This window comes from Nothobranchius furzeri, chromosome 15 (genome assembly GCF_043380555.1).
Source record: "Nothobranchius furzeri strain GRZ-AD chromosome 15, NfurGRZ-RIMD1, whole genome shotgun sequence".
NCBI lineage: Eukaryota > Metazoa > Chordata > Actinopteri > Cyprinodontiformes > Nothobranchiidae > Nothobranchius > Nothobranchius furzeri.
The window spans coordinates 59,215,427-59,358,158 of NC_091755.1; the positions used below are offsets into that span (position 1 = coordinate 59,215,427).

The window sequence follows — 142,732 nt, forward strand, 5'->3', positions numbered from 1 at the left end:
AGAGTGCGTTTGGACTGCCAAACATCTCTGAGCGGCGCAGATCTCTCATTTACGTGGCTCTCCCCGAACAGGGGCTTCATCACTCCAAACGGCTTTAATGACTCTCTAATTAGCATGTTTTTTAATGGCACCTTAGAGGTCCACGCAGCCACAGTCAATGACTCAGGTCTGTATCTGTGCACAGCTGTGGACGCTAGGCAGACTCTGAATGCCACTCGGGAGGTGAATGTGACCGTGCTGTCGCCTTTGGCAGAGCCATTCAACACCGGTTACACAACACTGCTAGCCTCCACAGTGACTTTGCTTCTCATCCTTTTGTACCTCCTCCTGACTCCGTGTCATTGCAGATCGTGTAAAAGGCCCACAGCAGCCTACATTCACAGCACCGTGTCATCTGTTTTCCCATCCTCCATAAAGGACCAGCCTAAAATTGAGACTTTAAAGCAGGTAGCATTCATAGAGTCAGTGATAAGCGATGAAAGAACAGGGTGGATGCCTCAAGGTTGATGCTGAGCAAAGTTTTCTTTTCTGTTTGGTTCTTTTTCTTTAAATAGAAAGAAGGCCATTTTGAAACAAACAAAACCTCTTACCAAGAACGGAGCTGTGAGATGTTATCAGGTGGTGATGCTGTAAGGAAGAAACAAAAAGGGGAATCGCATGTTTCTTTCGAAACTGTCTGCTGTGTATCCCGAACAAAAAGAGCAATCTGCTGTACCAATTCTTCTTTTCTGTCTCGCGTCCAGGTAGTCGATATAAAACTTTCACCCCTGGTTTATTATCCCGGCTGTGGAGCTATTATCAGTCCAAGAAATCAGCTAATAACTTCTTTTTTGTACCCTGGCATGACTCTAAGAGGTATATTTCTTTTGGGACTAGAATGAACGTGGTTCACTTTTCACATAAAGAGTTTAGTGTGGATTAAAGCTCCTGAGGTGAGAGCGACTCGTGGACTGCAGAGAGAACAGAGTCAAATTCACAGCTGCTCCAGAAATGATTGGACGGAGATGCACCAGCTGGAGTTTAAACTGATTTATTTGTCATGTTGTAGTTTGTGTAACAGTTATGAATAATTATCTCACCTGCTGTAGATAACCTTCTGAACAGCCTGTGTTTGGAGAAATAATGTTCATGTCCTACTGGACTTAAACAGCTCCTATCTCCTAAACGACATGGCTGTCTGCTACATTATTCTTCAAGCCTTTGCCTTAGTTCAGTTTCACTTTACGTGCTCATTTACAGGCAGCAGCAGTGAAAAATAGAACAGCCAGCTCAGCAGGTGTTTTCTGATTACTCTTCTAAAATAAGAGCGTAATATTAAAACAATGGTGAAGCACAAATGTATACGATCGCATGGCGACTGAATTATTTATTCACTTGCTCACTAATACATTGAAGATGTAATGTTTCAATTAATTATGTCATTGTTTTCTTTATATTAGACATAAAAGGGTCTAGAATGTTTGTCTTAAAGTGACACCGAGCAGTCTCCTGTTCCCCGCCCTACTGGTTGAAAGTGGAATTACAACTGCCGTAAACAACTCTGCTGTAGCTATCGCTAACAACATGCTAACATGAGCCATCTAAAACAGGGCTGCCAACTCTCACGCACTGAGCGTTAGACACACGCATCTGACCCTCGTCGCATGCCTCTCAAGATAAAAATCACGAGGCGCTTCACAAATATATAATTTAATATAATATTACATTTATTTGATATTTGATATTTAATATAATTTAAACATATAGCAAGCATCTGCTGTTGCATGTATGTCTATTTTTATCCTTTAAACTTTCCTCCATTTCTTAATAAAGGATTCTGTTTCAGATTAACACCTTCTTTTGTAGTCTTCTTGGTTCGGGGGTTTATTCTACACAACTTCTTCAAATGATGTCGCGCCGAGGCTGTAGCTTTCAGCGAGCATTAAAACAAAATCTTATCTATTAGAAAACAGCAGTTCCCCCCTCCGGTAATCCATCATACATGTCACATATAAACCTGTTGCAGTAATCTGGTGGAGAAAAACACTAAATCTCTATTTGTATTCTGCTTATTTGGCAAATGGTGAAGCAGAGAAATCAGGAATGTCAACAAACAAAAAAATGCACATACAACAACTGGGCTGCTCTTCAAAGGCAGCATCTCTTTGATGATGCACAGCAGAGCACTTTGAGCACAGAGGAACGAGCACTAAATTTGAACTGAAGTGACAATTTTTTCAAGCAGCTCTGACGCACAGCTACAACGGAGGGAATGGGGGGATGCTTTGTAAAGCTTTTCCCCCTGTTTGTTTCTTTTTCTATAATTCATCTGAACATGCCTGAAATGACAGAATTACACATGGCAACAACAGAGATGAAAGAGGCTGAAGAGGAGCTTGTATGCACTGGAAGGAAGGAGCATGAGTTAGCTGGGAGATGGGAGGAACATGAGGTTTAGTTTTCATAAAACCAAAGGGAGCATGTGGGTTGGAAATGTTCCTGTGGGTCCAGGTAATTAAAATATGTTGGGATTAAACTTTAGCTTGGGTTAAAAAACTGAGTGGGACTAAGGATTAAAGATGTATAAGATGCTCAGTGTAACCCTTCAGCCAACACAGACCTGACTGGTGTTTTAGTTGAATTTCCCTTTACACCCCATTTTAAATCCTATTTTTTAATATGTTTGTAAATTTTTAATCTAAACTGGCACATAAAAATGGTAATCTCATCAAACTGGTAAATTCAAGCAACCTTGTCTCATCACAAGCAAATTGTGATGAGACAGTTACAATCAGAATTGTAAAAGATTACATTTTTATTTTAATCTGTTCTTGTCTGTGCTCAAACTAGCTGTTAGCACATCAGTCTTTATAAGATATAAAAGCTAGTTCTCTGAACAAAGGCCATTCAGGAGGTTATCAATAATAAATGAGATTAACATTTACATAAACACATTTGAAGTTGGCTAAACATCATATTAATAAGACCAGTTTTTAACATTTTTATGTTAAAATATGATGTAACAGTGTTGTTTTCTGAGCCAGCATACTGGAGACATAAACCTGGTGCGATGAGATGGGATTAGGTTTTCGCAGATTACTGTGAGGACAAAAACAGGAGCTCTGTCAATTTCTGTGTTTTAAAATCCCCAGTTGGTGGTGGATTTAATGTTTCTGATGCGATTTATGGAGAGGTCAAACACAGATGACATGATGTGAGCAAAGGGTTTATAGGTGGCCTTGGTTTTGAACCTCAGAGTTGATTCAGGGACAACAACTCAGGCAGCACATTAGAGAGCTCTGGGATTTAGTGGTAAGATTATGATATAACTATAGTTCCTTGTAGAAATAGTAGCTCTTTGAATAACCAGAGATCAGTTGTGACCAGATTGATAAGCTAATGGCTAGGCCAAATGGAGATAGTGCAAAGGGGATTACTGACATTCTAAAACAATCTCAGAAAATGTCAAAACACTAAAAATGAACAGTTTTAAAACAATTACTATTAGTGTTGTGCTATACTGTTGTAAACATAGAAATATAGCAAAAGAATATTTGACGCACTTCCTGTCCAGATTTTTTAAACATTTCTATCAGAATAATTTTGGCAAATGAATTTGTTGACATTTATAAAATATGACATCAGAGCTGTTTCAACATAGCAGAAATCCATTTTACTCTTGGCCATGCACAGACTAACCGTTAGCCTGTCAGTCTGATGAGAACTAAGATTAGGCATGTGGGAAAGAAAGTAGTCCTCATTTTTCATATTCCTAGAAGTGTATGGTTATTGAAATGTATGATTTAATTCATGCAGGTCAGCCAACTTTTGCTAAAAATCAAAATGTGAGATATTGTTTTCTTATTTGGGGTGGTGTGTGTGTGTGTGTGTGTGTGTGTGTGTGTGTGTGTGTGTGTGTGTGTGTGTGTGTGTGTGTGTGTGTGTGTGTGTGTGTGTGTGTGTGTGTGTGTGTGTGTGTGTGTGTGTGTAACCAGGGTGCAGTTTTAGCTTGTGACCACTGGAGGGCCCTGCACTCTGGTTGTTTTAAACCGTGAAAAGTGAAAAGGAGATGTGGCATTGATGCACTCAGTGGCAAACAGCTGGAAGTACACTCTTGTTCTGTTCAATTAATTTGAAAAGAAAGTGAGACTATGATTTTACTCCCTCCAGTGGTGACATTTATGAACTACACTTTGGTTCTGGTAAACTGTTTAGAAGAAAATATTTTAGCCTCCTTATCTTATTTTTGTTTTTTTTTTTGGAGATTATTTATATGCAGGGTGAGAGGTAGAAAGAGAAGAGGGATTTACATTTCCAAACCCACAATAGTTAATTACTAAAAACACTTTTTTGGTGGTTGAAAATAAATCGTAGTGGTGTTTTAGGATTAGCAACAAGGGAACTTGACCTAACAAGAGTTTTCTTTTTTATTTAGCTAAAAACACAATTAAAACTGTATTTATATAACAGTGTTAAACACTAGTGCCGTGGTGCAGTGCCACACCTGAGCCCATGTGGGGGAAACACTGATATACATGCTTATTTGCTAATTTTGGAACAATTTGTTTAAATCCTGTTGTTGTTTTTTATTTAAACTAACAGCAATACATTACAGTGCCCTTAATGATTATGGTTTAACTTCAGATTCCCATTTCTGTTGTACGTGAAGTGGTACATGTCTGCATGTTTCTGCAAATTATACTGAGTAACTCAAACAAATAGCTCGGATGCAAATGAAGAACCCCTTGATGTTTGAGAAGATGCCCTTCTTCCGAGCAAAACACTCCATCAGGCTTCAATTAAGGCTTGCATTTCCCATCCCAGATTAATTGTTTCTTTCCTAGTTCAGCTGAGCTCCCAGGGATTCAAAATCATCTTAGTCAAGAATCTAATTACTGTGAAAGAGGAGTTTTATTCTGAATAGAATTGCTTTCACTTGTGGATGGATGCTTTGACTGTCAGCATTGGGCTATTACTGAGCTGTCAAAATAGTCATCATGCTAGAGTGGAGGCATCCAGCTGTGTCAGATACGCATCTTTCAGGCTAACAGTGACATCCTCATTCACAAGCCCACGGGAGGCCCAGTGACACCAAAAGCCTTATTTCACTCTAACTGGAAACCTACATTAGAACATGAGCTCCAGAAAGGCGCCAGACATTTGTTTCAAAGCGGACTGTAGATCTTTTTTAGGAGCTAGGTCAGTTGTTTCCAAAAAAAGACCAAAACAAATGCAGACTGTTCCAGCAGACAACAGGCTGTTTATCATAGCTCTGAACCACGGGCCACATTTTCAAGACGGCAGCGTAAAGCTGTGAGAAGCCAGACATGTATGACCGAGATCTCCAAGCGCTGCGGGGAACTTAGCGCTTGAGCACAAAAGGGCCAGTAGGTAATTCATATTTTACTGCAAGCAAACAAACGAGCTCATGCGGTGAAAAATCCTGATCTGAGCCCGTCAGCACATTAGGAGCAGCCTCCCAGATCATCCTCTCTGAGGCGCTTCTGTGCTCACAGTGCTGCAGTAAGTGGAATTTAGTTAGGTGTTATGGGATTCGACAAGCACGATGACTTTGAATGTTTTAAGTTTTATTCATCATGACAGCTTTTTCACTGCATTCTTTTATCCTGGTTGCTCTTTTTGATTCTTGTTGAATCTGGATAGGAGTGTTTGAATAACGCCACATGTGGTTAAAATGGCTTTTAGTTTGTCTTTGCTTTCCTTAAATGGACTGCTCACACAGCGTGTGCGAGTGTGTGTGTGTGTGTGTGTGTGTGTGTGTGTGTGTGTGTGTGTGTGTGTGTGTGTGTGTGTGTGTGTGTGTGTGTGTGTGTGTGTGTGTGTGTGTGTGTGTGTGTGTGTGTGTGTGTGTGTGTGTGTGTTTAGTGAAACATCTCAAAAACCAAATTATAAATCTAGTGCAGCTCTCAGAAGCTCATCTTTAGACGTTTAAATACGTTCATCTGAGCAAAACCTCCCCGAACCGTCTACAGGTGGTTCAGAACGCCTGTGCTCAGCGTCTGACCAGGTCTTCCTAAAATCCCACATCACCTCGCTTCTCCAACAGCTTCACTGGCTGCCATTTAACTTCTGGGTTAATTTCAAGAACTTGGTTCTGGTTTTCAGGGCCTTACATGGACAAGCACCATCATATGTTGGTGATCTTGTCAGTCCCTACACCCCCAGCAGGTCCCTGAGGTCCAGTGACTAAAGCGCTCCAGGCTAAAGACCAAAGGTGATCATTGGCTGCTGTGACCCTCCAGATTCTGGACCTCTCTCCCCCAGCATAGCTGCTATTTACCACATGGACAGATTTATAGTGGTTTTCCCCACATTGAATGCTCATTCTGTCTAAGAAGAATTCAAAGCCCACTAAACTAATCTTCTAAGCTTATCGGTGTCTGGTTTGACGTCAGTTTAGTGAGACGAATATTTGTAGTCCTATACGTCTTTTCACACAAAACCTAAAAAATGTTTTGCCATCGTTTGTAAGTAATTCTTGGTATCAAAATATGTCTTTAAATTCATGGACAACATATGTGAAATCCATGGCATCACACACCTGCAAACAGGCAGTTACAGTGAAACACAACGAGCTGAATCCAAGGGTTTAAGTGTGAACCACCGCTTCATTTTGAACAAAATAAACATGCATGAACAACCCAGATTAGAACAAAATAACAAAGAACATGACTACCCACAATGCACCTCGCCCACTGCAGCTCCTGTGCAAATCACATTTAACTTTAATTAAAAATATTATCTGCTGAACATGAACAGAAGTACACGTTTTGAGTGAAATCAAAAACTTTGTGTTGAATGGTTTCAATGGATATTTAGTTCCAAACAAATCAAAAGTGATGATTTAAACTGCAGAAAGAAAGAGTTTCACAATCTAATTAATATGTTTATTCTGTTCTGAATAGAAGTTATCCGACTGAATGAAAATCTGCGTGTTAGACTTTTAGAGTGTAAGACTGCCCTACAACAAGTAAAATATTAGAGCCACATTAGATCTGAACTATCCCTATTGTATGTCTGTTAGCTGCATCTCTCATGAATCATTGAACATGCACCAATGAAGCAAGATCTCCATATGTTTCATATCACACCAAAGTTTACAAGATTCCACCAAAACAACTTTAAAGGTTGACTATGGAACATGAACAATCTGGCGAACTCTGGTGTTGCAACAACAGGACTGATTTTCCAGCCGCTGCGGGATGCTGACACATTCCAGCACCATGTTCAGAGACAAATCATACAGAATAAGGACTAATTTATACTAATAAATTTATTTTGCAACAGTATTTACTGCTAGAAAATCTTCTGGGCTCAGAATCAGCTGCTTGACTTGTCAAGTCTGACATTTTACATTCCCAACCTCGCCTTGCTGAGTGGACTTTTCAGCGGAACGATGCCCTCTAGTGGCTAGTAGATGTAAACATTAACAGTGTCATGCCCGACGGAATAATTTTTTTATTATTTATCTTTTTAAATATAGCTTTAAAAGAAGAATCTGTACATTCCTTCTGCACACCTCTGAACACCCAGTGGAGGTATTGTTTAAAATATAGCTTTTTATTCAAATGTTCTATATTCTAACTTTAACTCCTTCGTTCCCAAACTTAAGATGCAAACGTGACATGAAATATGACGCTTTAATTTAACTTGGTGACAACAATGAGGAAAAAGAGAAAAAAATCTTCACAAGAAACAGACAACACAGCCCTGTCACTGATAATGAATTTAACACGTTTGTGAGATTTGATCTTGTTTAATTCACTGACAAACACTTGAAAGATGCTAAAGGTTCACAGAGGTGTGAGAAAACCAAATTACACCGAAAGGCTTTCTTGTAAAAATGGTGGCATAACACGAGGTAACAAAGACTCGGGGGACTGCTGAAACGCTGAGTTTTGAGCAAGATGAATAATTAGGTCCTTCTAGACACTGAAAATAAAATGTATGCCAGTTTTCCCATGTGTGGAGCTTTCACATCAGCAACTGGAGTGATGACATGTGACAGACCTTTCATCTCTCCTTACAACACGACCACGAGGAAGAACAGCCACTGTCACGAAGAGGCTGGTCAGGGAGCAGAGGTGAGACAGGATGTGAGTGAAGGCTGGTATTTATCCCTCAGGCTGCTGCAGACAGCCTCCTATTTATAATCTGGTGATTTATTATATGTCGGTCTATTCAAACTTTAATATAGCATTAAGGCATTATTAGCCAAATGAAAGCATGAGATGGCCATTTGGTATCAAAACATGCATTTTATATTATTTTTTATAAAAATAAATTTTCACTAAATCTGACTAAAATAAAAATTATCCCATCATTCCTAGAAAAATCTGAGATTTTGGTTTTGCAAATGAATAAATTCCTGATAAGAGAATTTTTTTAATGCAAAGGTGTCGAGGGGAACAGAGTGAAGGCTGTGGTAGAGTAGCTTTTATTTGTAGCTGAAGTAGACAATAGATATGTACTCTAGAGACACTCCAGTACTGCTGTTAATGAAAAACTCCAAAAGAATTATAATGAAGTGTTAGCTCTGCATGGCATGTTAGCATCTTTCAGCAATCGCAGACCTATCCCTTCTCTCTTCTACTTCACTCCCACTGATCCATCAAACAGAAGAGCTTTTTAAAAAGTCAGCCGATGCAGCACCTGATGGAAAGTTGGCCATTCAGTTGCTTAAAAACCACATCGTTTCCCCAGAGGTCAGCTTGGAATGAAGAAAGAGTGTGACTAGAAACCACCACAAACACCAGTACATGTCTGAAGAGAGGAATCTGATAATAATCAAAAGTTTGGGATCACGTCGATTTTTTAAAATTAAGATTTTAATGAAAATTATGAATGTTTTTGTGAGACTTTTGCAGCAGCTTCATACAGTCTGAAGGTCAGTTGTTTAAGATAATCTGATAAGACTTAAAGGTTCCTCTCCACCATACACTCAGCAGGCTGCTCCAGTACAGTCTGCCTGTGTAGTACTTGATATATCTCACACATTTTGGATGATGTAGCTGGGAATTTATGTTCTGTAGTGACCACATGGCATGGCGTTGCAAAAACCTTGTAAAAACCTTCTATTCCTGGAAAGAAGAGTTCCTTCCATGCATTCTCTTATTTTACCTCCAACATGCACTTTCCAGACAACCGCGCTGCTACACAGGTTCAGAAGACTTTTCTGATTATCAATTAGGATTGACTCTGAATGTCAGCTTTACTGGGAGTCTGATGCATAGGAATGACAGTGGCTGATATTAGGCATCCATGAAAAATGTAGATTTTTTTAAATCATCCAATTTCGTGATAGATAATCTGAGTTGGCGAAATGGGTTTCCATAATAAAGCAGCTGCAGACGGTAGGTGTTTTCTACACAGAGGTGAAATGGCGCCCTCTGGTGTTCTTTTAGTAAACTTCACTGTGTTAATATAATTAAACCCCCACAGGAAAGACATCGGCCCCCCAAATGAATCCATCAATGGTGATTCAGGAGCTTTAATCACTCAGCTTGAAGTCTTGAAGCATTCAAGTGCTCGCGTTTCCGCTTAATCCGCACGGCAGGAGGAAATAGATTTAGTGGATTTCTACTGCTGTACCACTGCTTTTGTATTGGATGGTCTCTGCTTACACTAGTGGGTGTCCGTCAATGGGGGGGCGCTAGAGCGCTGCCCCACCATTCTCACAGGAAAATTAGGAGGAAGAACGTGGGAATCACAAAATATTTTTTAAAACATGAATATTAAAACAAACAACATATGGGAGTATAATTATTGCGTATAAACTGCATTTATGTTTAGTTTAAAATTGTCCTCTCACAGTTTTTTTCCAAGTTTTATTTGTTTTTGTCACAAATACATAATCACTCTAACAAACATGCATCAAATATACACATGAACAGACATCAGCTTATTAATTGACAAGAGGCACATAACAGATAAAAATACAACCTTCCAAAAGACACTTTTTTTTGTTACACAGGGTCAATCAGAAATAAACATTGAAGACTCATTAAAGTGAGTTCCGCCTTCTTATTTACAATTAACTTTATGGTGTTAACGTACGAGTGGAAGTCATTTAAGAAAATGCAAAAGTTTGGGAGAGATTTGGAGACCCTCGCTTTATGTGTATGAAATTTCCCTAAAAGAAGCATTAGATCAATTATAAATCTTAACATTTTATCATTACATTCAAACTTGATAATAACATCTGATTTGGATAGTGTGTTTGGATTTAATCTTTAAAAAATTCCATATCTTTCCAAAATCCAGATGAGAGAGGACAATTATAAAATAATTGTATAATAGTCTCTGAATCAGTATGACAAAAGGTACATTTTTCATCCAGATCTTTGAACAATGATACTTTTTTGTTACATGGATAAATATAGGGTAAATTTTTGAAATTAAGTTCCCATATCTTGTTTGAAATACAGTACTGGAAGTGAACCATCCATGCTTTCTTCAAATTTATAACAATCTGTGTGTTCCAGAAAAAACTTTCCTTTGGGTGCCACCGTATTAGAACAACATAAAACCTTCCGTATTGCTGATTTGAACATTTATTGTCTAATAAATCAATACCCCCAACTTTTAGAGAAGTATCTGCAAACTAAATCTCTGATAAACAGAGTTTGCTCTCATTAACTCAACTATGCCTGAAGAAATGGCTCTCATGACCGAGGCAAATTCTCTGTATTTCACTGGAAAATCCTTAGTTTTCAAAAAAATTTCATAGCTATAAAGGCTTCCGTTGCCTTTCTCAACCCAATTAATTTTGTATAAGCTTTTGTTGTTTATAGTAATATTACCATTATTCCATAATATTTCTTTGTGTGGGGAGACATTATGTGTATGGCATAATTTCCACTCAAGTAAAGCCTGCTGGTGAAACATTGAAAGTTTCACTGATAATTTAGAAATAATAAAGTTGCAATGTAACAGAAAATTTAAACCCCCTACCATTTTACATATGTTGTGTGGAATAAAATTCCATAAAGATTCTGGCATTTCTCGACACTTTTTTATCCATTTGACTTTAAAGGTGTTGTTTAAGTGGAAAAAATTTAAGAGTTCTAAGCCCCCCCCCCCCCCCCCCCCTGCTCTTTCCAGATAGAGTATGCTTTTTTTAGATGATGATACCTGTTCTTCCAGACAAAGTTTACAAATGAACTGTTAATTTCTTTACAAGTTGCATCATTAACATGAAGGGAGAGTCTTTGTTCACTTTTATAACATTTAGCTTCAGTCCTGAAGCTTCTGAAAATTCCTGCATTATAAAGCATTTGGTATCTGTGATTTATCTCTAAGAAACAAAACGGTGTCATCTGCCAATTGGGACATCTTAACTTCTTTATTAAAAATTTCTAAACCATGAATATCTGGATTGAAATATTTAAAAACAAAAGTTCAGCGGTGATCAGAAACAAAAAGCAAGAAATTGGGCAGCCCTGTCGTACACCTCTTAATATCGGAAACCTCCCAGACATCTGCGGATATAAGATAATTGAGCTGCTTCTTTATAAAACATTTCAATAACACTAATAAACGACTCTCCGTAACCTAAAATTTGAAGTGCTTGGAAAATGAAGGTGTGTTCAGTCAAATCAAATGCCTTATAAAAGTCAAGGAAAATCATCAAAGCACTGGAGTTTATAAAATTGGAATAATCGATTAGATCCAACACTAGTCTAATATTAGAGCTAATGTGACGTTCGGGAAGAAATTCGTTCTGGTTTTCACTTATTGTCTCACCTAAATCCTTTTTTAGTCTTTTCGCATACACCAAAGATCAAATTTTGGAATCGATATTTAAAAGCGAGATAGGTCTCCAATTTTCTATTTTTAATGGATCTTTGTCTGTCTTAGGGAGCAGAGTTATAAGACCTTGTTTCATGGTTGTTGTCATTTCTTGCCCACTTATACATTCTTTGAACATCAGAAAAAGGTGATTACCAATTCATTCCCAAAAACAAAGATAGAATTCTACTGAAAGCCCATCGCTACCAGGTGACTTTCCTAACTTCATTGAACGCAAAGCATCTGTAATTTCTGGAAAAAAAAGCTCAGCGTCACAAGAGTCTTTAAAGGCCTCGATATCAGAGGTGTAAACATATATGATTTAAGAATCTGTCACAATTGGTCTGATTAAATTTTGTAGAATACAAATCACTGTAAAATGAGGTAGTATAATTGGCGATCATAACAGGGTCTGAGTTTATTATACCATTAATATTAAGAGCCACAATGTTGTTTCTTTTCCTGTTTCTTTTTTCTAGAGCAAAAAAAGTTACTGGAGTTTTTCTCTCCTTTCTCTAACCATTTAGCTCTAGACCTTATGAACGCACCTCTAGCTAAATTGACATACATTTTATCAAGTTCATCTTTTAGATTGGACAGAGTTTTTAATTCACTTTCAGACAAGTCTTGCTTAGATATTAGGAGCTCTAATTTAACAATTAAATTTTGCATTTTATTTGTGTTCTGTTTCTTTATTCCTTTACAACGTTTTATTGCTGTTTCCCGATCCTTATATTTGAAAAACTCCCACTTTTGAATTGGATCCATCTCCCTTTCCTTAAAATTTTTCTCAACCAAAAATGAAACACTTTCCTTAAATTTTCTATCATCCAAAAGGTCATTGTTAAATTTCCAATAGCCTCTAATACTTGGTCTTTAACTCCTTTTAATCTAAGATTTATTAATTTATGATCTGATGGGGCACGAGAGTGAGAAACATCTGTGACATATTGTAATCCATGTGTAGACATTATCATTAACCATAAATCTATTCATGACTGGGAACTCCTGCTAGAATTGGACCATGTATATTGTGTAGCGTCAGGGTTCATATATCTCCACACATCTGTAAGATGGTAATTTGCACTCAAAAATTCAGTAGGTTTCAAACTTATTGATGTAAACCTTGGAGGAAGCCGGTCCACAATATCATCTGAAACATCATTAATGTCACCACCAATAATAAAAATGGGGTTATTGTATTTTGCTTTCAAAAAAATCCAACTTTAAAGAAAATTCCTGAAAAACAATTCTTGCATGAGATGAATTATTTGGGCCATAAACATTTCCAAAAATAAAATGTTGGTTATCCAATTTCACAGCCAACGTAAGCCAGTGACCTTCGTTTGACATTACAGACTGCAGTATGTCACCACAAAATCTATTTAACAGAATTGCCGTGCCAGCAGAGTGATTTGAGCCATGAGAAAAAAAATATGGAATCCCCCATTGTGACTTCCAAAACTTTTCGTCATCCTTGCATGAATGAGTCTCTTTCAGAAAAACGATGTCTGTATTGCAGTTCCTACAAAATATGAAAATTGCCTTTCTTTTTGTGATTTCCCGTAGACCCCTAACATTAAGTGAACAAACATTTAGTGCCTTAAAAACTAAAACTTGTTATATTTGAGCAAATTGCTGATGTCAATAACACTCGCTGAGAAGAAAAAAGATGAAGAAAAAAGAGAAATAATAAAAAATAGTACTTACGAACCTTTAACCTTAACTGCAAGTACCCATTTGCTTTATGCGCATTTTTAAACCTTTTTCCAAGTATTAACTGAAAATAATTTTACCATCATCCATCGTTACACAGCTTTAAATCTACATCGTTACACAGCTTTAAATCTACGTCTAGTGAGTGACTTTTTTTCCCTTCTATGTAAGCATGAGGGCCTCTGAAGCCAGCACGCTTTCTTTGCTTCCTAGCTTCCTCCACTATCGGCCACAACCGATTTCGCTCCATCCGGTCAGCCTGTGTCAGATCTTCCTTCAGGAACAGTTTCTTCTCTTTAAGTGTTTTGTTGTCACGGGATACCTTCCAGATCTTGTTTCTGAAAGCTCGCATAGTGAACTGAATAATGACAGGTCGAGTGGAATTGCCCCGGACTACACCAACCCTGTGCACAGTATCAACAAGGAAATCCAACTTTTCCTTATCTTCTGGTGCAAGCGCAACGAAGAGCTTCATTATCTCCTCTCTGTTTCCCCCCGGTGTTTCTTTCTTGCCATACAGCCGCAGGTTCCAGCGTCTGCTGTATCGTTCGGCATCATCACTTCTTTGCTGCACCTTAACCAACTGCTCCGACACATCTTAAATCATGTTTTCGTTCTTCTGTACATGCATTTCAACTGCTTTTAGCTGATCACAGACATTAGCGATGACTTCTGTGTTTTTAGTTATTTTTTGCTCTAGCGCTGCAAAGCGGCCAGATAGTTCCATTACGGCTTTCAAGATGTCATGGTTAGATGTTCCTTCAGGTGAGATGTTAGCTGATTTTGCTTTTTTTTTTTTTTTGTATCAGGGCTCTTTGTGGGTGTAACAGGTAGTGGAGTGAAAGCAGCATCAAAGTCCTGCATACCTCGTTGCAGTAAAGAGGCTTCCTCTTTGGAATTTTTCGGTCCTCTTTTTGCCATTTCAAAAGTTGAGCTGAGATGACTGTAATGGGCCATTCCCATCTGTACCGGGTCGGCCCGGGCTGGGTAGCGTAGGTTGTTTACATATCTGGGTGGCCTGGTATTTTTTCGGGCCAACCAAGGCTCATTCTCAGCCCTCTTCTCGAGGGGGTCTGCTTCAGGCCGACCAGGGCCAACACACCCACTGCTGACAGCAAATTCACACCTTCCATTAGACTGCAGGGATTCCCAAAGTGTGGTACGCGCACCCCTGGGGGTGCGCGAGCTGCCGCTAGGGGGTGCGCAAGGTGAAAAGTGTAATGGCTGCGGAGCTCAGAGAAGTCTGTCAAAAGTCACCATTAGCATAGCCAGAAACTCATTGGGTGAGCCTAAGAAAATGTAAGTGGGCCCAATAAACGTAATTGAAAACAAGTATACCGTAAACCCTCTAATACAGGCCGGTATTCAATTAAAGGCCGGGTCTCCAATTTTGGCCGGTGTCGGAGTCAGCGGAGGTGAATAATGGCCGGTCTCTTATTGTGGCCGGGTGGAATGTAGTAACAAGCAAATATGAGCGTCTCAGCGGCAGGGTTATAGTCCCCAAATCAACCAGCAGGAGGCAGTAGAGGTTCACACAGACCTTTATTAGGCTTTTTCTTCAACGCTTTGTAACGCTACAGACACCGATCCTCTATCATGCTCCTACCACACAGTGTCACGGTGTCAGTTAACCATGCTAATTCAACCCACTCCACAGAACACACATCACCTTCCCTGTGGCTTACATCACACTCACACAACACGCAAATCAACACATAGGAACTAGCAGAATGATAGGAAACACATACCGTAATTTGCGTGTGTGTGTGTGTGTGTGTGTGTGTGTGTGTGTGTGTGTGTGTGTGTGTGTGTGTGTGTGTCCTCCGCACATGCCCAAGCTCAGGGGTCGGCAATCCGCGGCTCTGGAGCCGCATGTGGCTCTTCCATCCATCTGATGCGGCTCTCTGTGCTTGTAAAATAATGAATGGATATTTAAATAAAATGCTTTATATTTTACTGCATTAATTTTACATCTGTAAGCTAATTCTAAATGTAAAGATTGTCTGCGTAAACCTGAACAGGTCATACCCGGTCTACTGTGTGACCGGGTTGACGCGTCACGCTTGTGCGTAATCATATCGGCGCTTTCTGAGCTGAAGACGATGTGAGATTCTGGGACTCTCCTCAGACGCCACATTGGAAACAGGAACAAGCACATTTCAGCCAAAGTTTCATCATCAGGGAACATTTTCTAAGTGACAAGTCTCTCTGAGAGACCGGGTTTGGAAAACTCTCTCTTCAGTGGAAGGAATCTTCCCGCATGCGCTCTGGTTCTGCGATGCGCTCCAAGCCCCTCTCCACATCTTCAGCTCGCTGTGCACCTTATGTACGCGCTGACAGTGAGCTGTGATGAGCGGTGTCCAGCTCAGATGTTCAGAAGGAAATCTTTTCTTGAGTGATTTAGCTACATCTGCAATTTGCGAAACGAATAAAGTGTCAGTTCGTCTGCATGCGTCGGGGTAATTCTTTCTGCATCAAAATAAACGGCCAAATACGGGAACTATCCGGTCAACACAAGCCCTGCTTTTAACTGTTTTGTTTTTTTTGTGAAAATTGTTACAAATTAAACTTGATTAACACCAGAGCCAGGTGCACTGCGCCATTATCTCCGTCGCTGTAAATGAGGGAAAAACAAAATGATCGTATCCTTTTCTGACCTTCCCCACCTACAAAGTTTAATCATAACAATCAAACGTGACAGAGCCTGGATTTGTATTCTGAACAGTCTAAACATGTTTTAAAAAGAAACGTATGACAAAAGTGGCACCTGCTCAGTAAAACCACCAGCAGGGTGAAAAATATCAAACTATTGTAGGCAGACGGGCTACAACTTCTGGATCCACTTTATATAAATTGTTTTATTGATTATCTTCTTATGAAAGATAGCTTTGACGTACACGAGCGACCGGTACTGGCTGCTGTCACCTGTTGTGAGCAGCGCTCTGCTGTCTGAGGGTAGGCCCCGCCCACAACGCCGCGGCTGCTGCGGTGTTTTCTTTACTGTGGGAAATGGGTAATAATGGCTCTTTGATGGGAACAGGTTGCCGACCCCTGGTTTAGCGTGACGTTTGATATATATATATATATATATATATATATATAGCCATGCCCTGAGCCCTGTGGGGCTGGGGGGTGCGTCAACATGGTCGGGACATAGAAGGGGGTGCGTGGCTAAATAAGTTTGGGAATCACTGCATTAGAGCAAGCCTCTGATCGGTGGGTAGAATCAGCCCACATGGGCTTAATACAAGGATGTGTGGAATCAACCGGGCCAGGCTGGGGCCGACTGGAGCTGTCCGGGCCGACCCGGTACAGATGGGAATGGCCCATTAGCTAGCCAGCTAGAAACAGTCGACGTGGAGGTGAGTATCCTTTCGGTAACAAGTTCTTCTTCCTCTTATCTTATGCATTAACGATTCCTTGAACAACAATGACGGCAGTATATGGTTTATTTGCCTTTGTTAAAGCGGTACAACTCACAGTCACGGAGCTCCTCACAACACCTCTGCACTGGTCGCCATCTTGAACCTAGTCCTTATCCTCTCACTGTTTAACCATGATCGAAAAGTCGTGTGGCGTATTTCCTGTTTCTTTGGGGCACAAAAATCTTTACTAATCAAATCTGACCTACGCCATCACTAGCACATGCGCGCTGAAGTCCCCCTCCCCTCGCCGTCGGGCGCAGAACTATGCAACCTAGGTTCTATTTCGTCTAGTCTTAGTCCTTAAGCTAGCTGCTATTGGAAGGATGATCTCAGCATCAGCCAATCATGAAGAGCTTAAATGTACGCCCACCAATGGTGGGCACCCCTGTGGAGCAACTCTACTGTTCGCCTCCGTTATCTCTTCAAGCCAAGCTTAAGAGCTTCCTTTAAAGAGCAATTATCCAAGAAGCATTCTACTCACCTACCATGTCCAGCGACTCCAGGACCTGCCTGGCCTGCTAGATGGGCTCCATCTCCAGCGGGAACCTACAGGCCAAGTGTGAGGTCTGTCTCGGGGCTCGTCACGCTGGCCTGGCCTTGACCCCCCAGGTCTCGTGCCCATTTTATGCCGCTCTGCCCGTGGCTGAAAAGATCTGCCGGGTCGAGTACTTCAACCCCGCCGCCGACGAGGAATTTCCGGTGGCTGACACGTACTCGCTGGACAAGGCCTTACAGTTCTTCAACGTCGGCCAGGAGCCGGCTGACTTCAACCGACTGGACGATGTCATCAACAGTGAGGAGTATGACGAGGCTGCCATAGCCCTTCTTCCCTCCTGGACAACACGGAGGGCGACGAGTCTCGCTCAGTAGGTCCTTCTGCTCCAGTGACTTCTCGCTCCTCCCTGCCAGCAGTTAGAGCACTGCTCCAGGAGCTGCCTGCCATCATCTCTGCGGCTGCGGTCCGCAAGGGGCTAGCCATGCCAGAACCGGCTCCGCCTGAAGCAGATGATTTGGCGGGAATTTTCGGGGCAACGCAGACGCGCTGTCCAGACCCCATCTGGCCGTGCTTCCCCGCTGCCATGAGCTGCTGGTCCGCCGCCTTCTCTGAACCTGCTAAGCTCAAGGCACCAATTTCCACATATGCACCCATTACCAAGGTCGAGGGCTTCTCCAACCTAGGCTGGCCTTCCGTTCCTCCCCTGGAGCCGGGCTTGGCCTCGCTGTTTGGCGCAAGAACCACCTTGCTGGCCCGCGAGCAGTTCCCGCTTCTAAGCATGACCAGCTGCTGACGCGGCTCACCGATCTCGCACACCAGTGCGCCTTCCAGACTGGCGCTGCAGGAAATAACATCATCCTTCTTGCCTTTGGCGTTTCCAAAATGGTGGAAGAGCTTGACGCTCCTGACGAGTCAAAAACCATCATTACTAAAACTGCTGGTGCCATTCTCAATCTGTGCGCTGCTTTACTCACCGGTTCTGCTCGCATTGCTGCCTGGCAGACCCTTATCCAGCGGGCCTTGTGGCTCAAGGCCCTGCCTTCCATTCCTGAACACCTGCACAGGGAGATGCTGGAAGGCCCCATCACCTCTGACGTTCTGTTTGGTCCCGATCTTAGGAGCGTCATCGAGAGGGCTGAGAAGACAGCTGAACTGTCAGCCACGGTGCAAGACCTGGTCCAACCTCGGTCAGCCTCGCACTCCGGCCGTTCCTCCAGGGGATGGGACAAACGGCGTGGAAACTTCATGCGCGCAGCTGCACCACCCACCCCACGGAGCCGTCCTCCCGCGTCAGCTCCACCTCAGTGGGACCAGAGAGTTGGCGGCCAACGGTTTCGAAAGAGCCAGCAGACACCGTCTTGGCAGTCACAGTCACAGGAACCTCGCCGAAAGCAACCACGAAAATCACTCGTTGGGGGGAACGTGTGTGCTTATGACTGTAATAACTCTGTGAATGATTTTGGTTTTGAAATAAAACCCAAAAAACGTCAGAGAGCACAATCCTACAGTCCTCTGCAGAATCCTCTGCCAAATCCTCACACATATTCCCCACACCAAGCACTGCGAAACATCTGCAAGTTCCCGCAGTCTGTCATATTGCACGGCCAGCTGTACAGGTGCACTCCATTTGCGCACTGGCCCTAGCTTCCAGCCAGGTCCAACACAGTCCGCTTCTCCCACAACGTTGGGTGGGACGTTGATGTCATGTCACGGGATGTCATGGCGCTGTCGCGACCACGCGCGGCAACACAGTGTGCGGCTCCATCCGCTGGCACTTTGTTGTCCCCGTGCATGGGTCCGGCTCCCACTTGTAATTTAACTTTGGACTCCATGTTCCGCGGTGCGGATCAGCCTCTTCCAGCTGTTTCACACTCGCCCTTTCGAGCGCAGCCCTCCATGGGTCGCTCCCAGTTCTCTGGTGCGAGCGACAGTGGTAAGGGTGTGAACCCAGTCCTCAGACGCCGTTCACGTGACCTCGAACACGCATCCGCTGTCGGAACGCGCGCAAGAATGGCGCTGCCTTTGTCTCTTGAGCAAATGGATATCGGAGACCATTCATTGCAGTCACACACTCCATTTTCAGTTCGCTCCTCTGCCCTTCAACGGGATCGTGGAGACGACGTTCACGTCACAGGAACAATCTCAGACCCTGGAGCTGGAGCTGCGGGAACTTCTGTCCAAGGACGCCATTTCCCAAGTCCCTCGCAGACAAGAGCTCTCAGGCTTCTACTCCCGCTACTTCGTAGTACCGAAGAAGTCGGGAGGAATGAGACCAATTCCCAACCTTTCCCTGTTCAACTGCTCCATAGCAGTGATGCATTTCCGCATGTTAACAGTGAGGCAAGTCCTAGACTACGTGTGCTCCGGGGACTGGTTCACGTCAATAGACCTGAAAGACGCATAGTTCCACATCCCAGTAATTCCCAAACACTGGAAGTTCCTGCGCTTTTCATTCAAGGGAGTTCAATACCAGTTCAATCGTCTCCCTTTCGGCTACTCACTAGCCCCGCGCACCTTCTCCAAATGTCTGGAGACGGCCCTGCAGCCATTGCGCATGGCAGGAATGAGGGTTTTATTTTACCTGGATGATCTGCTCCTATGCGCCCGGTCCAAGGACGAGGCGTCAGAGCAAACCAGGAAGTTAATAGAGCATCTGTCAACCCTGGGGTTTTCCATAAACTGGGAAAAGAGCTCCATCCTTCCATCCCAGTCGATTGTGTTACTCGGGGTGGAGCTGAACGCCTCCCTAATGAGAGCATATTTGTCTCCGACGAGAGCGGCAGATTTCACCACGGTGATCTCCCGCGTGCAACCCCACGAGATTGTGAGAGCCCTGTTAGTCATGTAACTTCTGGGCATGATGACTGCAGCCCACACTGTGGTGCTGTTAGGTTTACTGCACACGAGACGCCTACAGCATTGGTTAATCTGCCTCCGGGTACACCCGATACGTCAGAAGAGATGTATGTTGAGGGTTCCCTCTTCAGTGGCGGGTACCTCGCTCACTGGGAGAATCCCTGCATCCTCTCACACGGGGTCCCCATCGGACGTCCTACGTCACACGTATCTGTGTTTACGGATGCACCACTGTTGGGATGTGGGGGCACGTGCTTGTCCCATACGGTGGCAGATCACTGACCCCCCCACACGCACGAGCACATAAATGTGTTGGAGCTTATGACAGTGAGGAATGTGATCAGACACTTCGCTGCCCTTCTCGAGGGCCGTCATGTCGATGTTCACACAGACAACCAGGTGGCGGCAGCCTACATAAATCGCCAAGGGGGAGTTCGATCCCTCCCACCATTGCACAGATTTACTGTGTTGGGCACATGTCTACCTGCTGTCCATCAAAGCCACCTACATTCCGGGGGTCCTGAATGTGGCAGCAGACATCCTGTCGAGAGGGGGACCCTGCGACTCCGACTGGCGTCTGCATCCCGCACTGATATCACAGATATGGATCAAGTTCGGGGAGCCCTCTGTGGATCTGTTTGCGGCTCGCGAAAACGCTCAGTGTCGCCTGTGGTTTTCCCTGAGTCCCCGGGACCACCCCCCACTCGGAGCGGACGCCTTCTCACACCAGCCCTGGCCTCAGACGCTCCTGTATGCCTTTCCGCCAGTCCCACTGATCCCCTGTCTCCTGGACCGAGTTCGGTCGGAACAGCTCTCGGTAATTGGTAGCTCCCAGACACTTGTCCGCGTCATGGTTTCCAGACCTGCAAGCGCTAGTGTCCGGCTCCCTGTGGAGGCTCCCGTGGAGGGCGGACGACCTTCTCCAGGCGGATGGGATAATCAAACATCCTCCAGAAATAGGTCAACGGCTGTGGGTCTGGCCGCTGAGCGGTCACGCTTAGAGGCTTCTGGGCTGCCGCATGATGTGGTTGCCACGATTCAGAGTGCACGGGCGCCTTCTACCATCACATCTCATGCTGCTAAATGGGCAGCTTTCCAGAAATGGTGCACAGAGCGGAATGTTCAAGCACTCTCCTGCCAGCTGGTGGATGTAATATCGTTTCTGCAGATGCTGATGGACAGGGGCCTTGCATTCAGCACTATTAAAACATTTGCTGCAGCTATCTCATCCTGTCACCAGGGTTTTGGAGATAGATCTTTTTTCAATCATCCCCTCACAAAAGGTTTTCTAAAAGGTGTCAGAAGGAACAGACCTGTGTCCCGCCCGCTGTTCCCCCAGTGGGACCTAATGGTGGTTCTGTGCAGCTTATCTGAAGCCCCATTTGAACCCTTGGATCAGGTCTCACTCAAGTTCCTGTCACTCAAAACTACCTTGCTGCTGGCGCTGGCATCAGTCAAGCGAGTGAGCGACCTAACCACCATCTCAGTGGCTCCCGCATGCCCCAGGATCCGGGAAGATGGCGGATCCGCCGTTTTAGGCCCCAACCCAGCCTTTGTGCCCAAAAACATTAATATTTCCTTCAAATCCAGGTCAATTTCATTGGCTGGACTTTTTCCTCCTCCCCTTAATTCTGATGAGGAGGCGGCTTCCCACCTTCTCTGCCCGGTGCGTGCGCTTGCACGATATGTGTCACGCACTTCAGGGATTCGTCGCTCACAAAACCTGTTTGTGCACTACAGGGAGTCTTCCCTTGGTCAGGCGCTGTCGGCCCAGCTTCTTTCACACTGGCTGTGTGACGCCATTTCCCTCGCTTACACATCATCAGGGCGGGATCCTCCTGAGACACTCAGGGCTCACTCAGCCAGAGGTATTTCCACTTCTATGGCGCTCCACAGTGGTGTGTCGATGGAAGACATTTGTCAGGCTGCTTCATGGGCTTCACCCTGTTCCTTTACTCGTTATTATTTACGAGATGTGTCTTCCGGATCCATCACTCGTTCAGTGCTTGGACCTCAGCAGGCTGAGTGAAAGCATTATGGCACCACATCAACCGTACTTGAATGAATTTCATCCTCTTGTGGATGATATTTTTAGTGGGGGCCCCACTCTTATCTCTGGCTGCCTCAGCCTTTTAAGCCCTGGGCTGAGAATGAGCGACCCTCACCAAAAGGAGACATGTTGGGTGTGTCCATTGGTTGAGCTAACCAGTGTGGCGTAAACCCATCCAGCTGCACATTATTCCAATAGCAGCTAGCTTAAGGGCTTAGACTAGATGAAATAGAACGTTGGTTACGTATTGTAACCCCATGCAATGAGTCTAGTCGCAGCCCTTAAGCAAATGGCTCCACTGATTCTGTTAGGACTAAGAGCCATTGGAGGTGAACAGTGGAGTCGCTCCACTTATATACCCACAGGGGTGCCCACCATTGGTGGGCGTACATTTAAGCTCTTCATGATTGGCTGAAGCTGAGATCGTCCTTCCAATAGCAGCTAGCTTAAGGGCTGCGACTAGACTCATAGAATCTGGGGTTACAATACATAACCAACGTTCATACGGCTTGTCTCTACGGTGAGCCAATATTCTCCCAAACTGAATGGGGCAGCATGGAGCTCTACGGCATGCATCCAACACTACACCATAGTAGAAGTAAACATTACTGTTGTTTACAACATGACATTCCAGCATTTTTTAACAGCGTCCTCGTCTTTTCCGACAGTGCAAGCTATTTCTCTCAAATTATTAACAACATGTTGATCACGGTGATCTCTGAGAGCTGAATCATACAAATGTCTGTATTTACGAACCTCTGCCATACTACTTCTTGCCAGTTCGCCATGTTTTTCTGCATCCGACCGTCCGCGTGGTTAGAAAATTTCCTAGGTGCGCGGTGCGGAAATTTTAGGCCATGCGGAGGCGTGGTGGAGGGGCGTGGTTGTTAAAATGACGCAATTTCGCCGCGCGGAGCCGTGCGGACCTCGTGGACGCGTCAAGCATAAACCAAAGCATGCACAGAAGAGTGGAGTCTGATCAGCACGCTCACCCAGAAGCTCTCCACAGTCTTTGTTAGCAGTAGAGCGGCTAAGTAGCTCGTGGAGTTTTATCATGGAGAAAACCAATTTAGTTTCGTCCCTAAAAAGTCAACCATTTCACGGAAGAACACCACAAGAAAAACTTTGTCTTAAGGAGCTTGGACCTGACCAGCCGGACATCACAATAAAGCAACAAAATCTGGACAGAGGGAGAAATTACACACAGTCATTTTCCCGGACGTGGTATGACAAGAAGTCCTGGCTAACTGGCTGTGCTAATGCCAGTGCTTTGTTTTGTTTGCCTTGCCTGCTTTTTCAGCTGCCTGGCACGGATCTAGCCTGGATTCAGACAGGTGTTACTGATGTAAAACATTTCCCAGAAAAGGCAAGAAAGCATGAACTGATAGAAGCCACTTGGAAAATGCAATGCACCTTGCAATGTTTGGCAATGTGACTATTGCCACGCAGCTTAACAAGGACTACAGGATAGGGATGCGGCAACAATGAGGAGGTTGATAGAAACCGACACATTTTGTCAAAGATAATACAGTATTAAGTTCTGTGGTGTATTTGAGCTAGCTTTGCATAGTCAAGTTGAAAGTGATCACTCAGGAAATCCTGGTATTTTCACAGGGCCTGTGGACTTTGTTGGATCGCTGGATGCAGCAGTGCACGAACATCTACAGATTTCTACTTTGCTCAAAGGGACATCTAAATCGGTGCCGAATGAGCTCCTGGACTGCATGTTCTCAGTTGTGAGAGAGCAGATCATTGATGAGATTATGAGTGCTGACTTTGTCTCCATCCAAGCTGATGAAACGATGGACATTTTCTCTCAGGGTCAGCTTGTGATTGTGGTGCGTTACATCGACAAAGCTCACAATGTTCGAGAAAGGTTTTTTGAGTTTCTACCGCTCCAGAATGCAACAACTGATTCTGTCGCCACCACACTCCTGGATAGGCTAAGCACCATTATCCCCGCTGACCACAAGGCCAAGCTAATTTCTCAGTCATATGATAGAGCAAGTGTACTGAGAGGAGCCACCGGTGGTGTGCAGAAAAAGGTGCAAACTGTGTATGACAACGCACATAATGTCCACAGCTATGCTCACCAGCTGAACGTGATCATGCAGCAGACTACATCACACATCACAAAGGTCAGGCAGTGCTTTGATGTAGCTGGATTCTCTGGATTTTTTTCAAGATCTCCCAAGGAGTTTGATTCTGTCACCATAAAATAAGTTGTGTGTGTGTGTGTGGGGGGGGGGGGGGGGGGGGGGGGTGAGGCTACTGGAAGATGAGACATTCATCTTCTTCCTGAAACTGTTCCATCACATGTCTCACGTGGATGTTCTCTACAGCCAGCTCCAGAAGTGCTCGATTGATTTGGTCTTTGCCAGCAGAGTCTTGCAGGAGTTCACGGACAATGTGCAAAAGATCAGGTAAGTGAATGTTTATGCCGTATTGATACTGACATCGGTGTGACATTTCTGATTAGGTTTACTCACTACCAAAGCTTACCTTGGTGGTTTTCAGAAAGTACCCTCCTGGTTTCTATGCACACGACAGCAATCAAGAACAGCAGCAAGCCAAGAAACGCCGCACAACAAGCTCAGATGAACTTCAGAGAGTAGCTAGGTGAGATAGAAGCTCTTAAAGGCAATTCACTGATTATTTTAAAACCACGTGTAATGATGGTAACACAACTAAAGACGTACCTTTTCATGAAAAACATGGAAACTCATATGTTGACTGGTAGTGTATATGTATTTGTTGCAGTGTTTAATGCATGGCAGAAGTTGATCTCTGTATTCAGTTGCTCTTTTTTAGGTTTGTAACACCATCTTGGTCCATGCAAATGAGAGGTTTGCCTTCACCAAGCACCTGATAGGTGCTACGCTGCTGCAGGGACAAATTTGAGGAGCACAGCACGCGGTTCCCCGACACGGCGGTTGACACCACCACTGAAGCGTACCCAGTGCTGAACAAATACAAGCTGAAAAATGAACTGTCAGTCATTTACAACAACGATGAGTTCAGGAACTGCACTGGTGCAGTCGCTCTGTTCCAGCTCTTTGTCCAGAACAACCTCCAAGATGTGTTTTCAGAGACATTAACACTGTTGAAGATCCTGATTACAACTCCAATGACAACCACTGAAGCTGAGAGATGCTTTCCTACCCTGAATAGAATATAAACCTTCCTGAGGAATGCGGTGTCCCAAGATTGAATAAATGCGTTGGCCATGCTCTCTATTGAAAAGACACTTGTTAGGGACACACCTGACTTTAACAAAAGAGTGATTGAAAAATGTGCATGTTTGAAGGAGAGGCAAGCAAAGTTTACATATAAATAATAAAAGACTGAAAACACCTTGTACTTTTTCTTTTAAAGTAGTGTGATGTATGAGTGGCGCTTTGTCCCACCCTAGTGGTGACATGTGGTCTGAGCACATCTGAAAACGGACTTGCAAAAATGCACCCCACTCAAAAAATTTGACCAGCTGCCACTTGCTTACACTGCATTTCTGGTACCATAAAATCCTAATTGAATCTTATTTACATTACATTTATTATATTGTGCACATCATCCTTAGCCTGGCAAGCCAGACTAAATAAATGTATGAAAGAATTTGGTTCACTAGGCTACATCATCCTCCCTCTGGGAATGTTTTTCCCCTTTCAAATGACATGACTCTGTTTTTTTAAATCAGTTTTTAATGGAACGCTTGACACCGTCAAATCCAACACACAAACAGGATTTGAAATGTTTTATTATAATAGAATTTTGGACAACCAAATATGTAAAGTAATAAAAAAAAGAAAACCCAACAGCAAACGTGAGATCTGTTTCACTAAGTTTTTTTTTTCTTTAAAAAAATATCAGCCATTCCCCATGTTCACAAACCGTTCCAAAACTGGAAGAAACAGAAATCACGTTGTCAATTCTGAGAAGCTGGAAGGCCATTACTATTTGTTGGCAAATATAAATATAGTGGTTTGGACAGGGTCTCAAATCGCTCACATGGAAAGAATACAGACCATTTTTTGACAGTAGGACACTCGGCACTGCCTGTATCAATTTTATTAATGTAGAAAACCAGAATCCATATTCACTGATTTTAAATCAACGCATTTATGACAAGGAAATATATACATTCAGCCAGCTCTAAATGTCTCTGGTTTATGGTGTTTGCATCGCCCCGTTCGTCAAGTTGATTGTCTATTCAGGGGCGTAGTTATGAGAATATGTGTAGTCTGTGTAGTAGTTCTGTGTCCCCCCCCTGCCTCCTGGGTAAGCCCAGGAACAGGGTCCCACTCCCGTTCCATTCCCCAGTTCTTGCCTAGGCCGAGGTAACAGTCCTACTGGTGGGACTCCTCTGCCTCTGAAGCCCCCTAAAGAACCAGGAACCATAGCTCCCCGCAAAGACCCGTGGTCCACGTGTGCAGGGAGGCCTCCTACACCATAGCCCACACCAACTACTGGTGGCGGAGGCAGCTTAGGTCTGGGTATACAGCTCCCCCTGGTGGCTACTGGGGGGATACCCACGGATGCGCCAAGGTTTTCAGCACAGTTCACCTGAGTCTTGCCCCCCTGACAACCAGGAGTACTGCCTACAAGGATTTCCCCAGTGGTTGGGAGGCTGCTGGGGTCATGGGGCATAGAGGTGACCACACTCTGGCTGCTAGCAGTCTCACAGGTGGTGGTCTGCGTCGCGTTCCATCCAGCTTCTCCAGGTCTAGTGACTGTCCTGTCCTGCTGTACGGGAGTCCCACCGCCCATGTAGCCCATCTGGGCTGCATCACTAGGGTTTTTATAGGGTAGGGTGGGGTTAAGAGGAGTGGCTCCAGCAGCATCTGACCCATAAGTCCGACCTTGCATCATGAGGTGAGGTGGAGGAGGAGGTTTGACCTCCAAGGGGAGGGAAGCCAGGTTGGCTAAAGGTCCGGCTGTGGCTATAGCAGCTTGAGTTGGGACTGCAGAAGAAGCTGTATTTGGGACACGGTACTCCTGTTCCTGTGTGCTGCTGCAGGGAGAAGCGGGGTAGGCTGGCGATGCCACGTAGCCAGAAGAACCAGTGTAGGAGGACCACGGGGTGGAGGGGCACAGGAAGCTCTGGTGAGTGTTTACAGGGAATCCACCAGGTGACAAGCTGCCGAGATCTGAGGAGGCTAGGCCTATCTGGTTGGTAGCTTTAAACTGAGAGATGGCCGTTTTCAGAGCAGTGCAGTCAGCCAGAGTTGGCGTTTTCTCAGGGGTGGACTGCTGGTCTGGGAGCGGAGGCCGAAACTCCTCCATCTCAGGAGGAGGCGGCAGCACTGACTCCTCCTTCTCGACCTCTGGGACCTGCTCTGAAGGCTCTGAAGTGGTTGCTGGCTCACCATCATCAGAGTCTAACGACATGTCCTCCTCTTCCACACACTCATCATTCACTACTGGGAGACAAGTGGAGAAAGAGAGAGAGAGCAGACAAATCAGAGTGGTTATTAACAATAAATAAATCCAGCAGGTCTGATGTTTTCTGGTGCTTCTCACCAGTAGATGGTGGTGTTGGAAGCTCATTCTGGTTAATGGATCCAATCAGACTGTGGAAACCGCTCATGACATCATCAATGCTCGCTATGACTATTCCGTTTCTGGAATACTGCAGGAACATTTCAAATGGTCTCTCTGTTTTTAAGAAAAGCAGTCACTATCAGTCATCTTTATTATCAGGACAGAGTCTCAAACATAAAACCCACATGATGATTATTGTTGTTGTTGTTGTTGTTGTTGTTACTGATGAGAATAAACTGGAAATACCTGTGAGGAAGATGAGGTGTCGTTGTTGCGTGTTTTGAGCCTGAAGCTTGATCAGGCATTCCAGATCAGGAGCTTGACGTGACGCCGTGTCACACTCATGGTATGGGAGGAACTCCACCAGATGCTTCTTCTGATAGATGGTGAGAAGGTTCAGCAGCCCCATGGCATTAATATTTAACCTTAAAAATAAACAAATGCTTCAGTGTCTCTGTAGTCCTTTATAACAGTCTCTACGCAGCTGAGAAGCTCGACTCAGACACCAACCTGCCCAGCTCTTTTAGCTTCTTCTGGGACTTGCAGTGCACCTTCCACTGCCAGGGGTGTTCAGGAGTGCTTTGTTCCTCCAAGAACTTGAGCAGTCCCTGCAACCGATCTAGAAAAAGCACAAAGCGCACAGAAATGTAAGTAAAGGACCTGAGATCAACTGCTGGAACTCAATTCAAACAAATATTATTTATCCTTTAAAAACTGCAGCTGTATGTTGTTTTCGTCACCAAAGGATCTGAAAGAAAGTCAATAAAAAGGATGTTGGAGGGGTGAACCGCCTCTGGCAGTTTGAGGCTTGAGTGTTCGCATTAAGCTGACTGATGTTGCTAATTGCTGAGAAACAAATGTTGCATTTAACATCTCCTAGTGTTGCAGATGAAATATGTGCAGCTCTTATTTCCTAAACTCCCGCAGGCTCTGCTCGTCTCCCTCGTGCTGCTGCATGTTTCACCTGCAACCCTTCAGACCTCCATAATTCTGCCAATCTGGAACAAAACCAGACTATGGGCATTTCCACGAAAAGTAATAATTAAATAAAGCATCAAACATCACAGCAAATCATGGTTTATGACTGCTGATTTCAGTTGACCTTGTTTATTTTGTCCCACCAGTCAAAATTAACCACTGGGCTCAAGGATTCCTGTGCACTTCCTGAATAAATCCAATTCTTCATGTGGCGATTCTGTTAAAGGAAATCTACAACTAAGCAGGAATTCTGAAGCTACGGTGGTTTTGTAACCATCCATCAAGTTTCGAAGTCTTGCCAGGTTGATCCTTTGAAACCCACCCTGTGTGATGAGATCGGGGTTGAGGACGAACTCGTCAGACACCATGAAGCCTCCCGACACAAACAGCTCATTGTACGTGTGGTTCTTCACGTCGTCCAGAGAGTCGACGCCAGCAAAGCTCACAGAGGGCAGCTTCTTCAGAGACACCAAGGCAGGAATCTGAGCAGGACAAATGAAGCTAATCCAGTCAGCCTTCATGCTTTTGATCACCACCCACAAAACAATGTCACATCATTTAGATTAATGGTCAATAGAATGCTGAGATTTCAGTCTTGGTGGGATTAAGGACTAATCAGATCATCGGGGAATTTTCTAGTGTTTAGTTTTACCAAAGTCAATCGGAAGAACGACAATCATCTAAGAAGTTATGAAGCAACGATTCATCGGACTTCTGCACGACGGCTGTTCAGAACAGACTCCGGTTCTTGTTTCTGTTGACAGAGTGGCAGGAAGCCGCCGTACCTTGTGCACATGTGTGGCGATGTCCTCGTTTCTGATGATTATGAGGAGCTTATCCATACGGCTGCTGTTCTCCAGAAACGTCTGTGGACTGCACTCACTGTTGCCGAGACTTTTCAAGTACTCCTGTGAGAGACAGGAAGTGACACATGAAATTTAATCATGTGTGTGTGTGCGCGTGTTCTACTACTACAGCAGAAACAACACTGGGTCTGTAACCACTGTATTTTTTCACTTGATCACAATAAACATGAATTAAGGCGGCATAATTGACCCGTGACTTGTTTTTTGCCATCCAAACAATTACCTTTAAACCGATTAGCAAACAACCTAAATGATGCAGCTCTGAATATTCAGCAGTTTCAAAAAGCACAACCCTGATTGATTTTTATACACGAAAAACAAAAATAAATAAAATTAATTGGCTAATCTGATGAAAGTGGATCTTTTGACGTTAAAATAATGAATTATACTTCTATGAAACACGGGTAAAAACTACAATCTGATGGAGCCTTGTTTTGTACCTTAATCTGCTGACAGATGCTGCCCTCTTCACCCTCGTCTACTGAGTAGATGTAGAATTTAACCGTATTCTTGGTGACATCCTTAAAGATCTCCACCAAGCTGGTGAAAACTTCAGGTTTCAGCTGGCTGATGAGGCTGCCAGCGAGCAGATTAGAGCCCACTCCAGGAGCAGCGTTAGCGTTTTGGGCGTGGGACTCCGGCGAGTCCGCTGTCACACGAGAGGGAGAATAGACCTCGCCCGTCACCTCTGCTGAGGAAACATCTGCTTTAGCCTTGGTAGACACCGTCTCTTTGTTGATGCCATCAGTTTTGCTGCTTTGAGAGGAGTTGGCGCTCTTTGGCGCTAAGAGCTCTGCTTTAGTTTTGGAGGCCTGAGATGTGGGAGGAGGTGGGGTTGTGAGACTGGATTCTTCCTCTGAGGGAGGTGGAGAGGCATCACCGGAGGGAGCAGGTGGATCTGGAATCAACTTGTTCATCTTTTCACACAGTGCTTGGACGTGCTCGTCGGTAGACACGGGCGTGACGAAGGGGACGACGTAGCTCGAGAAGCAGGTGTTGGGCTGCCAGCAGTGGCGCAGGGGCAATCGCGGGGGCAGCTGTGACGTATACGACATGTGGCGAGTCTGCATGAGATTTTTAATGTTAGACGTGAGGCTGTGTATCTCCTGGTTCACTATGGTGTCCAGGCTGATGGAGGGCCGGAACGAAACCTCCTCTGGAACCGTTAAAGGAGGCACTTCTGCCTTTTGCACTTCCAGAACTGTAGGTGTCTTCTTCGGCTCCGGCTCGCTTTCAGCAGGTGGCACGGCCTCTGGCTCGGGCTTCGGCGTGGCAGAAGGCTGAGCTGTTTCTGGAAGAGGGCAGATATGAAAAAGGTCACAGCCTTGTTAACCATAACTGAAACAGTTCTAAAAGAGAAGAGTTTGTGTTACCTAATAGCGTAGAGGCGCCTTCAGTGGTAGGGATTTCCCGGGCTAAGGCGTCTGAAGCTTGTGCTTGCTGTGGTGGCGAGCCCACGCTGAACGGACTAGCAGGGCTACAGTCCATGTCCTCCTGAAAAGACAAAACAAGACTTTATTTTAGATCTAAAACATTAAAGAAAAACCAAACAGGATCCGACCATTTCCACCTCACCTCAGTGTAGTCTACTTGAGAAGCCGTCTCTCTCGGTTTCTCAAAAGCTAACTCGGGAAGACCCGATACCGAAGCTGTCGAGGATTCACCGTGGTTTTCCTCTGTCGGCATCGAATTCTGCCCCACGGCTTTGTTGAGCGTGGCCAGAAGAATTTTGAGCAGGCGCTGCGTTTCGTTGACCGCCGAGGCGTTAGCATTGCCACGAGCCCTCAGGTCGGTGTCATAGATACCTATGCTTTCCATCACAGCAGTCAGACTGTCGCTCTGTTCAGCCTCGGCTCCGAGCTCGTCTGTCTGGAACGCTAGCATAACACACACACACACACACACACACACATTCATAGCGTGAGCTTTGGCTGATTTATCAGTGTACTTTTGTGGTATCAGCAGCAAACCTTCAGAATCAGCCAGACTGTGAGCTCATTAATAGCTTAATTTATGTTCATGTGTGCTGAGCAGGAAGCGTTCAGCAGGCCGTGACTCAGAACGGTGGTTTAGTAGCTCTGATGTACACAACACTAACATGCACTACACTTAACTGTGATATTAAATCACTGAGAACTAATCAAACGGCTCTAAAATACAAACCAAACTTTCGCTCTTTCAGACATTAAAAGGCAGAGTTAGCAGAAAATTTGAATAACTCCTTTAAACGAATGCAGACGAGTGGTTGCTTCACTTCTCACCTCTGCTGGGCTCCCCGTTGCTTGCATGATCCATGCGTTGATGCTTGTTGCTGCCCACCCTTTCATCTTCTTCAAACTTCCTTTTGAGGCTGTTGGCGTCCCAGGCCCCGTCGTCCCCTCTGTCCTTCACCAGAGTTTTCTTGTGCAGCTGGATCAGCTTGAGCAGCTGCTTCATCTTGTCTTGATCGTACTCGCTCTGGGACAGTTGCACCGTTTCCAGCTGAGGCTGCGGCTCAGCGTGGGGCTTAGGTTGCAGTTGGGCGCCATTTGAATGGGTCAAGCTCGTCCTTTGCTTGCTGCCCTCTGGGGGTGGCTTCTCCTGAGGTGGCCTCTCTAGGGACAGACGTTCTGAAGGCTTGTCTGCTCTGTCCGAGCCGCGGTCTGAGCCACCCCAGTCAGAAACGGGGCTGTATTCAACCGGAGCTAAAACAGGAATCTGCACTGGAGCCGGTGGAGGTACAGGGGCAGGCACGGGGACGGGATTTCTTATTCGCTCCATCAAGTCTTTAGCTTTGTTCAGGGGTAAAACATAGTTAGCAGAGTTGTGGACGTAAGATCGCAGCACAGCTTCCATGTTAAATTTGGACCTGGGCACCAGGAGAGGGCCTGTCCTTTCATCCACGCTAGATTTATAGTCAGGCAGAATGAACGGCCGCACCATTCCTGATTCCATACGGGTAAGGTAGTCCGTCATCTGGCGCTCCACCCCAGAACTCAGGTCCTTGCCCGGGTTGGGACGCAACTTGAAAAATGAGTAATGTAGTGCAGGAATAAAAGGCTTCGTGGAGGCCAGGGCAGCAGGCTGAGGCTCCGCCTTCAGCAGCTCTGGCTCTGACAGTCTCGAAGCTACGGCATAGGATTTGTGCATCTTTAGTGGCAATCAGATCCATAAACAAGCATGACAAAAACAAGAAAAGCTCTAAACTCTGATTTGTAACGAAGAGGGAAGATTACAGACATGAAACAGTTCTCTAATAAAGTGGCTTCATGAATAATGCAGGAGCAGAGACTCCGACTCCATCAGGAGCATGATGGGGAGACGGAGAGCTTTACTTACAATACTTGACAACCGTCCTTGACTCCTGAAAGATGAATAATGCTTGTAGCTTCTTTTCAACCCGCCCCCGCCGCTCTGGAACACAAACAGCAATCTTTTTAAAAGCAAACTCTCAGCAGAGGAAAAGAGTAGGTGGCTCGACTGATGCAAGAGATTTATGAAAGTTTAAAAATAAATAAATAAATAAAACTCGGGGGCACCTTTTGACTCGACCATCTGAGCGGAGGACAACAGAAAGAGAAAGCCGCGGTCATGCAAGGACTTCACCAGCACCTGAGTAGGAGAAGAAACATTGGTGTTCATTTAATTTCACAGAAACAATTCGACTGTTTATCAGTGTACAATTATGGGATGTTCATTGATATTCATTTAAAACCAAGTCTGTTCGGTTAGACTTACCATGCGATCCCTCTCCAGTTTGTGGATCAGCGATGCCAGGCTCCCGCTGGTTGCTTTACCTTTTCCTTCCACTACATCAAACAGGCTGCAGGACATCCCAAACTTCATCACTGCAGACCAAAAAAAAAAAAACAGGTTACGTCTGCATGGTCGGCATGGTAACAGATCCACAGACACGTGGTCCAAACTGACCTTCCCGTGATATGGTGTAGGTGTCCCACGAAAAAAGAAAAGAGGGGAGCTTCCGCTTCACCTGGTCCAGCTGCATGCCCCGATTCATCTCCAACTTCTCAGGTCTGCAGAAGAAAACAGTCAGACAACAATTCACACATGGTGGCTCAGAAAAAGAGCCCCTTTTGACCTCAGAGATTTTTACTCACAGTTTGTGAGGAAGATAGGCGCGCGAGAAGGACCGTAAAGAAACTGGGAACAGCTCCTGGCCCTTGTTCACCAGCGGGCCGCTCCACACGGTGTAGCAGCTCTTCCCTGCAACAGCACATGTCAATAAAACCAACTGACTTCATCTGTAATTAGTCATTAAAAGTCCTTCATTATGCATCGGTTACTGAACCCAGAAATCCAACAGAACACCACTAAACCATCTTTTATAACCAACTCAGGTACTAAAGATTTACAGGTGACTTCGGATGTAAAGACGTGTTTTCCAGTGGAACTTGTTGCATAACTAGCAGGAAATTTTAAATATAAAAGAAGTTTACCTCTACTTCCTTCCATGGAAATGGTGTTAAACCTGTTCAAAACAGAAACGGCACGTTTATGTTAACAGTCAGCATACAAACATCCTAGAACTGCTGGGTGTCACCGTTTCCTGCAGGATAACATACCTGTGTGCAGTCATTGGAGCTGCTGCAGCCTCCTTGCCTTTGTACTGAAAAGAAACTATAGCGTAGGGGCACACGTGCCGGGGGCGTGTCTTGATCTCATCAAACGCAAACTCAAAAAAGTATTGCTGCAGAAGACAAAGATGCATCACAATTCAGCGTACTAGAACATGCATCAGAAAACAAACAACCAGCGCTTACCTGTGTGAGCTCAAACGCTCGATACGACAGCAAAGACGTGACCCTGTTGGCACTTTTGGACAAGTGACAGTCAAACTTGGTTGATGGTTCGATTGCATTCTTGGGCATGTTCTCGTGGATGTGCTTTATTTTACCCTGAAGAGCAGAAAACGCTGTGATTGGCTCAGAGTTTCAGAAAATTCAGAAGAAAGCCACGAGGGAAAAAAGACAAAGCAGGCCTTACCCTCATGACTTTAAAGATGATCATGTCTCCAAATGAGCCTGCCTCGAATGGGTTCATTTGTAATAAATCAGAGTATTTGGAGAGATAAACACCTATGGTGAAAAAAAACAAGTGAGTTATAGAAAGTCCCATTAAAAACTGGCAGCTCAGACAACAGTAACAGATTTTTTATTAGAATATGGTAATAGTTACGATATTCTTTTGGGTTTAGGAAATAAAATCATTTTTTAAAAGATCAGCGCACCCATTGATGGATTTCCAAGTGTCATAATCCTACAGTGGCCGAGGGACAGCCCCTTCTCACAGATCCACTGGAGCTGGACAAAAGGAAAAATGACAAAAATAAATAGAACACAGAAACTCGACTTAGTTGTTAAAACATCTCAACAGTTTCTTCAAAATCCAGCAAACCTTGGATTTGTCTGGGAAAAGGAAGCAGTACGACTCCGCGAGCTCCGGTTCAGTTCGCCCCGCCTGCTTCATTTCTCTCCGCTTCTCGATGAACTGGCACAAAAATAAAGCAGAGTCAAGTTCGTCTGAACTTTAGCAGCTTAAAAAAGTACAGCTCAGAAGAAAATGGCTGTGAGATTTGTTTTGTTATGCATCATTTTAAACCGTTTTAAACCATGGCCCACCTCCTTCTCCAGCAGCTCGTTGTGAATTAGCCGGGCCTTGCAGTAAGAAAAGCTTCCTCGCGATGACGAGTCGAGGTAAAACGAGGAGATGATCTTCACAAGATCCTCAAACTCCCGACTGTCAGGGGCCAAAAACTGGTAGAGCCCTGCAAACATACACGAGTGAAGCGGCGCGTTAGCCGCAGCATCGGCTACACACTGGTCTTTACAAACAAAACAGTAAATCTTCAGATTACATCCAAACAAGTGTCAAATTCATTCCATTAGAAGACAGTCAACTCCCACTTTGTCTCTTAAATACTCAACACGTAAGCCACATCTTATGACCGTGATGTGAGCTGATTGTTTCTTTGTGCATAAGGTGCACGTTTTTAGAGATCATGAGGCAAACCTTCCATAAACAACTGTTACAACTTAGTTGCATCAAAAACCTGTTGCACAGGTGACCAAGCCTCATCTTTGTCTAGATGCATACTTGGTCCAACCAACAGGAAACCATAAAGAAGCTTCACAGCTTCCAGCGGTGGGACATAATGTCTCTGTGTGACAACAGGATGTGGACATGCCATCCGAGCATAATCACAGATTAGCCCGTCTCAAAACTGAGTGATCTCAAATGTTATAAGTTAATATATCATGCGTGTGTGGTGGCATGACAGACATATTAAAACACTGATCAAACATCATCCCATTTGTAAGGATGCTGAATGAAGCCCAAGTGACGGTCCACACTTCAGAAAGATGGGGTCAGTGTTGAAAGTTGCACAGGATTTATTTCTGGGAGGGATGCTGAGGGAGCACGCGGTGGGGGGGGGGGGGGGTGCTCTGTGGTAATACCACTAACATCAACCTGAGGTAAGAGGATGGCTGCGGGACTGAGAACTATTTGGATGGACTGGTGAGGTGAAATAAACCATCGTGCCCTTCACTGAGGTCAGACACCCACATGTTGTCAAAGGGTGGCTACAACACACTCAGAACGTGTGCAGCACCCTTAAATCAGGGTATTACAAAAAGATCCAGAACCTAAACGGGCTTTCTGATGGACGGTTCTTGAAAGTGCTGCTTCCAGGCGCAGGGAGCAACGATGCTAACTTGGTAACCGAAGCCTACGCCACCGAAGCTAGCGCGGTCTACAAGCACCACTACACCAATCAAGGCCATCCGTGTGCTTATAGCATGGCTGTAATTGAGTTTGAACCTGGAATACCACGGGATTTTTCTAAAAGTCAATAAACCTGCAGAACCAAAGAGCCAATTAGCTTGCTAGCAGGCTAACTGCATGCAGCAGCAGAATTATGAAAGCAGTGTTGAAAATAGCAGCGATATGGCACCACCTTTCCGTTCTCTCGTCTTCCTCGGAATCTGGAAATTTCTCCGTGGCAACTCTTCGTTCGATCTCTGGGCTGGCGAAGGATAGCTGCTACTGCTCCGGGCATCCGCCAGCATGCTCCTTCGCCGTTCAAGGGCTTCTTGTTCGGGCATTACACCGTCTCTACATCCAGGCTGATCGCCATTTTGGTTGGCTGTGGCCGATGAATTCTTGTGGGCTTCGCTCCCCTCCGGCGGTGAATCGTTGGTCTCGGTGCTTTCTGAGTCCGTTTTTCCCACCGCGTTGGGGTTTAGGGCCATTTTGGGGTACCGTGCACGTAGTAAGGGCAATGTAGCTCAGCCGATTACGACGCCGCTTAAAACACACACTCTCCTCCTCACCCAGCCTCCGCCATTGTAAAAATGACGTACACGTTCTTGTCCACCACTGCAAAACGTTGCCGTCACTGTTTACATACGAGAAAATCCACACCACCCAGCGGCCCAAGAGGGTACTGCATTAAAGAAAATGAGTCAAGTGTGAAATTGTTCAAAAGTCTAGGTTAAAAAGCTACAAATTTATGTTGATTTAATCGAAAGAATACATTATATCACAGTTTAACGTTTATTATGCAAAGTTGTACTTAGTATTTGTGAATTACTTTGATTAAAAACACATTTGTTTAGGATTTTTTAAATCTTTCTTATTATTATTTTTTTCTTTTTACTTTTTAAAAACTCCTTTATAGCTATTAAATGATAACTTTAGTACATGGTGATGGAGACCACCTTCACTTGTAATTCTTTCTTTGGCTACAAAGTGGGGTCAAAGAGACAAAGTCCCCCCCCCCCCCAAATGACCAAACATTTATATTTGTTGTATCATCTAACCAAAAAAGTCACTGTAAAAGAAGGTCAAACTTTCTATGTATACACTTTATATCTCTTCTAACATGACCCAGTGTTATAATCACAAGAAAATCACATAAAGTGAAAATTTAAAACACAATAACAAAAAAAAATTAGATTTTTACTAAAACTGTAACTTAGTTTTCTTTGATTTTTTTTCATTAGGGGATAACCATGCTCCCTCTGCTGTAAACATCAAACTCCTTAAAGCGTAGGTAGTCTTTCAGCCTGGGTGGAAGTGGAAGGAAGTTGATAAAAACAGGCGCTCTCAAGCGCAAACAATTGAGGTGCTCCCTTATCTGCAACCGACACAGGTGCTTCAGGCTTCGTGCATTTCCTGTCAGTCAAGATATGTCAACAAAAGCAGTGAGTGGACTTAAAGATAAATGTGATCATTCAACCATCACTTATGATGGGTTCCTAAAGTTCTTACTTAGGATGTGACAGATTTCTGGCCACTGCTTTTGCTCCTGCAAGGTCTCCTTTAGTTTGGGGCAGAAGGAGACGTGGTCAGTGTAGTCCAGCATGATGCGCACCACCTGGGCAGACAGGTGCTTTAGCCATGACACTGTTATCACCTCACAGAACTAAGAGAGGACAAAGAAAAGACAGTGGCCGGTCAAAATGAAAAGTTAAGTAAAGCTTTCCTTTTCAAACACCTTCATCTATTTAACTCTCCTCACCACCATGTCTTTGAAGACTGATGTTGTCCAAGGTGCATAACCATGGGAACTCTCTCCAAAAGGACAGTCAAAGCAGCGCTTTACGTCATAACCGTGGTTCAGAATCATTCTCAGCATGACCTCATCGTTCAAGGCGTATTGCAGCGCCGAGGGGAAGTGAGTAGTGTTGACACGTGAGTAGTAGTTGACATTTGCCCCGTATCTCAACAAGATGTTGATGAGTTCGTAGTTTCCCTGTCTGAGAGCCACCTGTAGGCAGCTGATGGGATCTTGGTTGACCATTGCTCCAGACTCTAACAGCAAGTGGGTGCAGTGAAGATCACTATTGGACACAGCAAGAAAGAGGGCAGACCTGTGGTCATCATCGTAGCTGCGACGCACCCTTGGGTGCAGCATGAAGTTTGGGTCATAGCCAGCTTTCAGCAGTATTTCAACACATTGAGTGTGTCCCCCAGCAGCTGCAGAATGAAGAGGACTCATTCCACTTTCTTTGACAGCTTGCATCTTTGTCACTGGGATGAGGACTTCCAATGCTCTGTGACAAAAAACAAAAAATAAACTTATCGGTACGTGTTCGGTTAAGTTTGAACTTCAAACTGAAAAGGTTTGCTATTCCTCACAGTCTGTGTCCGTGATAGGCCGCTCGGTGTATTGGCAGGTGTCCATTGTGAAGCTGGAGGTTGGGATCTGCTCCATGGTCCAGCAGCAAGGTGATAATGTCTGGATGTCCTGATGCTGCTGCATCAAACAAAGTAGTACCTGACTCTGACTCGGATTCAGACCACAAACGGGCTCCTGCAACATATTAAAGCTCTAAAATGAACAGGCAATTTCTCGCATCTATTGCATTTCCTTTGTGTTTCCTCTATCAGAAGATGATTTTCATTTCTAATAAGGTAAAACAAAGTCCTGGAGACAGATGATGCATTTTGTTCCATGAAACTATTTTCCATAAATGATCTAATTTACCTTTTTGCAGTAGAGCCTCCACCACATTCAGGTGTCCATTCTGTGCAGCCAAAGAAAGTGGAGTTTTCTTTTTGATATCGAGAGCATTTGGGTCAGCACCCGACTCCAACAGCAGATGCACAAAGTTGTCCAAGCCTAAAAAGGCAGACTCATGTAGCGCGGTCCTGTTTAGTGGTCCTGTTTGATCCGTTTTGGCGTTGTAACGAAGCAAAAGTGTGGCCAAGTCATACTGATCATTCAGAATGGCTTTGAGACAAAGAGCAAAAGAGAGAATAAAAACAGAAATGAGCACCTAAAAGATAATCTGTTAAAATGTTAGTCAGATTAAGCTTTGAGATTAACATTGTTACCTGCCACCAAGGGAGAATCCTGCTCATCATTCTGCACATCTGGGTCACAACCGTTCTGTAACAGGAACGTGGCGTTCTCACGAATTCCGTGGACCACCGCTAGAAACAAAGGCGTCTCACCCTTCAGAGAACGACACTGAGCTGCTCCTGGTGGTGATGCTGCAAGACAAACACACAAGAGAAAATCTATGCCCTAGTTTAAAAAGCATTCTTTAAAAAAAAAAATCAAACCTTTCCCACCTGAGAAGAGCATCTCTAGTATCCTTCTGTCATCCTTTACTGCGGCCTCGTGCAGAGGGATCCATCCTCGCTCATCGACTCTGGACAGAAGCTCTAGCTGCTCTGTTAGTTTCCTCAGAGCAACTTCATCACCTCAAAGTGACAACAGGACATCACATCAGAAGTTCTATTTCTATGACTAAATGTCTTCAGTAGGGTCTGAAAACAGCAGCTTACCCTCTTTGATGGCTTTGAAAATTTCATCTGGGTCTTTGCTGGGTTTCAGATCACTAGAATTTGTACACACATAATAAATAACATGCAAAATGGTGTTTCTTGTTTGAAACTGGTCAAATTCAAACCTTGGGTTTAATCCTTTAAGCTTTCTGTACTGCATCAGACTTTGTTCAATTACATATTGCGTGGCCTCATCTTCGTCCTCCGATTCATAAAAATCCTCTGTTGTTTCTGTGCTCATCTGTTGGTCCATAAAAGTCAGAGCAGAAAAGGCAGCTATGAGGAGGCACGTTAAAAAAATCTATTTATTTTATTAGGACAAGAGAACCTACACATCACATGGAGCCTTGAAGTAGAGTGCAGAGATGTGATCATAAAGAAAACAGCAATCAAGATTATATATATAAAAAAGCCATAAAACCCTCAGAATATTTACAATAGCAGTAACCAAAGCAGGTGCCATGTAAAGAATTACCAGTATTTCACTTTTATCAAAAGTGTATTTCATGCACGATCTAGAGATGTTGTCACATGTTTTTCTTTATAAAGTCTTAATAAGGTGACAGGAAATATCAGACAGCAATGAGTCCTTTAAAAGTCAAAAATAAAGCAAAATAAATGTTAAAAACTCACTCACAATTACATTTGTAAAGAAGTAAATCAGTGTTTACCTTAAACTGGCTGTGCTCCCTCGTCACACTAGAGTAGCAGTGGGCCTCTCAGGACACACACATGCTCCTGCTATTTATAGTTCCTCAACCATAAATATCAGATCACGGGGTTTTCATGACTAGCACCTAGCTTTGACCTCCTAAACACTGAAACAACTGCTAATAACTCAGGTCTTCTCTGACTGTGTTTGTGACAGAAATGATTGTTTAAATGTTATAGCGGATTTCCTCATTAGTAATACAGAGAATGCCTTTGACCATACAGTAGGTGCAGGAGTTGTTGCAGTTTTAAAATGCTTGTTCAGTTCGTTTATCAGCGTTTGCACTCTTAAAATATTTCTTTAAGTTAAACTTTCCTTTACAACTGTTAGAAAACTGTTTTTACTAGACAAAGAAACTGTACGGGTCTTGTTCACGAGTGAGGGAAAGATGGAGCTTGAGATCGATAGGCGGATTGGTGCTGCGTCTGCAGTGATGCAGCCGTTGTACTGGTCTGTCGTGAAGAAAGCGCTGAGCCAGAAGGCGAAGCTCTCGATTTACTGGTCGATCTAAGTTCCTACCCTCACCTATGGTCACGAGCTTTGGGTAGTGACCGAAAGAATGGCATTGCGGATGCAAGCTGCCAAAATTTGTTTTCTCCGCAGGCTGTCTGGGCTCTACCTTAGAGATAGGGTTAGACGCTTGGTCATTCGTGAGGGGCTCAGCGTAGATCCGCTGCTCCTCCACATCGAGAGGAGTCTGTTGAGGTGTCTCAGGCATTTGATTAGGATGCCTGCTGGACGCCTCCCTGATGAGGGTTTTTGGACACGTCCAACTGGGAGGAGACCTAAAGCAAGATCCAGGACACGCTGAAGAGACTGTTTCTCGGCTGACCAGAGAACGCCTTGGGATTCCCCCAGAGAAGCTGGCCCAAGTGGTTGGAGAGAGGGAAGTTGGGGCCTCTCTGCTTATAGGCTGCTGCCCCTGGAACCCGACTCTGGATAAGTGGACAGAAATGGATGGATGGAGACACAGAAAAAACAATCCTTTGCTCTATTCATAGATATGCTCACACAAATTAGTCAAATGCAAACATTTTATTTATTTGAGATCTCTCAGGATCAAACTGTGAATCCAAATGGCTCAGAATAAAGAGCTTGATTCTTCAACTGTGTTGTCTGATGTCAGTCATCAAGCTGGCAGAGCAACGCCACACCACGCTTAATCCAGTGCTGCGGGCGAAGGCTGGTCGGCAACATCATGGAAATGACAAAATTGGTGGAGTGTCCGGTAGTAGAGAGTGTACCCTTCCTCTCGCTGGTCTTATAGAGCGGGCAAACGTAAAGTGTCTGAGATTCATCAGTGCGTTTCTCTTTGGCTGTTAAAGAGAAAAATCCCAGTGAAGCAAAGTAAAAACAAAGTAGCAGCAAGAAAGAGTCAAAAACGTAAGCTACAAATTACACTAGCCTCAAATGTGTTTTATTTACAGCATTCAGAACAAAGGAGTACTCACTGGGTTTTATCCAAATGATGGGCATAGAATCAAACAGTACTTTGGGGTACTGCTCAGCTAGGACTCCACTGAGGATAAAGAGGCCAGAACAAAAAGGTTTAATAGTTTTCACTGATGGTGACATAAAAAATAAATACATAAATAAACAACATGCATTTACATGTTCTGAGACAATACATTTATAAAAACAATGCAATAAAAAAACAACAAACAAAAAAACATAATTTATTCAATATAGTTTGAATTTAAACCCTTTTGATTTAGTTTTTAAATTTAGCTGGTTTCTCCTTTTAGGATGTAAACTCTAAAGTACAAAGAGTCTTTGCATTTTTGAGATCACACATGGAAATTTTGCAAACAGCTTAGCACATGCACTTTGACCCCCACAGGTGAAAGCTACCAGTAACAAGCTTCAGTTGGCTAAGTGGGCGTGGTCTAAGATGCTACTTTCACTTTGATGAGAGTAGTTGTTCTGTGCTTTCCCATATCGGAAAACTCCACTGCTGTCAGTCCGTGTAACCCGTGATCTCTGGATCAGTGGCTACTTTTGAGATAGGCTCAAGGTTGGGTTATTCACAAGTGTTAAACCGGACTGTTTTGTCTGTTCCTGTCATGCTGTACATTTCTGAAGGGCTTCGATTCATGCCAGATCCAGAGGCTTCCTATGTGTAGTATAATACATATTGAAAATAAAATGCTTTTCAGAGTCTTGACAGGGAGATGAAAGGTGATTTGTTGCAGTTTTACAGGTGGAAAACCAAAATCCTACAAGTTAAAGGAGTGAATTACTCATTTAATCCATACATTTGCAGTGGTCTCTAAGAATGAATGCCTTGGAGGCCGTACTCATGGTACAAAACGCCCACAAACCCCGGGCTCAGGCCAGGTCTGTGGCCCTATCCCAATACTCACACCTCCACCCTAGAGCGATCTTGACCGGGGTGAAAGTGTGTAGGGTGTCCCGTATCTCAAGTCCAGAAGCTGATCACACCCCTTTTGCTCTCTTGATCCAGACCGCATCATTGCAGACTTGGGTGAAGTCTAGTACCCACAAACCATTTCTAAAAATATGTACTTCTAATGAAAGTAGTTCATTTTAGGATGATTAGTTGGTGCTCTGAAACTTTAAGACAAAGCAGCAATTATTAAAAATTAATTTTAAATAATTGTTTGTTTTTTGTTTGAAAGGTGTTAAAATAGGTTTTTAAAAACATTATCACAGCGACCAGCATCCTAGCATGCGTTGCGCTGGATTACGCAATGCTCCCTGTCTCCTTTCGGCAATTATTTCCACACACTTAGCCCACCACACACTTGAAGCCTTAAGTGCACTTTGCTGAAGACCGCAGTGCGAGTATTGGGATCGGGCCCCTGAATGCTAATTCATAGTGTGCCGTAGATCTGTGAGGATTTTCTCATCCTAGAGTTGCACTGTCTATTTCCTATCACAAGCTAATACAGAAGATAGGTGAAGGAAACTATTTTCATCTTCATCCTGCATGAAAAACCCAGAGTGGCCAATTATAATCAGAAATAGTCATTTAACAAATGTTTTGTCTTTCAACCACACCTTTACCAAAACTAATAAGAGAGAGATTGTTGGCTTGAAGATGAAAGACAATAAAATCAAACCATTTAATGAGTGAGGGGTGATGTTTGAGCAGCATTAATAGCACATGTTAGGGTTAGCTTGAGGGGGAAATCTTAGCAGCACCAGTTGTAGACAATGTTTGATTCAGTGATGGCTAGGAGAACACAAAACAAACTGTAAAACCATTATGGACAATCAATCCAAACCTTTACTACAAGGCAGCTGAGCTGATTTCCCATTAAATGGTAAAGGGCCTGTTCTTACATTTTCGAGTCCTAGAACCCCAAGGTGCCCAAGGCGCTATTGTGGAGGTTTAAAATGAATTTTTAGCAACATTTAAATTATGGATTATCATTTAGTTTCCTTGTTGTTATACTTGTCTACCTGTTGCCATTTCACATCTTCATTGTGCTTTATGTCATCTCGTATTCTGCAGATGTGACATTACGCTCCTAATTGTGTTATCGATTTTATTTTACACCGAAAAAGAATATTGCATCTACCTTTCTTTGTCCCATCGAGCCCCATCAAGGAACAACCCAATAACATAAACACCATCATCAGGCTCTGTTTCAGAGGTATCAACTGGAAGGATCTGGAAAACAGTAAGTCAGTACATTTTAAGTGAGGATGAAAAGAGTGCAAAGTTGTGTGTGTGAGTGTGCGCGCGCGTCTGTGTGTGTGTTTTAAAACCTCAAAATCAAAACTTAGAAGATCAATGGGGATATGGCATTTCCTGGCATAGTTCTGCATGGCTCCAGTTAAGAAGGCTTGAGTGAAGAAGAATCCAGACAGCCAGAACACACTGGGCTTTCTGGTTTCATACCAAACCTTCAGGCACACAAAGTGAAAGACAAAACAAAGGAGAAAATAAACCTCAACATGCTTATACTTCCAGTCTAAATAAGACCTGTGACACATTTGTCTTATGGTGCCACAGAATTTTCTCACCTGTAAAAACTTGAGCCTTGAGAGGAAGTCATTTACGTAACTACCCAGAGGCTTGAGGCTTGGGTAAGAGCGCTTGGCCCATTTTTCTGGGACCTTGCCTACCATCAAATTGCCTGCAACTGCCTCCAGCTCTGAATCCATCTCCACCAAGCCCTTAATAGCTTTGAGGAGGTTCTGTAGACTCACACGAATAGTACTGCACAACCTGAGAAACAGAGCCAGTAGTTTAAGTTACTTTGATAAGAACTTAGGGATAAGAATTGATTTGCTTCTTCATACGTGTTGTAGCGCTCCATCTCTTGAACAAGAACCGTGTTCATACTTTCTTCATAGAGCACTGGGAACTTCAAGAGAGCTGCTTCTGTGTCGAAGTTAGATGGAAGCTGGTGGATTAAACAAATATCAAACTTATGATTCGATTCACGATATGATAACAGACCACAATTCAAATTAAAACACAGGTAAGGATGTTAAAAATGACTTTAAATCAGAATGGTCTGAGTTCAAAATGAATCTAAAACATCATTGCACTTAAACCTAAAATAACAATCACTGTGGTACGTATTACATTACTACAGAATGAACGTTTCTCCTTCAGTAAAGATCTTATGAATTATCCTTTGGTTTCAGTATGTTTTTTCCTTTTCCATCTTTTTTTCATGGATTTATGATTTCAGTATAAAAACCAAGTTATATAGCTGTAAGCTAAAACAGAAGGTATATTTATTCTTGACCAGATTACAACACAAACAGGAACCCAACAGCTAAATGAAAGGGGTCTTATTGGTTTCTACCTTGGTAAGGATGTCGTTTGCTATGTCATACAGGGTGTTGTCACTCCCAGAAGTGGCCTCTCCCTTGGCTCCTCCACCGTGGGTCAGTAGCAGCGAGTCAAACAACAGTTTTGTTTCCTGCAAATCTTTAGATGTGTCTGCATTTTCATGCAACCCAAACACCTCAGGATACTGACTTAATGGCAGTTTCTAGGAGAAAAAAAAAGTGTAACTCAGTTGGAAGTAATTATCACAAAAAACAAACTTTGTCCTGTTGAAGTTTTTACCTTAATGAAATACATGTAGTCTTCGTAGCTAGATTTAGGTGGGACAGTGTATCTACCACAAGGTGACAGAGGGTATTTAAACCCCCAAATAACGTTGGTGTTGTAGAAATCGGCCAAGATGGTCACCAGGAGTCGCCTGTCCCAGTCATCTGTCACGCGACCACCGTAGTTACACTCTCCAGTCAGATATGAAATGGCCTCCAGGGGCACATCATCATATTCATTTATAAACAGCTAAAACAAAAAAAGAATCAAATGCACTGTGATGGTAGGAACTCAACATCTGGGACTTTTAAGCAATACCTGAAGCTGTCTGATGCTTATACGGAGGTCAGATTCGTTGAAGCCATAAGGAATATTCCAGCCTAGTGGGCCAAATTTTTTCCTCTCCTGCACAAGAGCGTGGAAGAAGCACAATCCGTACAGAAGCTTTTCCAAAACCTGTGGAAGAAATCCGAGTCAGAGAGAATCCTCGGTGTGTTAGACACTAAATATGAGCTGAACACACATGCTCCTTCTTGGGACAGTTGGTGAAGAAGATTGGGTCTGAAACAGGATCTGATAAGTAAGACTGCAGCAGGTTCAAACGGAGTCCTGTAGGTGGCTCATTGGTAATTTTTACTGCGTTCTGGAGGAGGGTCACTGGAAACTGTAATCAAACATAAGACTTGTTTCTGTGTGTTTTGAATACTTGTGAATATTCAGATCAAAGGCTATATAACTATTTTAGGTTGTTAGCTTGTTATAAAGAGATCTTACCTGGCGTGAAGGGTAACTTGTGAGCCAGAGGCGGAAGTCTGGGTGGCATGTTGCGCGGCTGAAGTCCTCACAGATTTTTTCTAGAGCGGACATCCATGAAATGGCCAAGTGACAGTTCTGCAAACACACCCATGTCCCATCCTTCATAGCTGTGGATATCATTTTAGCTGCGATGGGCCCCTGGCCTTGACCCAGAGAGATAGACTGAAACTTCTCGCTCATATTCATGTCACAGGCAAACTTCAACAAACCTATGGAGGAATAAGATTTTTCAGGAATCTCATAAAAAATACTGTATTTTAAAGCTAGTTTTTAACAAACCAACGTTTGTTATGATGGACTTACTAGCCATGGGATCAGCTCCGGGAGAAAGGATAAACACAAGTGGAATGGTGCAGTTGGAGTCCAGGTAGCTCTTACTCAAGTCGAAGGGAGGAGGCTGGACAAATTTATCCCCCAGATTGTGTATCACAAACTTAGTTATAGCTGGTGGTATCTTATCAGGTCTGAGACAGCGGACAATGATCATCTTCTGCAGGTCGTTGAGGCAGTCACACCACGGTGCAGGCAGATCAACGGTGCATGGCTCTTTGCTGTCATAAATAGGCTTGAAGTCACCAGGACTCTTGATGAAAGCATCTCTGTGAAATAAATAAACAAATCAACTGGTTCAAAAAAGTACATCACATTGGGAAACACCTAACACTTCATAAAAAAGTTATATTTGTGGGGTGATTATTGGTTTTTACTTTATCCCCTTTAACCCAGGCAGATCACTTGCTCTGCAGATTTCGTCCCAGCTCCTGTCCAGTAGCCAGCTGGAATCGGGGTTAGGAACACTGTTCTGCAGGCCTACGCCTCCCGTGAGCAGGAACATGAGGTCTGGGTATTCAATTTCTCCCTTTTCTCTATATGAATAAATTAATGGAAAACAAAACAATCATATTTTTGAAAGGGCAAGTGTGGGGACCCTGAAATAGCGTTTGCTTTTCAGTTAGACTTACAGCAGCAAATTGTAGCAAAGACGGAAGGAGAAGAGAAGTTTGTCCTTCTCAAAGAGAGACCGACAGACATTGCAGTAAAGGTCATAGGTGAAGTAATCGGTTAAATTTTGAAGTCTCGTCGCCAGAATCATGGACATGTTACTAAATAAAATGAGAAACACAAACAATATTACACAATAACTCTTCAATATTTTTATAAAGAATGATCTAATTTTTCTTCAAATAACCTGTAATTCTTTTTTCCCACTTGAAATGTGTTTGTAGTAATGTGAAAAACATATGTCCAAAAGTACTATATTAATGTAAAAAAACAAGACACAAATATATTCTAAATCTTATTGCCAAGAAGCTAATTTTTTAATAATTCTTGTCAAATGCTTCCTTTTTGTTTATTTCATGTACAAACTTTGAAAAACATGTAATAAACTGCTGGTATAATTCAGTCTTGTAGATTTATTGCAGTGCCTTTCAGCTCATACGGGCCATTTTTTAGGGGGAGCAAAACATTTTTCGAGTGCATTACCCACCTCTCTTTTATGGAGTTGATGTAGATGTTAATGAACCAGCTGAGCGAGTACTGGTACATAGGGTCTATGTTGGTCAAATCAGAAATACTGAAGAACAGAACAGAGGAGTGCTTGGCGATAGGTCTGTAACCTTCTCTGCCCTCAGCAATCTTTATCTCTGTCTTCTCCGCAATCTTAAGAAAGTGAACAAAATGTTAGATGATCATTTATCAGACCGATTATTTTCACATTCTTACTGTGATTTTATAAATAAGCACTACCTGCTGTTTTTGGGTAATCTCATTAGACATGACCTTTGCTGAATCTAGTATCTTAATAGCGCTCTCATCCTCCAGAATATTTCCCTCAGAAGAGTGCAGTGTTTCCAAGATGTTGTCTTCAATTTCCTTTAGCTGCCTCTTGTTGTCAGTTGACTGCAGGATTAGTGCATTTCTCTCTTCTTCCAGCTGTGGCCTGAAAAAAAGCAATAATTGGGTGGTGGTGAAGTAAATACACGGCATTTAACATGTTGCATTGGAATTAGAAAAAGACTATGTTGCTACCTTTCTTTTGCAACCACAATCCCCAGCAGCTGGTCCTGCAAACTGTCTGGTGTGATCATAAAATTAAGCAAAGACACCTTGGTGGCCAGTTCTGGTAGGTAGTGTGGGTTCCTCAGCTTTGTGGTGATGTAGAACCGGAACTCAGCGGAGTACTCAATAATACTCTCTCCAAGCCGAATGTATTCAACACCACCTGGGCAAAAACAAAATGTTTACAAATTGAGACACTCCAAAGGCCCATTTGAAGTCACTGTTTGTGGTTTGGTAGCTTCTCCCACAGCACCTTGCTTGAAAGTTTGTCTGAGCAGCAGTGGTTCCAGAGAAGGGTCCAGCTCTTCGCCAACGTTCTCCAGCAGCAAGGGAGTTCCAAACTGAATGCAATTTTCTAAAGTTCTTACAAAGTCCCCGTCTGTTAACTTGATTACGCTCAGGTTCTTCTCCTTCTCTGAATTCTTCACCCACTTGTTGGCTTGACCTTCAGGGTCAATCATCAAAGGCCTATGTGCAGAAGATTTGAAGCAATACATTTTTTTTTCTTTTTTTTGTCAACAAAAGTGATAGATGAATCTTTTTGAATGTTACTTTTACATAAAACTTACCATCTACGGGAATTACTGACGATGACACCATTGTCGATAGAGAAAGAGTCACTGGGAAGGCCTGCAATGTTCCAAGCCCAAATTTGTATGGGATCTCCCAGGGTTTTACTGAGAGAGAAGTCATCTGAGCAAGGAATGTTCTTAGACTATGGACATGTAATTGGGAGAAATTACAGGTAATAAGCAATTATATATCTTTAAGTTACAAAAAGTGGAAATTGAGGAAAGACAAATGTTACTTGGCAAAGACTGGTCCATAACTTAGTGCAGTCATGTCGAAACCCAACAGTAAATGCTCCCAAGTAGGCGATGACGCCAGCAGAGATGAGGACATCTCCAGTCAAATTGTCATAGGTGTTCTGCAGGTCATCTGCTGCTTTTGACCATCTACGTAAAGATGAATCAGTTTAATTCAACAAACTGTCTGCTTTTATTCTTCTATTCACAGAACATGCTGGATTAATCATCATCGTGACCTGGTCTTCTCTCCACCCAGACCACCAATGAGCTTTTCAGCTCTCCCCAGCTTTTTTGCACACAAATTGACTTGTAGCTCCAGCCGGGTCTTCTCCTCTGTTTTCTCCTCAAAACATTTATGCAGCACAACCAAGTGATCCTCGACATCTTTTAACTCAGCTCTTTTCTGATCTAGCAGAGCCATGGTAACAGTTAGGGACTCTTGTGCCTCTGCAAGATTAGCCCTTTTAGGGGCCACAACCTAAAATCAAAAGAGACTTGTTGGAATTCAGATAGAAATGGTAATGCATTTGGAGGAACTTCCATGTGTATTAGCCATTGGAAAAGGTAGACACTGCACCTTTATAACTCTGTCATAAGCCTCAATTGCTTTGATCCACTTGCACAGACCTTCTGCTGCAGAGGAGGCCTTAGACACTTTTCTGGGGTCAAAGTCAGGGTTGGTCATGTACTCAGTACGGATTTTTTGCATGGTATGAACCTGAAAGTCAGAAGTTTCTTAGATTAGCTAAGGATTGAAATGCTTTGTTAATTTTAATTTTTAAAAGATTACTTCTCTTGACTCTCACAGGAATATTGTCCTTGTTGTAGTGCTTAAGATCTCGCAAAAAATTTGTATCACCCAGTAACTTCTTGCTTGGACCCCAGTAATCTAAAATCTATACAACAAAGAAAATAATACTAATATCAGAAGGATGTGTGTTTAAAATGATTGTTGAGATGAGTTTTGATTGTGTTTCAGTTATTAAATCATATAGATTTTTACTCAGTCTAACCTTTTTCCCAGTCCCAGCAGGGTCAGGTATCTTATTCGGTTGTATATCCTTCATCACACATACACCTGCCATCACCAGCTTTACTCCTGCAGGTGGGTTCTTCATTGATTTCACTATAGTGATATCAGTGGGCTAAAATGAAACAGACAGTTTTCCTTATCTGTACATTGAACTGATATGAACATCCAAAAAGAAACATGTTTGAGAATTCTCACTTTTAATGTGTCCAAGGCAGAGACAGAAGCCTCCAGAGCAGGGATGACTTTGGCTAACTCAGTCTCACACTCATTCATCAGAACCCGAGCCTCGCTGGCTTTTATGGTAGCTGCCTCTTCATCAACTCGCACAACTTTACTTTTGGCTTCCACTTGCATGGACTCACTTTCAATAACCTGAGAAAAAAATTCCCATAAAGAAACATTTCTTTACCATTAAGTCAAAACTCACTAAGGTATTGTACATTAATTACAAGTTTGCATTGTTGCATAGTTCACAGAACCCTTGAAAAGGGATTTCTGCTCCTCTGTGCTGCTATCCAAACAGCAATGGTGCCGTTTGCCCACATTTAAATGAGGCCTTTTGCATGCTTGCATTTAATTAAAAAAATACTTGTCCAAGTCCCAGTGGTGGAAAAAAAACTTTCTGAATGTAAAACATGTGCAAAAGAACTGCATTATATGTGACACGGATTTAGTCTAAAACATGTACAGTCTTCTGAGAGGTAGTGGTGTTTGCACCTCAAAAAGAAAAGAAAAAGAAATGAGAAAAATAGGCTTGTGCTTGACTGTTGCCTTCTTAAAATGACAAAGTGTGTTTTCTCTAGCGATAGGGGGCAGTACAGACCTAAACCATTGCCAGAAAGCAGTACTTTTGTGTTCGAGTAACGGATGGCCATTAGGGTCAAAAATCCCTAGGTGTGTAACCTCCAGCAAAATGACAAGCACATCAGACTTCCTTTCATCACTGGCAGCAAGTGGAGGTAAATGTGTAAAACAACTTTTATGAATGGCAAAAGATTTGCAATAGTTTGTTACAAATCAGCATTTTGTCCTCACGGGATCACATTGAAGGAAACATGTCATCTAATATGGCGTCGTCCAGAGACTCGCTCCCTTTTAATTTAGACCCGATTTTTATGGCTATGTTTAGAAGCTGCCAACATTCTTCAACAACTAGGCATCATTTAACTCATTTTCAACTAAATTTTGGAAAGATATTGCCATGAAATTAACAGTAAAAACAACTTATTTTCCACTTTACCTTCTCAGTGGCCTAGTGGTAGAGTGTACGCCTTGGGACTGGGAGATCAGGGTTCAAATCTCAGTTGGGTCATACAAAAGACTTTAAAAATGGGACCCAATGCCTCCCTGCTTGACAGCTTTAAGGGGTTGGATTGGTGGGTTAAACCACCAAATACCTCCCAAGCGCAGTCACAGCTGCAGCTCACTGCTCCCCACGGGGATGGGTCAAATGTGGAGATGATTTTCATCAGTGTGATGATGACTAATGGGACCAGGGGCGTAGCACCAAATTCTGGGCCCTAGGTACAAGTCTTCTAGGTGGGCCCCCATGCTCAATTACTTAATATCTCTCTTACACATTTTTTGTCATGCTATAAGACAAGATAATAAATATGATCTTAGTTTAACCTCTATATTGAGCAAATACAAATGCCAGCATAATAAAAGTGAAATGCCCAGACTTCACATATAATTATTTTTATTTGCCAACAATGTGTTCAAACAAAAATCCTGGAATTTATTTTCCAGTAAATGCCCACTGACGGGTCTTCATGTTAGCAAAATCACTTATGAGATCTTTAAAGTCCAATCCTTTGGCTAATTGGCTTTCAATAGAAAGAAGAGCTAGGCTGTTCAGTCTATCCTGGGACATTGTTGATCTCAAATAATTTTTCACCAGTTTCAGTTTGCTAAAAGCCTGTTCACCCCCCAGCAACAGTCACAGGTAGTGTGCAAAATATCCTCAGTCCAATACAAACTTCTCCAAAAATGCTCTGTAATTGCATCCTAGATGGCATTAAGCAGCTCAAGAGGAGACCGAATGTGTGGAAATGTGGCACCATATATTGTTCTCAGGTGTAGCATCTCATTCTCAAATTCAGCTGTGAGATCCTGGTAATATTTTCTCATCAGTGCCTGGCATGATATCTTCATCTGCTCTGCAATCATGTCTGTCATGGTTCATGATGTTAAGCTTTGCTAATACTGATATATATTGATATATTAAATACATATGACATGAAATAAACCAGGTTCTCTCTGTGAATCAAATGTACTCTAAATATTATAATCCCTGCATTATCAGCCAAATTATAAGATTGTCCGTTTTCAAGATCAAATATAAAGAAATTTAAAATAGGCTTAAAATATCTAACCAAGTCAATAACAATCCTCTAACACCAGTGTCATCATGCTATACGAAAAACAGTGGCAGCTTCACATTCCTGAGATTACCACGAATCCATCGATACCAAGTTTGTCCTGGTCCATGACTGGAGCTGAAATATCCACACAGAGTGAACCTGCACTGTTAATACTGTTTCTTTCAAATTACTCAAAAAAAATAAGGCAACATTTTCCAAACAAATTTTGTAAGTTTGGTCAACTAACCAGCAATATGAGTAGGTACAACTTAATAATTTCACCTTTTTTCTACACTAAAACCTGTGTCTTTCAAATTACTCCAAAAAATTAAGTCAAGATTTTCCAAACAATTTTTTTGAGTTTGGTCAACTAACTATTATTTTAAGTAGGTACAACTTAATAATTTCACGTTTTTTCTACACTAAAACCTGTGAGATTTAAATTATTCAAAAATAATCAAGGCAGCATTTCCCAAACAAATTTTTAAAGTTTGTTAAACTTAGTATTTGGACTATGGAAAAATTAATAATCTTCATTATTTTATATGAACTGAAACCTTTCTTTGATGTTATTCCAAAAAATAAACCAAAAATTGAAATTATTTAGATTTAATTCAACTTTTCAATACTAAAACAGTTTTTAAAATGTAAAAAGTAAATAATGATAAATACTGTGAAGCTGTAAATAGTTCACTTTCAACATTTATTTTTCCAAAATCATTGAAACAGTGGCACTGAAGTAAATACTAACAAGATTTGTAAATTGTAAATCTTACAACTTTTGTAAAGATTTTTACAAGCCATACACATATTACTGTAAAACATTTACATCACAGTAAACACCGGAACGGTGTGAGACCTATGCTCACAAAACTCATACTGTCAATGACAACATGAAGCATTTTCCACCTAAAATCTGGAAGCATTTCAATCGAAAAATACATGAACATATTTGTATGAAGTACAGCTGAACCTCTCAAAATTTGTGGTGTTTTGTTGTTTATATACTTGACATTTCACTTTAAAGAACAAGTCATTTAACAAGTAATTTTCAAGTGTTATCCAAACTACTTTTGAACAGAACCCGTCTCAGCTTAAAAAAACTGTCACATGACAACCCAGAGCAATATCTGGAACAATTGCCTTTTGTCATTGAAAAACACATTTTATTATTGAACGAACACAACAGACCTGCTGTTCAGAAGTGTAGGGGCCACACTCAAGTTGGCTGCCTAGGTAAGAAGTTTGTTTTTCAGAGTCATGTACCTGGAGCTTGGTTTTGGGCGGAGTGTATCAAGACCCACAAAAAGTCTCTGAAAAACTTCAAACGTTTTGACAAGTTTGGTAGGATATTGGAGGTTCAGGGCGTATGTCAGACCGAGAAGCATGCTGCATGCTTTGGCTAGACTGCCAAGATTAGTGAGCACCGGCACTCCCTCGATGATTATTCCTACAGCATCTGGATCATGGCAAATGTAGATCATCATGCTGCGCAGTTTTAGGTCCTCGTGCACGCTGGTCTCTGGGCTTCCCTTAATGACAAACAAAGACAATGGCAAAACATCAATTAAAAAAATTAACACAAATACCAAAATCATCAGTTCCTGACTTTTTAGCCAGATTTATTTGTGTCTCAGTAACATTAATTTCTATGGCATTTTTAATGCAAATGCTGCATGACTTGAAGAGCTAACATTAAATAAATAAAATAAAAAAAAGCTTTAAATTGTATGTGTTCATCTACATCAGCGGTACTCAATAGGCAGCCCACGGGCCACATCTGGCCCGTGAGCCCTTTCTTTTTTGCTCCCGAACCTTTCACACCCAAGAATCCAATCAGTTCTGTTATTTTCCTCATTCGCACTGACTGAGATAACGGCGCAATGTGCGTGGCTCTGGTGTTAATCAGGTTTAATGTTTCTGTTTGCAACCATCTTCACAAGAAGGCAAAATAGTTAAATGACAGGGTTCGCACGGACCGGATATTTCCTGTATTTGAGTGTTTATTTTGACGGAGAAATCTCAAGCCTACAGATGCGCTGACATTTTTATCGTTACACACATCGTGGAGGTAGCTACATCAATCAGGAAAAGATAACCATCAGAACATTTGAGATGGACACTGAGCTCAGCGCAGCTCGCCGTCAGCGCATGCGTATGGTGAACAGCAAGCTGAAGATGTGTAGATCGGGGGCTTGGAACGCATCGCAGAACCAGAACCATGCAGGAAGATTCTGTGTTTTCTAAACCCGGTCTCTCAGAGACTAGTCACTTAGAAAATGTTCCCTGATTATGAATCTTTGGCTTAATAGCGCTTGTTCCTGTCTCCAACACTACGACGCATCCATGAGCCTGTCTGAGGAACGGTCCAGAACCTCACATCCTCTTCAGCTCAGAAAGCGCCTAGAGACATTTGATTACGCACAAGCAGGTGACCTGTTCAGGTTTACATAGACAATCTTTACATTTAGAATTGGCTACAGATAAAAAATGAATGCAGTAAAATAAAATACATTGTAATTAAATATTCATTAATTATTTTACAAGCAGAGAGCCGCATCAGATGGATGAAAGAGACGTATGCGGCTCCAGAGCCGCGAGTTGCCGACCCCTGGCCTAGTAGTAGAGTGTCTGCCCTGGAACTTGGAGATAGAGGTTTGATTCCTGGTCAGGTCATACCAAAGATCTTAAAAATGGTACCCAATGCCTCCCAGCTTGACACTCAGCTTTAATGGGTTGGATTGGGGAGTTAAACTACCAAATAGTTACCGAGCGCAGCCACTGCTGCAGCTCACCACTCCCCTTCATCGGGATGGGTCAAATGCGGAGATAAATTTCATCAGTGTGGGATGATGGCTATGGAATTTGAACTGTAATTCAACATCAACAGTCAGTAATATAGATGAGTTTTTTGGTTAAAATGTTTCTCTAATATGTATTAAATTTATTAGGACTGTAATGTGCTGAGTTCTTCCTTTGTTGCTGGAGTTCCCTGCACACGTTCCGCTGCTGTTTCTCACCAGTATAAGATGATGGAGGGCTCTAGTTTTGTTGTGCCGTTCGTGTCGGGTGGCCAAGCAAAGCCTGGCTTATAAAGCGCTGGGGGAAATCCTGCAAATGTACGACTAACCCCCAAATTCCACTACCTCCGCTCCGGTCCGCCCCCGCCTTCCGCAGCCGCTCGCTTCCGAACTCAATTTTTACTGGTACCCGCTCTACAACGGCTCCGCTCCGGTGCGGAGACCTGAGGTGGGCAAACAAGCATGCGCGGGATTTTCGAGATCTTGCGATACAGTCCGAGCAGTAAACGCGGAAGTTAGATCCAAACACCCATTGTGTGGGAGAAGCATCGGCATGAACTGTTTAATCTGCCCATCATTTGTGTTGAGAGATCAGCAGTGTTTGGATCAACAAAGTGTGACTACTTTGATAGTGGAAACTGTATTTATGGCTTATTTTTGTGCATTTAAACTTCAGCCACCACTGATAGTTGTTAAAAGTTGTTAAATCTGTGCATATGAAACAAAAAACGCCTTTTGTTTATCGATGTATTGTGAAAAACGGAATTTCTGCTTGCTCCTTTTCCTGTTGGGTGTTTGTGATTTCTGTCCATTGACTGCGGAGGTGCTCCGGCGTCCGGTGAAAATAGGATCGATTCTATTTTTGCCGGACGCCGGAACAGAGGGCGGCGCACGGCCGCAGTAGTGGAATTGCTCTGATTGACTAGAACGGGACCGATTTTGCTCCGGCGTTCGTGTCGGAGCGGAGCGCAGCGGAGCGGAGGTAGTGGAATTTGGGGGTGAGAAGGGAAAGGTTAACAAGTACAACATGGCATTGTTGTGCCTAAAGAGTTCACTGAACGATTTGTAAACTTGTTTATTTTGTTGTAAACGTAAACTTAACTTGCTCGTATATTTGACCAATCAACGTTAAAGTGAGCTCGTTAACATGAACAGCGACTCCCCATAACTCACTGGATATTTGTGAAAACAGAGCAGACACACAGATGCATTTGCACACATCAGTGTTTCCCTTACATAGGCTCAGGCGCAACGGCTGAATTTCAGTGCTCAATCATCCTGGAGGTTATACTTTGTGGATGTTTATTAAAACAACTATGCAAAACTAGGGTAGCCTATTTTATTACTTATCAAATCCAGTTTGTGCAACAGATTGATTCAATCTTGGCCCTAATAATTTACTTACATAGTAGTCCGAGATGAGCTCCTGTCCACTCTCTCCCATGTACTCAATGAGGCATCTCAGAGTTACGTCTCTCTTCTGCACAGTGGAGACATTTGTGTCCTAAAGTTAATGAAAAAGTCATTAAATTAATTAAAATTCTGACAACAGAAAAAAAGTCTCTTTTTGACACACTACCCACAATTTTTTGATACATACACATTCAAACAAAACGTGTGTAGTGGTATTTCCCAGTAAAAGGTTGATATCAATAGAAAAGGTCTAATAATTTAGACGTAGCATTATTTTTATTAATTTTTATTTACATCAAATTGCTTTCTTTTGCACCTGCGATCTTTTGAAGTAAGAAAGTAACTTTTGATTTAGCATTAACTAAGCTTCCATACAATAAATCAGTTTAAAAAACAGCATGACAACTTACCAAAGTACTGCACAGAAAGACAAAAAAGCACCATAAACGTAGACGACAAAAAAGATGACAGCGAGAAAAACAAACAAACAAACAAAAAAAGCATCATAATAACCAAATTTCCACAAAAAGAAGCAGAGCATCGAAAAACAGCCACACATAAGCAAAAAGTTATAAGTAGGGATCACTGACCTAAAGCAAAATGGTTGAAATATAACTTCATTATGGATTTAGACCAAGCAAGCAATCAAGCCCACTGCACATATGTGTACATTCCAAAAATTGTGGCTGGCAAACAAGAAAGCCCTTGCCCCACACAATTTAGATCACATCTATTGCTGGCACGATTAGTCGATTCTTCATGATGACATCAACAAAATGAAATTAAACAAAGTAGTCGACTACAAATTTAATAGTCGACGTTTATTCTATGAGCGCTTTTAAAAAAAAATACATTTTATTTTGGTTTTTGGTGCCTATCTCCCTTTACTGTGTAGCATTTGTATTAACAGGTTAGAAAGTTATTTAAAGTTGTTTGATAAGCGATCATCTTGTCTTTATTATTAGATGGCACATAAATGATAACACTTCAATCTAGTAGCTAATGATGGCTATATTAAGCATCTTGTGGAAAAAGCTATACTTTTTTGCATGACGTGATTAGTCGACTAATGGTCAACAAAAGTGGCAATTAGTTGATTATCAAAATAGTTGTTTGTGGCAGCCCTAGTCACATCTTACCCCTTCTTTCCACTGGACTTGAACGCAGCACCTAACAAAATAGCAGTGTTTTACCCATGAGCTCAGTCCAAACCGGGAGTGATTCACACGTGAAACATGAGCAGGAGGCTTGTTTTGTTTTTATAATCGTTCAAAACTCAGATCGTAATCGTGATTAAAATTGTATTAATTGAGCAGCCCTAATGTATGGGGTTAGATGCTCAGACAGGTGGACTGTTCAGGGCTTTGAAACCAAAGTTAAAACTTCAAACTGAAAATGAATACAGATGACTTAATGTAATACCATGATTTTTTAACTCACCTGTATCAGTTCCATCAATAAGTTCTTGATGCGCTGACCAACTGCTCCTCCCTTGGCACTGAACAAATCCAGGAGCTTTGGAGTACATTTATCCAGCTGAGACATGAATGTAGACTGTAGAGGAACAGCAGTGCACCTTTGGAACTCTGCATTTATCTATAAAAATGCAAATGATTATCAGTAAATGCTTTAAACTAAGTAAATAAAGAACAGTAATAAAACATGAATAATAATCATTGACCTGAAATGTATCGAAGAGAGCGGGCCATCTTTCCATAAAGTTTGTCACCCTTGGGGACTGAGAAACCACTTCTTTTCTTCTCAAGCTGTATGTCCTGGTCATCAGGTAGTTTATGTCTTTGCCACAGTCTTTTCTCTTGCTGGCAGTTATTATTTCAAGCCTCATATTCTCAAGAGTGTCGTCTGTTTCACCAGGTGGATGTGGAGGAAGGTAATTAAGTTCTGCCCTCTTTGCTTTCTTGATGTTTTTAGCAACTTCTTGCTCATCACCAGGCTTTTGTGACAATGAGTTGATCAAGAGTTCAGGACTTCCCAGTGCTCTACGTTTTGTGCGGTAGTTTCCACATTTGTATTTCAGGCTTTGCTGCCATCCATAAATTCCATTAAAAGACCCTGGTTCCTTCAAGCAGGGATGCTTCTCAACTAGTGCCTGTGCTACAGCACTTCTTTGGGCATCATCAGGGTAAGCAGTATAAGAAAACATTGCTTCTGCCAGACGCTCAAGGATGTCAGATCTGAAACCAGGTGATGTCATCGGGGTGCCCTCTTTTAAATATGTCTCATTGCCTTGTTTCAAAGCAAGCTCAGTGTTGTGTGAAAAAGTTGGAATGGGAAACACAGCAGGCCAGGGGTTCTGCCTTTCAAAGGTGGACTGACTCAAAATGACAGTATCTTGGGAATCCAGTGAGCCACTAGCACTGTCACTGTCAAAGGAGGACATCACAGATACATCACAGTTGCTTTCTTGGTCAGCAACTGTCAAATCTAAGCATATAGGTGCATATACAACTTTAAGTGTGTCTTTATCTTTCAGTTCATTTGTAGATGTTACGGTGAAGAAGTCACCAAAATCTTCATCTTTGTACTGAAGACTTATATCTGTGGGGATGGACAGATTTTCCTTGACTGCTGCAACCAACTCAGCCACAGTTGAGGGTACCCCACTGCTGAGTGTAACTTTTTTTATTTGATCATCAATTAGGATGCGGAATCTTACAGTTTGCTCCATGTCTTGAAAAACTGAAGACAGAGAAAAGATACAATGATTCTCAACACCTGAGACAGATGTGGCGCTTTAAAGTCACCATGCGCTTTCCTTCAACAACATAAGCTGAAAGAGGACATATATCACTAAGGCTTTGTTGTTCAATGAGAATTGTGTGATCTGTCCTCTCCAAGTAATATCCACGATAATGTTCATCAAACCAAGACACCAGTGTCCTCAAAATAAAATGCACTCTTTCTGCAAAAATAGTTATTTGAATAATTTCTGCAAAATCAGGAAGACCTGCAGTAGAACCATAGGCCACAATCATGCCTTGAGTGTATCTTGTTCCCTGATATGTGACTGTGTCAGCCAGCTGTACTTGATCATGTGAAGGATAAAGATGCTTGATTGATGCCTGAATATCTAAATGCAGGACATCCAATGGCACTGACTTTACTCTAACAACACCAAGTGCAGGCTCAATTGTTGTAGAATGCAGGTAATGGCTCATCATAAGTTGGTGCTTTGTAGCCATGGATAAAAGGACATTCTTGAAGTTGCCAGTATGCCTTACTATTCGTTTAAACTGGCTATGTTTCGATTCAAACCTCATTGTCCAAAAAGCTATCAAAGGTCCAAAAGCCTTGATCAATCCTGGATAATGCTCCAGAAAGTGATGCTTTGGGATGAAATCTTCATCAGGAAATGCTTCCTTGAATCTGTATCTGTGTTCAGAAATCTTGTAGTCAAGGTAGGCAATGCTTTCTTCATTGTGGACTGGAGCAACGACAAGTTCAACAATGTCTTTTAAAGACATAAGCAAAAGCCAGTTTGGATCATTCAAAGGAATTCTGTGCCCAATGATAAATGGCAAGAGTCGTATGAGGGTCCAATTTTCATGAGCATTTCCTCCTAGCTTTTTTTTTGAGGAAAGGTTTGCAGGTAATGCCTGTGGACAATCAGTTTTATCAGCCCATTTATAGGGAAACTGCAAGATAGCACTGTTAAGCTCAATAAATGAGAAATATTTCTTAGAAAGGAAAACACTGAAGCACAGACCCAGTTCCAAAGGAACAATGCCTTCAAAAATGTCATGCAGTATGTCAGGTGGGTAGCCAGTGACACAATGGAAGTACTTCAGATTTTCAGTCAATGGGCAAGACTTTTTTACACCATAAAAATGTGTCCAAGCAGGATTTGCTTTAATGGTCAATACATGCGACGCATGTTCCTCTTTGGTGCGAAGAGGAAATGCACCTGACCGCACCTCCTTTATCTGAAAGTCTGATCGCTGACCAAGACAAAATCTGCAAACAAATGGTCCAGAAAAATTTTCAACAAGTCCACTGATTGAGTGTGCTCCCAGATTGTCTGCTGCTACACAAAGCACACTTCCTTTTACATTTTGTCCCAACGTCGAAATGTAGATCCCATCCTGTTCTAAGATAGCAATGTCTTTCAACAAAGGGGCAAGTACTTGATCATAGCCATATTTTTTTATGTCTACGGCTTTACATAAAAGGGCCAAGTACACAGAGTTCAGAGTGGATCGAGATGAGAGAGGGTTGTTGTTAAATGTCCAGTATACAGCTGTTATCTTGTGCTTTTTTCTTGATGTTCCAAGTGGATTACAAATCTCAAAATCATCTATATACAGTAGAAGAGAAATTCGTAGTTCTTCTGAATAGAACGAATTATCTTTATAGATAGTAGCATCACGATATGATTTGTATAAAGTTGATGGTAACTCACGTTCTTTGCTTAGAATCTTTTCTCTTATATTTTGTTTGGCCAATAACTGAGTCAAGGACTGAAGAATTGGGACATACTGAAAACAACTCTTCTCTTTTGGTTCAAGGATGCACTCAATAGGCTCAACTACTTCAAAGTTTTTTTTAAAATAATCTCGTCTCCTGAACGATGAAGACAGAGGACCACCACTATTGAGTGCTAAGCTTAGAGGATTTGATTTGCACAGTTCTTCAACAAGAGATGAAACAAATGTCTCATCTATGGTTTGATTTGTTTTTGTTAGATGTGAAACAACAATATCTCTAACTGATGATTTTGTAGCAGAACTTGAAATAAAGTAAAGATCATCTACCAGTTCATCAATGCACCGAACTGAAACGAGATGAACACTTTCTAATTTCAACAAGAGGGATGCTATATAATCAATAACCAGAAGGCTTCTATCTTCCTCTTCAGACTGTGTATTAGCCCTACTCACTTCACAATTTCCTTCACCGTGATCACCAACCCCACTATACGTTTCAAATACTAGCGCTTCTTCTGTGTGTGGCAATTGCCCTTGACAGATAATGCCAGGTTTGAAATCCTTTAAGGAATGTGGAGTATGTTTTCTGTGTTTGTGTGTTGCAAAAGTCCCATAAATATTTGTTTGGTGATTACACCCTGTGAAGACACACTTTACAGTCTCGTTATTCTTCAGATGATGACCTAGGTGTTCAAAAAAGTCTTTTTCACTTGGGAATCCTTGTTTTTGACATAATATGCAGGTGTAAGAAACATCTACTTGTGACTTGAGGGAATGAACTGCTTGATGGGATCTTGATAAGTGAGAACGAAGGGAACTCCAGTTTTTAAAAGAGCATGGGCATTCTACATGAATACAGGGCAAGGCACAACTGTGTCCATAGGTTCCATGATGCAGTCTATAATGCTTTAAAATATCAGTCTTTACTGGTAAAACCTTGGTGCACAATTTACAGGGCCATCCCATCTGTAATAAAAAGAAAAGCATCGCTTATCGTTGTGCAAGTTAATAAAGCTACATATACACAGAGATAGCATAGGTATTTAGGTTTTTTTTTAACTCATAAAAGTCTTTTTTGGGAACAGTAGTTTGGTTTATTTGAAGTAGTGCTTTATAAAGGTACTTTTAAGTTGTTACTTGCCCACAATAAATACATATAGTTATAGCTGCTTGATTATGCTAAAAACTGTTATCACGATTATTATGACTGAAATTGAGATCTAGATTATTTTACAATATTTTGAAAGTTGATAACACACATATACTAATACTACTCATCAGTGTTGTGCCCAAACGCTTTCATTGAACGACGGTTTGTGAATTTGTTCGTCTTTTTCATGAATGAAAGCTGAACTCGTTTGTGTTTTGCCTGACGAACGTAAAAGTGAGTGTGTTCGTTCTGGAGTGCGTGAACGGGTTTATTAACACGTTCTTTTGCCGTTCTAGCTCCAGATCTCCACGGAGTATCTCCGGAGCTAAAGACTAGCTAAAACATCCTGTTACATAGAATTTATAAAAATTAGAACCCGCAAATTCTGCCAAACATATGCAGCAGTGGTTGGTGCGGCGTCTACACTTATGTCTATGCTGTGTGGAGGATGGACGTCATGGTGCGTTCCATGTACCTCGGAAAATAATTGTACTTAACGTTGATTTTAGATGCACCCTTAAAAGTTTATCTTGTAAAATAAACATGTTTTTGTCACATCTACTACTGTATTCTGAAGTTAAAATTTCCGAGTAGGTGGTAAACTGGAACAAACCGGCGAGAAAACAGATGTGAAAACACTACAGTCACACCGGTAACATTTACAATTCGTTTATTTATCTATTTGCGTTGTTTTTTTTACCAAATAATTTGGGGCTGATTGTTGCCCTTTATGACTCAATCTCTTTAACTTTATTTTTCTTGGGCAAACAAGTCAGAAAAGTCACAGAATTTGAGAAGTTATTAAATTTAAACATAATTAAATGTTTAAAACTTGGAGGTAAATCCTTGTTTCCTATCTCAGCCTGTAGTAATGAAAGTCATTCAAACAGGCATTCAAATATATGTGTGTGTGTTTTTGGCTACAGAAGCACATAAACAAACAGATACGCGAAGTAGTGATCTTTAACAAACAAAGCAACACATTTTCAGTGTGATATGCTTGCCAGCCACTAGATGGTGCCATCAGATAAGAGAAATACTCCGGAAAGAAGCTTTAATTTAGCTCAGATAGAGTAACTTATTTTATCCAGCAAGATAATTTGGAGGTATGGTGGGAGGGGACATGAAAATAGTCAAACACATGTCTCACATTCATTGCATGGGAGTTTGCAGCCCTGATCAAACACAAATCCACATTAAATATGGCTCACTCCATCTTGAAATTATTTTGCTTGTAAAACAGATTGTCTGGTGCGTGAGTTAGCTCCACCAAGGAAAGTTTATGATTGATCAGTCGATGTAACGTGATCATGCTGTACATGCGCACATCACTCACTTTCCTAGTGTTTCCCCTATATAGGCTCAGGCATGGCGCTGCACCATGCCTAAAACTCCACTGCCACGGCCACGAAATATCCGCCCCTCCCCCACCGCTCTGACGTGAGACACAAGGAGGCGAACGGCCTGCGTTTTGTTTATTTCAAATCCAAATTGTAATAGAGATTAGATTTCACTTAATCAAGCAGCCTTACATTTAATGCATTTATTGGAGCGTATATAAATATGAGAAAACAGCTTTTAGCCAAGGAAGCGCTTTTTTTTTTTTACCGTGTCCTGTCTGGCTGTGAAGCAAGCAGAATTGATGTCTGAATGCTGGTGACAAGCCTTACAGATTTATTCTCAGGTGGAGCATCAAAGCGTTTGCTTTTAATGTCACGCCTGATACTTAAAACTTTACAAATGTCATACACCTTCACTTCAAAATAACCCTAGCTGTTACTGAAAGAAAGAACAGAATGTTAACTGACTTATATATTTAGTGAAACTAAAATATTTGACCTTAACTTACCTAATGTGATCTTCAAAGAAGACAACTTTTTGTGGAATTGCCTCAATTACGCAGATCTGATGTTCTTCTAAAGAAAAAATAAAGAAAAAATGTATTAATTGTTGAATGATATTGACTCATTCGCTGCCAGCCATTACCTGATCGGTAAAGCCCTTCACTGCCAGCCTTTCTCACTGTTTTTACTGTTTTTTTATGAGTCACAGAACGTTGCGCTCTAGGATGATGTCGACGCCAAAACAACCAAAACAAAAAGGAGACTCACCTCTTACATCGGAAGAATCCGCGTGTTTCGAGTGTTATCCGTTCTTTCATAATCCATTGCCGAACTGTGATCTGCAGACGCTTTTCCGGTTCGCGCCTCAGTTTTTTTCCAGGAACGGCCCAAAACAATCTCCTAACACATGGACGTTCTGCTTCCTGATCATGTGAAGTGTGACGTAGAGCTCAGATGTTTGTTCTCTCAGCGTGTGGGCTCGTTCCGATGCCCAAACAGTAAAAACATGTCATTGGCAGTTAATGGTTGGATCTAAAATAACGACTTTATTCGTCAATGGCAGTGAATGAGTTAAGGAGAAAGTTTGCCATCTGCTGCCAACTGCTGAAAAAGAGAAAAGCATGTGCTTTCCCACAAAATAACATTAAATGTTAATTTTTAGTAGTTGTCACTCTCCATAAACCTGCTTAAAAGAGCAAAAAATAATTAAACACCATGGAAATCATTTTAAGGCAGATAGAATCTTTAAAGATTGTATGAAAAGTTGCCTAAATGTATTATAAATCACTCCGTGGCTCAACTACAGTGCACTATACTTAATTCTGATGGCATCAACAAGAAAGTCATCCTAATTTAAAATTTGTGAGGTAATTCACCAAGTTTAACAAGTGTTAACGTGTTTAAATTCACATTTCACTGTTTTAATTGCCTCAGTTAAAATAATTCAGTGTAATTCAGTCATTTTAGGGGTTTATTGCTTCAGTTTGGCCAATATGTAGCATTAAAACTTTTTTTCACATGCCCACGATAAGCATGTTGTCTCTGTAACTCATGGTCAAGCACGCCTGTCGCTCAGAACTGAGTCACTTATATCTTTAAGTACATCACCTTCAGAGTTTGTTAAAAAAAAAAAGAAAAAAAAGAGTATTATGGTTTAAATGTTATATATTGGCCAAACTGATGGCATAAACCCCTTAATATGATTTAATTACACTGAATTATTTTAATATAGGCAAGCAAAACAGTGACACGTGAATAAAAAACAACACTTGTTGTGAATTACCTCGTGAATTTTAAATGAAGATGTCTATTAACATTTTCTTGTTTATAATTCATCAGAATCAGGTGTTGTGCACTGTAGTTGTGCCATAAATTGATTGATATTTTAATTTTGCTATTTATTTTCATTCCATCTTTACTTAAGGATTTTATCTGCCATTAAATGGCCCACGCGGTGTTTAAACACTTTTTTGCAGTCAGAAGCAATCTTATGGGAGTGATAACTAAAAACAGACATTTATTGTAGTTAAAACAAAAAAGAAAAGTCAGACGAGTCGACCTACAAAGAGCAAACGTGACGGTGGCGTAATCCATCGAGTGTGGCAGACGCAGACGTTACAGAGGCGGCGTACCGAGTTTCAAACAAGAGTTTCTCCATATTTTCGACACCACACCAGCAGATCAATCGCCTCTCGTCTCTCCATTTTTTTTCTCCGTTTCTCACTCACACACGAGCGGGTGTGAAGGACAGAAAATTAACGGCATAGACGAGAAACAGGAAGAGCAGCATATAATTTGAAAATACAGCCCCAGCAATAAATAAAATGGAGATAAGCGGGACCAAAACGTAAAAAATCCCCCCGTGGTTTTCACAAGCTGATGGCCGATGCGCCATTTGTCGGTTCAAATTTCGGCTAGTTATGATAACTAGCAGTTCAAAATACACTTGCAAGCAGCTCTGTGAGGCAGGCAAGCACAATTAAAGCTATATATCTGCTCTGTAAGAATTCATAAACATTAAGAAGTGCCCACAAAACAGTACATTAATTAACTATATAAGAGTGACAGCCTACCGAAAATGATGGTTTCTGAAATAAACACAAAAGTGATGTTTGATAGTAACAAAGCGGACCACATGGTGAACTAACAGGCCGACAATTAGTACACATTGCTAGCTAAGAGCAGCCTGAGCAGTTAAAAACAATCATATAAATCGTTTAGATGTGACATTTTGACTACACATTAACTTAAAATAGTCAAAATAGTTACTTACAAGTTTTTGAAAAGCTTTATCCACAAGTTCGGCTGCGCATGCACGCTCTTCCAAAATGGACCGTCCCGCTTAACAGTCAGTGCCTTGTGCCTTCTTCTTCCGTTGCAGGATAAATGGGCGGGTTCTGGCATTTATCTTCCATCTAAGCCAATAACTGAGTTTTACATACTCATATTTACGCTGAAGTCCAACCTAATCAAAATTGTTCCCAAAAATATTGAGTTGGGAAAATTGTAGAAGTTTTTGAGTATGGAAAACGTTTAAAATGCTAAAAAAAAATTAAATTAAATTTTCCGAGAAAAATAACTTAAATTTTTTTTTTGCATGTACTACACCCAGAAAAAGTATTTACAGTGTGTTTTTACTGCGAGGTCCGCGAATTAATTGGCGGCGGCCGCCCGCGATAATAATTCTGATTATATATATATATATATATATATATATATATATATATATATATATATATATATATATATATATATATATATATGTATATATATATATATATATATATATATATATATTAATTAGTGTTTTCACTGATAACACTAATTAATTTTTATTTGATCTTGATGGTGAAACTAAAGGCGTTTAACACTGAACACCTAACATGAATGCAGCTTCTGAGAGCTAGCTAATATCAGCTAAAACTGTGTTCTGCTGCTGCTCACCTTCCTTCTTGAAGAACCTAGTCAATACTTGCTTCTGTTCAATTAACTTTTTTCTCCTTGTTTTCTTTTCTGGAAGCCAGATTTCCCTTTCTTGGGAAAAGACATGACTGACTCTCCTGCCTCCAGCTCTGGCTGTCGGCATCTGCGATGTCTCATTAGCTGTACATGCTGCCATGCAGCCCCTGGCCGCTGGTGTGGACTAAACCACTTTGCACATTTTTAAGGGGTGATAGATGCCTCAGAGATTATTCAGTTATTATTTTTAAGGCGAAATTCTGTTTCTTAACCTCTTTATCCAGGTAAAGGGAAGTTTATTAAGACATTAAGTAAGTTGGGGGGAAAAACAACAACAATAAAACATTTTTATTCAAAGCTGTCTCAGGGCCCCTCCCTGCAGTGGGCCCTGGGTAAACGGTACCCCCCCCCCCCCCCCCCCAGTCCAACGCCCCTGAATGGGACTTTAACTTTAAATTTAAAGGCACACTTGGTTTTGTTTGCTTTTAGCACCCCCTAGTGTTCGTTATTAATTATCTGTGGTCAAACTGAAAATGAAATATACCTCCTTGCTGTACGTTTGTCTTTTAACACCTTAATCTAACAGCTGAATTGTCTCGTTGGGCTTCATTAGTGTCTACAGGAGCAGTTCATCACTAAAATAAATGAATCAGCTGTTTTCATGATATAAAACATGCAGGAATGATGCTGGAACCAGACTGCAGTGCCAGGTATGTGACCTCAAAATTTTTTCGTAAATGAGCGGCCCACCACTCTGAAGTTGTAAATGCGGTATTCTGGCCACGGGGACTTTGAAGGTCTGAGTGACATTTCATTCACCTTGTAAAGGGTAATTTTAGCACATACTGGTACAAGAAAATAATTTAAAAATATGAAAATTTTGCATAGTATGATTTTAGGACAGGTTTGTCAGGCTCCTCCTGGCAGGGACAGAGAACCCTGTGTGCACAGTTTTGCCCATCGTTGTACTACATATATTAATTAGATAAATCGGGTTCATGCAGACGTGGAGTAAAGCTGTGGAATGCATTTACCTTCATCATTTGGGTATTGTCTATCTTTGCCTGTTCCAGCTTTGGTTGAAGATCTATTAGTTCTTTTTTCATTTCAGCAACCTGCAAAAAATGGTTAGAATAAAAAATGGCTACATAAAAACAAATAAAAACAAACTGAATAAAAACAACAATATAATGAATAACATTTAAAAAGAAGGAAATTGCACATACCTGTAATTCAGCAAATGCTAGTTTATCCAGTCCGTTCGAGTACCTATGTTTAGCCCTCATCACAGAATCTCTTTTCTGAGTGAGCAGCTGACGGAAAGTCGCAATCAGCTCCAGATAGGATGTTGGAGTCACATAGTTATGACGGCCTAGTTCAGCAAAGAATCTGAAATGAAAAGAGCATGACGATAAAGCATTTACATGTTGTTGATTTTTACTTGTGAATGTAGAAGCTACATATAGGCATGCCATACCTATCTGAGAGCTGTATGGCAGAGGTGTGAAATGTTTTGCAGATGGGAATGACATCCTGCCTCTCTTTTTCACTCATCTCCAGTGACTCCAAGAAGGAGTGAGCGACTCGCTCAAGAGCTTCCTCTGGCCATGACTGTCAAAACCGATGTATTTCTCTTGTTTTATCAAGCATTGACTTTATGTTTCAAAGCCTGGTGTTTTCAATAAATGTAATTGCAAACATTTACAACAAAGTACCTGGTACCAGTCAATAGTACAGCAGTTAATAAGTGACGGAAACTGACGCAGGCGATTTCGAAAGGCATTTCCGATGGGACTGAAGGCCACAACTATGTGCAGGTTTTCTCTACAGCGTGCCACAAAAAATGCAAACAAAGTCAAAGGACTCAGCTCCACATTCCTATTTCCAGCCTGAGCAATGGGTCGTATCATCTGGAAAAAGAAAATTAAATGTTCATTTAAGTCAAAGGAGCCATTCACATAATTAGAATGTCTAGAGAGGCCTACCTCCATGATCTCTTGCTTCTCATCCACAGCAAAGAGATTGGGCACCTCTCCTGTGTTCATGACACTATCCACATCTTCCAGAAAAGCCTCATCTTTGATCTGAGTATCCGTTAACAGAAACACGGTTTTCTGTCCTTTGACCCCAACGTTCTTTAGCAGCATCTACAGATTTAGAAAAACAAACTGTGATTTAATTATGTTGTATCTATTCTGTTGTATTTATACAATACCACTTTAATGGGATACAAAGCACTTTTGCTTGCTTTTAGCACCCCCTAGTGTCCATCATTAATTATCTGTGGTCAAAGCAAAAGTAAAACTTTTGTCTTTTTAACACCTTATAACTGCTGAAATGTCTCCTCAGCCTTCATTAGTTTCCGGAGGAGTGGTTCATCACTAAATCAAACAAATCAGCTCACCATCTATAACCTGCGGGAAACGTGCAGGAAGCAGACTGCAGTGCTAGGTATGCAACCCCTTCTTTCCACCAGCCCATAAAAGCAGCACGTAACAAAATAGCAGCTCCCTTCCAATTGGGAGCACTTCTGACGCTAAACGGGAGCAAAAGCGTTCACACTTCTCATCCTGTGAGGTCACAAAATCACGGGAGAATTGCAACACCATGCGTGATTTCATAAGTCCACATATAGAAAAGGCACGGAGAAAGACAGATGCATGTATCTAAAAAGATCTGTGGTTCATTTTCTGTTCTGTTTACATCGGCTACTTGGGTTTCACAGTAAATACATGTTATTTTATTTTTCTTAAGTTTCCAGACGTTTTACAATGCTTTTGTGTTTGACTTCCTGTTTGGCTCGATCTGAATTGTGGAGTTTGATGTGTTTTGGAAGCATAGCATGTAAAAATTAAACTTGAAACGTAATGATAATGTCACTTCGCTTCTGGAACATGTCCACAACGTCCCACACAATAACGCTAAATGCAGCATAGAATGTTTTGCTGCAGTTTCACACCGCTTTCACACCCAATGGAAAGAAAAGGTAAGCTGATTTTTCCACAGGTGGCGACCTGGCACTCTGAAGTTGCAAATGTGGTATTCTGGCCACGGAAGGCGTTTAGGGGTCTGAGTGAAATTTTATTAATTCTGCAAAGGCTCAAGAAAATTATTTCAAAACATGAAAAATTTGCTAAGTATTCCTTTAAAACCAATGTAATCCCAAGAATTTAAACAAACATTATTGATCAATTACAGCTCAATACAGTCAAAGAATTTTGCAAGTATTAATAGGTCACATATTCTAAGCAAAAAGTAAAAGAATACATGACTGACTCAAAAGCAACCAGATGACAAAAATCTTCCAAAAGTTGGTAAGCTAACCTTGAGGTCATCCCTCCACTCTGTCATTCCATATGTCTTAGAGATTTCAGGTTGAAACATGGTCATGTGGGCCATCGAGGCAGCCAGGCGGGTGATGGACTGGCGTCCACTGCCTCCCAGTCCCACTAGGAGAGCATGGCCTCCAGGCTGCTTTAATACACGGCTTATACGAGACAAGTGCTCCAGGACATAACTGTAGGACGCAGATAATTTTTTTCAGATGACCAAGTTATCACAGTCATCTAAGATTTAGTAAAATGAAAAATAATAAATACAAATCAATTATATCTATAAATTAGGTCAGCGGCTTTGAATTCATTGTTGGGGACAAAACCAGATCGTTAAGTGAAATAATGGCATATTTTATATGCTGCAACCAAAACAGTTTACCGGAAGATGACAAGGTTCATCTGATTCTTGTTCATCTGGTTGTATTCTTGAAGACACGACTCTGCCACCTGAGCAAAGCTATCGATTGACGGCACCTCCGCATACAAGCGTTCATCATCCTCAAGGTCAGGGTTCATGTAATCGCCGAAAAGAAGGCTCTGCATGTCTTCTTCTACCAGCTGAAAAGGAAAAAAACATAGATGGTACAATTTCAGAACATCTCCATGTTTATAAAACAATTTATAGACCATTAATTATGACTCTGCAATACATAAAACTGTATTTTAGCTTACTTTACTGCCTTGTTTGAGATTTTCAAAGACCTGCTCAAAGGACTCATTGAAGTGATTTTCGAGGATGCTGTTCATCAGCTTGTAGAGCCATTCTCTATCTCTGTCATCCACCAGACGATCGTAGTAGACACGGAAGACCTCATGGACAAACAACCGTATCATAGTGTGTTTGTTTTCCAAGGAGTCCTTTTTCAGCAGGAGGCAACCTTGGATGACGCGGGAGAAGTCTCGCAGGTTGAAGGTGTAGTGAGACTTTGCTGGAGTTGGAAGCAGGTTTTTCATGGCTTGTTTATATACCTTTAGAATGTAAAACAGATCATTAAAGGAAGACTGAAGCCTTAGAAATGATCATTTAGAACATAAAAATAGATTTAAGCAAAGAACATAACATCTAACAGATTTTTTAGTCCAAGAGGAACTCACCTCCATCGTAGCTGTCACTATTTGGGTGCCAACAGCGAAACATTCAGGAGGGAACATGTTGTGCTTCAGATAGAAGTCCACGATGTTGGAGAAAATACCAACCATGGTGTCATCACTGAAGGGATTTATGCTAAAAATATTGAAATGTCGCAGGAAGCGAGACGACACTGCATTCCTTCCACCACCAGGGGGGCCCATTGCTGAGATCAGCTGGATATCAACAAGACAAATCTTGGATGTATCCTTGAGATCGTACCTGTCAGAGAACAAAAGCTGAGGCCTTTCCCCAATTTGATAAATGTATTTATGACACATCTATGTTTTTAAAACTTAAATGACTCTCTAATAGGAGGTGGTTTACCAGTTTCCATGGTCTATGAACTGTCGAAGGAGTTCAACAGGAGGCTGTGCCCCGAACCGTTCCAGTGCAGGCATGTTCATGTCATCTACAAACATGACACATTTTTTTCCCAAGGGAGGACCAAAAACGCCTTTCCTTCTCTTATCCAACCTGGACATGATGATATTCTGAAAGATGCATTAAACAAATTCATAATCATATACAATCCAAACGTTTCTACAAGGATAGATGTTATTTTGGTTTCACTAAAACTTACCTGTGTCTGGTTTGCACTTGTTCGTGCAGAAAAGTTGACGAAGAAGGGAAGAAAACGATCTTTGTCCAAATTATTCATCAGTTTCTCCTTTACATATACGGACTTCCCAGTGCCAGTAGGACCGACAAACAGAGGAGGACTAAAACAGAACAAATACATTTTTGGTTTTAGAATAGAATAGAATAGAATAGACTTTACTGATCCCACAGTGGGGAAATTCCCTTGTTACAGTAGGAAAACACTTAAGAGAATAATTTGAACTTCACCTTTGACATCAAAGCTACATTGACTAATGCAGCTTGAAACTCTGAGAATACTTACACTCCATGGGCGATGCAGAGGTCCATTAAATAGGTATAGCGAACTGTATCTATAGTGGGAACAATGATTTCCTGCACTTTAGTGTTTTTGTCTCCAAGGCTGATATCTTTAATTGTCTCGTTCCAGTGAACCCATTGGCCCTTTCCATGAAACTACAGAGAAGATTACATTATGCTTTGCAGAATGAAAAAGGAACTCTTCTGAGTAAAGTAATATGTTTATACCTCATAGAAGTAGTCATACACCAAGCCTTTTTCGTTTAAAGGACACTCCCATGTCCCTATTGTTGTGGGAATTGGGTATTCCTGTCTTTGTCCTGAAATAGTTTCCCTCAAGAACTGACTAAATTTCTCCCTGCTGTCTGCATCACAGGCACCACCTACAGACCACACCAGAGAGAAGGCGAAAGCTGCCTGCAAGCAAAAATAAAGACAAAATGGGGCAAATTTAAACTAAAGATAAGATCATATATTTTTAAGTTGCATGGCAAAATAAATGTGTTGTTTTACCATGATCCAAGTACGAAGACTTTCATCCTCAGGATCTGATTTTACTGGTTCAGTAAAGAGCATCTCAAACAGCCGACACAAGGACATCACTGTGTTACTGTTACTAGTTGGAATAACTTCCTGTGAACAAACCAATGATCCATCATCACAAATCTTGCATAGTTTTATTATCAATAAAATATCTAAATATTCTAAACACATTTAGGCATTGTACTTGGAGCCACTCACTCTGCAGTGTTTTCGAAGAAGCGTAAGAGCAGGTGGTATGAGCCAGTGGAAGAGCTCCAGCAGTAGAGACCGCTTGTCTGGGCTCTGCAGGACTTCAGGAAGAGTGTTCATCCAGGAGATCACCAAAGGCTTCCAGCCCAGCTGAGCTGGTTCCATATAAACCATACCACACCGACTGACTGTGGCAGGCTGTAATTACAGGAAATACTTTAAAATAAATAAACTATCTCAGGTATTTGTATTAAATTGTGTTTACTGCACACATTCAACTCACAGAAGCTTGAGATAAGTCCATGACCTCAAAAATCAGACTCATCTGGGTGGACATCTGAATGATTTCACCACTCATCAGGCACAACTGTGGATGAGTACAGCAAACAGAATGTTATCTGGAGAACATGCAGGCATGAATATTAAACATCTGTCCTAATGTTGCATACTTTTTTGTTATCATCCAGCACAGTGTTCATACTCTCAATCCAGAGTGTGTCTATGGGACCATCAAACACCACCCACTTGTGGTCTGGTGTGTCAGCTAATGCAAACTCACGAAATGTGTTGGCCACAATCCCATCCGTCCACTGAAGAGAGAACAAATGCCAAACATAGGAAGAGAAAGATGACGATTTTTTTTATCAGTTAATTATTATTTATTCTGGTATTATTAATAAAAATTGTGAAAAACAAACAAACATGTAACTCAGAACATCAAAGGAAGAAACTTACTTCATGGGAAACCTGGTCAAACTGTCCAAATAGCTGTCCCATGGTGATGGACTTTGGATTTATTGTCCTGAAGATAACCTTCTCTTCTGCTCCATACCCGTTCTCTTTCATGAGCGTCAAAGTGTCCGCCAGGATGTGCAGCACCGTTGTCTTTCCAGCAAAGGGCTCTCCCACCAACATGAACCTGGAAAGGATCATCATAATACCAGCCAAACCACACATCAGTCATGCAAGCAAAAATACAAAAGGGACACAACTTACCCATGCCTAACTATCATCATCTCATAGGTCTGGATCATTTTTTGTAAGAAGACCTGTGTTGGCTGTATATTCTGCTTTTTACAGCACTGCTCTGCAGCCTCTAAGAACAGCTGATGGCAAATTGAGAAACCAGGTTGTAAATATATTTCAAATAAAAGAGGACAAAGAGTCAAACAGGACATGCATATATCAGACCTGATAGTCGGCCTGAGGTAGGGAGATGCCGGGGAACAAATCGCTGGTGATTCCGTTAAACAGCGGAATATCATGGGAGAGAAACTTGGGCTCATTAACATCCTTTATAGATCTCAGGAGCTGAATATATATAAAAAAATTGTTAAGTTGTAAATAAATTGATAGATTAAGTTCACAATCAGGCTAATCAAATAACAACAAATGTAAACAATTACCAGGATGTCCTCATTCTCATTAGGGTATTTGAGTTTGAGGTTCCCTGCAGCCACAAGAACTGCTTTGACGGCCCTCATTCCATAATCATAATGAAACTGGGAGGAGAGCTGCTCAGAACAAAGCCTGTAAGTCATCACAATCTTTACTGACAGCGGCTTGGCATTGAGGAAGCCATGTGAATAAAGAGAGATCTCTGCTATCAGCGCATAGTTTGGGACCATCATGGCTACAGTTCGGAACAACACCTGCACAAAAGAAGAGAAGAGAAAATATTGCCTAGTGTTTGAAAGCAACATTCTCACTCCTTACACTGCCTTTACTTCAGAGAATTGTAATTAGTACATTTAGTTGTGTGGATGATTTGGAAAGTATTGAGGTAATGAAATGACTTCTTAAAGTAGTCTAAGTGTTCATAAGCGGTAGAGTAAATAAAATGTAACCTATGAAAATACCTTGAGGTTGTCAGGGAGCTCTGAGCGCCCTGCATAGCCAGGGTTCATTGTTATGGACACAAAGCAGTTGGGGTTGAGTTTAAGCATGGTTCCTTCAAAGTCAAAGTACTCCAGCCTCTGCTCGATGGCCCTCTGGATGCACAGAACCTGCTGTGCCACTACAGACAGCACCTCCAGCTCAATGCGGTTGAATTCATCAAAGCAAGCCCACGCTCCAGATGAAGCGAGACCTTTAAAAAACTATAAAATGCATTAAATTTAGATAAGGTTAATGACTAATAATGCATGCAACTAGATCAAAATTATTAAGTTATTTAGAAATTCCACGATACCTTTCCCATGGTGAGATAATCCAGTCCATCTGAACAGTTAAAGACCACGCATTGCACAGCAAGAGCTTTAGCTAAATCTTTAGTGGTTTCAGTCTTTCCGGTTCCAGCTGGACCTTCAGGAGCACCGCCCAAGTTCAGGTAGAAAGCTCCAATCTGAAACAGAGGCAAATCATGTGACCTTAACCATCTATCTGCATTGTTGTAGGGAAGAAATTCACAAGTACTCATCCTCAGCTCTTGAACACATAAAGTTTCTTTACCAGGGTTCGATAGCATCTGTCAGTCAGAGGGGTGATGACCAGACGTGGAGAGTTTCCCAGATACTCGTAGGCATATTTGACATCACAGTTGATGATGTGAACACGAACGTTCTCATTGCTCCAGTAGTAACGAAGCTGCGCTAACCACTGGAAGTCACTTTCATGAGACACGCCTGTTGAATCACATGAAACGTGATTTCCATATGACAGTGGTGAAGTGAATGTCACAATACTTCAAGTCACAGAACTATTTAGAGTCCTAAACTACCTTTCTCAATGAGCTCCATGACAACATCCCTGGCATGGACATCAATTGTGACGAGTGCTTCCAGAGTAACCCGTGTTTGCTTGGCTAGTTTTCCCCTCACCAGCTTTATAATGTCATTTAGCTGATGCTGGAGTTGCTGATAGTATTTCTTTATTCCCTTCATAGATAAAAAAAAATAAAATAAAAAATCACATTGCTTTGACTGTCTTTAAAGGAGGCATTCACAGGGGAAGACAGTTAATCAGAATAGCATGAATATGAATAAACACCCACATCAGCTCCTGCTCCTATGGCTTTATGAACCTCCAATGTCCAAAATATTTGCGAGGTGCAGATTACTACCTGTCCAGGCCACTCCTTGACCCACTGGTCCCGTGGCACCTTAGCATATGCCTGCTCACAACATGGGAAGGACATCATATTACAGAATGAATTATTACACAATACAAACAAACACGATAGCAATGAACTTGTTAAATCCTAAGTTTTGAAGGTATCGGAAGTGATGATCTCACCACCCTGGACCGGTCCACAGCATCTCTGATACTGTGAACCATTACATCCTCCACCTGAATCAGCCACTTCTCCACAGCTCCTTTGACTTCAGATGTATTGATGTGCTGGATCAGTTCAACACGCTCACCCTCACTGCTGTACATGGCCTGGTCAGAAACAGGATGCTGCTTAAAACAAACGATCAAGCACAGTATCAACAAAAAACCAGAGGTATTTTTGTCTGCCTTGCCTGGATATCCAGATTGGGAAGGAAGTCCAGTTTGGAAATACCCTCAAAGCACTTCTTCAGATGAGGCTGAACTCGTAACGGGTCCTTGGTCTCAGAAAGAATCTCAAGCATTTCATCATTGGACAAGAAGAAAAACCTGGAAATAATTTGTTTCAGATATCAAAATGTGTAATATAATTGCTACATTTCTTATGCAAAGTGTTTTTATTTATTTATTTATTTTTTGTTTATTTACCGAGGAAAAAAGAGACGTTTCTTCTCCAGGTAGGCGTTCAAGCCTTTCATAATGCTTTCAAGAAGAGTGTTGGAGTCTTGCAGTTGCTCTAGCAAACCAGGTAAGGAGGTTGCTGCCAGAACCTGTCATTTAGGCCAATTAGGCAATTACAAAAAAACATGTGTGAAATAATTTCCTGAAACATAATTGTTTTATTTTACCTTAGAATTCTTAACACAGTGCCTCATAATATTTTTCCAGTTCCTGTCAACAGTTTGGAAAAGCTGTCCTTCTTCTGGAATCTGCTGCATGATGTCCTGAGATGAAAAGATGGGCTCTAAGTAAAGCCACTGGGCCTGCACCTTAAGCCATTCATCTATGGTTTCATGGATCTGAAGAAGGTGCCCCTCCCATTTCTAAGAAAAAAAATACTTCATCAACAACTGAGCATGGAAAGACCTGGAAAATACTTTAGACTGGACAAACTCTGTCCCAGCGGTGAAGTCTATAAGTTAAAGCTAACCTTTATTTGACTTTCAAAGGGTAAGATGAATGGTGAGCCCCTCATGGTCTGAATCTTCACAATCTGGTCATCTAACATCGTCTGAATATCATCCACAGCTGTCAAGATGGAAACCCCGGTCTCCCTGTAGGGTTGATGCTGGAAGGAAACATCATCCCAAATGTGCACCATGGTTTGCATCGTTTTCTCCAGAGAAAACTCCTGCAGAGAAACGTTGTGTGGACATTTACCACAGAGACCTAGTGATGAACAAACCAGGACATTTCAGGAGTTCTCACCTTACTAGCAACCGCAGTGATAGACTCAAACTCCTTCAGGTAAGGAGTTAGGTCCTGCTTGAGAAATTCCTGCAGTGTTGTATTAGCTTTTGGGGCGATGTTCTGCCCTACGACCTTTGACATCTGGTCCCAGTGGCGATCCTTAATACCTGGGTTGCACACGATGGACAGTACAGGAACGTAGTTCTGTTGGCACAAGTATATTTCAGTATATTAGTCTAAAATGCTGGTATATCATCCATAATTACTGTCAAATTTATAAAGTAAATTACCATAAACATTTTGATTTGGTCCATTAAAGCTTTACACAAATCTACTGTTGGGCTCTCTTGCTTTCTTGGGTCATTTTTACCAGATGCTGTCCTCCCAGAAATGTTTTCCACCTCTTGTGCTGCCTTAACCTGCTTCTGCTGAAAGAACTTCAGCATCTTGAAGATCTCTCTATAGAACTCATCCACTTGAACGCTGATGCTTTCCCCATCCAGCTTCAAGAAATTGCCACCCATCCAACTAATGAGGTAAAAGGCAAAACATTCTCATCTGCTGCTCTTAAAACCAAAATGAAAACTACAACCAGAAATCAGACCTCTTTTCTGCGAGCTTCCACTTGAGGTTAAATCTGAACAGCTTCTGATATGGTTCCATATTCTCTTTGAACACGTCAATTTCTGGGTAAGAAGTCAGGTCCAACTTGTAAAAGGCTTCTTCCTTATTGATGAGGGCAACAGCCTCCTCTGCCTCCTGAAGCACGTTTTCAGTGCTACTTACATGTGCAACATACTGTTCAAAAGGTGATAAAGCAAAAGGTTTTGTTATAGTGATACAAAAAATAAACGAAGAGATAAGCAGTCTGAAAACACAAGTCTCAATCTGCACTGTTGAAGTTTATAAAGAATGCGTTATTTAGTTCATCTTAACTCAATCAGAAGCATATGCAATAGGTAACATTGCAAGCATATTAAAGTTGAACTAATAGTGGTAAATATTGTAATATTGACACTTCACCGATTGTGCCCCATCTGGATCAAAGAAGTTGGAAAACATCTCTATCATCCTTCGTGGTGTTTCCAGCTCCAAAATGAATTTTTCCCTTTTGGCAATCAGCTGTTGAAGTCCTTTCTCCCTGGCCTCCTTCAGCAGCTAAAAATACATGAATTTTTTAAATCTGATTTCAAGATTTTATGATACATAAAGAGACAGACAGTTAGATAGATGTACTATTTTCAAAAGATATTCAGAGCTTTACCTTGTCATTGAGCTCAAAATCGTGCAGGATTTTTTTCTGCCAGTGAAATATGGTTGAAATCATTTCCAAATCCTTTGGATCAAAGATATGGATATCCAAAAGATACAAACATTTGTTGTTGGCTTCCTGTCAAATTGTGGTCCAGAAAGTTGTTAAAGAGGTTGTGTTGTTTTCCCCCAAAACACAGTCAACATAATCATTCCAAGCTAATCACCTTTATTTTTTCAGTCAGGTCTCCAATACCCTTGGTCTTCACAAATTTCATGTATTCTTCTATCTGAGCAATGTCATCTGTGTTTTCAGGAATTTCTCGAGCTTTTCTTTGGATGGCTTCAAATTCAGAGCAGATCCTTGATGCAGACAGAATACAGGATCTCATCAACATGTCACAGTGTATGTCTCAAACACAAAGTCTCTGTTGTGCTTAAAAGGTGTGATTCACTCGTTTAATCAATACATTTGCAGTGGTCTCTAGCATGCCTTGTAAGTCGTACTCGGGAATCAGCACAAAGAATTTAGCTGGAGAAGAAAGCAGCTTCAGACAGCAGGATTTGTTTTCTTATATCCTGATATTTGGACATCTTGCCTTGGACTGGATAAGAGTAACACAACTCTACCACTGACTCCGTTTGCGCTACAGCACTGATGTTTTATCTCCACAAATAACACAAGCCTGGAGGAGTCCTGCTATGCGGTGGAGTTGCGAATGCTAACAGCTTCTACTAGTCGGGATGTGCTCTGCTGTTTCCTGGAGGGTACAAACGCAGCCTACCCTGTCGTGAGTCAAAATGGACGAGTTCATAATTGTCAAGTGACAATGTGATGTAGATCTGCCTGGCCTGTCAAATCCGAGAGTGTCACCGTCTATTTTCTATAAGAAGCTAATGCAGTAAATAGATGTAGGAGATTATTTCCCTGTTGACCGATTATAATCAGAAATAATCATTAGAAATATTTTATCAGTGTTTCACATCTTTAAAATTACTACAACTCGAGACCTACAGCTGATTTTGCTCTCGGAGCTCAGAGACCAGTTTCTTCACAAAGATTTCAGCATAACTCTTAGCTTTGTTGGCGAGGCCTTGCTTCAGTGCCGCACAGTCCAGATGGACCATAGGGAAGAAGCCTTTAGATGGAAGGCTTTTAATCTCCTTGGACACAGATTGAAACGTCTCAATTTCCTTTAACATGCAAAACACATTGAAAGCCATTAGGAAACTAGATTAAACAAGTTGAAACCCTGATTAGTCATCTACACACACAAACAGAAGTCATTTTAAGTATTCCTCACCTTACAGTACTCCTCAAAAGAGTGCTTCTCATCTAAAAATGTATCCACTTGAGTCTGTGTCGTTCCTGTCACAAGCCAGCCGTAGTTGTCATCTGGAAAGAAACTACAAATATCAGCAGTAAAATAAACCTATGAGTAGAGGCTTGTAATAATCTGGGTGCATCACCATAGCTCTGCAAATGCTTGTTAGGTTCCTCTAAATGTTTGTGAACTGTGTTCTTCACAGTGACCATAGCCCAGTCAAGGATGTGTTTAGGCAAGCTGGCGTTTACTGATGGAGATGAGGAATTTGCCAACCACGACTGCACAGTTGGAACTTTCTGTGAGTTTACATAACGAATATGTTAAAATTGAATAAACATGTTTTTGCAAGAAAACTGAATAGACTGACCTGAAAAGCACCTTACCTGCATTGTGTTTACTATGGTAGAAAGGATGTTTAAAACAGAATTTTCCAGATCTTGAGCAGTGGGGTTAATTTCCATTTTTTGTTCATCAAATGTCAAAGCCATACGAAAGATTGGCAGGCAGTGGGGATTGTCTGGATCGAATAACCCGACAAACCTTTCCACGTTTGTCTGGATCAGAGATTTCAACTAGGAATTTAAAGGAGAAAAATATCGATATGTTTAAATGTAGAATCAAACTTTATAGACAATTATTCACACATGATCAACAGACTCATGACTTAATACAAGGACAAGTGAAGTGATGTACCGTTTGTGTAAAAAAGCTATAAACAGATCAGCTTCATGAAGTAATATTAGTTTTCCTCTTTGATTCCATAAGTATGCAGTACATAAGTGCTTGTAAATGTCTCTCTATGTGTGTGTTAGGTGTATGGCTTTCTAGAAGTATCTAGTAGATAATGTCTTTATTTAAATAAATGTATCGATGTTTCTCAAGGCTAAAATGTAAAAGAGTATCATCTCACCTGGTTGGAAATGAGAGTGGATGCACTGTTGTAAAAGGAATCTAGTTTATCCACTTTAACCCTCTTTGTTATTTTTTTACTTGTCAATAAGTGGATCATTTGAGGGAACCAGGTATTCATGATCTGCTTTTCACTGCTCTGACACTCCTCGACTGCCTTACTCAGTAGGCTTTCACATTCCACTGGTCCTGATGCTCTGCACCGTACAATAAAAATAATTACATACAAAAATCCTGATATGAGACATCTTAGGTTGCCCGTTTCTGATCATGACCTCTTACCTGCATGTTGATAGATCAGTCAGGATCAGCTGGTTGAAGGTTTTGTAGCCAATATCCAACACAGCTTGCATTTCAGGGTGCAGAAGGTGCAAATGTGCTTTAATCATTCTGCGGCACTTCAGGAAGCTGTCATGCCTCGGTTCAGAGAAAGGAAGGATTCTGCAAAAGATTCATATATGAAGAGTTCAACAGATTGCTTGGTTTCTAAAAACTTTCCTAAAATGCATCTTATTATGTATTAAATTGTCATTAATTACATCTGAGCTTTTGTTTAGTCCCATTTGAAAAACTCACTTTGACTGGGTGGCTACTGGTGGTTCTGAGCTTTGTTCTTGATGCTGAATATTTATTAACACAGAGTCCACTAAAAGCAGAACATAATACGTTACTTTAACTTTGCAGCAGAGATTCACAGATCTGTGCTAAACTGTCAAGGTCATTATTGAACATTTTCTCAGTTGCACAAAGCCTGAAAGATTTAATCTCTGCTAAATATTTAGCTATAACTAAAGAACTTCAGAGACTAAAATGTTCATCATGTAATGTGCATCCACAGAGAATCAGGAATACCTGTGTGCTCGACCAACGTGGCACGGTACTCGTTGACCACCTCACTGCAAAGCTTCTGCAGGTGTAAACTATGTGTTCCCAGGTTCCCCTTCAGTTTAGGAGAGACTCTGTCTAGAATGGACTCTATACACTTAGGATTGATTGGATCGTAGTGTCGACTTTCTACACATTTTTTAAGGAAGTTGTAGTTCATCTTTAAACGGGGCAAAATAAACATAGTGTGAGGTAAATGCCAAACAAAACATGTTTATCTTGGTTGACTAATAGTAAAGAATAGACTTACCATTTCTTCCCTCTTCTCACTCATCATCTGTAAAGTTCACATCATTTTCAACATATTGAGCCGCATTTAAGTAAAGTGTAAAAGCAAATCACATTTTGTTATAATTTGATGTAAGGAAGTAAGATTTTCTTGTGACCAACAGTTCACCTAGAAATGCTTACGTTTTTTTAAATAGTTTTTTTTTTGTACTTTGGCTGATTTTATATTCATTTTCAGTGCAATACCTGATCATTTTCAGAGGAATGTTTTTGTGTTTTAACCTCGGTGTAAGTGGCTTCAAGTCCATCTACATAAGGGAGGAACCTTTATTAGCAACAGCCTATGACAGGGAAACATCTAGTTAACCATTTTTATTTGAATAAATAAATAAATAATACCAAATATTTCACAATTTTGTATTTGCTGGAATTGTTCACATCTTATAAAGACATAACACACACACACACCTACACACACATTTACATTGTGTAAGGTGCTAGCAGGAACCCATCTTGGTGCCTGTATGTTGGAGTTTACCCCGGTGAACGAGAGGGTAGCCTCCCTCTGCCTATGAGTGGTGACTCCTGATTGTGGTTTGTGCTTATGCACCAAACTACAGTTTAGACTACCCAACCTCTATGGAGATCTTGGAGGGGGTGCTGGAAAGCGCTCCTTCCGGTGACTCCCTCGTTCTGCTGAGGGACTTTAATGCTCATGTGGGCAACGGCAGTGAGACCAGGAGAGGTGTGGTTGGGAGGAACGGCCCCTCTGATCTGAATTTGAGCAGTGTTTTGTTATTGGCCTTTTGGCCCAGTCATGGATTGTCCATAATGAACATCATGTTCAGACATAAGGGTTTCCATATGTGCTCTTGGCACCAGGACACCTTAGGCCACAGCTCGATGATCGATTTTGTCGTTGTTTCATCTGATCTGCAGCCACATGTCTTGGACACTCAGGTGGGGAGAGGGGCGGAGCTGTTAACTGACCACTACCTAGGGGTGAGTTGGCTCCAATGGTGGGGAAGGACCCTGGCCACAGGGTTGTTGGTGCCTGTCGTGGCTGCAACCCCCAAAGCCACTGATGGACACGGGCAGTTAGGGATGCTGTTAAGCTGAAGAAAGAGTGCCATCAGGTCTTTTTGGCCAGATAAGTGCAGTTCTAAGATACTGCGCAGAACCCTCAAGCTCCCAGGCCTCTGGTAGAGGACCCAAGTTTGAAAGGATGAGACCACCCACGGAGGGTATGATGGGAATTTTTTTTTTGTTTACATACAACCATATACATCAGCGGTATGGTTTTAGACCTGACATGTCACATATAGTATTATCCTCCTCATGTCTGATTTCCTAATTTTTTAGCACATATTGCATTATGTGTTTTCAGGTTCAAACACTGGAAAAAATGAATAAAAACAAGCCAAAATCCAAAGAAAACATTTACAAATCTAAAGAACTATTATTGATCTAGACCATTTCAGATGCTTATGTATATATATATATATATATATATATATATATATATATATATATATATATATATATATATATACATACATATAACTCTAAGTGTGATATGTAGAAATTAGGGGTGATTTAATGCTTTTTTAGATTAATGTGTTTGTTTGTATTTGTATTTAAGATTGGTGGATGGATAATTATATGACTTACGGTAGATGGGAACTGTGGTTCTGGGGAGGGAATGCGGACAGTTTCCCTCTCTCTCCTCCGTGAAATATCCCTCATTGCTCTGGAGAGTCTGTAATTGGTAAAGTAAAGAAAGCTGTTAAACTTCAAATAAAAGACACATCGATTAACCTTGAGAATAGATAGAACGTACGGTATTCGATGACGATCCAGTAGCTTTTGTTCAGCTATTCTCTTTTTCATTGCCAGAAACTCCATCTTTTGAACCTTGAATTTCTCCTTCATCTCCTCATGCTCGTCGATCATTTTTTGGACATGATCGCTGTACTGCCCGCTTATTGGGGGCAGGCGTTCTGACTTGTCTTTTTTTGGTGCGGCTCTAAATTTTCTTTGAGAGGAAGCCATCTTGAGAAACAAACTGATAAATACCAATATCAGAGACAGAATGAAAAGACAAACATTAACTTTAACAAATCAACAATGATCCCACCATATTTAGAACAATATATACTGATAAAAGTGCAACTGGATGAAAAGTAAATCTAAAATAGATGCTATCACATTTCACATGTCCTTGCATGCTTACACTGGCTGCCAGTTAAATATCATATCCAGTTTAAGGTCTTAACCTTTGTTTACAACATCCTGAATGGTCAAGCCCCTGCTTATCTGTCAGAACTGCTCAAGCCTTATGATCCACCCAGAACCCTGAGATCAGCAGATCACTTGCTATTGTACATCCCAAAAATCAAGTACAAATCTCGTGGGGAGCGGGCCTTTGCGTTCGCTGCTCCTAAACTTTGGAATGCTCTCCCCCTTAGTGTTCGACAGGCCCCAGAACTGGGTTGATTCAAGTCTGTACTGAAGGCCTACTTCTTTTATTTAGCTTTTGATCAATGACCAAGCTTTTATTGTAATGTGCTGCCTTTTAGCATAATGTTTTTTTTGTGACTTTGTTTTTACTCTAGTATGTGTCTTTAAAATCTTTAGGTTATCCCTTTTATGATCTTTATCTTGTTTTTATCTTGGGGTTTTCCTTTTATTACAGCACTTTGGTCAGCTGTCATGCTGTTGTTAAATAAGCTTTATAAATAAACATGGTATGATATGGTAAAAGGCAGAACACGTCGTGAAACTGATGCAAGGAATTAAATTACAGAATAACAGGCTCTTTTATAATTTTTATGATAGGCATACTGTTGAATTTGTCGTGTAAATTACAAATTGACGTGTTTCAATGAAAGTTAGTCTGATAAATATGCCAATTTCTGCTGTTTTTGACATTTCTGTGCAATAATTGCCAGCATTTTAACAACTTTAAACAAAATAAAAAAATTCTCAGAAACCTGACTCAAAAGTGTTAGCATACGTAGCTATTTTGCTAACGTACGGTAGCAACGTACGTTGCGTAGAAAAATAAAACGTTTCACAGTGACGTGAAAAAAAGCTGAGACTGAAAACAAAAGGTTCTAAACAAGTTCACCTGGTTGTTCACTTAATATCTTCTCCCATTGGTGTTTGGTCTATAGCTCGTATCACCTGTCTTACTTTAGCCTCTGAAAGAGTGTGTACAAACGAGTTAACAGCGTTGTTGTCATGGTAACAGGAAACAGACTAGCAGCAGAAAGAGGCGGGGCTAACAGATAAATAAAATAATAATAAAGTTAATTAATTTTAAAATATTTGATACTAATATGAGCATAAAATGCTATTTGTTATCAAATGTAATGGCCAAATGTAACACTGTAATGTTTTATTTCATTTTTAATATGATTTCAATTTTTTTTCTTACATTTTCTTTGCGAAAGTTACAGAAATAATGCAGATCTGAAGGTAAAATATGTTGTTGTGAAAAACACCCTAATTATACTACGATGTTGATTTTTTTCATTTCCTATATTTTATGTTTTTCTTACAAAAATGAGAAGCTAAGATAAATAAAATCAAATTCTTTCAACATTGGGGCGGAAAGATTTGAGACTGATTTATGTATATGTATATACATACATACATACATACATACATACATATATATATATATATATATATATATATATATATATATATATATATATATATATATATATATATATATATATATATATATATATATATATATATATATTGCATTTAATGTCAGACAAGCATATCTTTTGAGCATATGTGCAAATGACATATTCTTCTTTTTGTTAACATTCCTAAAAGTTTGAATGTTATTTTATTATTATTAATTGTTTGGATAACCGGTTTTAAAAATAAAATAAGTATTATGAGGATGAAATCAACAATAATCAGTTCTCCTTCAGCACAAGAGTTTGGGAAAATGTCACAATGATTTCTACATCTATCAGGTGAAACTGTTCACAAACTGTATGTGACCTCTACATGACCAAAGAAAATGTATATCCTGTATATCCTTATACGATCTATGTGGAATGACTGTGAGAAAATTGGACAACCCATGGTGTGCTTTGATTTTGTTTTGGATTGAAATAAATGCATTTAAACTGATCAAATTTCACATAAAACGAAGCAGACTAAAAATATATTAAAATGAACTGAGAGACTATCAAGGTGTAAATTGTGTAAAACAAACACGTTTTATTAGAACTTTGGAAGTCTGGCATCTGCAATACATTTAGGCTACTGTAGGGGGCAGCATGTTAAAAACACATGAGTTACACCAAATGTTGACGTCGGGGGCGCTGTTGCCCTTCGAGCAAAAGAAGAAGAAGAAGTTAGCTAGTTAGCAACTGCTGGTAAGAAGCGACAAGATCTTCAGGTATTTCGAACAAATAGCTTTCGTGTTTATGTGAAACTGTTGGATACTATAAACGAGAGAGGATTTAATATAAAAAGTCGTTCAGGTCAACGTTATTTAAAATAGGTTTATATCTAAGTGGACGTATTCCATGTTTTGGTTCGTGTTGTCGGGCTTTGTGTTGTGTTTTTGATCGAAGGCCCAAATATTTTACGTTGAGCTTCCGGTGCCATAAAGCTTCTTAGCCTTAAGAACTAAGTGTTAAAATGATACCATTGCGACTAATTAAAGGTTTTTACTCTGTTTTTTTATTTTACAACCGTCCTGCTGGATTTGATCAGAATGAGTTATGCTGAGAAACCGGAGGACATGACAAGGGATGAGTGGATGGATAAACTCAACAATGTCCACATCCAGAGAGCTGATATGAACAGGCTCATTATGAACTACCTGGTCACGGGTAAATGTTTGTTTTTACGTTGATATAATGATGTGTTCTCAATGTGACACAGTAAAGAGACGCTTACAGTATTCTTTGTCCAACAGAGGGATTCAAAGAGGCGGCGGAAAAGTTCAGGATGGAGTCTGGAATAGAGCCTAGTGTTGACTTGGACTCTTTAGATGAAAGAATTAAGATCAGAGAGTTGATATTAAAGGGACAAATTCAAGATGCCATTGCACTCATCAACAGTCTGCATCCTGAGCTGCTGGACACAAACCGTTACCTCTACTTTCACTTACAGGTACAGCAAAACACAAGGTACACAGTTTGACTCGCTGTTATTGACTTACAATTTATAACCTATAGGGCATGTTGTTTTATTCTCGATTCTGCAGCAGCAGCATCTGATAGAGCTGATTCGTTTGAGAGAGACAGAAGCTGCCCTTGAGTTTGCCCAGTCTCAGCTAGCAGAGCAGGGGGAGGAGAGCCGAGAATGTCTGGCGGAGATGGAGAGGACGCTAGCCCTTTTGGCATTTGACAACCCAGAAGACTCCCCTTTTGGAGATCTGCTTAATATGATGCAGAGACAAAAGGTATAACCAACATGCTTTAGGAACCTTTGTATTTGTTTATACAGTGAATATAGATTTCAATTGCACTTATTCTGTTTGCATAAACTTTTTTGTTATCAACAGTTTTGTTTTATCTCCCCAGAATCTTCTGAGTTTATTTTGGTGTTTCTTGCAAACAATATTGTAATCCCTTATTTTATTAAATAAGTTTGCAGAAAAATTAAAAACCCTTTAGCTAACCATATTTATATAATCATACTTTACTTTTGTAATTTTTATTAATAGGTATACACTTTTGAAATGCAAATAAGTTTAGTTTTAATTAAATTTAGCTAAATATGAATAAACTTTTTAAAATATGAAATAGTATGACAAGTGGCTGGGGAGAGGGACGTCTGGGCCTCTCGACTTAGGCTACTACCCCCGCAACCCAACTCCGGATAAGCGAATAAAAATGGATGGATGGATAGTATGACATAAGAGTTAGTTATGTTAAATAATGATTCCTTAAAGTCACTTTTAGCTTTAAATGAAATGTTTTTGAGCAGGTTGAGAGTGATAAAAGCATCTGATGTATATGAAACATTAAGATGTGTACGGCCTTCTCTTTTAGGTATGGAGTGAAGTGAATCAGTGTGTGCTGGACTATGAAAACAGAGAGTCAACCCCCAAGCTGGCCAAGCTCCTGAAGCTGCTACTGTGGGCGCAAAACGAACTCGACCAAAAGAAAGTGAAGTATCCCAAAATGACTGACCTCAGCAAGGGCACCATCGAGGACCCCAAATAAGAACTCGGTGTGAAAAAAAAAAAAGAAAACTACCACTGTATTACAAAACGGACACATTTGTTTTATCTATTTATAACCAATGAAGCTGAATCATTTAGAGTTCAACCTTTTGTTTTTTTGTAAGAATGGCTTTTTTGATATCTTTAATAATTCCAAATGTGTGGAAAACTGGATTGAATGTGCTTTAAAGCTACTTCTCACACTAAAACAAGATGCAAGTTAATTCATTTGGTGTAATAAATGATACGATAGTGTATGTAAAGCTAGTATGTTTCACTTACTCTAGTTTTTTCTGTCTGTTGGCAGGGAAAGTTGTTGGCACAGGAGGATGAGAATAAAGCCTAAATTAGGTTGATACTTTATGTGTGTGACCACTGAGAGGACCTGCTTAGGATAAAGCAAATATTCTTTAAGGAAACACATTTCCCACTTTAACTGGTGGTATTTCTGGTGGTACTTAAATGTGATGGCAGTGATTAAAACAGGTGACTGGAGTTGTTTCATTCACTTAAGATGTTGATAAACAGGAACAGAAATAAACCCTTTCAGACTTAAAGAGGTGGGTGATAAGATTAAAGGAATGCAGGGATGTTTCCCAGGTCTGAGCTGAAGGGAATGTTTAAACGTGCCGGGTAACTGTTCATAAACGTGGAAGGCTTTCACTGGTGGATTACATTTTACATTTGTAGATTTTTGGCAATAAATCTATGTGCTTTTTGCTAGTTTATTATTTTGCAATAAAAGTGACTTTAAACTGAGCCATGTGGGACTAAATCTTTAAGTGACAAAGTATTACTTCCAACAGGAAGAAAAAGCTCTTGATTGCATTAATTTTATTCTCTATTTCAGCTCAATGTATTAAACAGAGATGAACATGTTTTAGTCAAGGCGATGGGAGTGACAGCAATAAATGTTCATTTTTACTTTCCCCTCGTTTCATGAAAGCCAAAATTGATTGTTTCAAACAGGAGCAAGATACGTCTCCACTCTATCTGCATGTTTTTGCTTTTATTAAATAATTAAAATTGGAGAAGACTTTAAGACAACAAATGTCTTGTTTCAGCTTTTTTGTAAATAAACAAAGTCCAAGGCCCTAAGGTAGCCATTAGGAAATATTTAACTGTCTAACAATGTGCTCAAATACATACTAAAACTACATGAATAAAAAATGGAAGACTCTCATTTAGTCAGTTTTATTAACAGGGTTATTAAGGTTATTTTGGCTGAATCAGGCTGAACCTGTTATAATTAAAGGATCAGCATTTTTTGAGTCATTATCTAAAGTATAATCATACTGTTTTAAGAGTTTTGTGGTGATCAGAGTGTACAGATACCTTTATAATCAAGCATGCTACCAAGAAGTTTTATTTTTTCTGTTGTGCAGTTTTTGCCATTACTGTATTGGTAACAAGACAGATTGCCCAGGTTCTGTTTATATATATATATATATATATATATATATATATATATATATATATATATATATATATATATATATGTATATATATATATATATATATAATTCTGTTGGACTTTCTGTGAAATAAAAAAATGTTTAGATCAGCAGTGTTATAAATCATATAACCTAAATAAATTTAAAATAAAAGTTTAAAGTAAAGTAAGATTTACTCAAACAAGACAGAAGTAATTAAAATGTAGGTAAATAAAGAGCTTACAACAAATTATTTACATATAATTCTGGTTAAATAGATTTTTGAAAGATCTTTATAAAGAAGGCTCGAGAAATATCACTGGGTTTTCAGAGATTACAAAATATTCTGGCTCATTGGAAGCATGGTTTTAAAAAAGAAAAAAAATCATTTTCTGCTTTGCTGTAGAGAGTTGCACAACAGATTTCCTGTATTTCTAAAAGGCTGGAGGCTGATGAACCTCCCCTCTAAAACACAGCACATCAGCTGCTCCGCTGCGGGAGGTCGGCGCACCGGCGTGTGGAAGGACAGCCCAGCCAGACAGGAGCACTTCACCCCGGTATACCCTTTCATCTCCTGCACCGTCATGTTTGAGCAGGCCTGAAAAGAGCCAGAAACACCGCTCTGCTAGCGCGGAGAAAACGAGAAAACCGCGAAGAGAAAAAAGAATGTCTCTGAAGCTCAGCTGAATCACTTCCCGATCAACCCTACCGACCAGAAGCAGAACTGCGTTGGTTTTATTTGAGCTGGAGGAGGGGGAGGAGGCAGAGGAGGAAAAACTGACACGTGGATTTCTCCTCCCAGGGTATCAGGAACAACAGACTCTCTCCTCCAGCCTGGAATTACACATTATTGTCCTGTGATGCGGCCGCGACAACACGAAGTGTTTTTTCCCCACCTCTAGTCGCCGACTTTTGTCACAGACCGAGAAAGAAGAGAGGGAAAGTACTCAGCCGGACGGACTGAAGCGCTTGACAAGACCCTGCCGTCACTTTCTTTGCGTTGAATGGCAGTTATTCAAAAACATGCCAAGAACGGTGGTCCAGATTTGGTCTGTCACAAGGAAACCCATCTTCCTGGCAAGACCGGAGTCCCTGGATGTCACAAGAAGTGGCCCGAAAACCACAGCAACTGGCCCAGGTAACATTCAGTCAGATCACGGGTCTTCAGATCATGGGTCTCAGCCTGAATCAGGGACACTTTTACACAGCCTACGGTTCTGTCATTTCATAATAGCCTGTCACGGTTTAATGCTTTAGTACAACAGCAGATATGGTAAAGGGGAAAAGTGTGTCTTCATGAAAACAGCTTCAACTGAAACCTCTTTTCAGATCGGTTCACATATTTCCTAAAGGTCTGCTCTTAAGTTCAGATCAGACCCCAAAGAGCTTGAGATCCAAAAGTTAGTCTATAATAGTTGGGTTTGCTAATCTAAAGACCCTTCATCCTTCTTATTTGGTCTCTTCTAGGCCTGTGGCGAGGCTGTGGACGGTGGTGCTGCTGCTTGGGACGTGTCTCCTCTATTGCGCCCGTGTGGCGATGCCCATCTGTGCCGTCAGCATGGCCGAGAAGTTCAACTGGAGCAAGAGGGAGTCGGGCATGGTGCTGGGCAGCTTCTTCTGGGGTTACTGCTTCACCCAGGTGTTCGGAGGCTACGTCAGCGACCGGTGAGACTCACGTATGCTTGAACTGTCATGCAACGTAGCCTAATCCTGTAGGAAACACAAAGCAGGCGTGTGTGCGGTTTGATTTCATTAATATTTGACTCTTGTGTCATCATCCTTCTGGTCTGATTCGCCTTTTATGGAGAAACATGGCTGGCTGTGGCCAACCACTCTGAGGCAGTGACACAGACAAGCCCATCAGTGTTTGCTTAGTTTGAAGAGATAATTCACTAGAGTTGAAGGTTTTACTTCCTTCATCATGTTATGTTTGGGCAAACACAGTCATTAATAGATACGCTGCCTCGATGTTAAAAGAGTTATTGTCGCCTTCTGTGGAAAGGAAAAAGATGGGCCCTAATTTATTAAAAAATACATGTACTATTACATTATGATGTGTTTAACTCTGTCAAAAACACATACATTTTATGACTGGCCTCTAAGTCAAGTACAAACACCAACAAGCTCACTAACTCTTCAGCACAGGACAAGACAATGCAGTGTTACAAGTTGTTTGTTTCGAGTGCTTTAAGGTACACGTGTCTGTCTGTCTGCATCTCCCAATCTGTGTCTTTGCTCCTCCTTAGAGTGGGAGGTGAGAAGATCCTCCTGCTGTCTGCAGCTGCCTGGGGGTCAATGACAGCCTTCACCCCCATCCTGGCCCACCTCTGCTCCCAACCCATCCTCTCAATGATGTTGGCCCGTTTCCTCATGGGCCTGTTGCAAGGTGAGGCAGAAAGCGTGCTGGATGAGTCATCTGTTCAGCTGACATCACAGAGGTTTAAGATGCAACTTGCTGGAATGCTGCTCTGCCGATTGAAAAACCTGTTTAATTACAATCTTGTAAGAGTTGCTACTGGTGCGTCTGGACATGAAGAGGTTCTGAGTATCTGTGTTTGTTCTGGTAACAGTGCAGTAATGATCTATCTCACCCGTACAGGGCTGTTCTGATCATTCAGTAATCATGTGACCTCTTTGGAGCATGTACTTCAGTAAATAACAGCATGTTTAGTTTGTGGCACAGCCGTTCTCATTGTGCTTTACTATAACTGGTCACAAGCTCAGCTTTTTTTTTAATCTAGTCAAGATCTTGTTTATAAAACATTTCAATAGTCCAACAGTTGTGGAAAAAACTTATATAATCCCCCTTTTTGTTGTGTATTGATTTTTAGGTGTTCATTACCCTTCCCTGGCCAGTCTGTGCTCCCAAAAGGTGGTGGAAAGTGAAAGAGGCTTCCTCATGAGCACCGTGGGTAGTGGCTCCTATCTGGGGTGAGTCTAGTGTTCTGATCAAAGCAGTGGATTTTACTCAAAAATAACTTATTTGTACGTAAAATAAAACTGACTCAAGTTATGGTTCACTTGTTTAATCAACACATTTGCAGTGGTCTCTAGTAGGAATGAATGGCGGTAGGGGGGTGGAATATACCGTTTAACCATTTCCAGGAACTAGTATTGACCTACTTCACAGGTGAGCTTCAGAAGGCAGGTTTTGGCAGTCTTAAGGCAATTCCACATCTGGGCTGGTATGGTCGGGGATGGATGGTGTCAGTCCGGGCTCGTAAGGGCAATTTTTATTCACATTATGGTTCCCACGGACTTCTCAGAAATGCAGAAATCCCTGAGCATATGGGCGGCGCAAAAGTCTGTGGTGTCCTCCTTAATAAAAAAACAAAACAAAAACAAAGGCGGTCATGAGCTGTGTTGCTTTTGGAGACTTTCATCCACACTGTTTTAATAATTTGCTCCCTGTTCTCTCACTCATACTGCTGTGCATGTCTTCATAACAGTCTGTCCTCCTCGGCTGAAGCTAAAGGTAAGCAAAGGTGACTGTGAGCTGTGGTGCTCACGGCCATTGTTCCTGCCTCCTCTTTCCCACTGAGCAGCAGTCTGCTGCCGCGCTGGAACGTAAGCTCCGTGCAGCAGACAGAGAGAGACAGGGAAGCCCCTGCTGGCTGATTCTACCTACCAGTCAGAGGTGGTATGAATTTCAGCTGGCCAATCAGTACGTATTGTCACCTTGGCCCCAGTCGGACTGCTGAGGAAGAGGTCTGGAAAAACAGTCTCACCCCAGAACGGAAAACATACATATGACCCAGATGTGAAACCAAAAAAGCTTCCCAGCCCGTACCATACTGGCCCAGATGGAAGCAGCATTATTTCCTGATATTTGGACATCTCTTCTCTGACTGGATAACAGCAACGCAACTCTGCCATTGGCTTGCAACATGGATGTTTTCTCTCCACAAATAACACAAGCTTGGGGGAGCTTCTGCTGTTTGGTGAAGTTGCTAATGTTAATGTTAGCTTAGACTAGTTAGCTTTCCTAAATGCTAAAACAACAACAGCCTTCCCCTTCGTGAGTCAAGATGGGTGAGTCCATGGACGTTAAGACACAGTGTGACAGATCTGTCAGGCGTTTGAAATCCTAGAGTTTCACCGTCTATTTTCTATCAGAAGCTGATGCAGGAGATGGGTTTAAGAGACTTTTTCTTATGTTCAACCTGCATTAATTGAATCCATGTGGATTGGAAAAGTAATCACATATTTTATTTCCAGACAATTGAAGCATAGTTTACACTTAAATCTTTTTTATTTTATGTTGAAACGTCTTTTTACAATTTGTGTGACATGCCCCTTTTAGCACTCTCTTGATTGGAGGAGCCGGTTCCCTCATGCTGGACCTGTATGGCTGGGAAAGTGTTTTCTACGTCTCTGGCCTCCTGTCGGTCCTGTGGGCCTACTGCATGTGGAAGTATCTGCTCAAAGGAGAAGGCAGGCAAAGTTAACAACCGCATCAGTGCTGTCATGTCATACTATACCTGGAAAGCCCGTCTCCTCTTGTGCTCATGCATGTTCATTCACGTTTGCAGGACCTATAATAACTCTGGAGTCCCTGGGCGGTGCGACCCAGTCCAAACACACCAAAAGACACTGGTTTCGGCTCCTCAAACAACCCGCTGTCTTGTAAGAATTTATCAATATACAGATTTTCTCACTTTGTTTTATTTAATATTCATAGATTTCAAGCCTGTTCTCCAAGTCCGCAAATAACCAAACGTTCCTTTCTGTCAGCCCTAAGTTGAGTACATTATGTAGAGGAAAAGAACACAAGCTTCTGTCAGCTGTTGTTTAGAAAATCAGACCTTATCTTTAACAGAACCGAGCTGCCTTTGATAAAAGGAGCTCTCATTGCTGTTTTATTTCCTCTCATCAGTGCTGTGATTGTGACGCACCTTTGCACAGCAAGCACCTTTTTCACTCTGTTGTCGTGGCTGCCGACATTCTTTAAAGACACTTTTCCCGATGCCAAGGTAACTAATAACCGCCCTTTTCTGCATTTGACTCAAAATTCGTGTTTCTTTTCCAGTGTGAGTTAAAGTGTGAGGGACACCAGGCGGGTTAGTAAATGTGCCGTTCTCTCCAGGGCTGGGTGTTTAATGTGATTCCTTGGTTGGTGGCCATACCCTCATCTCTGTTCAGTGGCTGCCTGTCTGACCATCTCATATGTCAAGGTATCCACCTGATTTAAAGATAGGAGCTATTTTAAAACTCGTGTTATTAATAAAACAGCTTCTTACACATTTCTCCTTCCCTCAGGTTTTGATACAGCCTCAGTAAGAAAGTTGATGCAGGTACAACAATCTTAAATTTTCATCTATGTTTTGCCATCAGTACAAAGTGCATTTTTAGCGTATGGCTGAAGTGTGTTTGTATCCCTTCATCCCTCTTAGTTTTTCTCCATGGGTGTGTCAAGCGTGTTTACCATATTGTTATGCAGTAACACCACCTTCCCCTGGGCGGTAGCGTTTGTGTCCGTCACCATGGGGCTCACCACCTTCAGTCACAGGTACTGGCTCCTGCTCAATCCTAGCACCGTGTTTCTGACCCTGGTGGAACTCTCTGGTCTTTAGTATGGTTTCAAAACATTAGTTATGTTGATTTATGGTTTTAATGAATAAATCAATATTTCTATTAGGGTTGTGAATTGGCAAGAATCTGGAGATACAATGCAGGAGAGGTGATACCATACGGGGTGTTAGCAAGAAGATATTTGTATTGAATGAAGACCGAATTTAATTGGAAAACTCGGGGGGGGGGGGGGGGGGGGTCTATATGTCAAGGCGCCTGGCCTTGCAAGGCGATGTCTTGCGAGGCCAGGCGCTGTGCTTACAAGGACACTGTCCTTCCTTGGTCAAAGAAATTATAGAACAGACTTGCATCACGCCGCGGTCACGTACCGTCACTTGGCACGGGAGATTGAATTATATTTTATATGTATAAGTTTCAATATAAATATATAACAAGACTTTTACTTTTCTATTTGTGTATATATTTGTTAAATGAAATATATTTTTGAATTGAATTGAATGTAAGTGAGTAACTACCTGCTAGCCACCGGAGCTGCAACTACTAAGCAACTAACCAACCATAGATAACATCTTTTGGTCTAAACAAAACCCCATTTAATATGAGTTGACTTGTTTTTAAACTTGAAATTTGCCCCCGAAGTAGCTGCAAGCTTCTGATCCACCATCCTTTTGAAAATACAGCGGTGTATTCTGGGAAATATTGGACCTTGGCTAGGCTACAAGACACCTCTCGTGTATCCTTGCTCAGCTAGCTAAACGGCTAACAAATGAAGAACTGTCATGGATTTTATCAATTTGTTTATCAATAACCCATTTCCTCGAGTGAAGACAGAAGGAGACAATGAGCAGACAAGTCAAACAGTTATAACTGTGGCAAATGCTTCGAACATCTGTTCACAGGGTTTATTTATAGAGAGATAAGAGGTAGAGAGAGAGAGAGAGAGAGAGAGAGTGTGTGTGTGTGTGTGTGTGTGTGTGTGTGTGTGTGTGTGTGCGCGCGTGTGCGCGTGCGCGCGTGCGTGCGTGTGTGTGTGTGTGTGTGTGTGTGTGTGTGTGTGTGTGTGTGTGTATAAGTGAGCATGCAGAGAGGCATAGAGCAATACATTACATCCTGTTGATTGAGTCCATGATCAGGAATTAATAAACAGATTTTTCCATAACAAGAACAGACCCCTCAGTAGAACAAGAACATTGGAGCACGCCTTGGCGGTTCCTGGTGACGTATCTCCTATGCAACATTTTTTTTATTTTTTATTAAAGAAGAAGCGTGCACCTAAAACAGTGTGTAACTTTACACACCTTAATGTCCATTAGCATGCACATTTGAAGTTGTAGATAAACCTGCTTTGTTCTCGATCACAATTTTCAAGAAAATTTCTGCAGCAAAAATGGAGGAAAATAAAGATTAATCGGAACAAACAACCCCTTCACTTGTACTAACTGCTGTTATTAGAGTAAACCGTTTCTGCTACAATTTGAGCAACTTTACCTAAAATCACACCGAACATTTTGTTGATCAATATTTATTTATAATGGAAAGACTTGTCGTACATTTTTTAATAATTTAGGAGCCATTTGGCTCTCGAAGCTTCATGGGAACAGGACACTTCCTAAACGTAACTAAAGGAGGATAATGAACTCGTTAGATCTTATCCACTCTTCTCCTCATCCCAGTTTGTAATTAATAGTTTTATGTGCTCTAAAGTTGTTCATTTAAATTGCACAAATACTAACAGAAATATCCCGTTGCAGTGGTGTCTCTTTGAATGTTCAAGATCTTGCTCCATCCTGTGCCGGAGCTCTGTTTGGTAAGTAAAAAAAATTCAAAAGAACATTTTTGAAACTGCACTTAAATTATTAATTGTATATTAATTATTATGCCTCATGTGCACTTTGCTTTTTACTTTCCCAGGTATCATGAATACATGTGGGGCATTCTCAGGTGAGTTTCTGATGATTAAACAATTATTTTTGTCTAATCTAAACAAAGTATTTTTGAATTGAATTGAATTAGGGATTATTTAGCAGCAGCCACAAGAACTATAGATGGAAATAACTATTTCCCTTTTTAAAATCCAAAGTTGGGGACATGTCACTGTCAGGTTGGCTGGCTCCCATGTGTCATGCATATTTCATCAATAGCGGTATGAATAAATCAGAGCAGAGGATGACAGTTGATGAGGGAAATGAAACTGTGACATTTTCTCCATCATTGAAACCATGAACATTATTTTTTGCATTGTTTCTAAATTAATGAATGTGCTTTACCAGCAGCTGTGTTTGTCTGTGTGCAGGAGTCCTGATGGTGTATTTTTCGGGGTATCTCATCGAAGCGACTGGCTCGTGGGCGTCGATGTTTGCACTCATCACCACAGTCAACTTGCTGGGCCTTTTCACATTCTTAGCCTTTGCTGAGGCTCGCCGGGTCGACATTGATTCCAGTAAGGTCCGCCACCACAACATCCATATCTAAATCAAAGGGAGCATTGCTCCCAAACATGATGCGACTTTGGACAGTCTGTAGCTAGAACGTTATCTGCGTTGGGGTTGTTTTCCCAGTAGATAACAAGCAGCATAATGGGAGGAAACCTGGACGAGAAGCTCGCCTAGTTACTTTCAAAGTTACAGAGAAGCACATGGTGCAGCACATAGGGTGAAAAAATAAGTGAAATCCTGAATATTCTGCTGGTTCAGGAAGAAAAGCCCAAACAACCTCCAGGTCCTTGTGTGTACAGGCGTGAACAGTTGCTGGGAATCTGTTGTTACAGGTTGTGTTGGAACTAAAAGGCTCAGATGAAACCTAAAAGCTGATGCTTGTGCTTAAGTCAGAAGAATGTTTGACTGAAAGGCTTACTGACAGCTGAAACAAACTAAAGTGGTTCTTTTGTACTTTGTGTTATTTAAATTGTAAGATAGCTGAGGAAGGAGGGGGCGACCTCAAGGAGGGTCCAGACTCTCATACTTGAAGTTGAGCTGTTCTCCTGCCTCCGAAGATAAATATCTGAGTGACACACCCTTATATTAAGTACCAAACAGGCACCCTGCTCTTGTTACAATTTACTCCTGCAGTCTCTGCTTGTAACCATGGAGACGTGGTTACGAGCTCATCCTGTGAGTTCATAGAAAGCTCAATAGCAGCAATGTTCTGACTGATTCTATCGAATGAAGACCAGAGGTTCTGTAACTATCTAATAAAATATACCTCATAAAATTATGTTGAGTACTTTTATATTTATTTGAGTCACAAAAGCTTTTGACAGAGCAAAACGGTGGTGTTAAAAGAGAAACGTGTCCGATCCGAGCAGTGTGAGTTAGACAGGAACAGGAACTTATGTTTGTACAGGCGGACAAGAAAAGTGGAACTTTTATTTTCAGAAATGCACCCATCACTTCCGTAAAACACTAGTGGAGGAGGCACTAAACAGGAAGTGTCTCACTTGGGCAGTTGCACATTTAAAGGTGCAAACATGACAGTTGGGTGATGATGTCACTGCAGATCAAACTGCAGCCTAAAGCTAGAGGAGCTCAGAGCAGCTTTACTGCTGCTAATAAAATAATAAAAGTTCACCGACTTGTGTTCTTTCTATGCATTTATTATTTTGTGCCTCATTTAAGCTGCAGAAGAATTGCAACTTGCATATTTAATATTGCATTAGTTATTATTGCATTTGCCTTTGTGGGATTTGTAGCTTTTTTCTTTGCATACAAACTGTGTTACAAACATAAGGGTCATTGTTTTGCATCGTTTTATATCTGAGAAATTCTTATCAATGTCTGAGTACAAACATGTGGGATACAGAGTGGGAAACTCATTTTGTGCAACTGTTTATGAACATTTGTCACATGTCTTCTCAGATGAAATACCTGAACATACATTGTACACGGACTAGCCACAACATTAAGACTATTTGTCTATCATCTTTAAGCATGTTATTGTTGGGAAAAAGAAGCAGTTATTTTATTAATGGTAGAAAATTAATTTATCCAATGTATTATTTTTTTTTACTAACTTTATATTAGATTACTTGGCAAGAGCCACTTCTATTGTTTTGTTTTGCTCTACTTCTTTGGAAGCTGACCACACAAAATATTTCTTTGTTTATTCTAATTCAAAACTTAAAAGTTGTGAAGTGGAACTGGATCAATTCCACTCATTTGTTTATATGTACATTTACCTGAAGGAAAGGTCCACAATAATTGAACTTGTAAGTTATTTATTTTCCCCAACATTCCTGAAATGTTTTAGTATTTAAACTTTAAATACATTTTCCTTTTCTCATTATGTTTTTCTTTAACCAACTGCATTTTCTAAATGTCCACTTGGGTTCCTGAAAGAAATATTTTTGAGATCATCTATATATTTATGAAAAAGAATGTGTCCCTAAAAACATGTGCAGTAGTTCTTTTGAAGTATGATGTATTTTAAACGCTATCAGATTTGAATAAAGATGTATTTTGTCGATATTTGTGAGTGGTTTTATTCTGTGTAAGCTGCTGGCAGTTTCTCTGTAGTTCCACAAGGTGGCAGCAGAGTGCTGGAAATAACTCCGTCCAAATGTAAATGTTTTGAGTCAACAATGGAGACCTTAAGGAGGACAACTTAATGAGCTCAGTTTTCTTTTAATACCTGTTTTAGTAGACATTTTGACCATAACCCACCTCAGGGTTGGGTTCCACTTCTGCAGCTGCAGTAAGTGGTTACAGACATTCCACTAAATGGAACGCAGCCCTGTAACACACCTGTTATTTCCCTACTGTTTCAAGTCCAAGTAAACTTGTTTTTGACACAAAGCAAAGTTCAACAATTTCCACTTAAAAGAGCTATATTCATACAAATTTGAATAACTCTAGAAAAGCAAGAACCACTTGAGTTCTGTTAGGATCAGGCAAGGCCGTAATGATTTTTGAGGGGACAGGAAGGACATGTCCCCCCATCCCACTTTTCTTTATAAAGCACTTTCAAACCATCCAGGATTTCTAATTATTTTACTGAAATGAGTTGGAACTTTACGTAAATGAGGTCTCTTGATCATGCATAAAGAAACTTAAGTGTAACATATTATTCATTGACACCCCCCCCCCCCCCCCCCCCCCACACACACACACACACTTCTTAAGACATTTGTGACTGCCCCACACACAGACTTTAGAAATCAAAATTGCGTCCTTGAGATCAGCTGGCGAACAGGTTCCAGTTCAGGACCGCCTTGTTCGCACCAGCAGCTCTCTACCACAGGCCCGGGATCCCGGGTGTGGGCCAGCAGGACGTATGTGGTGGCACCATATGGCAGGACGCTGTGTGCCATGTTGGCTAGCTGGCACTACCCGTGTGTGAATGGCCAAACGCTAGTCAACCGAACCTACTCCTCCTCCTCATGGGACCGTACACGGCTCTGGTTGTCATAGAGATGAGTGGCTTGTGGCGATGAGAGAAAAGAGGAGTAAGTGGATGAAAGTAACAAGTTCTTCAGAAGTCAGTGGGAATTTAGATACATACAAAACATAGATGTTAAAAGATGTGGTCAGTGACAGAAACTGTTATAAAAGCAGACGTGATCATAAAGAGTGGCCCCACTAATTAATTAGCAGAAATTAAACACTGAGGGGAGACGAAAGGAGCCAGGCAATTAAACCCTCCCCCAAATTTGTTGGCTGGTAAGAGTAACCTAGTAAATGCAGGGCCCGTCAGAGAGCTAGAGATACATGTAAATGAAATAGCCCCATTAATTAGTAATTAACATCAAGTTAATGACATTTCACTGTGTCGCCATCCCATCCTGTGTCCTTCCTCTGTGGTGGAGGGGCTGTCTCCAAGGTCTCTGATCTGAATGCTAATTAGTGCAGCGCTAAACTGCTTTATATTGGCCCTGCCTAATAATACAGGGGCCGGTTTAAGACTGGTCATTGTGTGTGAAGGATTAATCACATTTTAGTAATAGATCAAGAGGCTTTACAAGTCCAAGGCTCCTCAGTGGGCTGTGATTTTAAAGGCCATTGACAAGCTTTATGAGCTAATTGCGTTGTGCTTGCCAGCCTAAAGTTTTCTCAATCGAAGCATATTAAACAATTCCCATGGTTTTTCAAATTCCCAGTAAGTGGATTTGTCAAATGAGCATAAAAAATAAGATCTCATTATTTTTTAGATTATTACATTTTGGGTGAACGATGCTCTGTTGCATCGAGCAATCCACCCAACAAATTTTTTCCTTTTCTCTGTTTTCCCGTAAATCGATTGTTTTAAGCTATAATAAAGCCAGAAAAGTGCTTTATTTAGTCTCTTCTCTCCATTGGCAGAGTAATAAATACATGATTTCTGATGCTGAATATCACCATTGTGTTCAAAATCAGTCATTTGGCAAATAATTTAGTTTAGTTTTACCTACATGATGTACATATCTTAAACTTTTTATCTTTGCACACCCAGACATTTTGTATGTAGGTGGGGTATGATTGCAACACAACACTAGAGTCAATAGGAGGCCAGAACATCTCTGTGAGTTCACACACACACACACACACACACACACACACACACACACACACACACACACACACACACACACACACACACACACACACACACACACACACACACACACACACACACACACACACACGCACACATTTGATTTCCTAATCCAAGGAAGTAAAATGCACCGGTTTGCAGAGGTAAGTCCTGAAAGTCTGATCCCAGATTTCATTTCCTACAATATCTTTCTGTCCATCTCAGCAAGCCTCCTGTCTTTGTTTAACTCTTCTATTTTTTTCTTGACCTTTTTTCTAACCTACGTTCTGATACATAATTGACCCCTAAAGCGATCTCCTGATGCCCAAGCACATCCACCATTAGCACATCATCACACACGCACCAAATATGTTGATTTCTGTCAATTAAACCCCTTCAGCTGTTTGCCTCCTGCTAGACATATGGCCCGTGTTAAATCTAAAGAGAAATGGAGCCACCATTGAAAGGGGCATCATTTTAATGGAACCCTGAGGGACAGGACCTACACCTGTGCAATAATAACATAAACCATGCTCAATCCGTTGGACAGATGAGGACGGTGTGAGTGTGTGTGCTTGAAATGTTAATAAAATATTTGTGTTTAAGGAGCAAATTCTCATCTAACACCTCCAAATTTAACGGAGCCAACACTTTGCAGTAAGAGTTTTCTGAAGTGAGCTGAAGAGTTTGGTTTGAATTCTTAACAGCGAGTGATCGTTTCTGTTTACAGTCTGTCAACAAGAGGCTCGGGCAGCTCAGCCTCATATCTGCTGGTGCGTAAGCCAGAAAAACAAAGACACAAATGCTCTCCATAACTCTCGCCTGCAGTCAAAGCAAGAGCACAGATTTTTCTGATCTTTGTATTATCATTATTATTGTTTCCTTTGTGTAGGTGCTTCTTCAGAAAGAGATCGCTCAAATATTTTTTTAAAGAGATGTGAAAAACAACACGACAGAAAGTCCAATTTTGGGACAAAGGGAGAAAAAAATGATTAATCTAAGTAGAATGTTTATGTTTATTCATTTAGCAGACGCTTTTATCCAAAGCGACTTACAATTTATAACATATAGGGCATGTTGTGATCTGTGGGGGAAACCGGAGTACCCGGAGGAAACCCACACATGCATGGGGAGAACACGCAACTCCACGCAGAAAGGCTGCAGCCGAGCCGAGTTTCGAACGTGCAACCTTCGTGCTGCGAGGCAACAGTGCTAACCACTGCGCCACCAAGCAGCCCACAGAAGAAGAACCCACTTAATTCACCCTTAACAACTGAAAGTATTTAGCATAATGTGACTCACTTCCTGTCTGCTTTTTTATGTTAAAAAAACACATTTTCAAAAATAATTATGTAACTGCTTCAGTATTTTTAGTATGCCTGCAACTAGCAAAGATTTCCAAAAATGACTCAATTGATTAATCATTTGGTCCTCTCAGGAAATCCATCCAGTTTGCTTGTTTTGTCTGATAGATGGTGCAAAACCTAAAATCAGTTTGTTTATTGGAATGAAGCTAAAAATATCAGAAAATCCACAAAAATATGGAAGCCTGCTCTGTGAATGAGCAGACAGCGCTGCACAGAAATTAGTACCCGGCAATACAAACTGTTGCTATTTAAACACTGGTCAGGTGTTTGCTAGTCCAGCAGCAGCTAACTGGCAGATTTGTGTTAAATTTAATTAAATGCATAAATACTTTATAACTAATAGGGACAATAATCAAATCAAAGCTTCAGACTGAAGAATATAAATTCAGTTTTTATCGTTTTAATTAAGCAAAAATTGTTAATCAAATCATTATGTTGTGCTAGATTATTAAGTCTGCTCATGATCAGAAGAATTGTTTTTTTAATCTTTGCATTTAAACTAACAGTTTTATAATATTAATAAACACATCCAGTCCAGGTTTGCTTATTATATTCACTCTTAGATCCTAATAATCTGCAGCTTTCTGTTTGTGCATGCACATAAGGAGGTTAAATACCCCACCCCCTCTAGTACCCCTCCACTCATCTGTTCCAGCTCTCCCCAGCTTCACACCGCTCACATCTCCAACACCACCAGATCTTCCCTTTTTTCCTGCGTGCTCTTTACTAAAGTTTGGCTGTCAATCAGCAGTGGCCTCAGGCAACAGGCACTGATGAAAAGACCCCTGAGAGAAGGAGACCCAAATTAGATTTCAATAAGGATGTTGAATATTCATATCAGGGAAACATCTAAAGGTAAATGCTTTTTGATCTCCTCACACAAATATCACTTGTGTGCATTCCCAGGTCCTGGTGTTCTGGTTCTGCTGTGTTTTCTCCCCCAGCCTGGTCTGGCCCTGGCCCGGCCTCGGCTCTGTCTCGCTCCTTAGGGGATGCGATGGAATAATGATGATGGAGCTACAAAGCAGAAAAAGAGCCATAATGAATGTTTATACTAAAGGGACCCAATAGAAAGGGCATCCGTACTAAGTATTCAGTAATTAGTGTTTAGCTGAAGTTGATCACCGAATGCACACATTTAAACACACAGTGACACGCGTAGACTTAGCGGACACACAATGGGAGCTGAATTCCTGAAGCACAATTAATTATTGTGTAAACTTTAGACAGCGGAGCTTCCCTTGACAAAAGCAGTCAGAACACAGCTTAATTCCTACTGTCAACATGTTTACTTTCTTTGCACTTTGGGTCTTTCTCCTCCTGTAACGTTGACAGGCTTGACACTGGGGTTGTTTTTATTTTCCTGAATCTACCTGTGTTCTATTGTTTCTCTGCCTTGTGTGGAATTACAATTATCACTTTGCTGTAGATGAATGTGTCTCGTAATGCTAACATGTCTTCTTGCTTGTGCACTGATATGGGAGCTAGAAAAAAAAAAGGGGCCAGCGTCTTCCTGATACCCTGAAGAAATTGCCATCACTTCCATCATGGAGGAGATGGAAATGTGCGATTGTGCTGGATGTGGGGACAGTGAAGGGAGGGGTTAGGAGCCGCCTCAGGCTCTTTTATCCACAGAGAGTCCACTCCACTCGGGAAAACACCATGAAACGAGTTCTGAAATGAGACCAAAGGATGGGGACGCCATCTCTTCTTGATGCAGGGGAGGACCAGCTATTAGTTTATGTCAACCTCCATCATCAATAATGCGTCAAAAGCGATCTTGATAGTTGCAAACGAGCCGTCATGCCACATGATGCAAGGTGACAAGCTAACAGCGTCTTTCAGCAAGGCCACTAAAACAGCATTCATCCTCGTCTTACATTGTACTTTCCTCTTTTCTTGTCCCTCTGTGTGTTTTTCCCAACCTCCCCCGCCCCTTCCTTACAACATGATGGTCAGTCTATTGCCAGGCAATCTGGTCTGTGATGTTGTTCACACCTTCGTCGAGCCAAAAAGAAAGAAAAAAAAATCTTTGACAAGATATGATGACTTATCCAGGTGGTGTGTTTCAATGGTCTCTTGGTCTCATGGGTGAGGACAGCCAAGCAGCATGGTACGTGTGTGTGTGTGTGTGTGTGTGTGTATGCATGCCTACAGTATATGATGGTGTGTTTACCCCAGGCCTTGTGCAGCGGTGCTGTGATGCTGAGTGTCACCCTACTCCGGCCTGAGCCCTGCAGCCAGAGAAACCAGCTGTGAAGCTGACAGGTTTGTCTTCTGCACTCATCTACTACACTCTTTTCTCCTGTTCTCACACACACACACACGCACACACACACACATGCAGAAACATTCACTCTCATGGCCTGAGGTTTAGGTACACACACAACTTCCCCCACCTCCCTACATCCACACATATCCACAGACAATCACACAAGCTGCAGGCAGCCTCTCTCTTGCCAGCTACAACAAAATAAAATAAAAGAAAAAACAGCTAAAGGAATAAGCTTACTGAGCTCCTGTTTCTAAAGTGGCAACTCACTAAACACATCTTTGCAATTTCATCAAATTGACCAAACTAAAATGTTTTATTACTAGATCGCACTTTGCTTACATGTGGCTTCAACAATGTATTCATTATTTGCATTGAAACGAGGTGCGAAAGCTTCTCATGCAACAAAAAGCAAATAAGAAGGTTGGTTATCAAAGAGGGCAAAAAGTCCCTCCAGTGTATGAAAATCAGTTCATTTTAAATGAGAGAAAGAGAAAAGGACTATTTAAAAATGAAGATTTTATATGCACAATACACACACACACACACACACACACACACACACACACACACACACACACACACACACACACACACACACACACACACACACACACACACACACACACACACACACACACACCATTCCGCATTAGGACTTTGTATTGACTTCCATTCATTTTAGTAACTGCATTTATGACTAACCCAATCCCATCATTTCAAACATTCTGCATCCTCAACATCTTCTAAAGCACATTACCCTTTACATGAAATTGTCACTTAATTTACTTTTAAGTAATGGATCTTTCTGTTATACACGTTTGCCTATTTCACACACACGTCCATGTGTAACGCGTCTGGTGTCGGTCTTTGAGGACACACAACACCGCCGCAAGGACCTGAACTTGTGCTCCATCCAGGAAAAGCTTTTTGAGCCAGCCTCAGGAGATGTTTCGTTCAGCGGTAACTTCCCCCACTTTCTTACACGCACACACACACACACACACACACACACACACACACACACACACACACACACACACACACACACACACACACACACACACACACACACACACACACACACACACACACACACACACACACACACACACTGACTGACACACAGTAGTGAAAGATGCCATGTGTATCCAGGTGTCTGGCTGTGCTGTAGCGCCCTTCAGATGTCACAACGACAGAAATCACTGGTCTGACCAGAAAGTCTGCAGGCATTGCGTGCGTGTGGATTTGGTTACATCTGCACATGCATTTGCTTGTGTGTGTGCGTGCATGCATGTGTGTGTGCATGTGTGTTTGCTTCTGTGTGTGATTGCGGTAACCTATTCCTAGAGGGTGGGGGGTGAGAAAAACAAGTGAGAAAACAGCAAAACAAGTTAAGAGACAATGAAGAAAGCAACACTGGCACCTGTTTCCTCTGGTGTGGAAGAGAATTAATCTGCTTCAGGAAGTCCACAGACCAGTCCTTCCATGTTCTCGGCTGCTAAAAACACTTTATTAATGGATATTTGAGCTAAAATGCATGTGCCTTGTCACATTGTTCCTCACTCCTAACCATCCATAACATGCTGCCTTTCCTAACACACCTTTTTTTCTGTTTTAGTTCAGTTATGTGGCCAGATGTCCAAGTTGACATAGCGCTTAAGGCGTTTGACTGGATGAAACAGTGCTTTGGCTCCGGGTAAAGAGGGATTAAAACAAGGCCTGAGGCACTTGTGTTATATTGAAAACATCCTGGGCTGCTTTGTATTGAGATTTGCATAGACTGGGGTCTGTGCAGCTACGGCCCATCTGCTGAAGAGCATCGTCCCCGAACAACAGAGCGTGTTTAAATATTTCACATCTCCATCTACCAGGACAGAGGTAAGTAAAAAGAGAAGAGTAGACAGTGAGGGGGGAAAAAGACAAAAAAAAAAAGAGTAGATTGGCACGGGTTGAAATTTGAACTGTTCCCAATTGTGCCTCAGTCAGAGCCACAATAAATAACACCAGCGTTGGCCAGAATGAGAGAAAATCAGGAGAATCTAATTATAATACTTTGTACCTCTAAAGTTTCCAGGAGAAACACTTAAATAGGCTCTTTTCAATCACACAATGAGGACAATTTGAACTGTTGAAAATTATTATTTTGTATCATTAGATCTGACAAAGTAGATATTTAACAATATTTCAAAGATTTGTTGTCTAAAAGAGTATTTAGTTAAAAAAGACTGTTGACGCTGCATGAACAAAACTGGCAAAGGTCCACCGCGGACAGTTTGCTGCAGTATGGTCCAGAAGTGTTATCAGCTCCCTGGCCCAAAACCTCTTTATTGTATTAATGTCATAATTCTGGACTTGTGTGACATTTAATGGCCCTGTAAAATAAGATAATTACTGTGATATATCTGTGTACTCATGCCTCTTTCTGAGGTCAGAAACATAAAAATTAATGAGGAACAAGTGGAAGGAATAGGACAGAGAAGAGAAATTAAACCAGTGTGTGTGCGTGCATGTGTGTGTGTGTGTGTGTGTGTGTGTGTGTGTGTGTGTGCGAGAGAGAGAGAGAGAGAGAGAGAGAGAGAGAGTTTAAAGTGGCAAAGATGGCTAAAGTTAATTTAATTAGTGCAAACAGAGCCTAATCTGAAGTTGCTTTAATATCCAATGTTGACACACTCCTCCGACAACCCTACTTTTTTTGTTTTCAGTCTCCTCTCTCCGTGTGTCTCTGATTTCAACCAAAACACACACCAAATGAGAAGCACGCTGGGGGCAGTGGATGGTGGATGGAACAGTAAGGTGATTTAACGATGGGATGGTTTGTGTGTAGGCTGGACAGCCTGGTGCAGCCTCCGTCTTCACAAGAAGCACACACAAACATTTACACGTACACACACACACACACACACACACACACACACACACACACACACACACACACACACACACACACACACACACACACACACACACAGACACACACACACACACACTGACACCAAATATCTGAAAAAAAAAAAAACAGCCAAGATGGACGTGAGGAACATGTTGCTTGCATGGGGGAGGATTCTGGAAAGAAGAGCGTGGTCAATCTGTTTGTTTCCCTGCTGCATCCAAGAAGAGAGATAATTTCATTTTCTGATCATTCTTTTCTCTCCCTCCTAATGTCTAATTAAAAAAAACTGACACTGCTCATAAAAAGATCTAATCAGACAAATATTTATTTTTAAATTAAAACACAATTTTATCCGTATTTTAAAGACATCATGACAAGATGGGGAGATCAATTAGTGCCACATGAACCTTTTACTTCTGAAGGGCCATTCTTCTTCTCTGACTGTTCCCCATAAGCCTGCTCATTTATGCAAACCACATAGATGTAGATGGTCATGGTGGGAGGTTCTGCGGAGGAAAAAAAAAGCTTAACAGACACACATTAACCTCCATTTAATCAGGATTACAGAGAACAACCAAGCATTATTTAACACACATCACAGTGCACGACAGCAGCAAAATATGGGACACACATACACTCACAAACACAAATCCAACACAATCAATCTAATGGTGTGCATTAGTTAACTGCCAAATGTTGGGCTTTTTATGGCAGGATCACCCATCCCTTGAAAAGATAAATACGGTGCACAGATCCCAGTAATTACAGCAATCCCCTTACAGCAGACAGAGACCGTCCTCACTCACCAGCCTCTCTGGAGCAATGGCGCCCACTAGATTAAGTCATTAAGGACATGTTTAGGACACCACGCTGGCTGACAGAAGAGGTGTTGGATGAAGAGACAAAAGGAGGATGAGCACCAGTGTGTTCGTGTGTTTCTGGGGTGTTTTGGGAGAACGTGCGGGGACGAGGGGCTCAGGGATGCAAAACAATTCAAGAAAAAATGATTAATTATGGGCGTTCCACGATGTCCACAGCATTTCTCCAGGTCTGACCACTCTGATATAACCTAGTAGAACAAAACTTTTGTCTGAATTGCCTCAAACATTAGCAGTTGAGTTCATGTGAAAGTGAATTATAAAAACTCTGGGACATCAGAAAGTTTGACTCAAAGTCAGCTAAAAATAAAAATAATTTTAGACATCAGCAGTCAGACATCCCCCCTGTCCTTTCTGCAAAATATATCAAGGTCAGACGAATCTCAGAATCAGAACTAAACTTAACTATAACACCTCCGAAAATCTGGCCTACTGACCTTAATCTCCAATATGGCCTCCTCATGCATTAAAGGTGTGGATCACTGTAAAATAATTTTTTGTATGATTATTTCTGATTTAAATTCATCACTCTGAGTTTTTCATGCAGACTGAACATGAAACTATTATCCTACACCTATCTGCTGCATTAGCTTCTAATAGAAAATAGACCATGAAACTCTGGGACTTGGAAATCCTGACAGATCTACGTCACGCTGACACTGAACTTGCGGCGGGGAAGGCTGTTGTTGTTTTAGCGTCCAGGAAACAGCAGAGACAGTCTCGACTAGTATAAGCTAACCGTTAGCATTAGCAACTCCACTACATGGCAGAAATCCTCCAGGTTTGTGGTAACTGTAGAGATAAAATATCCACACTACAAGTCAGTAGAGTCGGGTTGCTGTTCGCCAGTCCAAGGCCAAATGTCTAAATATCAGGAAATAAGAATCAACAAAACCGTCTGAAGTTCAGCTGTGATGTGAGAAAATTTTAATTCTTAGAAAGGGTGCGCCGTATATTCTTTCACTCCTGAGTACAATTTACAATGCATCCATTCCTACTAGAGACCACTCCAAAGGTATTGATTAAATGAGTGTTCAACTCCTTTAAAGACATGTTCAGCTCTGTTTTCACTCATATTGCTTGCCTAATGTCACTTACCTGTTTAGCTGGTTAGCCTGGCCATGTAGTTTTCTGACTTGTAACTGGAACACGTGTAAATTGGGTGTGAGGTCATTCCCACATCTGTCTTCAGCGGCAATATTCCAGATTACAGCAGTCACAAGCTGTTTGCAAAACGGGATTTGCCGCGGCTCCCTGTGGAGGATTTTGGCATTTATAGTAGCAAAGCTGAAGCTAGAATAAACTGCTATCAGGCACGTCTCAAACCAAGACGGGATAAAGGGAGGTCGCTGGGCAGCCCCCCGCATGTGACGTACAGGGTCGCGCATTCAGCGTCAGACGGAAGATGCGTCAGACTGATGAAATTTCTTTTTCAGGACCTTTAGCTTTGATGTGAGCTGCTTTTTGTCCCGCTTGACGCCCCGCTCAGCCAGTGTTTTCACCACTCTGTCGAACAGCTGGCTGTCTCTCACCGTCCCCGTAAAAAGGCGACTAATCTGTTCGTCCGCTCACACGGCCAAAAGCTCCATGGTCTCCGCGTCCGTCCAGTTTGCCATAGGTGGTTGAAAGATACGAGTGAGAGGCCATTTTTATCTGTGTTTATATCCCTTCCGGCCGGCACTCGGCGCGCAGTGTACGTCACTAATGCGACCACCCTTTTTGCGGGGGGGGGGGGGGGGGGGGGGGGGTCTCCCATAGTTGCTCCAAAGGGATTAGCGGGGCTGACACGCGTTTAGCCATCAGAGGTGAGGGGCTCATGAGGCAATATAACTACGAGGCTAAACGCATCAGAATCGAGTTTTATCACCTTTCCCCTTTGCTCCTTGCCGCATTTACGAGACCCACAAATTCTGATTTATCACTCTGTAATGATGCAATGGTCTGTCTTATAAAAGAGGCTACAGATCAAATCAGAATGATCTCCACATCTTTCACATAGAAACACAGAAGACCAAGTTGAGGCCTAATAAACTTTATGAAATTGTGGCAGAAAAAGTTTTAATTTGTTTTATTGTTTGTCTAAATAACTAAAACGTCTCAGTGAGTTGTGAAATAGTCGTGATAGAATGATTGACCAGTTTATTGAAGCACAGATGACCACGGTGTGTGTGTTGGGTTGTTTCCTGACCAGCATTTATAGAAAAACAAAATGGATCCTTAAACAGCTGCACTTTTGTTTTCTAGCTTTGCAGATGTTTCCATGTTGTTTACACCAACCCTAAAATTGATCTGATTTTATATTTAACAACCAATTATCTGTTTTCTGCAACCTATGCATCCAGTGGCAATCATTAATTTTTTCTTTTATGTTTTATCAAATAAAACAACTTTTTCAATATTAATCAACATTGCATCTAAAATGAGGGTTCTTTGATGCACATCGAGTTTTGCTACTAGCACATGGTACAAATTATCATAAAGAAATCTAAATGCCATCCATCTATTTTCAGCCGCTTATCCGGAGCCGGGTCGCGGGGACAGCAGCCTAAGCCAAGATGCTCAGACTTTCCTGTCCTCAGCTTGGCCCATCTCCTCCGGAGGAATCCCAAGGTGTTCCCTGGCATGCTGAGGAACATATTCCCTCCAGCGTGTCCTGAGTCCTCCCTCCCGGAGTCTCCTCCCGGTTGGGCGTGCCTGGAAAATCTCACCAGGGAGGCATCCAGGAGGCATCCTGACCAGATACCTGAGCCACCTCAACTGGCTCCTCTTAACGTGGAGGAGCAGCAGGTCTACTCCGAGCCCCTCCCAAATGATCAAGCTTCTCACCCTATCTCTAAGGGATAGAGATCCTTCTGGCTCAGCTCGCTCTTCACCATGACAGATGGTGAAGACCTGCAACACAACACCTGCATCACTGCAGATGCAGCACCAATCCAACTATCAATCTCACGCTCCATTTTTCCCTCACTCGTGAACAAGACCCCGAGATATTTAAACTCCTCCACCTGAGGCAGGACCTCATCCCTGACCTGGAGAAGGCATTCTACCCTTTTCTAATTCTAGACCATGGCCTCGGATTTGGAGGAGCTGTTTCTTAACCCAACAGCTTCACACTCGGCTGCGAAGTGCTCCAGCGAAAGCTGGAGATCACATTCTGATGAAGCCAACAGGACCACATCATCTACAAAAGGCAGAGACCTGATCCTTAGGCCACCAAAACTCCTTGGCTGCGCCTAGAAATCCTGTCTATATAAGTTATGATCAGAATCTGTGACAAAGGGCCTGGTGTTGCCCAACTCTCACTGAAAACGAGCCCGAATTACTGTTGTCAATGTGGTCCAAGCTCTGACACCCATCATACAGGGACCTAACAGCCCCCATCAGAGGGCATGGTACCAAGGAATGCGGTCGAACACCTTCTCCAAATCCACAAAACACATGTCGATATGTTGAGTGAACTCCCACGCACCCTCCAGGATCCCTCTAAGGGTATTGAGCTGGTCCAGTGTTCCATGGCCAGGACGAAATCCCCATTGCTCCTCCCTTAATCTGAGGTTCAACAATCTGATGGACCCTCCTCTCCACAACCCGGGAATAGACCTTACCACGGAGGCTCAGAAGTGTGTTTCCCCTGCAGTTGTAACACATCCTGCGGTCCCCCTTTTTAAATAGGGTGACCACCACGCCTAAATGTTTTTCCTAAACCTAATCAAGTACTTTTAGTGACCAAACATCAGACATTTTGAGTTTCTTTATTACTATACTAACTGTTTTGAGCCTGGGATGCATTACATGTGTATCTTTGAGCGTGTAAGTCATTGTAAAGGGCAGCCATAGATGTAGTTTAGTGAAGGAGGCTGAAAAAAGCCTTAAGTTACTTCAGTGTGATTGATGTCCAGAGATTGAAGAACACAAACTCACAATGCACCCAGATTTTAGGTAAAAGCCAAAGTCTGAGTGCGTTAGAGTTTCCTGTCTCTGCAGCCTTTGGATGACACAAAGCAACAAAGATCCCAAAACTCATCATGTGCATGGAAATATTAGTCACCCTGCCTCTCTCTTCCTTTGTCTTTCCTTCCAACATGCTTGTACATAATCAGGAGCATGCAGCTTAACAGCAGGGCCTGATGAGGTCTGAAATATGAGCGATAAACATTTGTACCAACAGATGTGGATTAATGTTTATCTTTTCTTCAAGCCAGAGATTAAACCTGATTTACCACCTAACAGGTTTTACTTTTATTGTGCTTTGATTCAGCGAAATGAAAGCAAAGGAATGGTGTAAATGAGATGAAAAGTGAAACAAAGAAAGAAAACCAAGTGATCATGTGATTGTGGCTCCTATTTGTGGAGGAGTTGCCAAAAGAAGCCAGACAGTGAAGTGGAAGGAACAAAGAAAAAAAAAACATGGATTGGATTGAAGGGGAGGCAGAGGGAATCGTCAGATGCTCCTCATTCCTGTTGTGGGTAGAAGGAATGAAGGAGGAGTTTTGAGTCATGGGGAATCAGAAATGTCAACAGATTGAGTCAGAGCAGATCTGGGACCGTCTGGAAGGAGAGACTATCAACACTGACTGAGGGGCGTGCAAGATTTTGGGACCATTGCTTAGCTAATGGCAAAATTATTTGGACATTATTTTAGTGTGTGTGTGTGTGTGCGTTAGTGTGTGTGCTGCACGGGGGCGGATGTGGGATTGGCTAAGTCTGCTGTCTATAATGAATGGTTAATGTTAGTCTGAGAAAAAAAATGAATACGGTGACCATCTGCTCAATCTAAGTCTGTGCATGTCTGTGTGCACATTTGTGTGTTTGACAATCACGCAGACACACAATTTGCTCTTGGAGAGGGATTTGGAAATATGGAATTGTAGAAATAGAGAAAGGAAGCAGCTAACAGGAGAAATACATGCAACAAAAACCTGTCGTGCGCTTAATGAAATGAAATGAAAATGCATAAACAAATCATGATCTCATCATGTGTGTTCAGATGCAGCCGAAACACACAAACACAGGTGAGCATACACACATGCATTCAGAGGAAGTCATCCAGAAATAACAAAGGGCCTAAAATAATTATAGTGAACATGTTGGATTTTTCTTTTTTAAAAGGATGGGAAGCGACAATTTAATCCACCTCTGCAGTGATTGGTGTCCCACAAGGTTCTGTGCTGGGGCCTCAACTGTTTCTCCTCTATCTTCTTCCTCTACAGTACATCTTGAGGTCCTTTAAAATAATCTCCTACCATCTTTACGCAGATGACATCCAACTGTGCATCTCCTTTAAGCCCCATGAGATGTCTAAGCTGCATTTTACACACCTGCTTAGACTCTGTTAAAACCTGGATGGCTGGGAACTTTCTACAGCTGAATGAAGATACGACTGAGATCCTCATCTGTGAGGCTGGTTCTCAAAGTCAGAGACTCTCTAGGTCAGCTTGCTTGTCAGACCAAACCCTCTGTCAGGAATCTTGGTGTAACCTTTGACCCAGCTCCCACCCTGGATTCTCATGTCAGTTATCTTGTTCGCTCTTCTTGTGGGGCGACGGTGGCGGAAGGTTGCAGGTTCAAGCCCCGCTCAGTCTGTCGCTGTCGTTGTGTCCTTGGGCAAGACACCTAACCCACCTTGCCTGCTGGTGGTGGTCGGAGGGACCGGTGTGTCACACCCTGTCCTGTCTTCTCGTATGTTTTAGTCTGTGTCTCCGTTAATTGCTCCCGCCTGCCTCTTGTTTCCCAATCACCATAGCTCCCGCTCCTCGTGTATTTAAACCCCTTCTGTTCTGTGTTCCATGTCGTGTCATTGTTTCAGTGTCCCGCGTGTCTCGGAATAAATCATTGTAAGAAGTCCTACCTGTCTGCCTGTTTCCTCCCCGGTCTGGATCCTCACCTTTCCTCGGCTTACTTCACCGGCATGCGTGACAGAATGACACAACCAGTTACAGGATCCAGCGGGGAGATTCTTCTGTGGGAGAACCTGCTCCAGTGGCTTACCCCGACCCACCGGCCGGCTTCTCCCTCTACAGCCCCAGCTCAGCCTCGCCACCGCCGGCGTCCCTGACCGTCAGCCTCGGTGTTCCTCGGCGCCCTTCCGGAACCGGATGGGAGTTTGGATGGGGAGACGCTCCGGGATCGCTGCGGCTACGAGGGCACGAGGCTGGCTGTCTGTTCCCCGGGAGTCGGTCCACGGCGAGGGGAAAGACGCCGGACTCCACCACCATCCGGGGTCTCCAGACGGAGCTGTGAGCTAGCTTCTGCCCCTGCCCGGCGCGGCTGTTCGGGCATGCCCCCGGCCAGACCATCAGTCCCGTCTCCTGCCGAACCGGCGCCTCCGTCATCTGCAGGGGGAGGAGCAGCAATCACAGCCCGGCTGATAGAGCTCCAGGCGGAGCTCGGCCAGTTCCGCCAGCTCATCAGCCTCCAGGAGTCTCACCTGGACGCTCTAACGTCCCCGAACTGCCAGGAGAGAGCCTGGGGCCAGCATGCAACTTCCTCATCTCTGAGCCAGAGGAGCAAGCCCGGGGTTCACCCAGCGGAGCCCGCCGGTCTGCGGGCTGAGCTGGTCCAGCTCCGTCGGACGCTCAGCCTCAGGGAGCTACAGCTGGACGATCTGACCTCCCTCCTCTCCTCATCATTCCCAGCTCTCCCAGCAGCGGCTCTGCCACCGGCCCAGAAGTTGATGGATCGGGCCCAGAAGCTGACGGATCGGGCCCAGAAGCAGACGGTACCGGCCCATAAGCCGACGGAGCGGGCCCAGAGGAAGAGGGTACCGGCCCGGAAGCAGACGGTACCGAATCCGGTCCAAAAGTCAGCGGTCCAGAAGTCGAGGGACCCGAAGCCGACGCCCCCGGACCAGAAGTCGATGGTGGTCGACGCCCGGTCCTGTTCTGAAGTCGACGCCCCTTCCTGTTCTGAAGTCGACGCTCCTTCCTGTTCTGAAGTCGAGGCCCCTTCCTGTTCTGAAGTCGTGTCCAAAGTCGTCTCTTCCTCTGAAGTCAATGTGTCAGAAGTCTCCTCCTCTGAAGTCGACGTGTCCGAAGTCGTCTCCTCTTAAGTCGACGTGTCCGGAGTCGTCTCCTCTGAAGTCGACGTGTCCAAAGTCGTCTCCTCTGAAGTCGACGTGTCCGAAGTCGTCTCCTCTGAAGTCGACGTCTCCGAAGTCTTCTCCTCTGAAGTCGTCTCCTCTGAAGTCGACGTCTCAGAAGTCGACGTCTCCTCCGAAGTCGCCTCGTCGTAAGCCGCCTTACTCACCCTAGAGGTCGACGCTCGTTCCACTCCAGGGGTCGACGCTTCCTCCTGTCCAGAAGACGATGTCCCCTCTGGTCCGACGTCTCCTCCATCTCCGTTTCCAATGGTGGTTCTGAAGGTCGCTCCGGCCCAGCCTGCAGAGACTTTGTCACTGGCCCGGCCTGCAGAGGCTTTGTCACCGGCCCGGCCTGCAGAGCCCCTCTATTGTAGACGCCGGGCCCCAAGAGCCCGTTGTCGCCTCCTCATCTGCCGCAGGTGCCGGCCTCCAGGGGCCCGTCGCCTCCTCATCTGCCGCAGGCGCCGGCCTCCAAAGACCCGTCGCCTCCTCATCTGCCGCAGGTGCTGCTCTGCAAGGGCCCGTCGCCTCCTCATCTGCCGCAGGCACAGGCCCCCGGACTCTGCTGATCCCTGCCGCCTCTCCATCGGTCCCTCGGTTCCTCTGGGCCCTCCCTCCGGGTCCCCCTCCTCCCGCCCTGCTCCTTGTTCCTGTGGGCGTCTGGGATCCGCCCTTTTGGGGGGGGGGGGGGGGTACTGTCACACCCTGTCCTGTCTTCTCGTATGTTTTAGTCTGTATCTCCGTTAATTGCTCCCACCTGCCTCTTGTTTCCCAATCACCATAGCTCCCGCTCCTCGAGTATTTAAACCCCTTCTGTTCTGTGTTCCATGTCGTGTCATTGTTTCAGTGTCCTGCGTGTCTCAAAATAAATCATTGTAAGAAGTCCTACCTGTCTGCCTGTTTCCTCCCCGGTCTGGATCCTCGCCTTTCCTCGGCTTACTTCACCGGCATGCGTGACACAGTGGCGCCAGTGCTCGGCAGCCTCGCCTCTGTCAGTGCGCCCCAGGGCAGCTGTGGCTACATTGTAGCTCATCCCCACCAGTGTGTGAATGTGTGTGTGAATGGATGAATGACTGATTGTGTTGTAAAGCGCCTTGGGGGGTTCCAGGACTCTAGAAGGCGCTACATCAAATACAGGCCATTTACCATTTACCATTTCCTTTTTCCATCTCAGGAACATTGCAAAGCTGAGTCCCATTCTGTCCCGCTCTGAACTTGAGACTGTTATCCACACTTTCATCTCCTCATGCTTGGACTACTGTAACTCTCTTTTCACGTGTCTGAGCAGAACCTCCCAGACCCGTCTACAGGTGGTTCAGAATGCCTGTGCTCGGCTTCTGACCAAGTCCTCCAAACACACCCACATCACCCCGCTTCTCCTCCAGCTTCACTGGCTGCCAGTCAACTTCAGGGTTCATTTCAAGATCCTGGTTCTGGTCTATAGGGCCTTACATGGACAAGCACCATCATACGTTGGTGATCTTCTTAGTCCCTACACCCCCATCAGGTCCCTGAGGTCCAGTGAACAATTCTGGGGCGACGGTGGCACAGGAGTTAAGTGCTCGCCCCGTAATCGGAAGGTTGCGGGTTCGAGCCCCGCTCAGTCTGTTGCTGTCGTTGTGTCCTTGGGCAAGACACTTAACCCACGTTGCCTGCTGGTGGTGGTCGGAGAGACTGGTGGTGCCTGTGCTCGGCAGCCTCGCCTCTGTCAGTGCGCCCCAGGGCAGCTGTGGCTACATCGTAGCTCATCCCCACCAGTGTGTGAATGTGTGTGTGAATGGGTGAATGACTGATTGTGTTGTAAAGTGCCTTGGGGGGTTCCAGGACTCTAGAAGGCGCTATATCAAATACAGGCCATTTACCATTTAACAAAGCTTGCAGGTTGTACAGCGCACCAGGCTAAAGACCAAAGGTGACAGATCATTTGCTGCTGTGGCCCCCAGACTGTAGAACTCTCTCCCCCTGAGCCTCAGATCAGTAGACTCATTGGTCTCCTTCAAAAAGCAGCTGAAAACTCACATGTACCTTTTTGTTTTCCTTCACATTTTTAATCTTCATTACTTTCTTTTTTTTTTAAATTACAATCTTTTTTTCTTTCTTCATTTATAGTTTTGTTCTTGTGAAGCATCTCGTGGATTTTATTCTGGGAGGCGCTATGTAAAAACTGTTCTTCTTCATACTTACATTTTTAGTCCTGCACGAGAAACTTCACTCTGTTCGATAATTTGATAATCGAATGTACTTGACACCTCCAGAATCCAGTCCTGAATCAGAATCGTATCACTTGCTTCAGGAAGAACTTTTTTCCTTGTAGAACAACCTGTGAAACCAAAAAAAAAAAGAAGAAAAAATACATTTGAGGTAAAAAAAAAAGACTAAATGATCACACATCACAAAGTTAGCTGTTCCATTGTTTATGATGGCAGTTTGCATATCCCACAATAACAGGACTGATCAGATAAATTGCTGTAAATTTCCATGAAAATGAACTTTGACCCATTCAAAGCAGCACTGCATCTGCACAACAAAATTACCTGCTGACACTATTTCAGAGGCTCTCCCAGACCAATAATTGTATCATTCTCAGGCTTTTGGCCATAGCTGCATTTCCTTCAACTCAAAAGCAAGCACTTTGACAAGTAAAGACAACATTTCACAATGTTTTGTGTTTTACTTATGCTGATCAAGTTACTGACTAATCTTGCAGCTAAACAAATTTATGTGATTATTTTGAGAAATAGTTGAAAATCCATTTGTTAGTTTATAAACCACTGAATGGCTAAGCATCAAAAGACATTAAAGATATATTGTCACTGTTCCTTCCTTCCAGATGACTCGGGTCCTCTGTTTCAAGTCTGCTCTGCATCTCCAGAAGAACCAAACACTGAAGAAACAACCTTCAGTTTTTCTGCTCCTCTGCTATAGAACAATCGACCAGATGATAGAAAAACTGCTGAAACAAAAAGTTCCTTTAAACTCAACATTTAAAAATAATTTGTTTAGAGCTGTCTGTGAATTAACATAATTGTTTTCCTGGTTTACTAATTTGTTTTCCTTTTAATCATGCAAAGCTCTTTGAATTGCTTTTCTGCTGAAAATGTGTCCAACAAATAAAATTGTATTGCCTCAAATTTTAAATGTAATTTTATGAATATTAAGAAAGTGAGAAGAAACTGGAAATAATATTTAATAAATCAATCTAAATAAACATACTGTAGTCAGTGAGAGAGGGAAGCTATGATCAAAAACATCACTTTAGTTTGACTTTATATCACATCAGGTAAATAATTAAATATGCTTTTATTAATGTCTTGTAATAAATGGTGTAACCTGTTTTTGCATATGAACTCATCATATATTGGCCTTAAAAATAAAATCACATAATTCAGTGATTTTACTGCAGATCTCTGTTATAAGGCTATTGTTTGAATACAGTTTAACAGCAGTTAAAGCTTTAGGGAGATTACAAGTGCTGAGGACACTGGAACAGAATCATCCCCGGCTGTGTCCAACCACACACACACACTCTGTCGCCCACTCACACACTAACACAGAACAAATACTTTTTTTTGTCTTCTCTGTGATCGCCCCTCACTTTTCTCCAAAATGTAAAACACTGAGTCACAATAGTTTTCTTGTACAATCATGGATTGTTGGGAGCAACTATAGAAGGAAAACCTTCTGCATGGACAAAACAGCCGTGTTACATCTCTGAACTCAGTGTTGATAAGTAAATACAGCCTACATCAATAATCCTCGTGTCACCAGCACTCTAGTATTATGCTGCAGTGCGTACACACACACACACACACACACGCGCACGCACGCACGCACGCACACACACACACACACATACACACACACACACACGCATGCACGCTCATAAAGACTGGTGGTGATTAAATTCTCCCTGGCCTATGATCCGCCTCTAAATCTTTGCAATTTTCATTTTATGCAGCTTTAATATGGATCATAGTTGCTCTCAGAGTGCCCCATCTTCTAATCTGGAGCAATCGCAGCTGAGCCTGGCTGGGTTAACAGCTGACGCTAAGCCAAGCAGTCACACTCAAACAGCCAGCAAGTCGACTACAAAGCCTTTTGTGCAGCCAGCAGGCTAAAATGCCCAAAGAAAAGAGAAGTTAAAGTTGTTTTAGGAGCGGAGTTGATGAAGGAGTTTTGCAGGAGAGATAAAATACGTGAAAATTGATGTGTATGGAAAAAGAGGGTATTGCAGCGATAAACACCCCAAAAGACAACAAATTAATTTAAAATTTTACTTTTGAAGAGATGGCATCATAACTTAATAATGCACCATTTTTCTTGCTGCAGTAATTTTTGATCTCATTCTCATAATGAAGGGCTTGCTGAGTGTTGGTGGAGGACCTGACAGGAGGTGACAGGAGGGGTTGACTTGTTCGTCGGGAGTGTTTGGGTGCTAAGCAGTTTCTACATCAGGGCATGTTAGAGTCAAGCTAACAGGCAGTTTCACATGATATTCATCAGTACATGCAAGTACACACACACACACACACACACACACACACACACACACACACACACACACACACACACACACACACACACACACACACACACACACACACACACACACACACACACACACACACACACACAGATGGGCTGACCCTGTTTTTCCGTGGACAGTGGGGGATATAAGAGGATTAGGTCATTAAAGATATTCAGTTAAAAATGAAAATTAATACAGTGATGCTTACATTGAAGAACTCTAACATCACTAAGAATTAGCTTCAGTCAGATTTTTAAGGTGAATTTTAAATACCTGGTGGTTCCTAAACAGTATGATCACTGAAAACAAATTTCCCTGTTTGTACCTTTATTTAAATGTCAAAACAAGACATCATAAGCTGCTGAATGTTGGAGCAGGAGTGGCCTCCTGCTGGGACTCATGTAAGTAATACTGCAGCTGATGGAGGGAAACCCACTAACTGAGCAAAGCTAATGCTGAGCTTATCTGTTCTAGCACACAAGCTGCATGCAAACACGCACGTACACGCACGCATGCACACACACACACACACACACACACACACACACACACACACACACAGGTATATATATATATATATATATATATATATATATATTGCAGGTAAAAAAACTTGTTTGGTCCTGAGTTTGATGTATAGACCGGTACACACACGCGCACACAAACACACACACGCATGCATGCTCGCACACATGCACCTACATGCACACAGACACATACACATAAACACACATGAATGCATTCTCTCACACATACACACACACACACACATACATATGCATATGCATGCATGCTTGTACACATGAACACATGTATGCACGCATGTGCACATGCACACACACACACATGCATGCACACACTCATATACACACGTGCACATGCACGCACGTACACACACACACGTACACACACACACACACACACACACACACACACACACACAAACACACACACACACACACACACACACACACACACACACACACACACACACACACACACACACACACACACACACACACACACACACACACAAAGTTTGATGCACTAATTTAATTTGAAGTTTTTTCCCTTGGTTCCTGCGATCCCACCGTCCCTGTAGATTAATGTTTTTAAGGGTTGATTATCCTATGATAATTATCCCCACAGATGATACAGAGGATCACATGGTGAAATTTTAAGGAGAGTGAAAATCAGGAGAAGGGGAGTCACCTCCTACCCCCCATATTTGTTAATCCTTATGGTGGCAGACGGCAAGACCATCTAGGTATCAGGGAAACCTTTTTTATGAACACAGTTGTAACACTGATGAGAACACAAAGACACTCAACACTTTGTAGCGTCCAGCAATGGTCAGTTTTAGGTACAGTTTGACCTCTCAACACCTATTCAACATCTGGTCAAACAGGAGACACAAGACTGCATGTGTTCCCTTTAAATGAGCCTGCCTTCATACCAGCTGGAGCTCACAGACTCTGCAGCTTTGACAACAGATAACGACATGTCAACAATAACTTTCTTCCCCAAGGCCTCCACATAAGGAACACTCCAGCTCGGATCAGTTGCTAAATTCAAGAATGATTTCCTAAATCAATATGAACTTCTTCCATGACTTACAATATAGATAATCCTTAAATAAACGTTTGTTTATTGCTACTTATAACAATTATATTATAATGAAATGCTTCATTAATCTGTGCTCAATTATTGAAGTTTGAAATGAATGTTATGTCTACAATGACTAAAATGTGGGTTAGGGTTTATGTGGCGAGGTCATAACATTTGCACTCACACCTTAACAAGTAAGGTTACATTAAACTCTGACACATAAATAGTCTTTTACCCAGTCAGAACATCCGGTCAAAGAAGGCGTGTTACTGAGTTGTCTTGGTAACACCTCTCAAGCCAGTCAGCCTTTGATTGACTGTGCAAATCATAACATCAAAACCTTAAAACTGGGTCACCCTGGGTGATTCAGCAGTTCTAGAGAAAGTTTCCGACTGGCCATCTGAAGCACACCTCTTTAACCATCAGAGATTTTGACACATCGTCAAAACCTTTTTGCACCTTCAAAGCTGATAAGCAACAGTTCCTGCAAACAAGCTGATATTGCTTAGGCTCCTTAAGAGTCCACCAGACGCGTGGTTCCATCCTCTGTTGTGACCTAGAGACAACTCTAAGACCGGTTTCCTGGGGGCCGCAGTTTCTTCTACGAACCTCGGTGCCTGGAAGTCCGAGGACTTCGACATTCCGGATCTATCACGAGGGTCTCCGAGAACAGGTGAAGTAGCGTCTGATGTGTTTTGATAACAACCAACTTCATTGCTTAACGCAAACCAAATTCTGTTACATCCAGAACTCAGCATTCCTAGATAAGGAAGTTCTGACTAACACCACATTCACACATAGGTTTTATACATCACATTTAGTTCCATCCACTCACAGTAAATGCTTAGTTAACTAGTCATGTTTTAATTGTTTGAAAAATAAATTCTTACTTCTATAAACCTGACTCTTTTCTGAATCAAAATGAAGAGTGTACAATTACTTAATAAAGCAAAAATCCTAGAATCTTCTGATAAATACAATAAAGACCAAGCAGGGTGGATATTCTATATTTAAACAGAGTATCACAGCTTATTGGTCATTAGTAGAGGTAATACCGTAAATCCTCTAATATGAGCCTGTATTTAATTAACTGCCGGGTATCATATTTTGGCCGGTGTCGGAGTCGGCGGAGGTGAACAATGGCCGGTTTTTTATTGTGGCCAGGTGGAATGTGGTAACAAGCAAGTACGGGGGGCGGTTGTGTCATCCGTCTCACTTTTGATTTGCCAGTGACAGACCGCGAGGGTAACTTTAACCGTGCGGAGATGAAGAGGAGGTGAAAATTTGATATCAAGTTCAAAGAGAACGTGCTGATTATGCTGCAGAACACTCTGGGGAGCAGTAGCAGGGGTTGTATGAACTAGTCACTAGTCGACTTCACTGCTCTATAGTGACTTTTTATGCCTGTCATCGACTAGTCGCTGTCACGTGATAATGACCGACAAGATGCAGTCCACGGAAAACACAGCAGCCTGCTGTCAGCAGGTGACAAGCTCCTGCGTCGGGAAGCAACGCGCTGTGCCAGAGCGTCGGCACTGACACCCGCCGTAAAATGGACATTTAACCAAATTGTGACGTTTACCCTCTTGCAATTTAACATTCCCCTCACCCCCATCCTAACCTTAACCAGCGTGCGCATGCAAAGCTCTGATTGTTGATGCGCTCCAGACATCTGCGTCCTGAGCACGGCCACAGTGACATTATCAAATCAGGTGTCGCCACCTCAAAAACTAATTTACCACGCGATCGTTCATGTCGGCTCATTTCCTTTTATGTTTTTTGTTTTTTTGTTCTTTTATTTGTGCCTGATGCGTTTCACTGCTGTGGATCGGGGCGCATCACCTGTTTGTCCTCTGGTGATTTTACCTTATTGGTGCGGCCGGCAAGCAGCAAGCACTCCGCTGTTTTTGCGGTCGGTAGATCTTTCAGAACTGCAGTTCGAAGGTAACTCATAAGGTGAATATATATGAACCCAGGTAGCAGTTTTTCTTTAGGATTGAGAGGAGATGCAGGAAGATAAACAGGCAGGACAGAAAAATAGTCAAATAAAAACAAGTTAGTTTTTGTACCTGGTGGTTGCAACAAACAGACACCATTGAAGGTAATCAGAAGTGAGGAACAGAAAATGAAATAATTATTTTAATATTTAGAGCAGCAGGAACTCTGAGAGGCTGCAGGCACATCAGTGAGTTTGTGGCCGCTGCACAGGGGGAGGGGGGAGAGGGCTGAAGCAGAAACTACCATTGTTAAAAGAAATGTGTTTAACTTTGAAAATGTGGGCGCAATTTTAATTGTCAAAATCTCCAGTGAACCATTAGTTCATTTTATTCAAATAGAAATTGAGGCCTGCCGTTACTTCTGGTCCTCCTTCCAATAAAGGCCTGGAGCTTGATGAGCTTGAGTCAAATACAGACCCGGGCCTGTATTAGAGGATTTACGGTATATAGCTTGAGCTCTTAAAGTACTCAGTTTGCCAATGCTACATTTATTGACGAGCAAGCCAGTCTTTATTAGAATTGTGCACTTCATGTTGGTTTTTAATTATTAATTAATTTTTCACAAAACTATTGTTTCCTATTGAGTGGAAAACGAGGGCAATCTCGTTATTCGCCACTTGGGGATGCTGTCCCTACCTTTCACAAACTCTCCCTTGTCACCCAAAGTCTATGTGTCCATGAACAGCTGAACTGCATGATGTTAAGTGTTTGTTGATTTTAAGGTAAATGCATTTATGTGTGTGAGTTTGTCACATCTTTGAGTGATTCTGCTGCATCATTTGTGTGGTTTTATCACTGTTGAATAGGTTGTGTTAACGTGTGACAGGAGACACCGATCTCTACTTGGCACAGAAGCTAATCGCTAATCGCTAATTTGGTCTGATCAACTGATAATATTAGCATTCTAACACCGCAAGACGGACGTTTATCTGGCGAGAATTCAGGAGACCCACAAGCTTTCTACCTACGCCTTTTTGGTTCAGAATGTAAAAAGGGGATGGAAGATGAAAAAGCCTTTAAAGAGCATTTCCTTGACAATTTGCTTCCTCAGAATGGCCCCATATGGGTGTGGTAGACCTTCGAGTCAAAACCATGGACGATCTCAGGAGGATGGCAAGTTATAGCTTCATGCGGTTCAAAGAGTCAAGTAAGGTTAAGGACACCCCTTCGGTCCTGGCGGTGGAGTTAGAGCCCTCCACGCTGCGACTCGAAGGAACTACATCGGGGACTCATAAAGGTAATAACCGCAGACCTGGTGCTAAATCACAGGTCCAGAAGTCCTATAAAAACTCCAAGCCACGAGGTTTTCCCAATAACAGGTCTCACAGTTTCGACAGAATTTGGGACCCCCCACCCCCACTCAGTGAGGGGGACCCTAAGTCACCACAACTTGGTCGTGAGAAACATCGTGTTTCTTTTAGGGAAAAGGGGGGTTCATCATACTCCTCTAGGAGAGAGTCGTCTCGCTCAGGCAATTGCCGATCTCCCTCTGATAAGTATTCACCGCGTCGTGGTCGCAGAGACTACAGTCCTGCCCCAAGGCCGAGAGCTGATTCTAGGAGCTATTCTCCTGAAACGGCTCGCGCCACACTGGGTTCTGCAAATCGGGCCGTGTTGAAAGACCCATCGGTATGTGAGTCGGTTCTGTCCATCTCCTTGGCGGACCCTCCTCCACCTCCTGAACCAGCATGTGACTTGGTCGTAGAAGCAGGTCCTGCAGAGGCGGAGCTTGCGACAACAGTGCGTCTGATAACACCTGTGACCTCGGCGAGGTCTGGTGTGGTCGCTTCCGTCAGCACTGGTCCTCTAGCATCCAAAGCACCTGCAACCAAACCCGGCGAGCCTAGCTCACCGGTCAGACTTCCACTAAGGTTTCTCTGTAATATTGTCCGTGAGGGTCCTAATGAGAAACCTCACATTCCGGTGACCCTGGAGGGGGCGCTTGACTGTGAGGGCATCTTGGACTCCGGTTCAGATTTCACCATCGTGTCCAGTTCTCTCTGGGAGCATGTCCGCTTGGCTGCAGCTGCACAGGGTCGTGTCTTAGAACTCTCGCCCTGCGCTGTGAACATCCGTCCTTGCTCTTCGGGCCAAATGACCTTGTTGAACGTGGTGTTCCTAAACTTCGCAGTGGGAGACATGTCCATGAGCTATCCAGTGTTTATAGCTGATGTCGAAGCTTTTCCTTTCCTGTTGGGGCAGGACCTGCTCCAACGCGTTAAGGCTGTCATTTCATTTGGTGATTGGACACTCTGTACTCGGCTGACTCAAACGACGCCCTTAGCGCCTCTTGAGGACCTCATTCCCTCTTTAGGTGTCGTTAACAACATCGGCGCCGCCAGTCTGACCAGTCGATCCAGTACTTCTGACGTCAGTGAGATCCACAGTGTCTGCGTTGTCTCTGCAGCAGGACCCCTTCAGCCTGTGGTGGGAAAACCACCTACCCTAGGGGGAGTTGACGGTTGCAGTGACACACCACCTGAGACTCCGCACCCTGCGGTGGGAACACCACCTGCCAAAGGGGGGGTTGATGGTGGCACTGAGATTCTGGCTGAAGCCCAGCACCTTGCGGTGGGGACCCCACCTGCCGAAGGATGGGCTGATAACATCACTGACCCTACTGCTCTACAGCTGGCGCTGGTGACCTCTAGCTCTGAGGTTGGTGACTCGCCTACCAAATGGGAGGTTGAATGGCGCCCTGTACCTCTACTGGCTGAAAATGATCTCTCTGACTGCACCTGCGCATCGTCCAAGGGCCCTCTTGAGTGCTCATCTGCGCCGAACCCCCGCAAGGCCGCACCAGTCCACAGTCTACAACGTTCTTGGTTTTCATTTCCAGGTCTGACAAAACTTGTTTTGTTAGTTGCGTGCATCAGTCTGATGCCGACCGCAGCTGAGATTCATTCTCAGCCTCCTCGAACGCGTCTGTACGAACCTGGGCCCTATTCGGGTATCATGCACCGAGACCACCCAGGTCTGTTAATGAACAACTATTGTCTGTTCACACAAAATATTTTTGTTAAATTTGACCTCACTATGGTGTGTACTGATAAGAAGACGAATGCCTTTGGCAACCTGTCGGAGACTGGAGCCCACTGGACTAGTACCCTGACGCAGCATGCAGAAGCTCACGTCCATCACATCCTAGTCCAGGTGCTTAAAGTCACGGATTTGAACAGTGATCTTTCCGGTACCAGCATTAGACTGAAGCGTTTTCTAGACTTTTCTCAGCAGCTAATGCGATTGGCTCTCTTTTAAATTTCGGATTCTCTTCAGTCAACTCGATCGAGATGAACACAGTTCGTTGACACGTTGATGAGCTAAACAGAGAATATCCGGCTCTGCGTAAGCAGGTACTGCAGCAACGGCGTGCTTTGAGATAGCTGGGCATGTCTGAACAACAGACTATGGTGATACTCAACACTCATAGCGACATTTTGCGTAAAACAACTTCCGCTGTGAAAAAATTGCGTTCCTTTGTGAATGTTGGTTATGCTCATACACAGATACTGACCACTTGCTTGTCCGACTTTGGTCGGAACGTGAGTGCCTAGATTGACACCCTCCTCATGGGGAGGATCCCCTGTACCTCCTGTCCCTGGCCATGGTCCAGTCTGCGATTGCTTGAGTGACATCGAAGGGCCCAATGGCCCTTCAGACTCTCTTGGCTTTCTCGTTGGGCAGTGCTAACCCGTTAAGTGTCAGTCCAGATGCTATAGAACTAGCTTTCATCATCAACTTACCTATTGTGTCCCCAGATGACATCTATAGACTAAGAGATGTGGTAAATGTAGGTAATTGGGTTGACGACACTCACGTCAAGTTACATACACCTCCTGTCCTTGCGTTCCATAAGGACATGCCGCACGTCTAGTTGGTTCCGGATCTGTGCGTGTGTTCGCTCACACGTGGCCTGCACTTCATGTGTCCAGGCACACCTTTTCTGCATGGCGGTGCCACTGGTGTGTGTGGCATAGATGAGTTGTCGGGTGATTCTAAATGTCCTATGACTAACTCCACATTCCCATGTTGTTCACACTACTGCTGCTGTTGTTGGTAAATGTTGGTTAGTTAATACCCCTGCTCGTGATGCAGATGTTTTCTATGAGCGTCATGGTGTGTCCACACATGTCGTGCTTCCGTCTCAAATGCTATGGGTGACAGTTCCACGTAGTATTGTGGTCCACGTAGGTGAGGTTTCTCTATATTACTTGGAACCTGGTGAGCATAAGTCTGTTGTGGAGTTTTCTCCTTTTTATGATAACACCTCCTTTGCTCTTTCTCCAGCTACAGTGGATCGTGTTACGTTCAGTGGTCCGACCATGGTTCGAGTTGGTGCGGTGAACAGGGTGCTGCGTGAGTTGTCGGCAGATCCTGGTCTCAGGTTTCAACCAGTGTCTTACTACTGGTCCTCTGCTGATTCTGTCATGTTATTCACTGCATGCCTAAACCTTTGTTTGTCTTTGGGGTTGTCATTGCTCCTGTTCCGTCACTTCTCCGCATGGTTGACCTCTCTAGGGGACTCGGTCCGCGACGTCGGTGACCGCCTATTTCGAGCTCTCGTACCAGTTGTTCGTGAAGCTCCGGCTGCACGGGTGCCTCCACCTGCGCCGGCCGCTCCTGTACATCTGCCTGCACCCCCGTGCCTTCGGTTAGACCTTCAACTTCAAAAGAGGGGTGATCTCTATTGTCCAGATTCGTCAGTCCCATAGTTCCCTGTTTCCGGTTACACAAGTTTGTCTATGTTTGTGTGTGTGCATGGTTGTATTTCCTGTCTATACATGATGTTGCAGACTTGGGGTGACTTGAGATGGTAATGCTGTGGGTTCAATCATTGAGCACAGATTAATGAAGCATTTCATTATAATATAATTGTTATAAGTAGCAATAAACAAACATTTATTTAAGGATTATCTATATTCATCATCATCATCAAACTTTATTCCGGGCCTTTAAGGTCCATAATGGGAAGAATAACACAGTGAACAGTAAAAATAGGTAAATTCATAAAGAATAAAGATTATAGGATTAAAAAAACTGTTTAAAAAATAGCAAGAAAATAAAAACACATTAAGAACAATAAAGCAAGTTAATACAATAAAATTACAACCAATAGCAATATAAACCGACAAGATCGGTCAAACATACAGGCAACAATGCCAGTGATTCCAAAGGTTAAAATAGAAACGAATCATGCTTTGTGTCGTTGTGGACAAGATAGAGATAATACCATTTCCAGAGACCATCAGCCTACACATACATCTGTACATTAGACTGCGAAGGGTAGCAGTACAAGTGGGAATACCAGCGTACATGAATAACTGGCTGGCACTGCTTAAGCAAGGTACCTTCAGCAGCAGCCTCAACCCATCATTTTATGCCACCTGAAGTTTGTACAGACTTCTTCTCCTGTAATTCATCCACAGATGTGCAGTGTACATAGGTGTACAAAATGCTTTGAAAAGTGTCAGCTTGACAGAAATGGGACACCTAGAAAATTTCCGAATGAGCATATTAGCTTGTGCATACTGCAAGCAGCACTGTCTATAAATGTCTCTATCATCCGACAGGTCAGCAGAGATGTAGTGCCCCAAATATTTAACTTCATCCCGGAGCTGAATAATATTGTCAGTTAAGTGGAACACTGGGGAAATTAGTTTACCATCCTCTTTATTGTAAGTCATGGAAGAAGTTCATATTGATTTAGGAAATCATTCTTGAATTTAGCAACTGATCCGAGCTGGAGTGTTCCTTATGTGGAGGCCTTGGGGAAGAAAGTTATTGTTGACATGTCGTTATCTGTTGTCAGAGCTGCAGAGTCTGTGAGCTCCAGCTGGTATGAAGGCAGGGTCATTTAAAGGGAACACGTGCAGGCTTGTGTCTCCTGTTTGACCAGATGTTGAATAAATGTTGAAAGGTCAAACTGTACCTAAAACTGACCATTGCTGGACGTTACAATTTACACGAGAATTTCATGGATGACATAAAAAACTGATTTGCTTCTTGTCAGAAACGACAAGCACAAACCGTGTGAAATCCTCAGATGTCTGTCTTTTTGAACTAATCTTTTATGCATTGTTATCTAATCCGTGTGTGTGTGTGTGTGTGTGTGTGTGTGTGTGTGTGTGTGTGTGTGTTAATCCAACTTATCCTGATAACATCCTGTTTCAGATTACAGTAAAGGGTTAAAGTCTAAAACTCCAAAAAGCTCTCACCTAGACACATTATTAAGCTCCTTCACTTTCTCTTTACAATCTCCACATCATGTGCTAATATAAAAAAGGTCAGGGCATCAAACCCTTGAAATGTAATAATAATAATAATAATAATAATAATAATAATAATAATAATAAATATTTGCCCAGGTGTTACAGAATTATTTGGAGTCTCTAGGAAAGGAAACACATGTCAGTAAGTCATAGTAATGCAACAGACCAAAACATTAAGACTACTTTTTTTAATTTTCTTTTTTATTATTTGCATTTTTTATTTCAGGGAATGGCACATTTAAGTAAACAAGGTAAATATAATCATATTATTCAAAGAAATGAATAAATGCAGGCTCACCTCTGTGAACGTGATTAAATCACGCAATAACCTCCTTCCTCTGACCAAATCCTCTTAAGCAGGCTGTATTACATATCTATGAAACAAAGAATACTCAATCAGAACAATCAACCAACCACAGGCCAGGCCCACCCCCCTCGGCCCGTCTGATCTCATTGTCGTGATTAAAATGACAATGGAGCTGGGACATAACCAGAAATCCCATGTTCGCCTTATGAGGAAGATCAGAAATGTGTGTCTGTGTGTATGTAAGCATATGTTAGTCATGTTGAAGCAACATCATTTTGGGGATTTTTTTGTGCCATTTTATTAAAACATATAAAAACTTGGGTTTATGTGGTAAAAGTTAAGTTAAATGTAAAAAAAAAGTTATTGTACTGAACTTAAAACTCCCTCTCTCTCTCTCTCTCTCTCTCTCTCTCTCTCTCTCTCTCTCACTATCTGTGTGTGTGTGTGTGTGTGTGTGTGTGTGTGTGTGTGTGTGTGTGTGTGTGTGTGTGTGTGTGTGCGTGTGTGCGTGTTTGTGTTGTATAATTCCCCAGCTAGAATCACAAAGCCCAGTTTTCATCGTTTGAAATATTAATAGAAAAAGATTACAATTCATGGGAAAAGGATTAGTAATATTATGGGTTTTCATTCTCTAGTAATATTAAATCAATTTGTTTATGAGCAGTGTGTTTTGGGGGAAAACATGTTTTGCTGTGATGTAGTGCTGCAGCAGCACAGAAGCACCTGTATGAGGATTAAAAGAGAAAAAAATGAAACAACTTCATTAGTAAATGTCCTGCTGCACTTCAGATCTGCTGGTTGTCTGGATTCAAACGGAAAACAGTGTCAGGTGTAATCCTGTAATCAAGTCAGCAAAAATACTAAATAAGTACAAAGAATTCCTGGAAAACAGCAAACAAGTAACCAGTCTGGGTCTGAGCGCGGCAATCAAAGGCAAAATAAAAAATATATAATTACCACGTGGTAAAAAAAATAAATAATAATAGTAATAATAATAGTAATAATAATAATAATTATTATTATATTCCTAATAATAATAATAATAATAATAATAACAATAATCATCATCATCTTCATAATCATAATCATAATAACAATAAGACTTAAGCTCCCTAGTTTTGCTTCTAAATCCTTTTGGATTCAATTTCAAATCAAAACAGTCCACGGATCATAATAAACAAGAGTAAAAAGTTATTAAACAGCTGACTACTTCTTTTGTACACATGTGTAAGAAAATTACCTAAACAGTGACTAGCCAATACGTCCCCAACCTATTTTATTGTTCAAAAGTGACACCAAATATACAATTTCTGGACTCTTCACTGTTGTTTTATTTGAGTCAAAGTCCAATCTCCCAAGAAGCCCCCCCCACACACACTGTTTTTAGGAAAAGTTATATTTTGTACACACAGCATGTCATTTTATTTTATTTTATTGTTTTATGTTTATATTTTAACTATTATGCCATACCATGTGTCTGATTTTATGAAAAAGCATATGTGTTTTTGTAGTTAGGTAAACGCCTTCCTCAATAGAAGTAACTACACTGGGGGAAAATGGAGACCCATCCAATATGGCGGCCGGCCACTATGGCAGCTCCAATCCATGGGGTGTCTACGTTTATGATGTCTGTGATACTGACAGATAAACTGAACCTAGAAATGGAATCCTGAACATATCTGCCTTGTTTTGATTAGAATAAAAAACAGTTCAAACTTTTTCTGCAAGTGTTGACTCATGTTCATTCTATTTCCTTACTAATTAGTTACATTTCCAATACTTTCAGATGCAATCATTCATTTAATGTTGAGAAACACAATAAACTAAAAACACTATAACTAAATAAAATTATCCATTGGCCTAACTATCCAGCAACAGGAGACCGAAACTCTTACTGCCCTAATCTCTGTACAGTCTAGGGGAAGTTGTTGTCAAGTAAGAAAAACCGAATTGGTTTGTGCCCTGTACACCTTGTTGAGTCAATTCCTTGCCTGTTTTATTTCACGTGAGTTAATAATCAATTTTTGGTAGGAAAAACATCTCAGTCTCTATCTAATTTGATAATAATCCCACTCATTTCTGCAAGATGCGACCTCAACCGTCCTCGGTGCGTGCAGGTGCACAAGAAAAACATTCAAACATCAAAATAAAAAGCAAAAGAAACTATAACCTAAACATGTTTTAATTAAAGGTGTGGTTCACTCATTTAACTCATTCACTGCCAGCCGTTTCCTGATCACTAACGGCCTTCGCTGCCAGCGTTTCTCACCATTTTTACTGTTTTTTAAGAGTCACAGAACGTTGCGCGCTAGCATGATGTCGATGCCAAAACAACCAAAACAAAGAGCAGACTCACCTCTTACATCAGGAAGAAGCCGTGTGTTTCGAGCATTATCCGTTCTTTCATAATCTGTTGTCAAATTGTGATCGGCAGACGCTTTTCCGGTTCGCGCCTCACTTTTTTTTACAGGAACGGCCTAAAACAATCTCCAAACACATGGATGGTCTGCTTCCTGATCATGTGATCTGTGACGTATGCGGATGAAGATCGGCTTCAGGGCTGAGATGTTTGTTCTCTCAGCGCGGGGGCTCGTTCTGATGCTCAAACAGTAAAAAAAATGCAAATGACGACTTTAGTCGTCATTGGCAGTGAACGGTTGGATCTAAAATGACGACTTTAGTCGTCAATGGCAGTGAATGAGTTAATCAATTCATTTGCCGTGGTCTCTAGTGGGAAGGAACGCCTTTTAAGACGTACTATGGGGAAACAAAGCTCTGGTGCATTATTTCTAGGAACTAGAAGTGAGCCACATCAGAGTTGAGCATCTGACAGCATCTTCCTGATATTTGGACATCTCGCCTCTAATTGGATTACAGCAACATGGCCCTGCCACTGAATCTGTTTACTTTGCAACACTGATGTTTTATCTCAATAAATAACACAAACCTGGAGGAGTGCTGCTGTGTGATGGAGTTGCTAATGTTGACGGTTAGCTTCTACTAGTCGAGATGTTCTCTGCTGTTTCCCGGATTCTAAACCAACAGCAGCATTCCCCGCCAAAAGTCAAGATGGGTGAGTCCATAAACATTATGGGACAGTGTGACATAGATCTGTTGGCTTTACAAATACTGGCATCTCACCGTCTATTTTCTATTAGAAGCTACCGCAGGAGATAGGTGTAGGAAACTATTTTCATGTTTAATCTGAATAAAAAACTCACAGTGACTGATCATAATCAGAAATAATAATTACAAATGTTTTTCAGTGTTCGACCCCTTAAAATAATTCATATATATTTAATTTGTTACTCTGCACACAAGAACGGAATAAAAAACTTTTTTAAATACGTCCTAATACTTTTATATTTTTATACTTTTATAAATTTACCCATCATTGTGAGTGTGTTCGTGTGTGTGTGTGTGTTGATAACTCCAGGCCTGGCCTACAGTACGAGACACACTTTACATTATTGTTGCTCCAGTTCACTTCCTGAGATAATCCTTACCACAACCGAGGAACGGCAGGTGACCTGGACCAGCAGAGCTGCAGTCTGAGGATCCATTAACAAACAGGCACACACATATGCACATACTCGCACATACGGAGCCATCCATTCATAAATAATACCAGTGTGACCCTCCCTTCACCCTCCACTCATCCCTTTTTGCTTTCTATCCACTCTTTTCTGCATCTTTCCTTCCTTTATTCAACTCTTAGTGAAGCATATTGTCACCCTGCAGCCAGAGATGAACGAGTGTCATTCATCCACGGCCCCCAAAGTCATCTCCTCCATTAACAGCTCTGACTAATTAAACCTGTAAATGACAAACACAAAGGCACAAACACTGGCTGTGCTCTAATGGCCCACTGGAGCCGGAGACTGATGGGCAGCTGTCTCTTGTCCATCCTGTGTGCAGATCAACCTTGAGACAGGACACCTGGGGTGGTGTGTGTGTGTGTGTGTGTGTGTGTGTGTGGGGGGGGGGGGGGGGGGGGGGGGTAGTTCAATTGGACCACAGAGATAACTCTGGAAGGTTAGCAGAGAGCATTGATAATGAATGATTTATACACGGAAGCCTGGCAGTTGAAGAAGTTAATTGATTCATTAGTTGAGAACAATATTGTTTTTTAACAAGGTGATGTTGTGAGTGGAGTTATTAGTGTGGCCCCTATATGATTTCATCTCTTTCCAGAACATTCATACTTGCAAAACAAAAACAGTGGGGGGGATCGCAGCGACAAACAGAAGGTGTTTTTCTGTGGTTTGACTCAGGACCAAAAACAAACGGAGAACAATAGAGTTCATAATATCCACAGATATTATCCTCTTATTTCTATATTATGAAGAGAGGATAACAAGGTGGAGCTGTGGATTAGGCAGAGCTCCTGCATTAATCATGATGGGATTGGCTGTAGCAGCAATGGCCCGCTGCAGCCTCGCCAACCAGTGTGAGGCAACGTTAGAGAGGTGACAATTATCAGAAGAGTTTAGGGGCACTTTGTCTTACTTTGAGATGATAAAGAGGCCTTAAAACACTTTTGTAGACCACACACACACACACACACACACACACACACACACACACACACACACACACACAACAGCAAACACACACACACACACACACACACACACACACACACACACACACACACCTCTTCTCAGCGACTGTTGGTTTGGGCTTTCTGTTTCAATCACGTTTCTTTCTCATCTCCCCGACAACAAAAAAACTCACAAGAAAAAAATAAAAAATCCAAAATCCATTTTCATATGAAAATGTTAGAAAATTTAGTGGAATCATCCCCTCTACAAGACAGAATCCAATCCCTCTTATTCCTGATAATCCTTCAAAGTCTCTGGTATTACCTGATAGGATGTGGTAATGTGTGGATACCATCAACCAAACATGCCGAAAATAATGAAAGAAGCAGGTTCCCATTGTGGAGATTACAATGAGCCCTCCCTGTTGATCTTACAGAACTCTACTGGTTTAACTTGGGGTTTTAACCCTGCTCCCTATTCTTGTTCAGACAGATTCCTGACTGAATTATTTTACAACACAATGTTCATTTTATCATGCAGCAAAGTGGAGTTCTTTTAGTGATACATTCTCTGGATCATTCATCCATCCATTATTGTCTGCTTAACTAGTCGGGTCCTAGGGGCAGTAGCCTGAGCAGGGAGGCCCAGGCTTCCCTCTCCCCAGTCACTTGGGCCAGCTCCTCTGAGGGAATCCCAAGGCATTCCCTGACCAGCTTAGAGACACAGTCCTTCCAGCATGTCCTGGGTCTTTCTTTGGATCTCCTACCGGTTGGACGTGCCCGGAAAAGCTCAGCAGGGAGGTTTCCAGGAGGCATCCTAATCAAATGCCCAAGCCACCTTAACCTACTCCTCTCGATGTGGAGGGGCACCGGATCTACACTGAGACCCTCCCGGGATCCCTGCGATCTCGTTCTTTTAGTCACTACCCAAAGCTCATGAGGTGAGGGTAGGAATGTGGATCAAATGGTAAATTGAGAGCTTTGCCTTTCTGGCTCAGCTCTCTCTTCACCACGACAGACTTGAGCAACGCCCGCATCACTGCAGATGCAGCATCAATTCGCCAATCGAACTTGGGCTCCACATTTCCCTTGTGAACGAGACCCCGAGATCCATAAACTCTTCCACTTGGGGCAGGACCTCATCCCTGACCTGGAGGAGGCATTCTACACTTTCTGACTCAAGATCATGGTCTCGGATTTAGAGGAGCTGATTCTCATCCCAGCTGCTTCACAATTGGCTGCAAACCGCTCTAGATCAGTAACGGTGAAATTCAGACATCTGAGCCAAATTTTGCAGATGAAATTATTGCTAGGTGAAAAAAGTTGGGTTTTAATAAAACAAAACACAATAGATCAATTGTTCTAGACTTCACTTTTCATTTTTGAGTAAAGCAAAAAATTCTTTGTCCTTATTTTTCACAACAAAACAAATGTTCCCTAAGCTATTTTCTCCCATAATTAACTGAAAGTAAATGAATTATAAATTATAAATGATCTTAACCCTGTCACAGCAAAAGAAAAAAGAAACATTTGTGATGTTTATGTGTTGTAAATCCCAACGACAGTGAGCCCTGAGATACCCAAAGCCTCTCAAGCCCCATACTTTCCTGCAATATTCATACTGAACAGTGGAGTCAGGGTCTAAGAAGATTAACACAATGGGATGAAGAGGCTCTAAGAGTCTTTGTAGGCTGTGTTAGAGGCACACAATGAAAGTTTAGGTGGCACTCTCAAGCCTATAAACTGCTTGACCTGAAAAGCAATGGTTTTGATCTTTCAGCTGAAAAAACTGTGAGGAGGAAAAGAACAATAAGTGAAATGGGAAAAATACAAGGCTGCTAATTCAGCAGGGCAGATCACACAAAAGGATAAAACATCATCAGAATCACTCCAAAAGCAAAAGTGGTCGTGTCTTCTGTTAAATAAGAAAAACTCTTCATGCACATTTACAGCAAAGTGTGTGTGTGCGTGCGTGTGTGTGTGTGTGTGTGTGTGTGTGTGTGTGTGTGTGTGTGTGTGTGTGTGTGTGTGTGTGTGTGTGTGTGTGTGTGTGTGTGGAGCATTGAAATGACATGAAGAGTTATTTGGGCTGTAATGAAGCTGCTTAATGAAATCAGTGTCCTTGAAAGTTCTTCATCAATTCCAGCTCCCTTGCTCACTTGCTTGGATACCACCATTCTGGGCTGTCAGCTAATCCTTGCGTGCGACACAATATTAATTAAACACAACGTTTCCTGAAGTACTTAAGTGAAGTGCTATCATTGATAATGAGAAGGTTTAAAGGAGTCACATCCCTCCAAAATTACTTTTTAAACCGGCGTTATTAAGCAGAAAATGAGGCCCAAATCAGCCTACAAGCTCCTCATTAAAAGCCACTGATCCTTGGCAGAGCGCGTGTTCCAGTGGTTTTAATTAGGCTAGTGCAAGCTCATCTGCGACAGGAAGTGCCATTAATCTTGTCTTTTCATCCAGACGTGGTGGGGGATATAGCATGTTGCACCCCGGCGCTACAGCCTGGGCCCAGAGGAGCCTCAAACAGTCCAAAAAGCTACATATTAGAAATTTAACTGACATACTTGTTGTATATTACGTGATCTTTAAAAAATGTTATCTTCATTTGTGTAGAATCACACTGAGGAAATGGAACAATACTGTATCACGCGTTGTCTCTGCTCTAGTCTGTGATATCAGCTTGTAATTACAAACCTGTCTTGTATCTGAATTGCAGAACAAGCAACACACACACACACACACACACACACACACACACACACACACACACACACACACACACACACACACACACACACACACACACACACACAGCGAAAATGAATGAAAAGTGTGTGTGTGTGTGTGTGTGTGTGTGTGTGTGTGTGTGTGTGTGTGTGTGTGTGTGTGTGTGTTTGTGAGCTGCTCTCGCTGTAGAGGATGGTCCCAGCCCTGCCTGTCACACTGTCTCCACATGGAGAATTATGGATGGCCAATTACATCGCTTTTGTCATTAATTAATGAGGATAACAAGCTCCCCCTGCTCCCTACAAACCATGGTGCTCCTCAGCTGGTACTGAACAGGGAGAGGGATGCTGGGTTTTATGTATGTATGGGTGTGTGTTCTAATGTGTTCACACTCATTTTATTAGCTTCTATCAGACACTCTTTGCCTTCAAACTGCTTTAACCCTTTGATGCATAATGGTCACTACAGTGGACAGGTACTCAAAATTGTTATTCATTTGTTTTTGCTATTAAGCACAGCTGTTGAAGACTTTATTGCAATTGAGCCCCTCCATTTGGACTTCATAAGCCAAGCCAACATATTTCATGTTCAGAATGCACACTGTCCACTGAGGTGGACATGTAATAAATTATTTGTAAATTATAAAATTTTACAAAAAATATTTGTTGAAATTTGTTTCATTCACACCTAAAGATGGATGAAAAAAATTGTTAAAAAATCATGGTTGAAGATTTCATAATTCATGCATTAAAGGGTTAACCCTCTGGAGGCAGGTGTTGCAGATTTGCAACAGTTAAAACCTACCTACCTGGTTACCCCACATACGTATTTCATGAGCATTTTTAACTCAGACGTACCCCTGAAGGACTTAGTTGTTCGTCCTTTTATCAAAACTTATTTTGAGCGAGTGGTAATTCTTTGTTTCAAGGTGTTGGAAACATTCCTCAGATGTTCTGATCCATATTAACATGACAGACTTTCCACACAGTTTCATCCATTATTTGGATCTCCTGTTTCACTAAATCCCAAAGGTTCTGGACTGGATTGAGATTTGGGGACTGTGAAGGCTTTTGGAGTCCAGTCCATGTTCTAGAAACCAGTTAGAGATGATTTGAGCTTTGTGACATGGTGCAACGTCCTGCTGGAAGCAGCCATCAGAAGATGGGTCCACTGTGGTCATAAGAGGTGGACTTGGTTAGCAACAATACCCAGGTAGGCTGTGGTGTTTAAACCAGGCTCAGGTTGTACAAAGGGTCCAAGTGTATATCCCCTACAAAAAGCAGGATGGATCCACGGCACCAAATTCTGACCCAACCATCGGAATGTTGCAGCAGCAATCTGAACTCACTAGGAAACAGTTTCCAAATCTCCCATTGTCTCATTTTGGAGATCCTGCGGGAACTGTAGCCCCAATTTCCTGTTGTGTTTCTGTACCTGCTCATCGATGCAGGGGGGCTGGGGTCTATCTCTAGCAGTCTTCGGGCAAACAGGCAGGGCACACCCTGGACAGGTTGCCAGTCCATCGCAGGGCAACATAAAGACACACAGGACAAACATCCATACACACACACACACTCACACACTCACACCCAATGATTAGACAGACCATTCAACCTCGCAGTCATGCTTTTGGACTGTGGGAGGAAGCTGGAGTATCCAGAGAGAACCCATGCGTGCACAGAGAGAACATGCAAACTACTTGCAGAAGGATCCCAGGGTGGGATATGAACCCAGGACCTTCTTGCCGCAAGGCAACAGTGCTTACCACTGCACCACCGTGCAGCCCCTGTTGTTTTTCTATTATCTCAAACCAATCAACTCACCTCTGACCTTTGACGTTAACAAGGCCTTTTCATCCACATAACTTCTACTCACTACATGTTTGAACTCTTTCTGAACATGGGTGAAATTCCCTGAATGAGTTTCTGAAGTGAGATCGATAGGCGGATTGGTGCTGCGTCTGCAGTGATGCGAGTGTTCTACCGGTCCGTTGTGGAGAAGAGAGAGCTGAACCAGAATGCGAAGTTCTCGATTTACTGTTCTATCTACGTTCCTACCATCATCTATGGTCATGAGCTTTGAGTAGTGACTGAAAGAATGAGATCACACTCTGCAGGGTGTCTGGGGTCTCCCTTAGAGGTAGGGTGAGCAGCTCTGTCATCCAGGAGTGGCTTGGAGTAGACCCGCTGCTCCTCCACATCGAGAGGAGCCAGTTGAGGTGGCTTGGGCATCTGATTAGGATGCCTCTCTGGTGAGGTTTTCCAAGCATGTTCAACTGAGAGGAGACCTAAAGGAAGACTCAGGACACGCTGGAGGGACAATGTTTTCACAGCTTGCCAGGAAACACTTTGGGATTCCCCTGGAGGAGCTGACTCAAGTGGCTGGGGAGAAGGAAGTCTGGGCCTCTCTGCTTAGGCTGCAGTCCCCGTGATCCGACATAAGTGGATGTAAATGGATGGATGGAACTTCTGAATCACTCAGACAAATTTGTGGGTCACCAAACCAATTCCATTTTCCAAGTCACTTCTGATACTGGGTGTGTCCAAACCTAGGGGCTGCATCCTTCAAGGACACAGTCTACCAGGGATCCTTTGTCAACCGGGTGGACTGGGAGCAAGCAGCTATGAATTTAGAAGATCTAGACGTCAGATTTTATTCCCACCCTTACCTCAACGAATGTGCATGACCTAGCTACCATTTTGGGAAATTGGGGCTCCAATCTTGGCATCCCCAAATGGATGCTGATTGGCTGCACCTGGCGGTAAGGCGTTTCCTGTTTCCTGTTTTCAGTGTTGCACTCCGTGTAGCTGTTTGGTGGGTGTTTGGGGCTCGCTAAAGCTGATTTAATTTCTTTGTACTTGGATATCTCTGAGTTATTGTAGCACAAAAGCACGCTAAAACACACATTTTCTGTTGTTCCACCTAGCTTTTAGGGAACCATTTGAGTTTGCACGCAGTTTATTTGGTACTGAACAGTTTGCTCGTCCAGTTAGCTTAGCCTCAGCACGACTATGGCTACTTCTGTCTCTGCTTCTCTGTCTCCTATCTCTTGCTCTCTGTGTCAGATGTTTAGTTACTCCTCTGCCTCCTTTAGTGATAATGGTACGTGTAATAAATGTAGCATTTTTGTAGCTTTGGAGGCGAGGGTGTCGGAATTGGAGCCCCGGCTCCACGCTGTTGAAAAGCCTGTAAACAGCCGTAGCTACTTAGCTAGCGTGGGGCTAACTAGCTCAGAACCACCCCGTAGCAATCCTCCAGCAGAACCCAAGCAGCCGGGACCTCAGGCCAGCTGGGTGACGGTACGCAGGAAGCATAGAACCCAGCCTGTGGGCCACCACCAACCCGTCCACGTTTCTAATAGATTTTCCCCGCTCAGTGACACACCCACTGACAAGCCGACTCTGATCATTGGCAGCTCCATATTCAGAAACGTGGCATTAGAGACTTCAGCAACCATAGTTAAATGTTTACCTGGGGCCAGAGCGGGCGACATTAAATCTTATCTGAAACTGCTGGCTAAGGATAAGCGTAACTACAGTAAGATTGTTATTCACGCTGGCGGTAACGACACCCGGTTACGCCAATCGGAGGTCACTAAAATTAATGTTGCTTCGGTGTGTAAGTTTGCCAAAACAATGTTGGACTCCGTAATTTTCTCTGGCCCCCTACCCGATCGGACCAGTGACGACATGTTTAGCCGCATGCTGTCCTTCAACCGCTGGTTGTCTAGGTGGTGTCCTGAAAACAACGTGGGCTACATTGATAATTGGAAAACTTTGTGGGGAAAACCTGGTCTGATGCGGAGAGACGGCATCCATCCCTCTTTGGATGGGGCAGCTCTTCTTTCTAGGAGCATGGCCAGTTTTATTAGTCCTCCATGACAACCCAGGGTCCAGACCAGGAAGCAGAGTCGTAGTTTAACCCACCCCTCTGCAGCTTCTGTACTGTTACCCACCCACTACCC

The 142,732-nt window shown here is 42.2% G+C and overlaps 7 protein-coding genes across 11 annotated transcripts in view; 3 read left to right on the forward strand and 4 right to left on the reverse strand.

Annotated features, from left to right (window-relative positions):
* Positions 1 to 1,830, forward strand: part of LOC107397129 (amphoterin-induced protein 3) — a 3,931-nt gene extending 2,101 nt beyond the window's left edge. Inside the window, 1 exon segment of the mRNA XM_054738177.2 lies at positions 1 to 1,830. This exon segment is cut by the window's left edge and continues 880 nt beyond it. Coding sequence (XP_054594152.2) covers positions 1 to 507 — 507 coding nt within the window. The 3' untranslated portion in view covers positions 508 to 1,830.
* Positions 1,831 to 26,069: 24,239 nt separating this feature from the next.
* Positions 26,070 to 36,966, reverse strand: tasorb (transcription activation suppressor b). Of its 2 annotated transcripts, none has more exons than XM_015977031.3 (23): positions 36,671 to 36,966; positions 35,334 to 35,479; positions 35,110 to 35,202; positions 34,943 to 35,015; positions 34,699 to 34,790; positions 34,476 to 34,610; positions 34,278 to 34,402; positions 34,152 to 34,183; positions 33,813 to 33,918; positions 33,625 to 33,728; positions 33,433 to 33,542; positions 33,234 to 33,306; positions 33,034 to 33,108; positions 31,977 to 32,822; positions 31,291 to 31,592; positions 31,089 to 31,209; positions 30,156 to 31,006; positions 29,635 to 29,757; positions 29,172 to 29,331; positions 28,382 to 28,490; positions 28,118 to 28,296; positions 27,851 to 27,985; positions 26,070 to 27,747 (listed from the first exon to the last, which is right to left on the reverse strand). In XM_015977031.3, exons 1-23 carry the CDS (start codon positions 36,963 to 36,965, stop codon positions 26,537 to 26,539), a joined length of 5,496 nt encoding a protein of 1,831 aa, XP_015832517.3. In that variant the 5' UTR covers position 36,966; the 3' UTR covers positions 26,070 to 26,536. The 2 variants fall into 2 exon arrangements, with proteins under 2 accessions (XP_015832517.3, XP_015832516.3); XM_015977030.3 differs by having other exon boundaries at positions 26,070 to 27,750.
* On the reverse strand, positions 36,935 to 41,411 carry asb14b (ankyrin repeat and SOCS box containing 14b). The gene is made up of 10 exons (XM_015977032.3): positions 40,683 to 41,411; positions 40,137 to 40,252; positions 40,012 to 40,064; positions 39,796 to 39,927; positions 39,556 to 39,714; positions 39,206 to 39,451; positions 38,857 to 39,031; positions 38,237 to 38,771; positions 37,987 to 38,140; positions 36,935 to 37,890 (listed from the first exon to the last, which is right to left on the reverse strand). The coding sequence occupies exons 2-10, from the start codon at positions 40,250 to 40,252 to the stop codon at positions 37,715 to 37,717; spliced, it is 1,746 nt and encodes a 581-aa protein (XP_015832518.3). The 5' UTR covers positions 40,683 to 41,411; the 3' UTR covers positions 36,935 to 37,714.
* A 332-nt stretch (positions 41,412 to 41,743) lies between these two features.
* On the reverse strand, positions 41,744 to 85,851 carry dnah12 (dynein, axonemal, heavy chain 12). The gene is made up of 74 exons (XM_070545056.1): positions 85,743 to 85,851; positions 84,453 to 84,677; positions 84,284 to 84,371; positions 82,635 to 82,661; positions 82,352 to 82,544; positions 82,076 to 82,145; positions 81,782 to 81,940; positions 81,501 to 81,696; positions 80,974 to 81,162; positions 80,733 to 80,886; positions 80,567 to 80,658; positions 80,278 to 80,456; positions 79,490 to 79,625; positions 79,276 to 79,401; positions 79,035 to 79,169; positions 78,616 to 78,809; positions 78,302 to 78,539; positions 78,030 to 78,215; positions 77,752 to 77,952; positions 77,450 to 77,644; positions 77,250 to 77,371; positions 77,015 to 77,150; positions 76,785 to 76,931; positions 76,543 to 76,662; positions 76,270 to 76,426; positions 76,002 to 76,174; positions 75,742 to 75,894; positions 75,410 to 75,649; positions 74,957 to 75,202; positions 74,742 to 74,861; positions 74,547 to 74,656; positions 74,286 to 74,469; positions 74,000 to 74,140; positions 73,834 to 73,917; positions 73,560 to 73,748; positions 73,332 to 73,451; positions 73,047 to 73,235; positions 72,823 to 72,974; positions 72,502 to 72,640; positions 72,246 to 72,412; positions 71,885 to 72,140; positions 71,462 to 71,758; positions 71,169 to 71,347; positions 70,779 to 70,971; positions 69,440 to 69,601; positions 69,170 to 69,364; positions 68,932 to 69,065; positions 68,681 to 68,843; positions 68,489 to 68,569; positions 50,676 to 50,852; positions 50,461 to 50,592; positions 50,254 to 50,343; positions 50,025 to 50,165; positions 49,684 to 49,925; positions 49,447 to 49,594; positions 49,208 to 49,353; positions 48,892 to 49,106; positions 48,609 to 48,801; positions 48,327 to 48,519; positions 48,067 to 48,239; positions 47,540 to 47,680; positions 47,285 to 47,443; positions 46,881 to 47,176; positions 46,536 to 46,786; positions 46,285 to 46,425; positions 46,080 to 46,217; positions 45,777 to 46,010; positions 45,511 to 45,699; positions 44,996 to 45,099; positions 44,717 to 44,921; positions 44,459 to 44,596; positions 44,269 to 44,360; positions 42,175 to 42,242; positions 41,744 to 42,039 (listed from the first exon to the last, which is right to left on the reverse strand). Exons 2-74 carry the CDS (start codon positions 84,662 to 84,664, stop codon positions 41,846 to 41,848), a joined length of 11,919 nt encoding a protein of 3,972 aa, XP_070401157.1. The 5' UTR covers positions 84,665 to 84,677; positions 85,743 to 85,851; the 3' UTR covers positions 41,744 to 41,845.
* On the reverse strand, positions 53,533 to 67,121 carry LOC139061525 (uncharacterized). 3 transcript variants are annotated; one of them, XM_070545064.1, is made up of 6 exons: positions 66,769 to 67,121; positions 64,502 to 64,568; positions 58,739 to 59,757; positions 58,498 to 58,653; positions 57,050 to 57,148; positions 53,533 to 54,375 (listed from the first exon to the last, which is right to left on the reverse strand). In XM_070545064.1, exons 3-6 carry the CDS (start codon positions 59,744 to 59,746, stop codon positions 54,076 to 54,078), a joined length of 1,563 nt encoding a protein of 520 aa, XP_070401165.1. In that variant the 5' UTR covers positions 59,747 to 59,757; positions 64,502 to 64,568; positions 66,769 to 67,121; the 3' UTR covers positions 53,533 to 54,075. The 3 variants fall into 3 exon arrangements, with proteins under 3 accessions (XP_070401165.1, XP_070401164.1, XP_070401163.1); XM_070545063.1 differs by having other exon boundaries at positions 64,502 to 67,121; XM_070545062.1 differs by having other exon boundaries at positions 58,739 to 67,121.
* Positions 85,852 to 86,934: 1,083 nt separating the features above from the next.
* On the forward strand, positions 86,935 to 89,579 carry LOC107391054 (glucose-induced degradation protein 8-B homolog). Of its 2 annotated transcripts, none has more exons than XM_015968100.3 (5): positions 86,935 to 87,041; positions 87,362 to 87,480; positions 87,567 to 87,763; positions 87,858 to 88,055; positions 88,648 to 89,579. In XM_015968100.3, the coding sequence occupies exons 2-5, from the start codon at positions 87,363 to 87,365 to the stop codon at positions 88,819 to 88,821; spliced, it is 687 nt and encodes a 228-aa protein (XP_015823586.1). In that variant the 5' UTR covers positions 86,935 to 87,041; position 87,362; the 3' UTR covers positions 88,822 to 89,579. The 2 variants fall into 2 exon arrangements, with proteins under 2 accessions (XP_015823586.1, XP_015823587.1); XM_015968101.3 differs by having other exon boundaries at positions 86,959 to 87,018.
* A 1,544-nt stretch (positions 89,580 to 91,123) lies between these two features.
* slc17a9b (solute carrier family 17 member 9b) lies at positions 91,124 to 99,103 on the forward strand. The gene is made up of 13 exons (XM_070545260.1): positions 91,124 to 91,391; positions 91,721 to 91,918; positions 92,500 to 92,639; positions 93,085 to 93,184; positions 94,557 to 94,687; positions 94,786 to 94,879; positions 95,130 to 95,226; positions 95,340 to 95,427; positions 95,513 to 95,547; positions 95,647 to 95,762; positions 97,537 to 97,592; positions 97,697 to 97,726; positions 98,079 to 99,103. Exons 1-13 carry the CDS (start codon positions 91,258 to 91,260, stop codon positions 98,255 to 98,257), a joined length of 1,398 nt encoding a protein of 465 aa, XP_070401361.1. The 5' UTR covers positions 91,124 to 91,257; the 3' UTR covers positions 98,258 to 99,103.
* Positions 99,104 to 142,732: the final 43,629 nt, after the last annotated feature.

Coding starts and splice junctions, on each gene's coding strand:
- tasorb (XM_015977030.3), bottom strand. CDS start 36,965: ATGGCCCTAAACCCCAACGCGGTGGGAAAAACGGACTCAGAAAGCACC. Junction 35,480..36,670: donor GAAGACGAGAGAACGGAAAG/GTGGTGCCATAT, acceptor GTATGTTTGCAG/GGCTCTACCAGTTTTTGGCC. Junction 27,751..27,850: donor TCCAACACCACCATCTACTG/GTGAGAAGCACC, acceptor CTTGTCTCCCAG/TAGTGAATGATGAGTGTGTG.
- asb14b (XM_015977032.3), bottom strand. CDS start 40,252: ATGAGCACAGAAACAACAGAGGATTTTTATGAATCGGAGGACGAAGAT. Junction 39,452..39,555: donor GGATTCTCCCTTGGTGGCAG/GTAACAATGTTA, acceptor TTTGTCTCAAAG/CCATTCTGAATGATCAGTAT. Junction 38,141..38,236: donor CAGTCTTCAAAGACATGGTG/GTGAGGAGAGTT, acceptor GTCCTCTCTTAG/TTCTGTGAGGTGATAACAGT.
- LOC139061525 (XM_070545064.1), bottom strand. CDS start 59,746: ATGGAGCAAACTGTAAGATTCCGCATCCTAATTGATGATCAAATAAAA. Junction 58,654..58,738: donor CTCTCTTCGATACATTTCAG/GTCAATGATTAT, acceptor GCATTTTTATAG/ATAAATGCAGAGTTCCAAAG. Junction 57,149..58,497: donor TATTGATGGAACTGATACAG/GTGAGTTAAAAA, acceptor CATTAACTTTAG/GACACAAATGTCTCCACTGT.
- dnah12 (XM_070545056.1), bottom strand. CDS start 84,664: ATGGCTTCCTCTCAAAGAAAATTTAGAGCCGCACCAAAAAAAGACAAG. Junction 73,918..73,999: donor TGCTGGATGATAACAAAAAA/GTATGCAACATT, acceptor ACTCATCCACAG/TTGTGCCTGATGAGTGGTGA. Junction 49,926..50,024: donor CTTATGACAGAGTTATAAAG/GTGCAGTGTCTA, acceptor TTTTGATTTTAG/GTTGTGGCCCCTAAAAGGGC.
- LOC107391054 (XM_015968100.3), top strand. CDS start 87,363: ATGAGTTATGCTGAGAAACCGGAGGACATGACAAGGGATGAGTGGATG. Junction 87,764..87,857: donor ACCTCTACTTTCACTTACAG/GTACAGCAAAAC, acceptor TCGATTCTGCAG/CAGCAGCATCTGATAGAGCT. Junction 88,056..88,647: donor ATATGATGCAGAGACAAAAG/GTATAACCAACA, acceptor CTTCTCTTTTAG/GTATGGAGTGAAGTGAATCA.
- slc17a9b (XM_070545260.1), top strand. CDS start 91,258: ATGGCAGTTATTCAAAAACATGCCAAGAACGGTGGTCCAGATTTGGTC. Junction 91,392..91,720: donor AACCACAGCAACTGGCCCAG/GTAACATTCAGT, acceptor GGTCTCTTCTAG/GCCTGTGGCGAGGCTGTGGA. Junction 95,548..95,646: donor CAGTAAGAAAGTTGATGCAG/GTACAACAATCT, acceptor CATCCCTCTTAG/TTTTTCTCCATGGGTGTGTC.